Source organism: Emys orbicularis, chromosome 20 (assembly GCF_028017835.1).
Source record: "Emys orbicularis isolate rEmyOrb1 chromosome 20, rEmyOrb1.hap1, whole genome shotgun sequence".
Taxonomy (NCBI): domain Eukaryota; kingdom Metazoa; phylum Chordata; order Testudines; family Emydidae; genus Emys; species Emys orbicularis.
In genome coordinates this window covers 16,605,127-16,745,138 of record NC_088702.1, presented here as the reverse complement: position 1 = coordinate 16,745,138, position 140,012 = coordinate 16,605,127, and the positions used below count along the sequence as shown (strand labels likewise).

At 57.3% G+C, this 140,012-nt stretch overlaps 3 protein-coding genes and 1 pseudogene across 3 annotated transcripts; all 4 read right to left on the bottom strand.

The window, feature by feature from the left end:
- Positions 1 to 3,874: 3,874 nt before the first annotated feature.
- On the bottom strand, positions 3,875 to 13,418 carry LOC135892773 (sulfotransferase 2B1-like). The gene is made up of 6 exons (XM_065420569.1): positions 13,283 to 13,418; positions 12,648 to 12,856; positions 12,257 to 12,383; positions 10,641 to 10,735; positions 9,321 to 9,501; positions 3,875 to 3,984 (listed from the first exon to the last, which is right to left on the bottom strand). Exons 1-6 carry the CDS (start codon positions 13,416 to 13,418, stop codon positions 3,875 to 3,877), a joined length of 858 nt encoding a protein of 285 aa, XP_065276641.1.
- A 16,367-nt stretch (positions 13,419 to 29,785) lies between these two features.
- Positions 29,786 to 37,270, bottom strand: LOC135892774 (sulfotransferase 2B1-like). Its single transcript, XM_065420570.1, has 6 exons — positions 37,135 to 37,270; positions 36,506 to 36,714; positions 32,074 to 32,200; positions 31,678 to 31,772; positions 31,060 to 31,240; positions 29,786 to 29,895 (listed from the first exon to the last, which is right to left on the bottom strand). The coding sequence occupies exons 1-6, from the start codon at positions 37,268 to 37,270 to the stop codon at positions 29,786 to 29,788; spliced, it is 858 nt and encodes a 285-aa protein (XP_065276642.1).
- Positions 37,271 to 61,365: 24,095 nt separating this feature from the next.
- On the bottom strand, positions 61,366 to 63,975 carry LOC135892775 (sulfotransferase 2B1-like; annotated as a pseudogene).
- Positions 63,976 to 73,353: 9,378 nt separating this feature from the next.
- HPN (hepsin) lies at positions 73,354 to 112,309 on the bottom strand. The gene is made up of 13 exons (XM_065419907.1): positions 112,164 to 112,309; positions 111,758 to 111,945; positions 89,936 to 90,037; positions 89,535 to 89,576; positions 88,653 to 88,782; positions 84,766 to 84,888; positions 83,199 to 83,239; positions 81,068 to 81,233; positions 80,577 to 80,767; positions 79,265 to 79,360; positions 73,896 to 74,038; positions 73,645 to 73,809; positions 73,354 to 73,392 (listed from the first exon to the last, which is right to left on the bottom strand). Exons 1-13 carry the CDS (start codon positions 112,307 to 112,309, stop codon positions 73,354 to 73,356), a joined length of 1,572 nt encoding a protein of 523 aa, XP_065275979.1.
- Positions 112,310 to 140,012: the final 27,703 nt, after the last annotated feature.

The window sequence follows — 140,012 nt, the reverse complement described above, 5'->3', positions numbered from 1 at the left end:
CGAGCGCATCCAACTCCAGTCACACCGTGTGGGCAAACAGGAGGAATCCAGCCTGGGCCGGGTGCAGAGACGGGTGGCCGGAGGCCTGGGGAGCTGGGCTGGGTGAGCCCCCATTGTGCACTGGCAGCCGGGAACATAGAGTCGGGTGAACCAGGCAGGGACAAGCCATCGGGGCCATGCTCAGAAAACTGCTGGCGAGACCCCTCCTCTCTACAGCCCCTGCCGGCTCCCTCGTCTCCAGCACCTTCACAGGGCTCCCCTTCTGGCGGCGGCTGGGGTGGCAGCAGGCCCTCCAGGGCTCCCCCTGGCCCCTGCTGCCACGGGCTCCCCCCCCCCCAACATTCCCACCCTCCCCCCCCAAGATCCAATCAGGGGTATTTATGGTATAGGTCATGGGCCGTAATTTTTTGTTTCTTCCCTGTGACCTGCCCATGACTTTTACTAAAAATGCCCATGATTAAGTCGGAGCCTTACTAATAAATTATGTACAGCACTTGCATGAGGGGGTCTGTGACATTCTGTACCTTGGGGGAGCGCCCTGTAACCCCCATATTTCTCATTTTTATATAATTGTGATATTGCATATAAAGCAGGCCGTGTGAGGCATCAGGGGAAAGGTTATGATCTGCTGAAAGTCATTTCTCTATCCGTATATGTGTATCATTAATGCATATGAAGTTATGAGAATTGTGTTGTACGGTGGTCACTAAAACATGCTGTAAATTGGGGAATCAGCCAGATATTAGCTCCCCACATGCAACAGCAAGGAAAGTAACCAAGGCCCGGGCAGGTGTCAAACAACCCATCAACAGCCATTGTCCAGCAAGGGAGCTACAATGCAATGACTCACCTGCATGAGGCCACACAGGGGGAATTGCTCAGCCTTGCCTGGGGACTCAGCAATGCCCCAGACATGCCTGGACTCGTGTTCCCCAAGCACATGGGACTGAGGTTATAAAACAGAACACAGGGGCCCCATGCTGGGCCTTCCTCCTGCCCCCACCTATGCTGCAATCAACCAAGACACTCAGAAGAAGCCTGAAGACTCCAACACAGGACATAGGCCCAGGTTTAAGGAACAAACCTGTATATTAAGGACTGCAATATCCAGTGGGGTGAGAAAAACTGCTTAATCTAGACGTTGCCCAGTCTAATAGAGTTGAGAGTTTAGACTGCGTGCTTAGAGACTCATAGAACTGGAAGGGACCTTGAGAGACCGTCTAGTCCAGTCCCCTGCACTTATATTTTATTTTATTTTGGTAACTAACTCTGACTTTTTGCACTTACTATCACTTACAATCTCTCTTTTGTAGTCAATAAATTTCTTTACCTGTTTATCTTTGCCAGTGAGTTGGTATGAAGGACCTCGGAGTCCTGGTTGATCGCAGGATGACTATGAGTTGGCAATGTGACGTGGCTGTGAAAAAAGCTAATGCGATCTTGGGATGCATTAGGCGAGGTATTTCTAGTAGGGACAAGGAGGTGCTGCTTCCGTTATACAAGGCGCTGGTGAGACCTCATTTGGAGTACTGTGTGCAGTTCTGGTCTCCTATGTTTAAAAAGGACGAACTCAAACTGGAACGGGTACAGAGAAGGGCCACTAGGATGATCCGAGGAATGGAAAACCTTTCCTATGAAAGGAGACTCGAGGAGCTCGGTTTGTTTAGCCTAACCAAAAGAAGGCTGAGGGGGGATATGATTGCTCTCTTTAAATATATCAGAGGGATAAATACCAGGGAGGGAGAGGAATTATTTCAGCTCAGTACTAATGTGGACACGAGAACGAATGGATATAAACTGGCCGTGGGAAAGTTTAGGCTTGAAATTAGACGAAGGTTTCTAACCGTCAGAGGGGTGAAATTTTGGAACAGCCTTCCGAGGGAAACGGTGGGGGCGAAAGACATCCCTGGCTTCAAGATTAGGCTAGATAAGTTCATGGAGGGAATGGTTTGATGGGATAACGTGATTTTAGTCAATTAGGCAATAACGTGCCATCGCTGGTAAACTGAGGGTCCGGCTGGAGATTCTTGCCTGTATGCTCGGGGTTCTACTGATCGCCATATTTGGGGTCGGGAAGGAATTTTCCTCCAGGGTAGATTGGCAGAGGCCCTGGAGGTTTTTCGCCTTCCTCCGCAGCATAGGGCAGGGGTCGCAAGCTGGAGGATTCTCTGCGACTTGAAGTCTTTAAATCATGATCTGGAGACTTCAACAGCTGAGTTAAGGGAAAGTGGGTGGGTCAGCTTTTGTGGCCTGCATCATGCGGGAGGTCAGACTAGATGACCACAATGGTCCCTTCTGACCTTAAAATCTATGAGTCTATGAGTCTAAGTGTGTGGAAAATCTGCTCAGGCTTGCAAAGACTGGTGTATAGCCACTTTCCATTGATGAACCGGTGACCCAATGAATAAATCTGCATTATTTGTCTTGAGCAGTGCAAGACGGTTTATTCCTGAGGTGCAAGGCTAGGAGCTGGGGGGATTTGGCTGGTGCCTTTCTCTGTGTGATTCATGAGTGGCTCTGGGACCATTCATGCAATCTAGCTGGGTGTGGGGTCTCCACATGTGGTTGTGCCGAGTGATCACAGCACCTGGAGGGGTTTGCTGCTTGTCACTAGCAAGGCATAGTGAGAGACAGCCCAGGCTGGAGAGAGTTCAGGGGGTACAGTGGTCCCACGGTCCCAGGCTGCACCCCGGGGATCCCGTCACAGGGTCCTGGGCCGAGAGTGGGGACCTAGGCACCCCTGTAATACACCTAATAAATAGCACTAATAATGTACAGCACCTGTGTCTGGGAGGGGAGTCCATGGCCCAGGAGAGCCCTGTGGTCCTGCCAACACCTCACGCTGTTGGGATGGCCCATGGACTTACCCTCTGCATCAAGGACTCCAGGGTGTGGGGAGCCCCCCCCCACACACCCTCATGGGCCCCCGCACACTAGAGCCCAGATACCTCCAGTGGATCACCCTCTTGGCCCAGTCTTGCCTTCAGGGCCAGCTCCAGGCACCAGTGGAGGAAGCACGTGCCTGGGGCGGCACATGCTAAGGGGCGGCATTCCGTCCATTCTTGGGGCAGCACAGTCCGGGCATTTTTTTCTTTTTGCTTCGGCAGTTCGGGCGGTAATCTGAGTGGCTTTTTTTTTTTTTTTGCTTGGGGCGGCAAAAATGGTAGAATCGGCCCTGCTTGCCTTGCCTTCCTTACGGGCGGAGTTGGGTGGGGCTGATGCCTTCTGGGCTGACAGCATCCTGGCCCCTGTGGGTATTGCTGGGATCTGCCTGGGAACTGGGTCACCAGCAATCACAACCTTTGGAATGGGGGTGGGGGGCATGGGGAGAGGGAGAGAGAGAGAGAGAGAATGTATGTGTGTGCGTGTGTTCCTGCTGCTCCCTGCTGGATGGGATCATGTTCTGTTCATGGCAAACCCAGAGAAGTTAGATTAAAAAACCAAATCCTCTTGCTAGAAGGTTGCCACATCACCTGATTTTATTTCTTAGAATCCAGAGCCCTGACGCACAGGAACCCAAACTCGAGAGAGACAGAGCAGGCTGCTCCCTGCACAGAGGCCCATCTCCCGCGCCGTGCTCTGGGCTGGCTCTGTGCAGAATTTCACATTTCCCTGCAGAGCCCCCTGCCTGCAAGCAGGACCAGGAACACCCTGCAATGGACAGATTTTAAATACACCTCAGCTGAGCCCTGCCCTGTGTATGCACGTGCTCACTGACCTCACCTGGACACATGCCCCAGCCCAGCTCTGCCTACTGCTGATGCTCTAGTGACGCTGCCCCAGGGGGCATCTCCCAGGGCACAGGAAGAGCAGCAGCACGTGGGTGGCACAGGGCCGGTGTATTGTGGGTGCAGATGTGGCGGGCGCGGGGCCGTCAATCCCAGGGGAAGGTCATGCCCAGACCCTGCATCCGCTCCCGGTAAACGGTGTCGAATCGTTGGCTCTGTGCCTCCGAGAGATGGTTCCTCCAGTCGCCGCAGATCCCTGCAAACCACAGGGGACATGGACTCAGTAGCGTAGCTAGGGGGGTGCAAGAGAAGCGGCCGCTCCCCCCTGAGCACATTTTGCAAAAGCTGCGCCTTTCCACGCAGCCAGCACTGGGCTCCAGACTCGAAAACCGGAGCCGGGTTTTGCATGCGGCCGCCGGCTGGCTCTGGGCTCCGCACCGCCCTCCCCCATCCCCAGCCCTGCTCGCTGGCTCCGGGGCTGCAGGCAGCTGCCTGGCTCTCCGGGGATGAGGAGGAGGAAGCTCCCTAAGCCGGGGTGGGCTCTGCCGGGAGGGGAAGGGGCGGCAGTGCAGCCCCACAGCGCGGCGGGAGGGGGCTGAGGTCAGACTGGGGCCGGTTAGTGGTGAGGCCGGGGCAGAGGGAGGGGTGCTGTCTGGTCTAGGGTGCCCCTCACTCCCAACCCACAGCCCCTGGTCCCCAGCCCTGCCCCCGCAAGCTCTGCCCATGCCCCTCACTCCCAACCCACAGCCCCTGCTCCCCAGCCCTGCCCCCGCAACCTCTGCCCATGCCCCTCACTCCCGACTCGCAGCCCCTGCTCCCCAGCCCTGCCCCCGCAAGCTCTGCCCATGCCCCTCACTCCTGACTTAAAGCCCCTGCTCCCCAGCCCTGCCCCCCCAACCTCTGCCCATGCCCCTCACTCCCAACCCACAGCCCCTTCTCCCCAGCCCTGCCCCCGCAACCTCTGCCCATGCCCCTCACTCCCAACCCACAGCCCCTGCCCCCCAGCCCTGCCCCCCCAACCTCTGCCCATGCCCCTCACTCCCAACCCACAGCCCCTGCCCCCCCAGCCCTGCCCCCGCAACCTCTGCCCATGCCCCTCACTCCCAACCCACAGCCCCTGGTCCCCAGCCCTGCCCCCGCAACCTCTGCCCATGCCCCTCACTCCCAACCCACAGCCCCTGCCCCCCAGCCCTGCCCCCTAGCCCTGCCCCCGCAACCTCTGCCCATGCCCCTCACTCCCAACCCACAGCCCCTGCTCCCCAGCCCTGCCCCCGCAACCTCTGCCCATGCCCCTCACTCCCGACTCGCAGCCCCTGCTCCCCAGCCCTGCCCCCGCAACCTCTGCCCATGCCCCTCACTCCCGACTCGCAGCCCCTGCTCCCCAGCCCTGCCCCCGCAACCTCTGCCCATGCCCCTCACTCCCAACCCACAGCCCCTGCTCCCCAGCCCTGCCCCCGCAACCTCTGCCCATGCCCCTCACTCCCAACCCACAGCCCCTGCTCCCCAGCCCTGCCCCCGCAACCTCTGCCCATGCCCCTCACTCCCGACTCGCAGCCCCTGCGCCCCAGCCCTGCCCCCGCAACCTCTGCCCATGCCCCTCACTCCCAACCCACAGCCCCTGCTCCCCAGCCCTGCCCCCGCAAGCTCTGCCCATGCCCCTCACTCCTGACTTAAAGCCCCTGGTCCCCAGCCCTGCCCCCGCAACCTCTGCCCATGCCCCTCACTCCCAACCCACAGCCCCTGCTCCCCAGCCCTGCCCCCGCAACCTCTGCCCATGCCCCTCACTCCTGACTTAAAGCCCCTGCTCCCCAGCCCTGCCCCCGCAACCTCTGCCCATGCCCCTCACTCCTGACTTAAAGCCCCTGCTCCCCAGCCCTGCCCCCGCAACCTCTGCCCATGCCCCTCACTCCCGACTCGCAGCCCCTGCCCCCCAGCCCTGCCCCCCCCAACCTCTGCCCATGCCCCTCACTCCCGACTCGCAGCCCCTGCCCCCCAGCCCTGCCCCCCCAACCTCTGCCCATGCCCCTCACTCCCGACTCGCAGCCCCTGCTCCCCAGCCCTGCCCCCGCAAGCTCTGCCCATGCCCCTCACTCCCAACCCGCAGCCCCTGCTCCCCAGCCCTGCCCCCGCAACCTCTGCCCATGCCCCTCACTCCCAACCCACAGCCCCTGCCCCCCAGCCCTGCCCCCGCAACCTCTGCCCATGCCCCTCACTCCCAACCCGCAGCCCCTGCTCCCCAGCCCTGCCCCCGCAACCTCTGCCCATGCCCCTCACTCCCAACCCACAGCCCCTGCCCCCCAGCCCTGCCCCCTAGCCCTGCCCCCGCAACCTCTGCCCATGCCCCTCACTCCCGACTCGCAGCCCCTGCCCCCCAGCCCTGCCCCCCCCAACCTCTGCCCATGCCCCTCACTCCCGACTCGCAGCCCCTGCCCCCCAGCCCTGCCCCCCCCAACCTCTGCCCATGCCCCTCACTCCCGACTCGCAGCCCCTGCTCCCCAGCCCTGCCCCCACAAGCTCTGCCCATGCCCCTCACTCCTGACTTAAAGCCCCTGCTCCCCAGCCCTGCCCCCGCAACCTCTGCCCATGCCCCTCACTCCCAACCCGCAGCCCCTGCTCCCCAGCCCTGCCCCCGCAAGCTCTGCCCATGCCCCTCACTCCCGACTCGCAGCCCCTGCTCCCCAGCCCTGCCCCCGCAACCTCTGCCCATGCCCCTCACTCCCAACCCACAGCCCCTGCCCCCCAGCCCTGCCCCCTAGTCCTGCCCCCGCAACCTCTGCCCATGCCCCTCACTCCCGACTCGCAGCCCCTGCCCCCCAGCCCTGCCCCCCCCAACCTCTGCCCATGCCCCTCACTCCCGACTCGCAGCCCCTGCCCCCCAGCCCTGCCCCCCCCAACCTCTGCCCATGCCCCTCACTCCCAACCCACAGCCCCTGGTCCCCAGCCCTGCCCCCGCAACCTCTGCCCATGCCCCTCACTCCCAACCCGCAGCCCCTGCTCCCCAGCCCTGCCCCCGCAACCTCTGCCCATGCCCCTCACTCCCGACTCGCAGCCCCTGCGCCCCAGCCCTGCCCCCGCAACCTCTGCCCATGCCCCTCACTCCTGACTTAAAGCCCCTGCTCCCCAGCCCTGCCCCCGCAACCTCTGCCCATGCCCCTCACTCCTGACTTAAAGCCCCTGCTCCCCAGCCCTGCCCCCGCAACCTCTGCCCATGCCCCTCACTCCCAACCCACAGCCCCTGCTCCCCAGCCCTGCCCCCCAACCTCTGCCCATGCCCCTCACTCCTGACTTAAAGCCCCTGCTCCCCAGCCCTGCCCCCGCAACCTCTGCCCATGCCCCTCACTCCCGACTCGCAGCCCCTGCTCCCCAGCCCTGCCCCCGCAACCTCTGCCCATGCCCCTCACTCCCGACTCGCAGCCCCTGCTCCCCAGCCCTGCCCCCGCAACCTCTGCCCATGCCCCTCACTCCCAACCCACAGCCCCTGCTCCCCAGCCCTGCCCCCGCAACCTCTGCCCATGCCCCTCACTCCCGACTCGCAGCCCCTGCTCCCCAGCCCTGCCCCCGCAACCTCTGCCCATGCCCCTCACTCCCAACCCACAGCCCCTGCCCCCCAGCCCTGCCCCCGCAACCTCTGCCCATGCCCCTCACTCCCAACCCACAGCCCCTGCTCCCCAGCCCTGCCCCCCAACCTCTGCACATGCCCCTCACTCCTGACTTAAAGCCCCTGCTCCCCAGCCCTGCCCCCGCAACCTCTGCCCATGCCCCTCACTCCTGACTCGCAGCCCCTGCTCCCCAGCCCTGCCCCCGCAACCTCTGCCCATGCCCCTCACTCCCAACCCACAGCCCCTGCTCCCCAGCCCTGCCCCCGCAAGCTCTGCCCATGCCCCTCACTCCTGACTTAAAGCCCCTGCTCCCCAGCCCTGCCCCCGCAACCTCTGCCCATGCCCCTCACTCCCAACCCACAGCCCCTGCTCCCCAGCCCTGCCCCCCAACCTCTGCCCATGCCCCTCACTCCTGACTTAAAGCCCCTGCTCCCCAGCCCTGCCCCCGCAACCTCTGCCCATGCCCCTCACTCCCGACTCGCAGCCCCTGCTCCCCAGCCCTGCCCCCGCAACCTCTGCCCATGCCCCTCACTCCCAACCCACAGCCCCTGCCCCCCAGCCCTGCCCCCTAGCCCTGCCCCCGCAACCTCTGCCCATGCCCCTCACTCCCGACTCGCAGCCCCTGCCCCCCAGCCCTGCCCCCCCCAACCTCTGCCCATGCCCCTCACTCCCGACTCGCAGCCCCTGCCCCCCAGCCCTGCCCCCCCAACCTCTGCCCATGCCCCTCACTCCCGACTCGCAGCCCCTGCTCCCCAGCCCTGCCCCCGCAAGCTCTGCCCATGCCCCTCACTCCCAACCCGCAGCCCCTGCTCCCCAGCCCTGCCCCCGCAACCTCTGCCCATGCCCCTCACTCCCAACCCACAGCCCCTGCCCCCCAGCCCTGCCCCCGCAACCTCTGCCCATGCCCCTCACTCCCAACCCGCAGCCCCTGCTCCCCAGCCCTGCCCCCGCAACCTCTGCCCATGCCCCTCACTCCCAACCCACAGCCCCTGCCCCCCAGCCCTGCCCCCTAGCCCTGCCCCCGCAACCTCTGCCCATGCCCCTCACTCCCGACTCGCAGCCCCTGCCCCCCAGCCCTGCCCCCCCCAACCTCTGCCCATGCCCCTCACTCCCGACTCGCAGCCCCTGCCCCCCAGCCCTGCCCCCCCCAATCTCTGCCCATGCCCCTCACTCCCGACTCGCAGCCCCTGCTCCCCAGCCCTGCCCCCGCAAGCTCTGCCCATGCCCCTCACTCCTGACTTAAAGCCCCTGCTCCCCAGCCCTGCCCCCGCAACCTCTGCCCATGCCCCTCACTCCCAACCCGCAGCCCCTGCTCCCCAGCCCTGCCCCCGCAAGCTCTGCCCATGCCCCTCACTCCCGACTCGCAGCCCCTGCTCCCCAGCCCTGCCCCCGCAACCTCTGCCCATGCCCCTCACTCCCAACCCACAGCCCCTGCCCCCCAGCCCTGCCCCCGCAACCTCTGCCCATGCCCCTCACTCCCAACCCGCAGCCCCTGCTCCCCAGCCCTGCCCCCGCAACCTCTGCCCATGCCCCTCACTCCCAACCCACAGCCCCTGCCCCCCAGCCCTGCCCCCTAGCCCTGCCCCCGCAACCTCTGCCCATGCCCCTCACTCCCGACTCACAGCCCCTGCCCCCCAGCCCTGCCCCCCCCAACCTCTGCCCATGCCCCTCACTCCCGACTCGCAGCCCCTGCCCCCCAGCCCTGCCCCCCCCAACCTCTGCCCATGCCCCTCACTCCCAACTCGCAGCCCCCTGCTAGCCCAGGCAGGGCCGGCTTTAGGCCGATTCCCCCGATTCCCCAGAATCGGGCCCCGCGCATAAGAGGACCCCGCGCCCAGCCAGAGCACGGCAAGCCTGTGGCCCCACTCCCCGGGCCGGAGCGCGGCAATGCCAAGTGCCGTCGAAGACTCGGAGTGCCGCCCGGTGAGTATAAGCCCCACAAATCGGGCCCCGCACTTGCTAAAGCCGGCCCTGAGCCCGGGCCTGGACTCACCTTTCCTCAGGAACTCCCCCTTCTGGTGGTCCAAGTACTCGTCACTCAGCTGCGAGTAGTTGGACATTCTGTTCCCCTTCATGCTCTGGAAGGAGGCGTTCTCCACCACCGCGGCCACTTGCTCCTCACTCAGCTCCTTCCCCAGGAAGTGGCAGATTCTCCGCACGCTGCCCCGCAGATCCTGGGGGAAGACACCCGCTGCCATGAAGAGGGTGATTCTAGGGTGACAATTTTATGGTCCACCTGTGCCTCAGTTCCCTCCCGCCGCAGGGTCCTGCTCCCCACTGGGTGCTGAGGAAGACACCCCTTCAAGGGCAGAGGGCCTTGGCCGTGAGCCACGTTGGCCACCTGAGGTCAGACCCTGTTCCAGGGCAGGGGCAGAGGAATGCAAAGGCCAGGAGGAGCCAACACCCGGGACATGGATGCCGAGGCTTGGGGAGCTGGGGCTGGGAACACCCTAGAACACCACCTGGCTGGGGGCCTGGGGCGGGGTTATGTGTGGGGATGGCTCAGGGGCGGGGTTACGTGTGGGGATGGCTCAGGGGCAGGGTTATATGTGGGGATGGCTCAGGGGCGGGGTTACATGTGGGGATGGCTCAGGGGCAGGGTTATATGTGGGGATGGCTCAGGGGCGGGGTTACGTGTGGGCATGGCTCAGGGGCGGGGTTACGTGTGGGGATGGCTCTATGGCGGGGTTACATGTGGGGGTGGCTCAGGGGCAGGGTTACGTGTGGGCATGGCTCAGGGGTGGGGTTACATGTGGGAATGGCTGTAGGGGTGGGGTTACATGTGGGGATGGCTCAGGGGCGGAGCTATGTGTGGGGGTGGCTCAGGGGCGGGGTTACGTGTGGGCAGGGCTCTAGGGGCGGAGTTACATGTGGGAGTGGCTCAGGGGCAGGGTTACATGTGGGGATGGATCAGGGGCAGGGTTATCTGTGGGGATGGCTCAGGGGCGGGGTTACGTGTGGGGATGGCTCAGGGGCAGGGTTATATGTGGGGATGGCTCAGGGGCGGGGTTACATGTGGGGGTGGCTCAGGGGCAGGGTTACATGTGGGAATGGCTCTAGGGGCGGGGTTACATGTGGGGGTGGCTCAGGGGCAGGGTTACATGTGGGCATGGCTCTAGGGGTGGGGTTACATGTGGGCATGGCTCAGGGGCGGGGCTATGTGTGGGTGTCACCAGGGGGCGGGGCTATTTGTGGGCGTGGCCCCAGGGGTGGAGTTATGTGTAGATGAGGTCTCAGGGGCGGGGCTATGTGTGGGCATGACCCCAGGGGTGGAGTTATGTGTGGGCGTGACCCAAGGGCGGAGTTTCCCTACCTGCTGCAGCTCCTCGTAGGTGATGGAGAAGAAGTTCTCGTTGCCCTTCAGCCCCATCCAGCCGGTGACGTGGTCGAACCAGGAGCTGTAGGCCACTGTGCAGGAGAGAGCGGCACGGTGACCCCAGAGCTGCCCCCCCCCCCCCCGGTCCCTCCACCCACTGTTTAATTTATAATTATAGTGGTGCCAGGGCTCAAGCAATTTTTTTACATTCATAACTGATGCAGCCAGCCCAGAGGTGCCGGGGCTCTGAACTGCCAGGCCCAGAGGTGCCGGGGCCATGGCACAAAACAAGCACTACCTCCACCTAAGTCCCCTCTGTGATGTTATTGATATAATCTGGGACCATATAGAACATGGTTGCAACCAAAGTCCTGTAGTGGCACCAAATCTTGTATAAAGGGGGTCAAATGAGGTGTCTAAGACAAGGGTATGGTTTGCTGGTTATGATTATGCTGTCTAGATGTGTGTATCAATTTTGGAGTTGAAGTTATAAATATTGGCTCTAAACTGTCTGTATTTCAAACTTATGCTATGCTTCTGGGAGACAAGTTGGTGTTAGCTCTGCCTAGCCTGCTTGATGGCCCATTAAGGACCATCAGCTATACAATTGACCCATTGAGAGAAGGCAGATACGCCTTGCAACTCAGCAAAGTATGCAGGGACTGGCCCATGTGACTCCAGACTCCATTTTGCTGTAATTTTCCACAGTAAGGACAAAGAGGTGTTCTTACACCTGGAAAGGACATAAAAGGCTGATGCCTCTCCTCCATCTTGTCTTCAATGCTGCTTCTTACCTCTGGAGGGACTTTGCTACGAATGGAAGCTCTACACAAAGGACTGATGACCCATCCCAGCTGGGGATGTTCCAGAGACTTGGTTTGAACCTGCAGTTTATTCCATCACTGCTACAAGCCTAAACCAAGAACTTTGCCATTGCTGTATGTAATTGATTCCATTTAACCAATTCTAGCTCTCATCTCTATCTTATTCCTTTTATGAATAAACCTTTAGATTTTAGATTCTAAAGGATTGGCAACAGCGTGATTTGTGGGTAAGATCTGATTTGTATATTGACCTGGGTCTGGGGCTTAGTCCTATGGGATCAGGAGAACCTTTTTTCTTTTCCTGGGGTAATGGTTTTCATAACCATTTGTCCACATAACGAGAGGCACTGGTGGTGATACGGGGAAACCGGAGTGTCTAAGGGAATTGCTTGTGTGACTTGTGGTTAGCCAGTGGGGTGAGACCAAAGTCCTCTTTGTCTGGCTGGTTTGGTTTGCCTTAGAGGTGGAAAAACCCCAGCCTAGGGCTGTAACTGCCCTGTTGGAGCAATTTGTCCTAAATTGGCACTCTCCGTTGGGTCCCGCCAGAACCGCAGCGTTACACCCTCCATGGTGCGCGGCCGGACGGCCGTGCAGCAGCCTATTAAGCCCCACACAGCAGCTCATTAAGCTGTGCTGGGCCCTGGGCAAAGGGCAGCTCAGAACTGGCTGGGGATGCACAAACTGGATCCCATCAGTGAGTGGCTGGGAGCCCAGGCATCGGGCGGGAGGAGGCTGTCTGCGTATCCCTAACTGCAGCAGGGCCCCCGAGGGCCCCGGGGTGCTGCTCACCGTTCCCGCTCAGGAAGTCCTCGAGGAAGGAGTCCAGTGAACCAGGGTCCTTGAAGAAGCACAGAAGCTTGGAGAAGTGGTACAGCGAGACCAGGACGTCCTTGGGGCAGCGCAGGGTGTAGATGATCTGGGGGGAAGGGAGGGGGGTCACTACCAATCGGGGGAGGGGATGACAAATGAACCCAGCGATTAGCCACCCACCCCGGGCTGTCACCTCCCCACCCTCTCTGCAGGGAGAAGGATTCGCCGCACCCCACTGGCTGCTCTTCCGCACGCCCACATTGCTGTAACTCACACCCAGCAGCAGCCCTGGATTCACCCCCCTCCCGACGCACAGCCCTGTCGGTGCCCCTCAATCCCGACCCACAGCCCCTGCTCTCCCGCCTCTCACCTTGGCCTTGGAGCCCTGCAGGGACTTGGGGAAGAGCTGGACGGGGAGGTGGGAGGAGAGCAGCCGGGGCGGGGGGTATTTCAGGGCAGCCTCCAGCCCCGTCCGGTTCTCCACCCAGGGCGCCCGCTCCCAGTTCAGCACGCTGCGCACCCAGCCGGGGTCCCCGTCACAACGGATCAGACTCAGGATTTCCAGCATCCAGTTAGTGCCTGGGGGTGAAAGGGTTAATGGGCCTGAAACAAGCCCTCAACCTGCTAGGTCCCCCTCTGCTCCCAGAGCCGGGGAGAGAACCCAGGAGTCCTGGCTCCCAGCCCCCATCAGCCGAGGTGCATTCACAGTGCTAAAATCAGAAGCTCTCATTTTGCTGTGCCAGGGGTCTCCTGGCCCTGCCGGTGGCTCTGGAGAAAGCCTGTGATCAGAGTGTGTCTGCAGAGAGCCAGCCTAGCACCAGGTGGGCGAGTTGGGCCCCAGGGAGCAGCCTGCTTTGTCTCACTCTGGGCTGGGCATGTGTGTGCGCCTGGGGTCTGGCATCTAGGAAATCAGGTCATGTGACGGGTTTGGTGTTTCCATCTAATGTCCGTGTGTGTGTCAGGAGCCCCCTACACACACACACACACACACACGTTCTCCCCTACCTGACTTGGGGTAGGTGATGTTGAATATGTCGTCGTCCCGCACTTGGAATTCGTTCTCCACGTAGCTCAGCTCCTCGGGGGAGTAATCCAGGCATGGGAACAGTACCCCCTTGTGGGTGAAGTATTCACGCGCCATGGCAGGGCAGGGACAGAGACAGACCTCCCGGCGTCAGTGCTGGTCCCTATGCGCTACTAGGGGAGCTGTGCTGCAGGGAGCGGTATGGGTGTCCTCTCTCCTGAAAGTCAGGCGTCTCCAGCGCCTCAGCCTGGCAATGGGAGGCTCAGCTCTGCAGGGAGCAGGGTGAGGCTATTACTTGGCTGTCCCACCCCAGAGCCAGCTGCACCTTGGCACCAGTTGAGCTGATTCCTTGGTGTGTTCCCGGAATGACTCAAGGGCCTGTGCTGGTGTCTGCAGCCGGGAGAACAGTCCCGTGCCTTGGTGGGAGCCCTCTGTGGAGTTGTGTGACAGGTCCAGGCACTCTGCTCCCCCTTCAGCAACCTTTGGACCCGCGCAGAGCCAGTGCCATTCACCCTTTGGAGGCCCTGCCAGGCACAGCGACCTTTGGACCTGGGAGGAGCTGGTGCCTTTAACCCTCCAAGGGCCCTGCACTGTCCCAGCAGCTCATGACTCCGGGCTGCCTGTCCCTGGCAGGTCCCTGCACCCCTTCCCAGCTGTGTCGGGTGCCGAGGGTCTTGTGTGGGAGTGGAGGGGGCAGGGGTGGGGCAGATCCTGTCATTCCCCCCCGAGGAAGGGTCGCTGATCTATGTGGTTTCATGGCAGTGGGGGATGGTTACCAGGCTTGGGGAGGGTGGGGGTTTAACCCCCTGCTCGTCGCTGCTGAGATCTCCCTGCGGTGAAGGGAACTGTCCGTGGGTTCTAGGCAGGGAGAGACTGGGCATGTGGGCAGGGCCGGCTCCAGGGTTTTTGCCGCCCCAAGCGGCAAAAAAAAAAAAAAAAAAAAAAAGCGGGAGTGACGGACCGTCCGCCAAATGGCCGCTGAATGGCTGGACGTGCCGCCCCTCTCCAGAGCGGCCGCCCCAAGCACCTGCTTGGCAAGCTGGTGCCTGGAGCCGGCCCTTATGTGGGCATGTGGGCACCGTCCCCGGGCACAGGGAGAGAGTGTGTGTGGGATTGTGTGTATGTGTCTCCACAGGAATCACTGGGGCCACTCCCCCTTCCCAGCTCTGACATCACAGAGCCTTGCCTGTGTCCTCGGTCCCCGATCCCTAGTCCCCATTTCCCACCTCCTCCTTCTTAGCAGCCCAAATTTACCTGGAGAGCAGGCCCCTAGTCCTACCCCTTACAACCTATGGTCATGTTCCGTTTTGGAGGGTCGTGAGTTGGGGTCTTCGTCCCACCCCTTTGGTACCCCCTGGGAGGGGTAAGGAGTGAGGTTGTGCTCTGGCCAAGGCCAGGCCTTTCTCTGCCTTTTAGTGTTTCTTATGTCTCCTCCCCCAGCCCCCCTTGCCCCTCCTAACTGGTTGTTTGACCTCGCCTTGAGATAAGGAGCCGAGGCAGTCTTCAAGTGTGCGCTCGTCTATACATTCCCACCATGCCCAGTAACACTTTAACTGCTCTTCTCTATTCCCATTATACTAACAAACCCATCGGGTTTAGGCAAAAGCAACATTTACCGTGTCTGGCTTTGTTCACATGTATTAGTAGAACTGTAGCTATATCCCAAACCCACCAGGCAAGCAGAACTCAAAGTCCTATCTCAGGCGAAACTACAGGCCTGGATCCTACATTGACACTAATACTCCTAACACTCCACCTCTTTTCTTTCTTTTCTTCTGGGACTCACCTTCCCAGGGGTCCCGGGAAAAGCATCGGACATATGGCAGCACTTTTCCTGATAGCGCCAGGTATCAAGATGCAATGTGTCAGTGCTCTGTTTGCCCCACTGCCCCCTGGGCAGTATAGTGCCCTGCACCTTCCCTCGTACGGACGTACTGCGAGTATATTCCAATCAGTGTGTCAGACTCCCCATAGTGATGCGCCCGAGCAGGGTTGGGTCTGGGTTATCTGTTACGCTTCGGTGGAGGGCCTCTTACATTACTCATATGTGACAATCAGTGGTTGTCCCCCTGCACCACTGCAGTATACATTGCAAGATTATATTAAGATGATGTTTAAATAAAAAAAAATGTACAGAGTTTAAGCGTAGAAGGTTTTGGTTACACTGCTCTACAGCCAAAATGCTTCTGAAATAAATGTAGTCAAACTTTACTAATTCTGGGTCACTGAGAACGAAAATGATGCTTAAAATTGTTGATTGGCTCTAGTTTTCAAGATATGCTATTGGGTCAGTATATACGACCCTTGACTTGGGAATGGCGGAGGATAAGTGAGTTATAAAGGGAAGGGATCTCAATTTAAACCAGAAATGACCAATACACATCTTTGACTGGATCTATGAATAAATCTATGACTGGGTTTGGACAGTACTTGCTTTTTAGGCAAGATGCAATCTGAAGCTGGTATTGCGTCATACATGATATGAATTGCATCATGTTATTCCTAGAAGTCATGGATGATGCAATCATAACGAAGCTTACATCACTCTGCTGAACAAATTGTCCTATATCAGCTCTAGAAATCATACAGTGTCGTGCTCTCTTATTTGTCAGTGTTTGATTTTGCAAAGGGACACATTTCTGTTTAGCCAAAGTGAGCAGAGATACCTTGTACTTGTGTGAACAGTGCAGATAACTTCTGCTATGTTTGTGGTGAAGTGACTTGTGCATCACAAAAGCGCAGTATAACCACTATGGTTAAGAAAGCCTATCACCTTTATTTTGGCTGCAAAATTGGAGATCAGGACAAGAGGTGGGCTCCACACATATGCTGCAACACTTGTGCAACAAATCTTCGCCAGTGGTTGAACAGGAAAAGGAAATCTATGCCTTTTGCAGTGCCAATGATTTGGAGAGAGTCAGCAGATCATACCAGCAATTGTTACTTCTGCATGGTGCCTCCAGTTGGGAAAGGTGTGTCAAAGAAGAAAAAGTGGACTGTGCATTATCCAAACATTCCATCAGCTGTACGCCCAGTACCCCACGGAGAAGGACTGCCGGTTCCTAATGCACCAGAATCATTCTCACTTGAGTCAGACGAGGAAGAGGAAGAGGATGAAACTTCTGGTCCTGAACCATCAATGTCACAGGACCCACATTTTCTCCCATCCTCCTCCTCTGAACCACACCTCATAACACAAGGTGAACTGAATGACCTTGTCAGGGATTTGGAACTACCCAAGAGTAAGGCAGAGCTGTTGGGCTCCAGACTACAGCAGTGGAATCTCCTGGCAGGTGATGTTAGGGTTTCCATGTTCTGTGACCGTCAAAAGGATCTTGTCCCATTCTTCTTCATGGAAGGTGATCTTGTAGCCTGCAACAACATCGATGGTGTGATGGCAGCCCTCAACATCGTTCACGATCCAGATGAGTGGAGACTGTTCATTGATTCATCGAAGATGAGTCTTAAAGCTGTTTTACTGCATAATGGCAATGTTTTGCCATCAATTCCAGTTGGTCATGCAGTCCATATGAAGGAAACCTATGACAACATGAAACAACTTTTGAGGTGCATAAACTATGACCAACATCTGTGGCAGCTTTGTGGTGATCTGAAGGTTGTTGCTCTCTTGCTTGGTCTGCAGACTGGATACACAAAGTACTGCTGTTTTCTCTGCGAATGGGATAGTCATGCAAGAGATTCCCACTACATCAAGAAAGATTGGCCACTCCGACAGTCATTAGAGCCTGGAAGGAAAAGTGTTCAGCATCCACCACTTGTTGAATCAAGGAAGATTTTGTTACCACCCTTACACATCAAGCTGGGTCTGATGAAGAACGTTGTCAAGGCCATTGACAAAACACAAGCAGCTTTCAAGTACCTCCGTGGAAAATTTCCCAGGTTAAGTGAAGCTAAGATAAAGGAAGGTGTCTTTGTTGGTCCTCAGATTCATGAACTTCTTCGAGATGATGCATTTGACCATGCACTGCGTGGCAAGGAAAAGACGGTATGGAAAGCCTTCCAGTTAGTGGCAATACATTTTCTCGGAAACAACAAGGCAGACAACTACAGGTTGTTGGTGGAAAACCTCCTCAAGGCATACAAAAGCCTTGGTTGCAACATGTCACTAAAGATACATGGGCTGGCTGCATCAGTTATGAATGTAAAAAAATTGCTTGAGCCCTGGCACCACTTTAATTATAAATTAAACAGTGGGTGGAGGGGCCGGGGGGGGCAGCTCTGGGGTCACCGTGCCGCTCTCTCCTGCACAGTGGCCTACAGCTCCTGGTTCGACCACGTTACCGGCTGGATGGGGCTGACGGGCAACGAGAACTTCTTCTCCATCACCTACGAGGAGCTGCAGCAGGCAGGGAAACTCCGCCCTTGGGTCACGCCCACACATAACTACACCCCTGGGGTCATGCCCACACATAGCCCCGCCCCTGAGACCTCATCCACACATAACTCCACCCCTGGGGCCACGCCCACAAATAGCCCCACCCCCTGGTGACACCCACACATAGCCCCGCCCCTGAGCCATGCCCACATGTAACCCTGCCCCTGAGCCACCCCCACATGTAACCCCGCCCCTAGAGCCATTCCCACATGTAACCCTGCCCCTGAGCCACCCCCACATGTAACCCCGCCCCTGAGCCATCACCACATATAACCCTGCCCCTGAGCCATCCCCACACGTAACCCCGCCCCTGAGCCATGCCCACATGTAACCCTGCCCCTGAGCCACCCCCACATTTTTTGCACTCTCATCTAGATTTTTTTCCACCGAACTGCAGAGCAGTGAGCGACGAGCACGGCGAGCGATTTCACCAGGACATTGCAACAATGGAGAAACGCTATCAGGGCAAATGGAGCCCATCAATGCTTGCAGACTATTGCTGGACAGTGACAAGAGATGCTCCATTTAATGAATACAAGAGACAAGCAAAGAAGCGCCGAGTAGACACTGAATGGGACTAAACTATGTACAGAATAGTTTTTTGCCTTTTGTTTCATAATAAATTTTATTTATATAACCCTTTTGCTGATTTACATACATAAACAGGACAGGTGAAATATTATCATGTAAAGCAACCATAAACATATGAAAAGACCTAGGTTTACAATTTATGATTAAAACTCTACTATCTACACAATATACATAGACATAAAATGTAAAAACTTAAATATCTTAGAAACAGTAGCCAATCAGTTGTTTTAATAGTCATATTTGAATTCAGCACATCAAAATACATAATAAATAGCACATTTTATCTCTGAAGCAGACGACTTCTCAAAAATTGTAGACCAGTGTTATCAGGGAATAACGTACAGCTTATCAAGGGGGGCGAAGTTCGGTTTAAGATCAGGTGGCATAAGGAAAATGTAAACTGCAATATCCCCAATTGGGGGTAAAAGGTTAACAGGGCAAAGTACAGACATTGAGAGATGAGGGTTTGTTGTTCATAGAATGGCTACGTTCGGGTGTGGAGTATAATGAGTGGTGTGATAGACCCAGACCAGTTGGGAACAGCAGAGTAGCAGAAGGGAGATATACTGGCCACTGGATAAGTAGTTTTCTGTTCCCTGAGTGACCAGAGCAGGGGCTGCTCCAGGCTAATAGACCACCTGACTCCAATTAACCTGCTAAGAGTCAGGTGAGGCAGTTAAGCACCTGATGCTATAAAAGGGCTCACTCCAGTCAAGCCAGGGGGAGCCAGGGAGCCAGAGGAGAGGAAGTGCGTGTGGGGAACTGGGAGCAAGAGGTGTGCAAGAAGCCGAGAGTGAGTAGGCGTACTGGTGGAGGACTGAGAAGTACAAGCGTTATCAGACATCAGGAGGAAGGTCCGGTGGTGAGGACAAAGAAGGTGTTGGGAGGAGGCCACGGGGAAGTAGCCCAGGGAGTTGTAGCTGTCGTGCAACTGTACCAGGAGGCACTCTAAACAGCTGCAGTCCACAGGGCCCTGGGCTGGAACCCGGAGTAGAGGCCGGGCCCGGATTCCCCCCATACCTCCCAACTCCTAATCAAACATAGGAGGAATTGACCTGGACTATAGCTTCTACCAGAGGGGAAGGTCTCTGGACTGTTTCCTGACCCACAGGGTGAATCTGTGAAGCAAGCAAATCCGCCAATAAGCGCAGGACCCACCAAGGTAGAGGAGGAACTTTGTCACAGTGGATACGATGAGGAGGATGGATTGACCCTCATTTGGTGAAATTTGATGTTCAGTGAGTTTATGGTTCCAGTTCATATGGTTCAATGGACAAAGTCTCTCGGTCCCTTTCTCATAGTCGATGCACGATGTTGCTCCGGCTCAGGGTACTGTTGGTGGCCGGTGATGTGTTCGGTGTAGATGTCCTTGGACCATTGGATGGTGTCTGAGAATACTATACTTAATAACAGGCCAATAGCCAGCATAATCCACAGTAATATTGTGAGCCCTGACCATTGTAATATAGTCCAACATCCGGGCCACCCCCAGAAACACTCCTTCTCCTCCTCCTCTAACAGGGTTAAAATCCTTTTCACACCATTCTGGAGAATATATTTTAAATGTGTCCAGTTGTTGACAGTTGCATCGAGCTGCCTCTGCAGTGTTCATGGGCTCTTGTCCATATTATGAGTCCACCAGATATTCACAGAGAAATGGGGTATTGTCCAAACCAGCTTGATCACTTGGTAACGAATCAGGTGGTAGGCACTGGTTAGATTATTCGCAGCAATGAGTTCCACAGATCCATTCGTGCACCAAAGTCCCGATGGCAGCATGTAGATGTGTGTAACTGGTGTAATTGTGCCCCCTGGTATTGTGTACATTCCCAGCAAAACACCCCACGCCTAGGGTGACCAGACAGCAAATGTGAAAAATCGGGATGGGGGTGGGGGGGTAATAGGAGCCTATATAAGAAAAAGACCCCAAAATTGGGACTGTCCCTATAAAATTGGGACATCTGGTCACCCTAGCCATGCCCCGTATATACCACCCCAATGTCCCCCATTTGCAACAGGCCATTAATTCTATTCCTCCACGGCCACTGAGGAGGGACACATCCAAATATTTTCTCTGGACAAACAATTATTTAACTGAATTATTGTCCATTTTACACCATTCCATCCATCCCATTTATTCCCCAGTGTTTCCCAGCGAGCTCCTCCCTTTCTCGTTACTCCCATAGGGCTCATGGGGACCCACCTTAGTTGCTGCCCCATTCCAAGGTACCAGGGTAACTATTGCACAGCTGCCAGCCCCACAGTTGAGCATTTTGTGTTCCCAGACACACCTCCCCCCAGGTTAGCCTTCAAAAGTCCCCCCTCCCTCACCCACATCCCGAGCTCCCCTGGCCATTGGGTTAGCTGCAGGTTCACCTCTGCCGCCCTCTTCCCCAGCCTGTCGCAATCGCAGACAGTTGCGGCGCCAGGAGCTCATTGATTTGTTGTTGAAGTTTTACATTTTGGCTGATCAATTGCTTAGTGACCCAACTGTTCCCCAAATTCCATACACCCGACCCCGTGTTTCCTGCTGCCCACAAATCCCTTTTCTAGCGACGAGTCCATGTGTGTCCCCTCACCCACCCCTGAAATTGCTGCTTCCACCCTTCTCTGGATGTGCTGCAGCTGGGGTGTACCCGGTCCCAGGAGCGCCGCCAGCTTTTCTGCCGCCCTAGGCGGCGGAAGGTCCTGCCCCGAAATGCCGCCCCCCCACAGAGGCAGTGGAAGGTCCCACCGCCGAAATACCGCCGCGGTCGCTGCCCCCCAAATTGTAGCGCCCTAGGCGACTGCCTAGGTCGCCTAATGGCTTGCGCTGGCCCTGCCCAGTCCACCCACCGTTCTCTGGAGTGTGCCGCCCACCCGGGTTATGGACGGGGAAGACACGTTGAAAAGTGCTGGTTGCACCCGCTCCCACCGTGGCTCCCACACGTTCGCCCATCGGGGGGTATTTCCGGCTCCAGGCTGTGGCCAGCTTAGATCCAGTTTTTCCCAGCTTGGCGTCCATATTCCCTGTAGGGTTACAGTCTGCAAAGTGGTTAAATTCTCATAGACCCAGTGTCCCAGGGGAGACTTTATGCCTGGTGTGATGTGTACATAACAACTGCACGTCCAGGGATTTTCCTCTGTGCAGGTACCATTCTGATTACCCCAATTGTGGGACCCCATAACCCAAACACCCCAGGAGCCCAGAGGGTTATATGTTTTTTGGGCCCTCTGTGACAAGCCACATGTTCAGATGACTGGGTTTCCCACAGTCATTGATCATGGCATAGCCTAGGGAATACCATGCAATATTTCCTGATCAATTTGATATTTTTCACTGTGTTGGGACCCCCCCCCCTTTCAATCATTATGTAAGTGGGGGAATGGTCCCGCTATTGTGGGGAACTTTCCTGGCTTCTGCACTACCCCAGTGAAGTGGGCGAGCGAAAGGATCCGAGTCCTCGCTCCCACTTCCTTTACCCAGAGGCCTCCCTGCCCTTGAGGACTCCCCTTCCACTCTCCTGTCTGGCAGAGTCCTCGTAAACCCCGACAAGGCTGGGTCCAGGATTCCTGGGGGGCTCGACCCCCAACCCTGCTGTGGTCACCCAGGACAGGGGCTAGGGTGTCCCCACTCCGGGGTACTGTCTCTGCACTGGGCACCTCCCTGACCCACTGATCATTTCATACAATTTAAAGCAAATACAAGTTGTTTAGTTAACAATTAATTTTAAAAAAGAATAAGGAAAAATGGGAAAGGTTAAAGGAAAACACATCACCCTGCTCGGAGGCAGGGAATATCACAAGCAGTGTCTCTGGAACATCAGGGCAGGTCACAGTCTGTTCCTTGTAGGTCCCAGGCTCCTTCTCAGGCCCTGGCTGTGCTGCAGGGACGCTGTGGGTCGGACACTTGCTCTGGCGGTGGCCACACGCTCTCAGGCTCTAGGTGGCAGGACCCTTTTTCCCAGCGTCGCCCCCGCCCTGTCAGGGTTACGATCCCCCTCCAAGTCTGGCCTGCAGAGCCTCTTGGCTGAGGTATCTCCCTGTGCTGGGCCCACTGCCAGGGTCCCCCTCACTCTCCCCAGCTGCTCACCGCACCCAGCTCCGGACTGCTCCAGCCCCAGCTCCAGCTCCAGCTCCACACTGCCTCAGCACGGCTGCTGCTGCTGCTCTGCCTCCAGCTCCCTGGGCTGCTTCTCTGGCCCCTCTGGCTCTGGTTGCTGCAGCTCTCCTCCCAGGGCAGGTCTGCTCTCTCTGGGCTGCGCTCTGGCTTTGGGGCTGCAGCCCTGCATCCAGCAACTTAGCTCAGGCCCCTGCTCTCTCCTTAGCTCGGCCCCACTCCGTCTGACTCAGGCCATTCCAGTTCACACAGAGGACGGGACCCCCCTGGCCTCCTGACCCTCTGATTAGCCTGCCCGCCCTGTCAATCAGGCTGATCTGGAGCATTGGCCTCTCCCCATTGTTCCCGGGGACTGTCAGTCTCAGGCTCCTGATTTGCCATCGACCCTTCCCCTTTTAGTGCTGGGAGCAGCCAACCAAAACACCCCCACTGAATGTTAGTAAGGGGGCAACAGTCCCCTTACACGAACACCACATACTGACACTGCCAAATTCCCAGGGGGGGATCAGAGGTGCAACTTCCTATGGGCAAATCCTTAACGTCCTCATTCACCTCATTACCACAACTTGGGGGTGTCGCTGTCCACGTGTTTCCTCCTTTTGCCATTTCACATCGCGGGGTCTGGGCAGGGTTTACAACAGCAACAACTGTCAATAGCAGCAAGAATTGTTCCAAACGTTTATTCACAGGTAATAGCTGAGAGACAGCAGCACCGTGAGACCTTTGACATGAGATTTGTTTTTAATTACCATATTTAGCCTGCTTAACCCCGCCCCCCAGTTATACACCTTCTCCATTGGTACGGGGTTAGTCACTGCATTTCTCCCAAGGTTTAGTCTGATTACTCAGAGCCACCTCAAGCTCAGTGTTTCTGACATTGCTTTTTTGTACATTCCACTCCGGCCTTTTCTCCAGAGGGCACTGTCTGTCTTTTCACTTTTTGTTCCCCTCCTGCAGTTCTTAGCTGCTGCTATTTATTACCAAAAAACGGATCCAGAATTTCTCCCCATTCCCTTGGTCTGCCTGCCCCAGCCAGGGCCACATTCTCTGGTCCTTATTTTAAAAAAATATTCAACTTTATAAAAACATGGAAGTACCCAAAGGGTTAAATGCTAAATACCAAAACCACATCACACTAGCTGCCCGTGTCTGGCACAAGGGTCTGTCAGTGTTGCAATGAGAGATTCAAATGGAGTTTTAGTGGCCTTGTTTGGTTGGTTGTTTGTTTTTAATTTAACAGAACAAAACCAACCCAATTTATCTTAAACCTACAAACAGGATTTTACAAACCATGAGTGCTGGTTTAGGTCCTTATAACCTCACATAATTACAAACATACACACACACCAATTAATTGTTGCCCAACACCCCTCGCACTGCTTTCATTATTTTTACACAACTGTACCCAGATTACATTCCCATCCTGTACAATTGGAGACAGTCAAGTTTCAATGGAAACCCCTTAGAATTCTTCAGGGATTTTGATTAAATTATATTTACAACCCATTCCTGTGGGAAAAGGGCCCATTTTCCTTCAGAATAGTTGTAAAGGCTCCTGGGGACAAAAACATAGTGGTGGTAGTAGCCACCTGACCCCTTGGTATAATTTGTTTAACTACCAGGGTTCCACCCCATGTGACTGTACCGAGTTGCACGTATATTTACATTTGCATAACTGGGTTTTATCATCCAATCACAAATTCCCTTCTTATAACACCACACCTGTTACTCTTTAACATCTTCAACACAACCGTTACCTTTCAGCATTTCCACAACTCCCAACCCTTTACTTCCCTCCAAACTCTGTTCTTTTAATTTCTGCAAAAGCTACTTGTAAGTGATCTTCAATCACTTACTTCTGCATTCAATTAAGGTGGTACATTTTGCCTGCAAGGACTTAGCCACCAAGTACACCCTGGGACACAGCTGCCTCGCCCTGTGCTTCCTTTACCTTGAATTGTTCTTAAAGGCAGTAAAACATTTGTCTCCAGTGTCACCCATGGGTCTTTTACTCTCTAAATTTCAACGGAATCCAGAAGACTTCTGTCATGCTTCCTCCAAAAAACCTTTTTACTAAGTATCCAAAGTGCCCTCCATTAAAACTTCAGAAAACCAAAAGTGGGAGAGACGGGGGTGGGGTGGAAAGCAACCAATTAACCCCCTGAGGTTAGTTTAAAGTACAGGCTAACAATTAAAACAGTTAGGAACCCTTCCTTACACCTAGATTTTTATTCTTGCTCTGAGAAAAGAGGGGGGGGTTGCTACCCACTCCTGCAAACCCTGAATTTGTTCCCCCAGTGTCTGTTGCTTTTGTTTGCACCCCAAGTGGATTCCAGGAGTGCCCTTCTCCGTTTACTCATGGGGGAATTCTGCACCAAAAAATTAAAAATTCTGCTCACAATATTTTAATATTCTGCAAAATTCTGCATATTTTATTTGTCAAAATAACATAATATAATCACACCAGTTTCAATTATTGTTGGTCATTTATTTCAAAATACCTGTCAGCAAGTATGTCTGTCACACTACAGACACCAAAAAAGATTCAGGAAATGTTTTTTGACAGCTAGATTCCTTTCTAGGCATATTCATACAGAACTCTGAGTAATAATTCATTTAAACTACAATACAGAACCGTATTTCCCGCCCAGGCTGACCCCGAGCCTCTCCCATTCAGTCAGGCACATCTGCCCCGTCCCCATGTGTCTCTGTGCCCTCACCCAGCCGCTCCCCTGTCCCTATGTAGCTCTGCCCCTCCTCCCCCATCCCCATGGCCCTGCGCCTCCACTCCCATTGAGCTCCTGCCCCAGTCTGTCCTCCCCCACTAGGCAGCTCTCTCTCTTCCCTAGCTGGCCGGGAGCTGCTGCTGTGTTCTATCACCCGGCGCCCTCTGGTGGGCAAAAGGCAGAAGTGCAGAAGTTATTTTCTGCTTATTGTGGCACAGCGCCCTCTGGTGGGCAAAAGGCAGAACTACAACCACATATTGGCAGAAGCTTTTTTCTGCACAAAAAATTAGAAATTGGCGGGCCTCATTAAATATGTGCCTGTGCAGAATTACCCCCGGGAGTATCCATTGCAGTTAAGCGTTTCCAAACAACTCCACTCACTCTCCATTTTTCACTTTGAAACCTTTTTTCCTTCACTCCCTTAGGACCAAGTCCAAGCTCCTGCCTCTTAACTCTGTGTCTGACTCCAAACCCTGTAGTGCCAAATCACCTTTACCCACCCCTAACGCTAATTTCCAATCCTCCAGTTGCCTTTGCTGGAGTAGCACCAAACTTGAAAGGTTACTGGCAGCTTCCCATAATGCTGCCTTTAGTTCAAACCTCTTACAAATGCACTGAAGTGCCTCCTTTCCCTGAAGGACGGTATCCTGTCCCCATGGGCATGGACCTCCTTCCGCTACCCACTTACCAAGGAGGGTGGGATCCTCAGCCACCCCCCAACCCTCTCGGTCCCCTAACACTGCCTCCATTTCCTTTTTAATCTCATCCCAGGTTGACCCCAAATTCTTCTGTATCCACTTATCCAAAAAGACCATTACCCCAGCTTGCATGGACCCGCAACTACCACCATGAGAGCTCACCAGACCCCCTCCAAGCAGCTGCGCGGACTGTTGGGGAGGGGGACTTACCTGGCTGCTACTTACCTGTCCAGTGTGATGCATCCAAATCACAGCACCAGGATGTTAGAGGGTTATCCCTTCACTCCCTCCCCCAGTTCTTGTCATGCAGACAGAAAGCAGAAGCCCAGAAATCCGAAGTGCAGGCAATGCAACGGTTATTGGGGTTAGCTCCAAGCACACATATCGGGAGCTCTACATGCCGATAGTGTCTGCTCCCCCGTGCTCTGTACCCCGTGTCCCCCTTCCCAGCTCTGACACCACAGAGCCTTTACCCCGTGTCCCCCTTCCCAGCTCTGACTCTGCAGAGCCTCGCCTGTGTCCCCGATCCCTAGTCCCCATTTCCCACCTCCTCCTTAGCAGCCCAAATATACCTGCAGGGCAGGCCGCTAGTCCCACCCCTTACAACCAGGGGTGGCGAGTTGTATGGGCCAGTGGTGTCCGGGCTCCAGCAATATTCAGGGCCCGGGGGCCCGGCTCCACGAATGTTTGGGGCCTGCCGCCACCCACCCCCCCTGCATCTTCCCCAAGTGTGCCCCAGTCCCCACTTGCTGCCCCCGCGCACCTCCCCCAGGCCCCTGAGTGTCCCTGCCTCTCCCTTGCAGCTCGGCTGCCTCGGCTGCCAGCATCAACTGCTGCTGCAGGGTCCTAGTGCCTCCCATCCACTAGTGCCAGGGCAGGCTGCCCTTCCCCTGCCCTTCCGCCTCGGACCCTTCCCTTTTCCAGTGGGACCCTCCACCAGCACTGGGCCCCCCCCCTGCAGTCACTGCTCCTGCTCCATGTTGGGCAATGGGCAGCTCCACCCCCACCCCCAGTGAGGCTACAGTGAGGGGCAGCAGCAGGGGAGGAGGCGCACACGTGATGGCAGCTCCCCTCCCCCGGCACCCACCACAGGGGAGGCGAGGGGGCTTCCTGGACCTGAGAGGGGCCTTAGGAGCACGTGGACTGACAGTGGTGCGAGGTGAGTGTGGTGCAGGGGGGGAAGGGGGGTCCCTCACCCAGAGCTCACTGGTACTGGTGGGGAGAGGGCTGGGGGGAGTCCTCCTCTCTGGCCCTTGCCCTCGGGCAGCCTGTCTGCACCCCAAACTCCTCATCCCCAGCCCTGACTCACCCCAGAGCCCTCACCCCCTGCACCTCAACCCTCTGTCCTAGTCCTGAGCCCCCTCCCACACCCCAAGCCCCTCATCACCAGCCCCACCCCACAGCCCTCATTTTTCCATTATTTTAAAAAATATACAGTAACTCCTCGCTTAACGCTGTAGTTCTGTTCCTGAAAAATGCGACTTTAAGTGAAACGATGTTAAGCTAATCCACTTTCCCCATAAGAATTAATGTAAATAGGGGGGTTAGGTTCCAGGGAATTTTTTTTTTTGCCAGACAAAATACTATATTATATATATATACACACACACACACACACACATATATATAAACAGTATAAATTTTAAAACAATTTAATACTATACACAGCAATGATGATTGTGAAGCTTAATTGAGGTGGTGGAGTCAGAGGGTGGGATATTTCCCAGGGAGCCTTACTGTTAAATGATGAACTAGCACTCGGCTGTTGTTAATGTAGCCTCACACTCTACAAGGCAGCAGGAATGGAGGGAGGGGAGACAGCGTGGCAGACAGAGACAGAGATACACACCCTGTGTGTGAGAGAGAGAGAGACACACATTGCCCCTTTAAGTACGCTGACCCCACTCTGAGTACATTGCCTTTTTAAATAGATCAGCAAGTTGAGACAGCAGCTGCTGCCAGCAAGCTCCCTCCGTCCTGAGCCCTGTCGTGTCCTCCTCTCCCCCCGCTCTATGGAGATGGGGTATGGGGGTGGGGGGAGGGGGACATGCTGACATCAGCACCCCTCTCACAGCAAGCTGGAGGCTCAGGGAGCAGCTGCAAGGCAGAGGGCAGAAGCAGCACACGGCAGTGGGGGGAGGGGCAGCTGAACTGCCAGCAATTGATAGGCTGCTGGGCCCCCCAGGGAACTCAGGGGAGCTGATGGGGGGGCTGCTGGCCCACCCTGGTTCCAAGCCCCCACTAGCCAGCTGCAACGGCTGCTCTTCCTGCTAGCAGTGGACAAAGCAAGCAGCTACCAAACAACGTTATAAGGGAGCATTGCGCAACTTTAAACGAACATCTGCTCTAATTCAGAGGTTCTCAAACTGTGGTCCATGGACCGAGCTCCATTGAGGTGGCCGGTGGATAGTTCCCTCTAAGGTGCATGCCTGGGTGGCCACACACGAGAGAATGAAGGCGCAGGCGTGGCTCCACCATTAGGTGCCTGCACCCTAGAGAAGATGCACATGTAAGGTGAGGTGGTGGCCTTGGGGGGAAGAGGGGGTAGGTGGGAGGGAGCAGTGGGGTGAGAAGAGGGGGTGGGGGGGAATTTGTGTCATCCAGGGCTGCGGCGGCCAGAGAAAGAGACGACTTTCCCCAGCTCCAGGGCTGCGGCTGCCAGGGAGAGACCCCCCCTCCTTCCCAGCCCCAGGGTGGGGACTGCTATGGTGGGGGAGAGAGGGAGAGACCCCTCCTCCTTCCCAGGTCAGGGGCTGCCACGGCAGGGGAGAGAGGGCACATCCGTCGCCTTAGAAAGGTTAAGACTACTGCTATTAAAGTATGAGTTGTGTGCTTTTATATGTAGAACAATAAAACTTTAATTATTTTTAAGGGTTTTTATATAGCGCAAGTTCAATATAACACGGTTTCACCTATAACGCGGTAAGATTTTTTGGCTCCCGAGGATAGCGTTATATCGGGGGTAGAGGTGTATTAAGAGTTTTTAATATAGCGCTTTTATCCAAAGTGCTTTACAATAGTTAGCTAACGGTACAAACAACATTTGGAAAGATCATTATGTGGTCCACCGAGACCCTCAGCAATTTTCCAGTGCTCCGCAAAAAAAGTTTGAGAATAACTGATCTAATTGATCAGCAACGTAACAAAACATTAACCGGGACCACTTTAGGTGAGAGTTACTGTATATTGGCTGACAAAGCAGGTGGTGGAGGGGGAGACTTGGACCTGTTCTGGGCACCACCAAAAATGATACAAACCTGCCGCCCCTGCTGACAACCTATGGTCATGTTCTGTTTTGGAGGGTCGTCAGTTGGGGTCTTCGTCCCACCCCTTTGGTACCTCCTGGGAGGGGTAAGGAGTAAAGTTGTGCTCTGGCCACGGCCAGGCCTTTCTCTGCCTTTTAGTGTTTCTTACGCCTGCCCCCCAGACTCCCTTGCCCCTCCTAACTGGTTGCTTGACCTCGCCTTGAGATAAGGAGCTGAGGCAGTCTTCAAGTGTGCGCTCGCCTATACATTCCCACCATGCCCAGTAACACTTGAACTGCTCTTCTCTATTCCCATTATACTAACAAACCCATAGAGTTTAGGCAAAAGCAACATTTACAGTGTCTGTCTGTTCTTAGTAACCCTAACCCTTTGTTCACACGTATTAGTAAAAATGTAGATCTGCCCCATGGGTGCCCATGGGTGGGTGCTGCCCCCTGCTGGTCACACACCCCAGCCCAGTGATGCGGCCTCAGGGGGTATCTCCCAGGGCACAGGAAGAGCAGTAGCACGTGGAAATAACAGGAGTACTTGTGGCACCTTAGAGACTAACAAATTTATTCGAGCATAAGCTTGTTAGTCTCTAAGGTGCCACAAGTACTCCTGTTATTTTTGCGGATACAGACTAACACGGCTGCTACTCTGAAAAGTAGCACGTGGGTGGCACAGGGCCGGTGTATTGCGGGTGCAGATGTGGCGGGCACGGGGCCGTCAGTCCCAGGGGAAGGTCATGCCCAGACCCTGAATCCGCTCCCGGTAAACAGTGTCGAATCGTTGCCTCTGTGCCTCCGAGAGATGGTTCCTCCAGTCACCGCAGATCCCTGCAAACCACAGGGGACATTGTCTAAGGCAGGGGTCGGCAACCTACGGCACGCGTGCCAAACATGGCATGCGAGCCGATTTTGAGTGGCACGCAGCTCCCTGCCGTGGTCCCGGCCCCCAGCTCCACTCAGCCCCCCCGCCCACCGCTCTCCCCTGCGGGGGCAGAAGGCAGAAGCTTGGTTCTGCAGCAGCCAAGCTTCCCCCCTCCCCCGCTTCTTCCCCCAGCGTGGTGCTTTCCTGCCCCTCCTCCTCTCCGTCCCTGCGCCAATCAGCTGATGGCCCTAGCAAGGGGGAGGGGGAAGACCGGGCAGCGTGCACACAGCTCCGTAGAGGACGCAGAGAGAGGTAGGGACGGAGCCTGGGAGAAGGGGGTGGAAAAGGGCATATCCCTTCCAGACCCCTGCCTTGAGCCGCTCAGGGCAGGGGGCTGGGAGCACCCCCATGAGCCGAGCACCCCAGCCTTCTGCCCTGCACCCCACACACACCCCAGCCCTCTCCCCTGCACCCCCCACACCCCCCCACACCTCCAGCCCTCTGCCCTGACCCTTGAACCCCCCCACACACAGTCTTCTGCCCTACACCCCCCACACACCCCCAGCCCTCTGCCCTGATCCCTGAACCCCCCCACACACCCCAGCCTTCTGCCCTGAACCCCCTCCCCCAGCCCTCTGCCCTAACCCCTGAAACACCCCCACCCCAGGTCTGGGGTCCCGGCCATAGGCCCTGCTCAGCCCGCTGCCGGCCTAGGTGAACAGAACCCCAGGCTGGCAGCGAGCTGAGCAGGCTGGTGGCGTACGATCAGAATTTTAATTTAATTTTAAATGACGCTTCTTAAACATTTTGAAAACCTTGTTTACTTTACATACAATAGTTTAGTTATAGAAAGAGACCTTCTAAAAATGTTTAAATGTATGACTGGCACGCGAAACCTTAAATTAGAGTGAATAAATGAAGATTCGGCACACCACTTCTGAAAGGTTGCCTACCCCTGGTCTAAGGTGTCCCTCACTCCCGACCCACAGCCCCTGCTCCCCAGCCCTGCCCCCGCAAGCTCTGCCCATGCCCCTCACTCCGGACCTGCAGCCCCGACTCTCCCAGCCCTGCCTCACGCAGCTCTGCCAGTGCCCCTTAATCCTGACCTGCAGCCCCCAACCTGGACTCACCTTTCCTCAGGAACTCCCCGTTCTGGTGGTCCATGAACTCGTCTCTCTGCTGCGAGTAGTTGGACATTTTGTTCCCCTTCATGCTCTGGAAGGAGGCGTTCTCCACCACCGCGGCCACTTGCTCCTCACTCAGCTCCTTCCCCAGGAAGTGGCAGATTCTCCGCACGCTGCCCCACGGATCCTGAGGGAGACACCCGCTGCTGTGAAGGGTGGGATCTGGTGTGCCTCAGTTTCCCCACACAGAAGGTTCTGCTCCCCACTGGGTCTAGACAAACAGACGCCTCTGAGGGCAGAGGGCCTTGGCCAAAAGCTACACCGGCTGCCTCGGGCGGGGTTAAGTGTGGGTTTGGCTCACAAGGAGCTAGGTTATATGTGGGCGTGGCCCCAGGGGGCAGGATTATATGTGGGCATAGCCACAGGGACGTGGTTAAGTGTAGGTGTGTCCGCAGGGGGCGGGGCTACGTATGTGGATGGGGTCTCCGGGGCGGGGCTATGTGTGGGTGTCACCAGGGGGTGGAGTTATGTGTGGATGAGGTCTCAGGGGCGGGGTTACATGTGGGGGTGGCCCCAGGGGGTGGAGTTATGTGTGGGCGTGACCTAAGGGCAGGGTTTCCCTACCTGCTGCAGCTCCTCGTAGGTGATGGAGAAGAAGTTCTCGTTGCCCATCAGCCCCATCCAGCCGGTGACGTGGTCGAACCAGGAGCCGTAGGGCACTGTGCAGGGGAGAGCGGCACGGTGACCCCAGAGCTGGCACCACCCGGCCCCTCCACCCTGGTCTGCTGGGGACTGCAGGAGCCTGGGACACCTGGGTTCTATCCTGGCACCGGGAGGAGGGGTGGGCTGGATGTCAGTGGTGTTTACAGATCCCTGGTTGTGCTGCGGCTGTTTGGGGAGGAGGGCTCTGAGCTGTGCCGGGTCCTGGGCAAACGGCTGGGGAGGCACAAACTCAAAGCACTTGTGACTTGCTTGGAACCGAGGCGTCCGGCTCCAGAGTGGCCCCGGGGTGCTGCTCACCGTTCCCACTCAGGAAGTCCTCGAGGAAGGAGTCCAGTGAGCCAGGGTCCTTGAACAGGAGCAGCAGCTTGGAGAAGTGGTACAGCGAGACCAGGACGTCCTTGGGGCAGCGCAGGGTGTAGATGATCTGGGGGGAAGGGAGGGGGGTCACTACCAATCGGGGAAGGGGGATGACAAATGAACCCAGGGATTAGCCACCCACCCCGGGCTGTCACCTCCCCACCCTCTCTGGAGGGAGAAGGATTCGCCGCACCCCGCTGGCTGCTTGTCACGGAGTATGGGGGAACTCAGGGCCCTGCACCCCCGGCTTCCTGCGATTCACCATGACTCTCAGCCAGCCAGTAAAGCAGAAGGTTTATTTAGACGACGGGAATACAGTCCGAGACAGGTCTTGCAGGCACAGACAACAGGATACCCCTCAGTTAGGTCCATCTTGGGGTCCTCAGGCACCCCAGCCCCCCTCCAGAGGTCAGAGCCCTCCCTGCCTCCAGCCACCTCACCAGCCAGCTTCCCAGACTCTGCCTTCAGCGACCCCTCCCACCTTTGTTCAGTTTCCCGGGCAAAGGTGTCACCTCGCCCCAGCCCCCTCCTGGGTTCTCATGTTACAGGCTCAGGTATTTTCAGTCAGTCATTCTCCCATCCCCCAAGGCAGACCATCCTAGCCACACTCCCCTGTCAGCACTCACAGACCACAGTAAGAACAGTCCCAGTTCGTCACATCTCCCCCCTTCGAGACCGAACTGAGCGGGGTCACTTCAGCCAGTGACCCGGGGAAGTTCGAACCTACCCCCGTTCCCATGGATGCCCCCGCATCCCTCCCATTCCTTGGTGAGAATTACACCAGGCCCCTCCAGTTTCACGCCCCCCCTTAGGTCGGGGTTGCTCGAGGGCATTCGCCGTTCGCATGGGGGAAGGGTTATGCGGCCTGTGCCCTTTTCCCACCCCAATGCCCCTGGGGTTCCAACTGGGCTGGGGTCTCCTCCCAGCGCTCCAGTCTGGAGGTCTGTGCTTCGGGCTCTCTTGGTTCAGAGCCCCCCTTTTAACCTTGGCCACCCTCTGGAAAGGCTCCTCTATGCTGGGCAAGGGTCCTAAAGCCGTTTTCCCCTTGTCCCGGGCCTTCCTCCCCCTCTGACAGGGGTCACAGGATCGGCAGTACTGCCGGACAGTAACAAAGGCCCCAGGCCAGTAAAAGCTCCGTAGCAGCCTCTGCTGGGTACGCCAGGTTCCCTGGTGCCCTGAGAGGGGGATGTCATGGGCCCGGTACAGCAGCTGGCGGCGATACTTCTGGGGTACCACCAGCTACCTCCTGATCCCCCCTGACTCCATTTTCCCTGGGGGAGCCCATTCTCGGTACAGGAACCCCTTCTCCCACAGGAACCTTTTCCGGCCGCCTCTCCCCATGGTCTGTACCGCACCGAGGTCGGCCAGGTCCCTTATCTTCCGTAAGGAGGGATCTTTCTGCACCTCGGCCTGGAACTCAGCAGCTGGGACAGGGATGGCCACCTGCTCTCTCTCGCCGGCTGGGTCTGAAGCCGCAGCCTCCCTGAGCCGTGTCCCTGGGTGTTCCCTCCCCACCAGGTTAGGGTCCTGCGCCTCGGGCAAGGCACCCTCCCCAAGGCCAGGGCGCAGTGCCCCTCGCCGGCTCTGACTGCGGGTCACAACCAGTGCATTCTGGGGGTTGCTTGGCCAGTCCTCCAGGTCCCCCCCCATCAACACCTCAGTGGGCAAATACGGGTGTACCCCCACGTCCTTGGGGCCCTCCTTGGGCCCCCACTTCAGGCGTACCCTCGCCACAGGTACCTTGAATGGGGTCCCACCCACCCCCGTCAGAGTCAGGAAGGTGTTGGGCACCATCCGATCTGAGGCCACCACCTCGGGCCGGACCAGTGTCACCTCTGCGCCCGTATCCCAGTATCCATCGACCTTCCTCCCATCCACCTCCAGGGGTACAAGGTACTCTCTCCGGAGGGACTGCCCCGCGCCCACCGTATAAACCAAAAACCCTGAGTCTGGAGCATCCAGCCCCCCAGAGGAGCTGGCCTGGAGCTCTCCTCCCTCCTTAGCAGGTGGTACTCTGCCAGCCCCCCTTCCCTGGGAGTGCTGCCTCTCGCCTGGCTGGGTCTCTACCCAGTCAACCCTCTGTGGGTTTGGTCTGCTCAGTCTGTCCCTGAGCCTGGGGCACTGGGCCCGTATGTGACCTCTCTGGTCACAGTGATAGCAGACCATGCCCCATGTGTCCCCTCGAGCCGGTCGGTTGTCCCTGACACTGGGCATTCCCCATGGGAGGGGATTCCCCACATTCCCCTTTTGGGAGGTACCCGGGTGACTCTCTCTCTGCATCGCAGCGGGCCTGCTCCTTTGGGACTCCTCCCTGCCAGCCCCTGACCGGCTCTTCACAAACTCATCGGCCAGCCGGCCGGCATGTCGCGGGTTCTCTGTTTTTTTGTCCCTCAACCACAGCCTCAGGTTGGATGGGCACCGCTCATACAGTTGCTCCAATACCAGCAGTTTAACCAGGTCCTCCTTTGTCTGGGCCCCATCAGCCCACTTGCTGGCGTATCCTTCCATGCGGACGGCTAGTTGCAGATATGAGATCTCAGGGGTTTTATCCTGACTCCGGAACCTTTCCCGGTACATCTCAGAAGTCAGCCCAAACTCACGTAGCAGGGCCTTTTTGAATAGTTCGTAGTTCCCTTTCTCCGCCTCTTCCAGTTGGCGGTACAATGCCACGGCTTTGGGGTCCAGTAAGGGGGTGAGAACCCGGAGTCTGTCCGCAGGATCAACCTGGTGCAGCTCGCAGGCCGTCTCAAAGGCATCCAGGAAGTCATCCATGTCCTCCCCCTCCTTACGTGGGGCCAGGATGCACTTATCAAAGCTCCGTGCAGTCCTGGGTCCCCCCTCACTCACCGCAGCTGGGGGCTCGCGGCCCTTCAGCCTCGCCAGTTCCAGTTCATGATGCCTCAGCCTCTCTCTCTCTTCATGCTGCCTTTGTCTCTCATTCTCCTCCCGTTCATGCTGCCTCAGTTTCTCTTTCTCCTCCCGTTCATGCTGCCTCAGTTTCTCTTCATGCTGTCTCTGGTGTTCACGGTCCTCCAGCTCTCTCAGTTTTAGCTCTTTCTCCCATTCCAGCCCATTCCGCTCCACGGATGGCGCGCGTGGCCGGGAGGATCCCCTGCTGACCGGCGAGCGTTGCCGGGAGGATCCCCTGCTGGCCGGGGGGGTCACGGCGCCCTCGGTATTTGCTGGGCTTCTCCCCACCCTTCCCCTGGGCGTAGGAAGGAGGGGTCTCGGGAAGCCCTCAGCAGCCGGCTGACCACTCCCAGCTGGGACAGACACTGGGGCCTGCGCTGCATCTGCCAGGCTGCTTCCCTCAGAGACAGGGATCAGTTCATTCGCGCGATCTCCCTTCTCCAGCTGGGCAATGAGCTGTTCTTTGGTGAGCCTCCCAATGCGCACCCCCCTCTGCTTGCACAGCTCCACCAGGTCGCTCTTAAGCCGCTTGGCATACATCCTCCTGCTGGCCACTCACAGGCCTGTGTGCTCACTGCTCCCCACAGTCTCCAGGGAGACCCCTAGTGTGCCAGCCCTTCTCGAGGTCACCACCTCTCTGCCAGGGTCGAGCTGCAGACTCCTCCGCCCCGGGACCACTCGCTGCGATCCCCCGGGGGACCCTGTTACTGCAAAAGTCCTTCTCGCTGGTCACACACTCCCAGGGGTGATAACCGTCTCTCTCTGACTCCTCAGCACGCCGGGTCCCCGTCAATCCCCCTTCGTTTTACTTCTCCCCAGTCACTTACTGCAGGAAGCGCCGTCCACGGGGTGCAGTAGATCCCGCCGCTGCCACCAGTTGTCACGGAGTATGGGGGAACTCAGGGCCCTGCACCCCCGGCTTCCTGCGATTCACCATGACTCTCAGCCAGCCAGTAAAGCAGAAGGTTTATTTAGACGACGGGAATACAGTCCGAGACAGGTCTTGCAGGCACAGACAACAGGATACCCCTCAGTTAGGTCCATCTTGGGGTCCTCAGGCACCCCAGCCCCCCTCCAGAGGTCAGAGCCCTCCCTGCCTCCAGCCACCTCACCAGCCAGCTTCCCAGACTCTGCCTTCAGCGACCCCTCCCACCTTTGTTCAGTTTCCCGGGCAAAGGTGTCACCTCGCCCCAGCCCCCTCCTGGGTTCTCATGTTACAGGCTCAGGTATTTTCAGTCAGTCATTCTCCCATCCCCCAAGGCAGACCATCCTAGCCACACTCCCCTGTCAGCACTCACAGACCACAGTAAGAACAGTCCCAGTTCGTCACACTGCTCTTCCGCACACCCACATTGCTGTAACTCACACCCAGCAGCAGCCCTGGATTCACCCCCCTCCCGACGCACAGCCCTGTCGGTGCCCCTCAATCCCGACCCACAGCCCCTGCTCTCCCGCCTCTCACCTTGGCCTTGGAGCCCTGCAGGGACTTGGGGAAGAGCTGGACGGGGAGGTGGGAGCAGAGCAGCCGGGGCGGGGGGTATTTCAGGGCAGCCTCCAGTCCCAGCTGGCTCTCCACCCAGGGCGCCCGCTCCCAGTTCAGCACGCTGCGCACCCAGCCGGGGTCCCCGTCACAACGGATCAGACTCAGGATTTCCAGCATCCAGTTAGTGCCTGGGGGTGAAAGGGTTAATGGGCCTGAAACAAGCCCTCAACCTGCTAGGTCCCGCTCTGCACCCAGAGCCGGGGAGAGAACCCAGGAGTCCTGGCTCCCAGCCCCCATCAGCTGAGGTGCATTGACAGTGCTAAAATCAGAAGCTCTCATTTTGCTGTGCCAGGGGTCTCCTGGCCCTGCCGGTGGCTCTGGAGAAAGCCTGTGATCAGAGTGTGTCTGCAGAGAGCCAGCCTAGCACCAGGTGGGCGAGTTGGGCCCCAGGAAGCAGCCTGCTTTGTCTCACTCTGGTCTGGGCGTGTGTGTGTGCCTGGGGTCTGGCATCTAGGAAATCAGGTCATGTGACGGGTTTGGTGTTTCCATCTAATGTCCGTGTGTGTGTCAGGAGCCCCCTACACACACACACACCCGCTCTCCCCTACCTGACTTGGGGTAGGCGATGTTGAAGATGTCGTCGTCCCGCACCTGGAATTCGTTCTCCACGTAGCTCAGCTCCTCGGGGGAGTAATCCAGGCATGGGAACAGTACCCCCTTGTGGGTGAAGTATTCACGCGCCATGGCAGGGCAGGGACAGAGACAGACCTCCCGGCGTCAGTGTTGGTCCCTATGCGCTACTAGGGGAGCTGTGCTGCAGGGAGCGGTGTGGGGGTCCTCTCTCCTGAAAGTCAGGCGTCTCCAGCGCCTCAGCCTGGCAATGGGAGGCTCAGCTCTGCAGGGAGCGGGGTAAGGCTATTACTTGGCTGTCCCACCCCAGAGCCAGCTGCACCTTGGCACCAGTTGAGCTGATTCCTTGGTGTGTTCCCGGAACGACTCAAGGGCCTGTGCTGGTGTCTGCAGCCGGGAGAACAGTCCCGTGCCTTGGTGGGAGCCCTCTGTGGAGTTGTGTGACAGGTCCAGGCACTCTGCTCCCCCTTCAGCAACCTTTGGACTCGCGCAGGGCCAGTGCCATTCACCCTTTGGAGGCCCTGCCAGGCACAGCAACCTTTGGACCTGGGAGGAGCTGGTGCCTTTAACCCTCCAAGGGCCCTGCACTGTCCCAGCAGTTCATGACTCCGGGCTGCCTGTCCCTGGCAGGTCCCTGCACCCCTTCCCAGCTGTGTCGGGTGCCCGGGGTCTGGTGTGGGAGTGGGAGCAGAGCCGGGCCCTGTAACCCCGATCTAGGCTGTAATCACCTCTGTTCCCTGCACACACACGAGGCTGGAACTGGGGGGGCTGCCACACCCCAGGCTTGAAGGTGGGGCGCAGCATAGCCGCAGCGTGGCTGGAGGAGCCATGGGGGGGGGGGGGCGGCGCGGCACGGCCGGAGGAGCCATCGTGGGGGGGCAGAGCAGCTGGAGGAGGAGCCATGGGGGCATGGCCAGAGGAGGAGCCAAAGGGGGGCGCCTTTTTAATGTTTGCTCCCCCTGCTCTTAGAACCTGGCTACGCCACTGGTCATGAGTTGGGGTCTTCGTCCCACCCCTTTGGTGCCCCCTGGGAGGGGTAAGGAGTGAGGTTGTGCTCTGGCCAAGGCCAGGCCTTTCTCTGCCTTTTAGTGTTTCTTATGCCTCCCACCCCAGCCCCCCTTGCCCCTCCTAACTGGTTGTTTGACCTCACCTTGAGATAAGTCTTCAAGTGTGCGCTCGTCTATACAGTCCCACCATGCCCAGTAACACTTGAACTGCTCTTATCCATTCCCATTATACTAACAAACCCATCGGGTTTAGGCAAAAGCAACATTTACAGTGTCTGGCTTTGTTCACACATATTACTAGAACTGTAGCTACAGGCGAGTCTCATCTTATGTGCATTTAACATGCGCAAATTCAGCTTTGCGCGGTTGGCAAAAACCAAAAAGAACAAAAAAAAAAGAGAAAAATAATTATTTAAATACTGTACCTGTAGTGCGGGCGATTCCGCCTGCCATTACACTCAATGTAATTTTGACTATACGCGATTTTCGCTTTACGTGCTGACAGCAGAACGTAACCCCAGCGTAAGATGAGACTCGCCTTTATATCCAAAACCCACCAGGCAAGCAGAACTCAAAGTCCTATCTCAGGCGAAACTACAGGCCTGGATCCTACATTGACACGAATACTCCTAACACTCCACCTCTTTTCTTTCTTTTCTTCCGGGACCCACCTTCCCAGGGGTCCCGGGAAAAGCATCGGACATATGGTGGCAAATTTCCTGATAGCGCCAGGTATCAAGATGCAATGTGTCAGTGCTCTGTTTGCCCCACTGCCCCATGGGCAGTATAGTGCCCTGCACCTTCCCTCGTACGGACGTACTGCGAGTATATTCCAATCAGTGTGTCAGACTCCCCATAGTGATGCGCCCGAGCAGGTTGGGTCTGGGTTATCTGTTACGCTTCGGTGGAGGGCCTCTTACATTACTCATATGTGACAATCAGTGGTTGTCCCCCTGCACCACTGCAGTATACATTGCAAGATTATATTAAGATGATGTTTAAATTAAAAAAAAAACGGTACAGAGTTTAAGCGTAGAAGGTTTTGGTTATCAGGGAATAACGTACAGCTTATCAAGGGGTGCGAAGTTCAGTTTAATATCAGGTGGCATAAGGAAAACGTAAACTGCAATATCCCCGATTGGGGGTAAAAGGTTAACAGGTCAAAGTACAGACATTGAGAGATGAGGGTTTGTTGTTCATAGAATGGCTACATTCGGGTGTGGTTTATAATGAGTGGATATGATGAGGAGGATGGATTGACCCTCATTTGGTGAGATTTGACATTCAGGGAGTTTATGGTTCCAGTTCATATGGTCCAATGGACAAAGTCTTTTGGTCCCTTTCTCGTAGTCGATGCACGATGTCGCTCGGGCTCAGGGTACTGTTGGTGGCTGATGATGTGTTCGGTGTAGATGTCCCTGGACCATCGGATGGTGTCTGGGAATAGTATACTTAATAACAGGCCAATAGCCAGGATAATCCACAGTAATACTGTGAGCCCTGACCATTGTAATATAGTCCAACATCCGGGCCACCCCCAGAAACACTCCTTCTCCTCCTCTGACAGGGCTAAAATCCTTTTCACACCATTCTGGAGAATATATTTTAAATGTGTCCAGTTGTTGGCAGTTGCATCGAGCTGCCTCTGCAGTGTTCATGGGCTCTTGTCCATATTATGAGTCCACCAGATATTCACAGAGAAATGGGGTATTGTCCAAACCAGCTTGACCGCTTGGTAACAAATCAGGTGGTAGGCACTGGTTAGATTATTCACGCCAATGAGTTCCACAGATCCATTCGTGCACCAAAGTCCCGATGGCAGTGTGTAGATGTGTGTAACTTGGGCATGTGCTGGTGTAATTGTGCCCCCTGGTATTGTACACATTCCCAGCAAAACACCCCATGCCCCGTATACACCACCCCTATGGCCCCCATTTGCAACAGGCCATTAATTCTATTCCTCCACGGCCACTGAGGAGGGACACATCCAAATATGTTCTCTGGACAAACAATTATTTAACTGAATTATTGTCCATTTTACACCATTCCATCCACCCCATTTATCCCCCAGTGTTTCCCAGCGAGCTCCTCCCTTTCTCGTTACTCCTGTAAGCAGAGTCAGGATGAGCTCTACCCTGACATCTGTTGGTGAATTATGGCGACGGTGGAAAAGAACTTCAGGGGCTGATCTTGTTTGCATAGGCACACCCACCCACCTAGCCTGGGACAACAACAACTGAAAGTGGTTACTTTGGCTGGTGTGGGATCCCCAGTCTCTCTGTTATTGGGGCAGGAAGAATAAAGTGTTGTTACCCTGATTCTGTGAATCAAGGCCAGTGGAACTGTTGTATGACAGAGGACTCACCAGTAACTAAATAGCACTCGCTAGACAAGGGGCATGGGTTACAAAACCCAGTGAATTGAGAGAGGTTGGAAACTGGTATATGTATCTGATGGCATGGGCCCCTTTTGAGGGCCTGGAACACCAATTGAACTATCTTTCCCCCCTCTCCACTGTTCAATTGCAGAGTTAAATTTGCTTCTATTAGGAGTCTAGCTAGAAGTTGCTGAACTGAATTCACTTTGGGTCAATGGTGCACCAGCACTAGGGTTTCCTACTACAAGCTGCCATCACTAAGAGCTGAAATTGCTGAGCTGAGATCACTGAGTGCTGTGTTAACCAGTGGGGGAGCCTGAAGAACTATTGCTAAGCGGCTGGCAGAGCTGAGCAGTTTGTGGGACGGTTGGAGCAGCCCACGGAACAGCGAGTGGAGCGGAGCCATTTGCGGGAGCAGCTGGAGCGGTTCATGGGACGGCTGGTGGAGTGGAGCAGTTTGTGGGATGGTTGGAGCGGCCCACGGAACAGCGAGTGGAGCGGAGCCATTTGCGGGAGCAGCTGGAGCGGTTCATGGGACGGCTGGCAGAACTGAGCAGTTTGTGGGACGGTTGGAGCAGCCCACGGAACGGGGAGTGGCGCGGCGCGGCGCGGCGCGGCTGGTAGAGCGGAGCCATTCGTGGTACAGGCTGCAGCAGAACTCCACGGAGAGGTGGGGCAGTTGGCCTCGGACCACGTAAGGTGCCCCTTAACTTCCCATGTGCCCCCTCCCCATTTCCGCCCAGGCTGGGGGGATAAAACTCTGCAGATAAACTTTTGAACTCTGGGGTGGCACTGACCAGGGACAGAGACTTTGGGGTTGTTGGACTTAAGACCCTGAGGGGAAAGGACACTGCCAAACTTACTTGGAGGTGGGTCTTTTGCTCATGGTTTGTGTTATGAATCCTGTTTGTGGCGTTTCCCCAACATAATGCTGCATTGTTTCCCTCCTTTATTAAAAGACTTTTGCTACACCAGACTCCGTGCTTGCGAGAGGGGAAGTATTGCCTCCTAGAGGCGCCCAGGGGGTGGTATGCAATTGTCCCAGGTCACTGGATGGGGGCTCGAGCTGGTTTTGCATTGCGTTATTGAAACAGAACCCCTAGATACGAAACCCAGCCCTTGTTGCTGCCAACTCAGAGGGGCAGAAGGGTTACACTCCCATAGGGCTCATGGGGACCCACCTTAGTTGCTGCCCCATTCCAAGGTACCAGGGTAACTATTACACAGCTGCCAGCCCCACAGTTGAGCATTTTATGTTCCCAGACACACCTCCCCCCAGGTTAGCCTTCAAAAGCCACCCCCACCCACATCCCGAGCTCCCCTGGCCATTGGGTTAGCCGCAGGTTCACCTCTGCCGCCCTCTTCCCCAGCCTGTCACAATCGCAGACAGTTGCAGCAAAGGGGACAAAGGGATAGCTCAGTGGTTTGAGCATTGGCCTGCTAAACCAAGAGTTGTAAGTTCAATCCTTGAGAGGGCCATTTAGGGAACTGGGGTAAAAATCTGTCTGGGGATTGGTCCTGCTTTGAGCAGGGGGTTGGACTAGATGACCTCCTGAGGTCCCTGATATTCTATGATTTGTTGTTGAAGTTTTACATTTTGGCTGATCAATCGCTTAGTGACCCAACTGTTCCCCAAATTCCATACACCCGACCCTGTGTTTCCTGCTGCCCACAAATCCCTTTTCTAGCGACGAGTCCACTTGTGTCCCCTCACCCACCTCTGAAATTGCTGCTTCCACCCTTCTCTGGATGTGCTGCAGCTGGGGTGTACCCGGTCCACCCACCATTCTCTGGGGTGTGCCAACCACCCGGGTTATGGACAGGAAAGACACGTTGAAAAGCGCTGGTTGTACCCGCTCCCACCGTGGCTCCCACACGTTCGCCCATCTGAGGGTATTTCCGGCTCTAGGCTGTGGCCAGCTTAGATCCAGATTTTCCCATCTTGGCGTCCATATTCCCTGTAGGGTTACAGTCTGCAAATTGGTTAAATTCTCATAGAGCTAGTGTCCCAGGGGAGAGTGTATGCCCAGTGTGATGTTTACATAACAACTGCACGTCCAGGGATTTTCCTCTGTGCAGGTACCATTATGATTACCATGGTAACATCACACCCCAATTGTGGGACCCCATAACCCAAACACCCCAGGAGCCCAGAGGGTTATATGTTTTTGGGCCCTCTGTGACGAGCCAAATGTTCTGATGACTGGGTTTCTCACTGTCATTGATCATGGCATAGCCTAGGGAATACCATGCAATATTTCCTGATCAATTTGATATTTTTCACTGTGTTGGGACCCCCCCCTTTCAATCCGTACACCACATACACTGCCAACTTCCCGGGGGGGCATCAGAGGTGCAACTTCCTATGGGCAAATCCTTAACGTCCTCATTTGGCTCATTACCATAGGCGTGCGCACGGGGTGTGCCGGGTGTGCCCAGGCACACCCTAATGCAGGGGTGGGCAAATGGCTCCACTCCCCGGCGCGGCAAGTTGTGGGGTCTGCGCTCCCGGGCCGGAATGCCCGGCCGAACGCAGCAAGCCGCCGGGCCCTCCCCCCACCTACCCCTCTCCCCTGGAGCCATGGTGCCACGCGCGCAGCGCTCTGGGTGCCGGGGCTGTGCACTCCCACGGGGAAGTGTTTGGCTCCGCAGGGAGGCTAGGAGCCTCATCTCATGGTAAGGGGTCCGGGGCCAGGGGGGTTGGATAGGGGGTGGGATGGTTAGGGGCGGGGGGTCTCTGGAGGGGGCAGTCAGGGAGCAGAGGGGGTTGGATAGGGGTCAGGGGACAGGGAGCAAGGAGGGTCCTGGGGGGGCAGTTAGTGGGGGGGGTGTCTCTGGAGGGGATGCTCAGGGGACAAGGAGCTGGGTGAGGGTTTGGATGAGTGAGGAGTTCTGGGGGGTCCTGTCAGGGGGCAGGGAGCAGTTGGATAGGTGTGGGAGTCCTGGGGGTCTGTCTGGGGACGGGGGTGTGGATAAGGGTCGGGGACAGGTAGGGGGCAGGGTCCTATGGGGGCAGTCAGGGGACAAGGAGCAGGGAGGCTTAGGTAGGGGGTGGAGTCCTGGGGGGCAGTTAGGGGCAGGGGTCCCAGGAAGGGGTAGTCAGGGGACAAGGAGCAGGGGGCATTGGAGGTTTGAGGGGGGAAGTCGGGGGCAGGAAGTAGGAGGGAGTGGATGGGGGCGGGACTAGGGCAAGGCAGGGGCGGGGCTCCCTGGGTGCACACCCTAATGAAATGGGCTGCGCACGCCTATGCTCAGTACCACAACTTGGGGGTGTCGCTGTCCACATGTTTCCTCCTTTTGCCATTTCACATTGCGGGGTCTGGGCAGGGTTTACAACAGCAACAACTGTGAATAGCAGCAACAATTGTTCCAAAAGTTTATTCACAGGTAATAGCTGAGAGACAGCAGCACCGTGAGACCTTTGACATGAGATTTGTTTTTAATTACCATATTTAGCCTGCTTAACCCCGCCCCCCAGTTATACACCTTCTCCATTGGTACGGGGTTAGTCACTGCATTTCTCCCAAGGTTTAGTCTGATTACTCAGAGCCACCTCAAGCTCAGTGTTTCTGACATTGCTTTTTTGTACATTCCACTCCGGCCTTTTCTTCAGAGGGCACTGTCTGTCTTTTCACTTTTTGTTCCCCTCCTGCAGTTCTTAGCTGCTGCTATTTATTACCAAAAAACGGATCCAGAATTTCTCCCCATTCCCTTGGTCTGCCTGCCCCAGCCAGGGCCACATTCTCTGGTCCTTATTTAAAAAAAATATTAAACTTTATAAAAACATGGAAGTACCCAAAGGGTTAAATGCTAAATACCAAAACCACATCACACTAGCTGCCCGTGTCTGGCACAAGGGTCTGTCAGTGTTGCAATGAGAGATTCAAATGGAGTTTTAGTGGCCTTGTTTGGTTGGTTGTTTGTTTTTAATTTAAAAGAACAAAACCAACCCAATTTATCTTAAACCTACAAACAGGATTTTACAAACCGTGAGTGCTGGTTTAGGTCCTTATACCCTCACATAATTATACACACACACACACACACACACACACACACACACACACACACACACACACACACACACACACACACACACACACACACACACACACACACACACACACACACCAATTAATTGTTGCCCAACACCCCTCGCACTGCTTTCATTATTTTTACACAACTGTGCAATCCCGCGGTGGCCCCGAGGCAGAGGCATCAGCAGCCCCGTTCGTTCCCCTGCGGGACCCGAGCAGGACGGGGGGGCTGGGGCCTGCTTCCCCCACTCCCGGGGCCGCCGTGGGATTGCACCAGCTGGGCAGCAGCCCAGACGCGACCGGCCAGGGGCTGGGCGCAGCGTGCGCGCTGCTAGGTCCCCGCAGCAGGCCCAGGCTCGGGGGGTTCGGGCCCGGGCGTCAGAGCCGCAGCCGCCGAGCTTGGCCATCGGCCGCTTCCTCCCCCCGCGGCAGTGGGAGCTGCAGCAGCGGCTGCTCCCGAGTCCCGCTGCCCAGGGGGGGAGAACAGCCGCCGCCTGGCCCTGCGGGCCGCCCCCCTACTCTCCTTCCAGGTACCGCGCCCGAGTCCTGCCTGCTCGGGGCCAGGCCCGACTCTCACTTACCCTGGCCCCGCGCTTCCCCTGCGTCTCCGGGGCCTCCCTCCAGCGCTTGCGGAGGGAGGAGGAATGGCGAGCCTGGGGAAGAGGTGGGGATTTGGGGAGGGAGCCAATGGGGGAAGGAGGGGGCGGAGTCGGGGCGGGGGGGCACGAGCACTTCCGGGCTCCGGAGCCTTTGCTTGTTTGTCCAGTGTCCCGACCTAACATTGGTTGGGATGCGGGACAAACAAGCAAATATCGGACAGTCCTGATAAAATCGGGACGTCTGGTCACCCTACTCCAAACTCTGGCCTTTTAATTTCTGCAAAAGCTACTTGTAAGTGATCTTCAATCACTTACTTCTGCATTAGGGTTACCATATTTCAATAGTGCAAAAAGAGGACACTCCACGGGACCCTGCCTCCACCCCAACTCTGCCCCTTCCCCGCCCCCGGCCCTGCCCCAACTCCGCCCCTTCCCCGCCCCAACTCCGCCCCCTCCCCTGAGCACCCCACATTCCCCCTCCTCCCTCCCGCCCCCCGGCTGCTGCTGCGCTGGGGAAGTTGCTTCGGCCCCTGCCGCAGTGGAGAGCGGCGGGAGCCGGGAAAGTTGGAGCCCGGGGAGGAGGCGGTCCCCTTACCATGCCTCCCTATTTTCCCGGACATGTTCGGCTTTTTGGAAATTCCTCCCGGACGGGGATTTGAGGACCAAAAAGCCGGACATGTCTGGGAAAATCCGGACATATGGTAACCCTACCTCTGACACTCACCTCTCCCTCCACTGGAGGGACTCCCTTGTCCATACCTGTCCCGGGGCCTTCCTTTAAAGGGGCATCCCCATATCAGCGGGGTCTACTTGGAAAAGATCATATTTACTCCCTTGTGTGGCTGAGCTGGGCTGTGACAATCCAACCCATCATGAGTACTGTGAGAAATGGGGCACAACACTAACCAAGGCAGTGTCATTTCAGGGACTGTATGGGCCTCGAAGTTCAAACAAACAAGCTATATAAAGTCCTTTTCTTTACTGGGAAACCAAATGGAAGTTTTTCTAGAAGGGTATTTTTAGAAATCTCAGTAGAATGACAAATTTCAAGCTCAGTTAAATAACTTTTTTGTGAAATGATGCAAAGCACAATTAGTACAGAGACATGAATAGTGAGAGATCCAAGCTGGTTTGCCTGATAGTGTGTAAAAATGTGTGTAACTTTGATATAGAAGGCCTTGCCAAACTAATTATCGAAGCATATGCAACCATCATCGTAGACAGTGACTTCTTTATACTGCTCTATATACTATACCAGTGTTTCTCAATCTGGGAGTCGTGATTTATTTGATAATTTATATGGTAAAAATGAGAAAATAAGCAATTTTTCAGTAATACTGTGCTGTGATACTTGTATTTTTATGTCTGATTTTGTAAGCAAGTAGTTTTTAAGTGAGGGGTACTCAAGACAAATCAGCCTCCTGAAGGAGGTACAGTAGTCTGGAAACATTGACAATCACTGCTCTAATTGACCTGGATCAAGAATGTCTTTGTTTTACTTTCTATTTCTATAGTAAGGCTATTGGGATCTCAGCATTAAAATACAGTCTCAGAAGGATTTTTTGAATCATGTTTTTAAGAAATTTCATAAATGGACCACTGCACTTCCCCCAAATTCATGAGTCTGATGTTTCTTTTTTTTAAGACCAAAGGTCCCTGCATCTTCCAAGTATTAGAGTGAGTTGTTTTCCAGAAACCCAAAGGTGGAAGTTCATTAGCAATCTATTTGTGTGTAATACATTTTATAGTAACAAATAAAAAGGAAGTCACAACTGGTCTAGTCAAATTTGGTAACCCTAGGATACTTAGTGAAAAGTTTTTTGGAGGAAGCATGACAGAAGTCTGCTGGATTCCATTGAAATTTGTAGAGTAAAAGCCCCATGGGTGACCCTGGAGACAAATGTTTGACTGCCTTTAAAAACAATCTCAAGGGAAAGGAAGCACAGGGCGAGGCAGGTCCCAGGGTGTACTTGGTGGCTAAGTCCTTGCAGGCAAAATGTACCACCTTAATTGAATGCAGAATACGGTTACCATATGTCCGGGTTTCCCGGACATGTCCGGCTTTCAGGTCTTTAAATAGCCGTCGGGGGGGACTTGTAAAAAGCTAAAAATGTCCAGGATTCCCCCCCGGACGGCTATTTAAAGACCCAAAAGCGGCTGACAGGGCAGCGGCGCCAGCGGAAAGCGGTACTGGGAGCAGCATGGAGCGGCCGCGAGAGGCGGGTGTGGGCGGCCCGGCTTCCCCTGCCTGGGGCTCCCCTCGCCCGCCGCGGGGCTGGGGCTCTCCCGGGGCTCTGCCCTGCACGCGCCCACCACCCCCGGGGCTGCTCCTGCCTCCCTGGGCTGGCCCCAGATCCCCTCCCCCGGGGGGCTGGGGTCCTGCTGCGGCTCACGCCCCTCTGCCTCCTCCGCGAGGCAGGCAGCCCCAGGGGGTTGAGGCCGTGCCACCCCTTCCCCAGCTTCCCCCCTCCAGCAGCCCTCTGCCGGGCCTGTTCAGCCCTCGGCCCCACCGGGTCCTGCCCTGCCTCATGCAACCCGCCCCTACTGTGGGGCGGCCCGGCCCGGCCGGACTGGGGGAGCCGCAGCCAAGCCTCACCCGCATCTGGTGCAGGAGACGAGCCTGGCTCTCAGCCCAGGCTCCGGCATCAGCCTGCAGCCAGGAGCGGAGCCACCCCCCGCCGGCTCGGCTCAGCCCAGCCCAGCCCCGCTCTTAAAGGGACAGGGACCCCACCGCGGCTTGGCCCGGCCTGGGGCACGTGGGGGTGTCACCTCACCCCCCGCCTGGGGGGCCCGGCGAGGGGGGTGCTCGGCCCCATAGCAGCGCAGAGGGGAGGCCAGCGATGCACCTTACTCTCTCCTGCACTGCCAGCCACGGTCTTGCCTCCTTTTCCCAGCTCTGTGAGGCACTGTACACCTCAGAGCAGCAAATGGTAGCCGATTCTGCTGGCTCCAAGCAGAGTCTAGCCCTGAGTGTTTATTTCCGCAGCAGTGAGTTTTCGGTTTGGTGCATTCACTCCTGATCTCCCTGGTAAAGTGTAACAAAAGCCCTTGGCATTCATTTTCTCAGTGTTTCTGGGAATACCCTTTTCAGTTTCATAGATTGATCTGGGATCTTTCTGGGGAGCAGACACTATCGGCGTGTAGAGCTCCCGATATGTGTGCTTGGAGCTAACCCCAATAACCGTCGCATTGCCTGCATTGACTTTTTATCCTTGCTCTGAGAGAAGAGAGGGGGTTGCTACCAGCTCCTGCAAACCCTGAATTTGTTCCCCCAGTGTCTGTTGCTTTTGTTTGCACCCTAAGTGGATTCCAGGAGTGCACTTCTCCGTTTACTCTGGGGGAATTCTGCACCAAAAAAATAAAAATTCTGTTCACAATATTTTAAAATTCTGCAACATTCTGCATATTTTATTTGTCAAAATAACACAAATATAATCACACCAGTTTCAATTATTTTTGGTCATTTATTTCAAAATACCTGTCAGCAAGTATGTCTGTCACAATACAGACACCAAAAAAGATTCAGGAAATGTTTTTTGACAGCTAGATTCCTTTCTAGGCATAGTCATACAGAACTCTGAGTAATAATTCATTTAAACTACAATACAGAACCGTATTTCCCGCCCCCCTCAGATGCAGTGCAAAGGCTTGGGGGAGTCGTGGGTCACAGAGGGGCTGAGGGACAAGGAACTAAATTGCTGGGCAGGAGCCTGCGCGTGAACTTGGAGGGTTGTTGGGTGTGGGTGGGAAAAGTATGGAACAGGTTTTGGGGGATGGGGGTGGGGAGGGATTGTTTGGAAACTCCCCCCATGCTGACCCTGGCTGACCCCGAGCCTCTCCCATTCAGTCAGGCACATCTGCCCCTGTCCCCATATGCGTCTCTGTGCCCTCACCCAGCCGCTCCCCCGTCCCTATGTAGCTCTGCCCCCCCGCCCCCATCCCCATGGCCCTGTGCCTCCACTCCCATTGAAGTCCTGCCCCAGTCTGTCCTCCCCCACTAGGCAGCTCTCTCTCTTCCCTAGCTGGCTGGGAGCTGCTGCTGTGTTCTATCACCCAGCGCCCTCTGGTGGGCTAAAGGCAGAAGTGCAGCAGTTATTTTCTGCTGGGAACTGCTGCTGTTATTGTGCCACAGCACCCTCAGGTGGGCAAAAGGCAGAACTACAGCAACAACTTGGCAGAAGCTTTTTTCTGCACAAAAAATTAGATATGGCGGGGCTGGTTAAATATGTGCCTGCGCAGTAGCGCAGGATTCCCCCGGAAGTATCCATTGCAGTTAAGTGTTTCCAAACAACTCCATGGTTAACCCGCTCACTCTCCAGTTTTCACTTTGAAACCTTTTTTCCTTCACTCCCCTAGGACCAAGTCAAGCTGCTGTCTCTTAACTCTGCGTCTGACTCCAAACCCTGTAGTGCCAAATCACCTTTACCCACCCCTAACTCTAATTTCCAATCCTCCAGTTGCCTTTCCTGGAGTAGCACCAAACTGTTACTGGCAGCTTCCCATAAGAGGGAGAAACAGTAACAGGAAACTTGGAAATGGCAAAGATGCTTAATGATTTCTTTGTTTCGGTCTTCATCGAGAAGTCTGAAGGAATGCCTAACATAGTGAATGCTAATGGGAAGGGGGTAGGTTTAGCAGATAAAATAAAAAAAGAACAAGTTAAAAATCACTTAGAAAAGTTAGGTGCCTGCAAGTCACCAGGGCCTGATGAAATGCATCCTAGAATACTCAAGGAGCTAATAGAGGAGGTATCTGAGCCTCTAGCTATTATCTTTGGAAAATCATGGGAGACGGGAGAGATTCCAGAAGACTGGAAAAGGGCAAATATAGTGCCCATCTATAAAAAGGGAAATAAAAACAGCCCAGGAAACTACAGACCAGTTAGTTTAACTTCTGTGCCAGGGAAGATAATGGAGCAAGTAATTAAGGAAATCATCTGCAAACACTTGGAAGGTGGTAAAGTGATAGGGAACAGCCAGCATGGATTTGTAAAGAACAAATCGTGTCAAACCAATCTGATAGCTTTCTTTGATAGGATAACGAGTCTTGTGGATAAGGGAGAAGCTGTGGATGTGGTATACCTAGACTTTAGTAAGGCATTTGATACGGTCTCGCATGATATTCTTATCGATAAACTAGGCAAATACAATTTAGATGGGGCTACTATAAGGTGGGTGCATAACTGGCTGGATAACCATACTCAGAGAGTTGTTATTAATGGTTCCCAATCCTGCTGGAAAGGCATAACGAGTGGGGTTCCGCAGGGGTCTGTTTTGGGACCGACTTTGTTCAATATCTTCATTAACGACTTAGATATTGGCATAGAAAGTACGCTTATTAAGCTTGCAGATGATATCAAACTGGGAGGGATTGCAACTGCTTTGGAGGACAGGGTCATAATTCAAAATGATCTGGACAAATTGGAGAAATGGTCTGAGGTAAACAGGATGAAGTTTAACAAAGACAAATGCAATGTGCTTCACTTAGGAAGGAAAAATCAGTTTCACACATACAGAATGGGAAGAGACTGTCTAGGAAGGAGTACGGCAGAAAGGGATCTAGGGGTTATAGTGGACCACAAGCTAAATATGATTCAACAGTGTGATGCTGTTGCAAAAAAAGCAAACATGATTCTGGGATGTATTAACAGGTGTGTTGTGAGCAAGACACGAGAAGTCATTCTTCCGCTCTACTCTGCTCTGGTTAGGCCTCAGCTGGAGTATTGTGTCCAGTTCTGGGCACCGCATTTCAAGAAAGATGTGGAGAAATTGGAAAGGGTCCAGAGAAGAGCAACAAGAATGATTAAAGGGCTTGAGAACATGACCTATGAAGGAAGGCTGAAAGAATTGGGTTTGTTTAGTTTGGAAAAGAGAAGACTGAGAGGGGACATGATAGCAGTTTTCAGGTATCTAAAAGGGTGTCATAAGGAGGAGGGAGAAAACTTGTTCACCTTAGCCTCTAAGGATAGAACAAGAAGCAATGGGCTTAAACTGCAGCAAGGGAGGTCTAGGTTGGACATTAGGAAAAAGTTCCTAACTGTCAGGGTGGTTAAACACGAATAAATTGCCTAGGGAGGTTGTGGAATCTCCATCTCTGGAGATGTTTAAGAGTAGGTTAGATAAATGTCTATCACGGATGGTCTAGACAGTATTTGGTCCTGCCATGAGGGCAGGGGACTGGACTCGATGACCTCTCGAGGTCCCTTCCAGTCCTAGAATCTATGAATCTATAATGCTGCCTTTACAGCAAACCTCTTACAAATGGACTGAAGTTCCTCCTTTCCTTGAAGGTATCCTGTCCCCTTGGGCATGGACCTCCTTCTGCTACCCACTTACCAAGGAGGGTGGGATCCTCAGCCACCCCCCAACCCTCTCGGTCCCCTAACACTGCTCCCATTTCCTTTTTAATCTCATCCCAGGTTGAACCCCCTTGCCGGGAATGGGCCCTGATTCTTCCATATCCACTTATCCAAAAAGACCATTACCCCAGCTTGCAAGGACCCGCAACTACCACCATGAGAGCTAACCAGACCCCTCCAAGCAGCTGCGCGGGCTGATGGGGAGGGGGACTTATCTGGCTGCTACTTACCTGTCCAGTGTGATGCATCTGAATCACAGTACCAAGATGTTAGAGGGCTTTCTCCTCCCCTGGTTCTTGTCATGCAGACAGAAAGCAGAAGTCAATGCAGGCAATGCGACGGTTATTGGGGTCAGTTCTAAGCACACATATCGGGAGCTCTACACGCCGATAGTGTCTGTTCCCCAGTGCTCTGTTCCCAGCTCTGACACCACAGAGCCTTTACCCCGTGTTCCCCTTCCCAGCTCTGACACCGCAGAACCTCGTCTGTGCCCCGATCCCTAGCCCCCATTTCCCACCTCCTCCTTCTTAGCAGCCCAAATATACCTGCAGGGCAGGCCCCTAGTCCCACCCCTTACAACCAGGGGTGGCGAGTTGTATGGGCTCGTGGTGCCTGGGCTCCAGCAATATTCAGGGCCCGGGGACCCAGCTCCACCAATGTTTGGGGCTGGGTCTCTCCCCCAGCCCCGCCCGCTGCCCTCCCCCCGCACCTCCCCCAAGTGTGCCCCGGTCCCCACTTGCTGCCCCTGTGTGCCTCCCCCAGGCTCCTGAGTGTCCCTGCCTCTCCCTTGCAGCTCCGCTGCCTCGGCTCCCAGCATCAACTGCTGCCGCAGGGTCCTAGTGCCTCCCATCCACTAGTGCCAGGGCAGCTGCCCTTCCCCTGCCCTTCCGCCTCGGACCCTTCCCTTTTCCAGCGGGACCCTCCACCAGCACAGGGCCCCCCCCCCCTGCAGTTACTGCTCCTGGCCCAGCCCCACCTCCCACCCCCAGTGAGGCTACAGTGAGGGGCAGCAGCAGGGGAGGAGGCGCACACGTGATGGCAGCTCCCCCCCCCCGGCACCCACCACAGGAGAGGCAAGGGGGCTTCCTGGACCTGAGAGGGGCCCTAGGAGCACTTGCAGTGATAGTGGTGTGAGATGAGTGTGGTGCGGGGGGGGGAATAGGGGGGCCCCTTCCCCAGAGCTCACTGCTGCTGGTGGGGAGAGGGCTGGGGGGAGTCCTCCTCTCTGGCCTGCCTGTACCCCAAACTCTTCATCCCCAGCCCTGCGCCACCCCAGAACCCTCACCCCTGCACCCCAACCCTCTGCCCTAGCCCTGAGCCCCCTCCCACACCCCAAACTCCTCATTACCAGCCCCACCCCAGAGCCCTCATTTTTCCATTATTTTAAAAAATATACAGTAACTCCTCGCTTAACGCTGTAGTTCTGTTCCTGAAGAATGTGACTTTAAGCAAAACGATGTTAAGCGAATCCAATTTCCCCATAAGAATTAATGTAAATAGGCGGGGTTAGGTTCCAGGGAATTTTTTTTTGCCAGACAAAAGACTATATATATATATATATATATATATATATATATATATATACACACACACACACACACACACACATATAAACAGTATAAGTTTTAAAACAATTTAATACTGTACACAGCAATGATGATTGTGAAGCTTGGTTGAGGTGGTGGAGTCAGCGGGTGGGATATTTCCCAGGGAGCCTTACTGCTAAATGATGAACTAGCACTTGGCTGAGCCCTCAAGGGTTAAAACGTTGTTTTTAATGTAGCCTCACACTCTACAAGGCAGCAGGAACGGAGGGAGGGGAGACAGCGTGGCAGAGAGAGACAGAGACACACACCGTGTGTGAGAGAGAGAGAGAGAGACAGACAGACAGACAGACACACGCATTGCTCCTTTAAGTACGCTGACCCCCCCCCTCTAAGTACATTGCCTTTTTAAATAGATCAGCAAGTTGAGACAGCAGCTGCTGCCTGCAAGCTCCCTCCGTCCTGAGCCCTGTCGTGTGTCTCCCCCCGCCCCGATGGAGATGGGGTACGGGAGTGGGGGCAGGAGTGGGGGGAGGGGGACATGCTGACATCAGCACCTGTCTTCCCCCCATCTGCACAGCAATCAGGAGGTTCAGGGGAGCAGTCGCAAGGCAGAGGGCAGGAGCAGCGCATGGCAGTGGGGGGAGGGGCAGCTGAACTGCCAGCAATTGACAGGCTGCTGGGCCCCCCAGGGAACTCAGGGGAGGTGATGGGGGGGCTGCCGGCCGACGCTGGTTCCAAGCCCCCACCAGCTAGCTCCAACGGACAGTGGACAAAGCAGGCGGCTGCCAAACAACACCAGAAGGGAGCATAGCGCAACTTCAAATGAGCATCTTCTCTAATTCAGAGGTTCTCAAACTGTGGTCCACAGACCGAGCTCCATTGAGGTGGCCGGTGGATAGTTCCCTCTACAGTGCATGCCTGGGTGGCCGCACATCAGAGAATGAAGGCGCAGGTGTGGCTCCACTAATTAGGTGCCTGCACCCTGGAGAAGATGCACATGTAAGGTGAGGTGGTGGCCTTGGGGGGAAGAGGGGGTAGCTGGGAGGGAGCAGTGGGGTGAGAAGAGGGGGTTGGGGAATTTGTGTCATGCAGGGCTGCGGCGGCCAGAGAAAGAGACGACTTTCCCCAGCTCCAGGGCTGCGACTGCCAGGGAGAGACCCCCCCTCCTTCCCAGGCCGGGGGCTGCTGCAGCAGGGGAAAGAGGGCACAGCCGTCACCTTAGAAAGGTTAAGATGTAGGACTGATGAATGAAATTGTTTTTAATTGTTCACTTTATTAATGCAACTTCATAAGTAAAGTTTTATGAATGAAATAATATTCATTCATAAAACCGGTTACCCCAATAACTGGCTAAATAACAATTAAGATGCCTGTTAAGAGCCATAGCTGTTCAGTCAGCTGCCTCTGTAAGTTTCACTATCAATCCAATTCCTGCTTAAATCACTGAGACTTGCACTGTTTCAGTATTGTAACTTCTGTTCACCATTTATTACACTTGCCTACAGTGTAACTTCTGTTCACTGTTTGTCATCCATTATACTTGTCTATATTGTAACTTCTGTTCACTGTTTGCCATATTGTAATTCAAACCCCATTTTAAAACGCTTACTCCATTTTAAAAATAACAGGAGTACTTGTGGCACCTTAGAGACTAACAAATTTATTAGAGCATAAGCTTTCGTGGGCTACAACCCACTTCTTCGGATGCATATAGGAAGAAGTGCTATATGCATCCGAAGAAGTGGGTTGTAGCCCACGAAAGCTTATGCTCTAATAAATTTGTTAGTCTCTAAGGTGCCACAAGTACTCCTGTTATTTTTGCGGATACAGACTAACACGGCTGCTACTCTGAAACCTGTCATTACTCCATTTTGTAAGGGCTTGCTGCAACCTTCATTTTTGCAAACCCTGCTGTAATCTTATTAGTTTAGTTTAGATGTGTGAATGAGGTATGTATGGATGATGGAATCAACCTCCAGCCCCAGCCTGTCCTGATTAAATAGAGTTCAAACATCAACGGCTGAAAATGCAGACAAGAGCCCTAACAAAGTAAGAAGAATCCACCCTAAAAAGAAAAGGTACAATAGAAGAAAGATCAAAGCCCGGTCCAAGGCTGAAAGTCATGTCTGCAATTGACGGGTGATCAATCACCGAACCCAGAGGCAGCATGACACAGCAAGACCTATAGACTCTGGATTCAAACTAAAGCCTACAAAAAGAATGGGTGAGATGAAAAACTTTGGGAGAAGGGTAACATTCTGCTGCCAACATGGAAGGGCATCGGTGCATTCCCAACAGAGACCCAGCTCGTCCTTGTGCCCGGCTCTCCTGGCCAGTTAGCCGCCACAAGCTACGAACCCAAGCTGCAAACTCAAGCTGCAAACTCAAGCAGGACTGGTAACTATGCAGCAGCTGCAGAACATCTGATGGTGTGTGTGTGTGTGTGTGTGTGTGTGTGTGTGTGTGTGTGTGTGTGTGTGTGTGTGTGTGTGTGTGTGTGTGTGTGTGTGTGTGTGTGTGTGTGTAGAAGAAATAAGTAAGTAATAGGAATAAGTCGCCAAACAACGTTGTTTACTGTTATCTTTTATAGTATTATTATATTTACAATAAATGTGGCATCTTTGCCTTATCCCTCTTAATAAGATCCTGCTGGTTTTTATTCTATTGGTATAACATTTTGGTGGAGAATAGCGAAAGGGGGATTATTGGTATTTTTGCCTCACTTATTGTAAACCAATTTGTGTGCACACAACCGGCTCTACAGAGCACGGTTCTGTTCTTGGTTAACCAAAACTGCTGGCCCCCGTGTGGGTAGCAGGAAAATAAAGAGCTCATAATATTTTTAACAAAAATCTGCTGGCCTCCGTGAAGGTAGTAGAAAAAGAAAAGATTGTTAACAAAAACCTGCTGGCCTCCGTGAAGGTAGTAGGAAAAGTAAAAGATTGTTAACAAAACCTGCTGGCCTCCGTGAAGGTAGTAGGAAAAGTAAAATTGTTAACAAAACCTGCTGGCCCCCGTGTGGGTAGTAGAAAAAGATTGTTAACAAAAACTGCTGGCCTCCGGGTAGGTAGCAGGAACATTGTTAGTTAATAAAACTGCTGGCCTCCGGGTAGGTAGCAGGAACACTGTTAACAAAACTGCTGGCCTCCGGGTAGGTAGCAGGAAAAGAAAGAAAAATCAAGGGCAGCAAGAGGGTCCCAGGGACCAGACAGTGCTGCTTGCAGAACAAAAGTTAAATATGTTCAAGAAAAGGTGCATACACCCTCAGTCGTAGCATGACTGAGCATAAGAGGAGAACTTAGGGTTTCTCGCTCTGCCCCTGGGAGGGGTTTTTATTTTTGGTGTATGAACCCTCGGTGGTAGAAGGCCGAGCAATACAGAGGGAAGCTTAGCGTCTCTCCCTCTGGCCCAGAGTGGGTTAAAAACATAAGATACAGATCTTGTTCTGTTAAACCAAACTCTGAAGGATATAGGAGTTTGGGCAGTGTAGTGTGGTTTATGTTTGTTTTGTTTTGTTTTTCTGTAAGTAATATTGTGGTAATTTCACAATTTTAAAGAAAATGTTTAAGGACCAGGACCAGGAAGGGTGGGGGCTAGTTGGAAAGCCCACCCTCCTTGCTAAATTGGTAGTGGAACAAGGCTTGTGCCCATGGAAAGGAACTGTTTATTGGAAAAAGCAGGATCGGGCCCAGGCAAGCAACAGATAGACAAACTGGAAAACAGGTTGGGTACAGAGAGTTAAAACAGCACTCTCAAATCTTACAGCAGCAGTAACATCAGGAGAAGAAACATTTGAGACCCCAGAAGGGGGCAGACCTTTGGGACCCCTCTGGAGATTGGGAAGGGGGATATTTGGGTAAATTCCTCCTCCCAGGGCCAAAATGCCATTAAAACAGTTAACAACAGTGCCTGCTTCTGCCTCAGATCTCCAGGCCATGGCAAAATGGCTGGAGATTTTAAAACAGAAATTTTTTTTCTAGATGGAGTGTTAACGCCCTTTTACTGAGAGAAAGGGAGGATTTACTCTCACAAAAAATGCACCACTTAATTAGCATTTGTGCAGCCCCAAGTACCAAACACACTGTGGCAGAGACTAAGCAGGTTCTGCCATGGTGGAAGCACTGTGCTAATTTGTTTCCAAGCTTTTATCTTTCAGGCTCTAAACCAGAACATCAGGAGAGCTGGTACCAGCTGAAAAGTTATAAAATACCATGGTTATAGTGTCATGACAAAGTCTGTGTTCAGTGTTCTGTGTTGCATGTTCTGTGTCTGTCTCTAGTGGTGTCCTGTGCTAGCATTGGGTCCAGAGAGAGAGGGGATACTACATTAGACAGGGTAAATGTCTTTTCCTCTCTCTACTTCCCCCATCTCCATCCAACTTATCAATCACCACTTGTGTCCAAAAGACTTTGGACCCCAATGCATCAGGGTTATTTTTTGTTAGGTTCTCTAATAGTCATTTTGTTGTTAATTTTTGTTAGTTACATTTGCTTGTATTGTTAATTCCACACTTTCCTCTATGCGCTCTGGTTCTACTTCCCCAAGCCCTGAAGGGTAGTTTTTGGGCCTCCATAACCTGTAAGACCTTGGCCCATGATTGTAGGGCCCCATCTTTCAGGTCCCCAGAAACCTCTTGAGAACAACTGTTAGGAATAGGGGATTCTGCAACATTTTAGCAACTAAATGTTAGTTTAAGTCCAAATCAGCTTAACCTTGCATGACAACTGTGGTACTCCTACAACATCTTATTTGTTGTGTGCGCTTGGGCAGGTCCTGAGCTCAGTGACTTTTATTGTTTGATGGCTATTGCAGCATCAAACTTGGGCCTCATCTTGTTTGTCAATGTACCCAATTATTGTAATGGTGATGGTTTTATTATATTCCCAATTATTATAATTATGATTGTTCGCATTTGTGTTTAGGTTCTATTGTAATGGTTTTAGTTATATTCACCTGGTTATAATTGTTTGGTTTGTTTGCAACAGATCACCTGTGCCCTACAATAACAACAACTGCAGAGTGTTGTAGGAGCAGCCCACCTGGTCAGCAGTTCTAAAGATAATTTTTCATCCCATCATTTTCCTATTAGTAATCCTAACTGTTATGTTGGTTCTGCCTTAAAACAATTACATAAAGTGTGACCCATTCAATACCCCTGGATTGAAGGGTCAAAAGGGGGACAATGTAGGACTGATGAATGAAATTGTTTTTAATTGTTCACTTTATTAATGCAACTTCATAAGTAAAGTTTTATGAATGAAATAATATTCATTCATAAAACCGGTTACCCCAATAACTGGCTAAATAACAATTAAGATGCCTGTTAAGAGCCATAGCTGTTCAGTCAGCTGCCTCTGTAAGTTTCACTATCAATCCAATTCCTGCTTAAATCACTGAGACTTGCACTGTTTCAGTATTGTAATTTCTGTTCACCATTTATTACACTTGCCTACAGTGTAACTTCTGTTCACTGTTTGCCATCCATTATACTTGTCTATATTGTAACTTCTGTTCACTGTTTGCCATATTGTAATTCAAACCCCATTTTAAAACGCTTACTCCATTTTGTAAGGGCTTGCTGCAACCTTCATTTTTGCAAACCCTGCTGTAATCTTATTAGTTTAGATGTGTGAATGAGGTATGTATGAATGATGGAATCAACCTCCAGCCCCAGCCTGTCCTGATTAAATAGAGTTCAAACATCAATGGCTGAAAATGCAGACAAGAGCCCTAACAAAGTAAGAAGAATCCACCCTAAAAAGAAAAGGTACAATAGAAGAAAGATCAAAGCCCGGTCCAAGGCTGAAAGTCATGTCTGCAATTGACGGGTGATCAATCACCGAACCCAGAGGCAGCGTGACACAGCAAGACCTATAGACTCTGGATTCAAACTAAAGCCTACAAAAAGAATGGGTGAGATGAAAAACTTTGGGAGAAGGGTAACATTCTCCTGCCAACATGGAAGGGCATCGGTGCATTCCCAACAGAGACCCAGCTCGTCCTTGTGCCCGGCTCTCCTGGCCAGTTAGCCTCCACAAGCTACGAACCCAAGCTGCAAACTCAAGCTGCAAACTCAAGCAGGACTGGTAACTATGCAGCAGCTGCAGAACATCTGATGGATGTGTGTGTGTGTGTGTAGGTATTAGGTATAATGTGTGTGTATAAGAAATAAGTAAGTAATAGGAATAAGTCGCCAAACAACGTTGTTTACTGTTATCTTTTATAGTATTATTATATTTACAATAAATGTGGCATCTTTGCCTTATCCCTCTTAATAAGATCCTGCTGGTTTTTATTCTATTGGTATAACAAAGACAACAGGCGAGTCTCATCTTACGTGCATTTAACATGCACGAATTCAGCTTTGCGCGGTCGGCAAAAACAAAAAACAAAAAAGAGAAAAACAACAATTTAAATACTGTACCTGTAGTGCGGGCGATTCCACCCGCCATTAGACTCAATGTAATTTTGACTATACGCGATTTTCCCTTTACGTGCTGACAGCAGAACGTAACCCCAGCGTAAAATGAGACACGCCTGTACTCATATTAAAGTATGAGTTGTGTGCTTTTATATGTAGAACAAAAAACCTTAATTATTATTAAGGGTTTTTATATAGCACAAGTTCAATATAATGCAGTTTCACCTATAACGCGGTAAGATTTTTTGGCTCCCGCGGACAGCGTTATAGCAGGGGTAGAGGTGTATTAAGGGTTTTTATATAGCGCTTTTATCCAAAGCGCTTTACAATAGTTAGCTAACGGGACAAACAACATTTGGAAAGATCATTAAGGGGTCCGCCGAGACCCTCAGCAATTTTCCAGTGGTCCGCAAAAAAAGTTTGAGAGCCACTGCTCTAATTGATCAGCAACATAACAACATTAACCGGGACGATTAAGTGAGGAGTTACTGTAGATTGGCTGACAAAGTGGAGGGTGGGAGACTTGGACCTGTTCTGCACACCACCAAAAATGATACAAACCTGCCGCCCCTGCTTACAACCTATGGTCATGTTCCATTTTGGAGGGTCATGAGTTGGGGTCTTCGTCCCACCCCTTTGATACCCCCTGGGAGGGGTAAGGAGTGAAGTTGTGCTCTGGACAAGGCCAGGCTTTTCTTTGCCTTTTAGTGTTTCTGATGCCTGCCCCCACAGCCTCCCTTGCCCCCCCAACTGGTTGTTTGACCTTGCCTTGAGATAAGGAGCTGAGGCAGTCGTCAAATGTGCACGCGTCTATACTAGGGGTCAGCAACCTATGGCACGCGAGCCGATTTTGAGTGGCACACAGATTCCTGCCGCGGGCCCGGCCCCCAGCCCCACTTAGCCCCCCCACCCACCCCTGCGGGGGCAGAAGCTTGGTTCTGCGGCAGCCAAGCTTCCCCCCTCCCCTGCTTCTTCCCCCAGCGTGGTGCTTTCCTGCCCCTCCTCCTCTCCTTCCCTGCACCAATCAGCTGATGGCCCGAGCAAGGGGGAGGGGGAAGACCGGGCAGCGTGCACACAGCTCCATAGAGAGGTAGGGACGGAGCCTGGGGGTGGAACAGGGCATATCCCTTCTAGCCCCCTAGCATGAGCTGCTCCCCCCACGAGCCGAGGACCCCAGCTTTACACACACACACACCTTCTGCCCTGCATCCCCTCCCCCAGCCCTGACCCCTGAAAACCCCCCCAGGTCTGGGTCCTGGCCATAGGCCCTACTCAGCCTACTGCCGGCCTAGGTGAACAGAACCCCAGGCTGGCAGTGAACCGAGCACGCTGGTGGCGTAAGATCAGCATTTTAATTTAATTTTAAATGACGCTTCTTCAACATTTTGAAAACCTCGTTTACTTTACATACAATAGTTTAGTTATAGAAAGAGACCTTCTAAAAATGTTAAAATGTATTACTGGCATGCGAAACCTTAAATTAGAGTGAATAAATGAAGACTCGGCACACCACTTCTGAAAGGTTGCCTACCCCGGTCTATACATTCCCACCATGCCCAGTAACACTTGAACTGCTCTTATCCATTCCCATTATACTAACAAACCCATCGGGTTTAGGCAAAAGCAACATTTACAGTGTCTGGCTTTGTTGTTAGTAACCCTAACCCTTTCTTCACACGTATTAGTAAAAATGTAGATCTGCCCTATGGGTGCCCATGGGTGGGTGCTGCCCCCTGCTGGTCACACACCCCAGCCCAGTGATGCAGCCCGAGGGGGCATCTCCCAGGGCACAGGAAGAGCAGTAGCACGTGGGTGGCACAGGGCCGGTGTATTGCGGGTGCAGATGTGGCGGACGCGGGGCAGTCAGTCCCAGGGGAAGGTCATGCCCAGACCCTGCATCCGCTCCCGGTAAACGGTGTCGAATCGTTGCCTCTGTGCCTCCGAGAGATGGTTCCTCCAGTCACCGCAGATCCCTGCAAACCACAGGGGACATGGTCTAGCGTGTCCCTCACTCCCAACCCACAGCCCCTGCGCCCTAGCCCTGCCCCCACAACCTCTGCCCATGCCCCTCACTCCCAACCCACAGCCCCTGCGCCCCAGCCCTGCCCCCCCAACCTCTGCCCATGCCCCTCACTCCCAACCCACAGCCCCTGCTCCCCAGCCCTGCCCCCGCAACCTCTGCCCATGCCCCTCACTCCTGACCTAAAGCCCCCAGCTCTCCTGGCCCTGCCTCATGCAGCTCTGCCAGTGCCCCTTAATCCTGACCTGCAGCCCCCAGCCTGGACTCACCTTTCCTCAGGAACTCCCCCTTCTGGTGGTCCATGTACCCGTCCCTCAGCTGGGAGAAGTTGGACATTCTGTTCCCCTTCATGCTCTGGAAGGAGGCGTTCTCCACCACCGCGGCCACTTGCTCCTCACTCAGCTCCTTCCCCAGGAAGTGGCAGATTCTCCGCACGCTGCCCCGCGGATCCTGAGGGAGACACCCGCTGCTGTGAAGGGTGGGATCTGGGGTTCCTCGGTTTCCCCACATGGAAGGTTCTGCTCCACACTGGGTCCAGACAAACAGACGCCTCTGAAGGCAGAGGGCCTTGGCCACAAGCTACCTTGGCTGCCTGGGGCAGGGTTAAGTGTGGGTTTGGCTCACAGGGAGCTAGGTTATATGTGGGCGTGGCCACAGGGACGAGGTTAAGTGTAGGTGTGTCCACAGGGGGCGGGGCTACGTATGTGGATGGGGTCTCAGGGGCGGGGCTATGTGTGGGTGTCACCAGGGGGTGGAGTTATGTGTGGGTGTGACCCAAGGGCAGGGTTTCCCTACCTGCTGCAGCTCCTCGTAGGTGATGGAGAAGAAGTTCTCGTTGCCCATCAGCCCCATCCAGCCGGTGACGTGGTCGAACCAGGAGCCGTAGGGCACTGTGCAGGGGAGAGCGGCACGGTGACCCCAGAGCTGGCACCACCCGGCCCCTCCACCCTGGTCTGCTGGGGACTGCAGGAGCCTGGGACACCTGGGTTCTATCCTGGCACCGGGAGGAGGGGTGGGCTGGATGTCAGTGGTGTTTACAGACCCCTGGTTGTGCTGTGGCTGTTTGGGGAGGGGGGCTCTGAGCTGTGCCGGGTCCTGGGCAAACGGCTGGGGAGGCACAAACTCAAAGCACTTGTGACTTGCTTGGAACCCAGGCATCCGGCTCCAGAGTGGCCCCGGGGTGCTGCTCACCGTTCCCGCTCAGGAAGTCCTCGAGGAAGGAGTCCAGTGAACCAGGGTCCTTGAACAGGAGCAGCAGCTTGGAGAAGTGGTACAGCGAGACCAGGACGTCCTTGGGGCAGCGCAGGGTGTAGATGATCTGGGGGGAGGGGAGGGGAGGGGGGTCACTACCAATCGGGGGAGGGGATGACAAATGAACCCAGCGATTAGCCACCCACCCCGGGCCGTCACCTCCCCACCCTCTCTGGAGGGAGAAGGATTCACCGCACCCCGCTGGCTGCTCTTCCACACGCCCACATTGCTGTAACTCACACCCAGCAGCAGCCCTGGATTCACCCCCCTCCCGACGCACAGCCCTGTCGGTGCCCCTCAATCCCGACCCACAGCCCCTGCTCTCCCGCCTCTCACCTTGGCCTTGGAGCCCTGCAGGGACTTGGGGAAGAGCTGGACGGGGAGGTGGGAGCAGAGCAGCCGGGGCGGGGGGGTATTTCAGGGCAGCCTCCAGCCCCAGGTGGCTCTCCAGCCAGGGCGCCCGCTCCCAGTTCAGCACGCTGCGCACCCAGCCGGGGTCCCCGTCACAACGGATCAGACTCAGGATCTCCAGCATCCAGTTAGTGCCTGGGGGTGAAAGGGTTAATGGGCCTGAAATAATCCCTCCACTCACTAGGTCCCCCTCTGCTCCCAGAGCCAGGGAGGGAACCCAACAGTCCTGGCTCCCAGACCTTCTGCTTTAACCCACCAACTCCCCTTCCTAGATCTGGGGATCGGACCCAGGAGTCCTGGTTCCCAGCCCCCTGCCACATTCACTGTGGTGCATTGACAGTGCTAAAATCAGCTCTTGTTTTGCGGCAACACAGGTCTCCTGACCCTGCCAGCAGCTCTGGGGGAAGCCTGTGATCAGAGCCCATCTGCAGAGAGCCAGCCTAGCGCCAGGTGGGCGAGTTGGGCCCCAGGGAGCAGCCTGCTTTGTCTCGCTCTGGGCTGGGGGTGTGAGAGCCAGGGCTCTGACATCTAGGAAAGCAGGTTGTGAGACGTTGCAACCTTTCAGCTGCCACGTTTGGTGTTTCCATTTAATGTCTGTATGTGTGTCAGGAAACTCCCCCCCCCCCCCCACCCCTCTGCCCCCACTCTCCCCTACCTGACTTGGGGTAGGTGATGTTGAAGACGTCGCTGTCCCGCACCTGGAATTCGTTCTCCACGTTGCTCAGCACCTCAGGGGAGTAATCCAGGCATGGGAACTGTACCCCCTTGTGGGTGAAGTAGTCATACGCCATGGCAGGGCTGGGACAGAGACAGACCTCCCGGCGTCAGTGCTGTCCCCCTTGTGATACTAGGGGGCACCGTGCTGCAGGGGGCATGGCAAGGGGCTCAGTAGGGGGCGCTGTGGTGCAGGGAGTGGGGCGGTGGCTCAGCAGGGGGCACCGTGCTCCAGGGAGCAGGGTGAGGCTGTTACTTGGCTGTCCCACCCCAGAGCCAGTTGCATCTTAGCACTGGTTGAGCCGATTCCTTGGCATGTTCCCGGAATGACTCTAGGGCCTGTGCTGGTGGCCGGGAGAACAGCCCCGTGCCTGTGGTGGGAGCCCTCTGTGGGGTTGTGTGACAGGCCCAGGCACTCTGCTCCCCGCCTGCTCTCCCCCAGCGACACCTGGACCCTGTTGGGCATGCCCTGGCCGGCACAGTGACCTTTGGACCTGGGAAGAGCTAGTGCCTTTAATCCCCCAGGGCCTGTCATCTGGGGTGGCTCCTGGCTCCCTGTCCCTGGCAGGTCCCTGTGCCCCTTCCCAGCTGTGTCGGGTGCCGGGGGTCTGGTGTGGGAGTGGAGGGGGCAGGCGTGTGGCAGATCCTGTCATTCCCCCTCCGGGGAGGGGTTGCTTTCATGGCAGCACGTCATTAGCCAGCCTGAGTCACCCCCCCCCATCTCTGCTCCACCTCAGCCCCTCCATGGGGAGCTGGGAGTTCAGGCTCCACGGCCCATTCAGCCTCTCTCCCGGGGGCACCGATTAGTGCCTGTTGTGGGTTTGGGTTTGCAGATGTCTCCACCCTAGGGATACAGCTAATCCCTGCATGGCGGCTGCCTGAGCCTGCCAGGCCCTGCCCTGGGACCAGATCACAGCTCGCACCCTCGGGAGGGGAAAGGCCCCGTGTCCCATTCCCCAGCCCATCGAACCAGCCAGGCCCTGCCCTGGGGCAGGATCAGAGCTGGGGCATCCTGGGGGGGCGGGGGGAAAACACGCCCTTGGGCAGGGAGAGGGTCAGGCTGGGGACATGGGCCCTGTCGAGCTGTGGGGGGGAGGGGCGGGAGCGGGGGGGGATTTAAGAAGGGCCCTGCTGGGTCAGCCCAGGGTCCCTCTAGCCTGAGATCCTGTCTGACAACCCCCCCCCCCCCCCCCCAAGCTGCAGTCAAGGCGTGATCCTGCCGGCTTCTGATGATGAGAGGTTTAGGGACCCCCAGAGCGTGGGGCTGCGTCCTGCCCATCCTGGCTAGTGGCTAGCCAAGGTCCTTTCCTTCAGGCGCTTACCTCATGCTCCGTTGAACCCGTTACAACGCGCCCGGCCAGCCAGGGGCACAGGTTGGCAGTGGGCCAGGTGAAGGGGGGGGTTCCTTTGCTTTGTCGGGCAACCCCTGGTCCTTGTGTTACGTGGCCCTAGTCATGGTCTCCACCCCAGGCAGGATCCAGAGACCTCCGTCATCCCCGCGCAGCCGTCTCTCCTCCAAGCCGAGCCGTCCCAGGCTAGAATCTCCTCTCCCACAGAAGCTCTGCCAGCCCCCTCAGCATTTTTGTTCCCCGTTTTCTGCACCTTTTGCAAACCCCTGTACCCGTTCGGAGACGGGGCGGCCAGCGCTGCACGCAGCGTTCCCGGTGTGGGCACACCTGGAGCCGAATTAAGCTATTTGCTTTCTGGATTTCTAGCCCTTTCGTTCCGCAGTCAGTCGTGCTGCTATTTCCTAGCTGGGCTCATTCCCAGCTCCTGGGGGGACCCTCTGGGCTGCGCCGGGGGCACTGTTAAATGTATCAGTTTGTTCCAACCCCCCCTTGGTCAGCTAGTCCCCCCGACTGGCTGCCAGGCTTCCTGCTCCTCAGGGACTGAACTGGCCTGCTGGGTTTTGAGTCCTTAGAAAACTGCTTCTGCCCGTGCTTCACGCCCAGCCACCGGAGTCGGCTTTTCCCTTCCTCCACCTCCAATCAGCCCCGCTAGGATCCGACGTCCAGATCCTTTTACTCCCACCCGACCCCACTGCAGTCACGGGGCCGGTCCCCCTCTCGCTGCCCTGGTGTAAATCAGGAGTGACCCCATTGCGGTCACGGGCCGGTCACCCTCTCGCTGCCCCGGTGTAAATCAGGAGTGACCCCATTGCGGTCACGGGGCCGGTCCCCCTCTCGCTGCCCTGGTGTAAATCAGGAGTGACCCCATTGCGGTCACGGGGCCGGTCCCCCTCTCGCTGCCCCGGTGTAAATCAGGAGTGACCCCATTGCGGTCACGGGCCAGTCCCCCTCTCGCAGCCCCGGTGTAAATCAGGAGTGACCCCATTGCAGTCACGGGGCCGGTCCCCCTCTCGCTGCCCCGGTGTAAATCAGGAGTGACCCCATTGCGGTCACGGGGCCGGTCCCCCTCTCACTGCCCCGGTGTAAATCAGGAGTGACCCCATTGCGGTCACGGGCCGGTCCCCCTCTCGCTGCCCCGGTGTAGCGAGGTGAGACTCACCAGTGTGGCACCTCCTGCTGGTTATCCCTGGGAATGAGCTTGATTTCAGCCCAGAGCACCTCTGCAGGCCAGTAGCTCACCTGCCTCAGGCCCCATGTCCCACCCAGACTCCGGTGCCCTTTACCTCAGGCCCCTGCAGTACCCCCTGTGACGAATTGGGACTGTTCTTACTGTGGTCTTGGAATGCCGAGTGGGGAGTGTGACTAGGATAGTCTGCATTGGGGGATGGGAGACTGACCCAGGGAGAATACCTGAGCATGTAACATGAGAACCCAGGAAGGGGTTAGAGGCCAGGTGACACCTTTGCCCGGGAAACTGAACAAAGGGCTGTGGGAGGGGTCGCTGATGGAAGGGTTTTCAGGAGCTGGCTGGTGATATGGCTGGGAGGCAGACGTGGCTCTGACCTCCCAAGGAGGCTGGGGTGCCCAGGGACCCCAAGATGGACCTAATTGAGGGGGATCCGGTTATCTGTGCCTGCAAGACCTGGCTTGGACTGTGTTCCTGTCATCTAAATAAACCTTCTGCTTTACTGGCTGGCTGAGAGTCATGGTGAATCGCAGGGAGCCGGGGGTACAGGGCCCTGAGTCCCCCACACTCCACAACACCCCCACTCTGGGTCACCTTTGCACCCCCAGTACCTGTTTTGGCCTTAGCAAGCTGGAGCTGGAGCTGGAGCTGGAGCTGGAGCTGGAGCTGGAGCTGGAGCTGGAGCTGGAGCTGGAGCTGGAGCGCTCCCAGGCAGGAGGCAGCCAGGCCCTTCTTTCCCAAGAGCTAGAGAGAGACTGACCCAACTCCTGGCTCACAGCCCTTTTATAGGGCCGGTTGTCTCCTACTTGGGCGTGGCCCCAGCTATGGCTGCTTCCCCCAATCAGCCGGTTCTTCTTGGCTTTCAGCCCCAGCCCTCTCCAAGGTCTGGCTTTTAACCCTTTCAGGGCCACAGCGGGGTGACTGCCCCGCTACACCCAGTGTAAATCAGGAGTGACCCCATTGCGGTCACGGGCCGGTCCCCCTCTCGCTGCCCCGGTGTAAATCAGGAGTGACCCCATTGCAGTCACAGGCCAGTCCCCCTCTCGCTGCCCCGGTGTAAATCAGGAGTGACCCCATTGCGGTCACGGGGCCGGTCCCCCTCTTGCTGCCCCGGTGTAAATCAGGAGTGACCCCATTGCGGTCACGGGCCGGTCCCCCTCTCGCTGCCCCGGTGTAAATCAGGAGTGACCCCATTGCAGTCACAGGCCAGTCCCCCTCTCGCTGCCCCGGTGTAAATCAGGAGTGACCCCATTGCGGTCACGGGGCCGGTCCCCCTCTCGCTGCCCCGGTGTAAATCAGGAGTGACCCCATTGCACTCACTAGGGCTCCCCCCGCCGCAGCTCAGTGGGGTGGCTCTGGATTTGCCCCCGGCTCGGGCAGTGACTCTGGCTGCTGGGAAGGGGCCGGGATCCCCTCGGGGGAGCAGGGGGCTCTGGGCCGGGGACCGCCGGGGGGCTGGGAATTCCCAGGCACGGGGCTCAGGTACTCACCCCAGCTCCCACAGGTCTGGGCTGTGCTGCCTCTGTCCCAGGCTCCGGCCCAGCCTCCTGCCTCCTCACCCTGGCACCGGCATTAACCCTTCGGTGCCCAACCCGCTACAGCTCTGTCCTCCCCCACCACACTCTCCGCAGCCGGAATTTCTGTTGCTTTCTTCCCCCTCCCCCCAACCTCCCCCTCCTGGCCCCCAGGTGTGTGGTAGATCTGGTCTCCCATGGCCGTGTTCCACGGCCCAGGGGGGAGGGCGGTAGAAAAGGCGGGGGAAGGGGAGCTAGGCGGGGGCTGGCGAAGGGGCAGCGTGGGCCTGGGCGAGCCAGGGGGGCTGCACTGGGGGTGGAATCGGGACGTCTCTGTTTAGTAGGAAGCCCCTGTATGGATTTTCTTAACCCAGGAAATAAAGCCGGGACTTGGCGGTGCCCCATCCCAGCTCAGACCCCCTCCCCTGGCTCCCAGCCCCGCAACCACAGCCAAGCCCCTTCCTGGCTCCCAGCCCCATCCTGCTGCTCCGAGACCCACTACCATGGCCCAGGCCCCTCCTGCCTCTCCCAGCTCACAATCCCCTCCACCGCTCCCCCTGCTCCCAGCCCCAAAATCACAGCCCAGGCCCCTCCTCCTCCCTACCCTGCTCTCAGACCCAGCTTCCAGCCCCTCCCCCACAGCTCACCCCCCCACTACTCCCTACCCAGCTTCCAGCTGCCCTCCCACTTCCTATGTTAAAGCATAGAACAGCTGGTGCAACAAGTGTGTTCTCAGGGCCTTGGCAGGTGAGTGCCCTGGTGTAAATCAGGAGTAACTCCATTGGAGTCACTGGAGTTGATCCCCTTCTCATCACCCCGACTCTTACCTCACCCTCCCTGCCCCCACTTCCACTCTTCTGGCCATGGCTGAGCCCATCCATCCCCAGGACTGAGAACCCCCCCATCTGAAGGCTGTGCTGAGAACTCAAAGGGTTACAGCAGGGCCAGACCCACCCCAGCTCCCGCTCGGCTGGGTGGAATCAGACCCTCTGGGTTCCCTGTGCTGGGGAAATGGCTCCTACGCCAAGTACTAGCCTGAGCATCACCCCCAGAGCCCCGTGAATCCCCAGGCCAAGGGTCAAGCTGAGCTGAGACCCAGTCACGGGGCTGAGCGCTGACTCCCCTGGCAATGCAGAGTGAAGGTGCTGCCTGAAATCCCCTTAACTCTGCCCTGGATCCATAGGTGCTGGAACTAGCAGTGCGGGGGTGCTGCCCCCCCCGCCCTCCCCCCACAGGCTTGAGGTGGTTTCCATTATATTCAGCGTTCACAGTTTAGTTCAATGGCTCTCAGCACCCCCAAGATACAAATTGTTCCAGCACCGCTGCCTGGATCCCAGCCCAGCCTTGGCCCGATGTGCTCTGCCCTGTACGGGAAGGACACATGGAGTTATAGAGGCAGGGGCAGCACAGTGCAGCCCAGAGAGCCCAGGAGGGGACCCAGGATTCCTGGGTTGTATCCCCAGTTCTGGGCAGGGAGTGGGGTTTAGCGCTTAGAGAGTGGGGCTGGGAGCCAGGACTCCTGGGTTCTAGCCTGACCTCTGCTCAAGCCTCCTTGTGAGTTTGTGCACGTTACTTCACTCTCTGTCTCTCAGTGGCCCCCTCTCTGCAATGGGGCTGCTGGAGAGCGAGGCTGCCCCTGCCCCAGGTGAGCACCACAGAGTGAGTAAGAGACCAAAGAATGATACAATTCCCTGACAACAAGCTGAGATGACACCAGCCCCCTCCCTCTGGGGAGCAGGCGCTGAAGGGTTAAGGTTCTGCCAAGCAGGACTGTGGGAGGTTCGGGAGGGTGCAGGTGGCCACAGCACTAGCCACGGGGAGGTGAGCCACGTGGCCTCCAGCTGCTGGTGTGGTGTTGGGGGGGCTAGATTGGCTGGGGGAGGGATTGTCTCTGCGCTGCCTGGGGGCTGGGGGCTCCCGCCAGGTGTGTAATGATGGAAAGAGGTGCATGGGGGATGCTGGGTGCCTCAGCCTTGTGTCAGGAGCAGGGCCGGGGGGGCTGGACAGCAGTGAGTTGGGAGAGGAGCACGGCCTGTGAGTTGTGGGTTGAATGTCGGGGTTTGTTCTGCAATTTTAATGACCACGGAGGCTGGCGGCCCAGGCACTGCCATGCCCAGGGCCTGAGCTTGTCCAGAGCACTTCTTGCCACCGGTAGGGAAACTGAGGCATGGGGCGAAGCCATAACTCGGCCAAGCTCACCCAGCGTCCCTCCCCCAGCCTGGGTGACAGGGGCTTTCCCTTGTTATGTTGTATGTGAGCCTGTGAGTCTTACTGTTTTGTATGAATACTGTGTGTGCCTCAGTTTCCCCGCATATTGCATCAGTGCCTAGGTGGTGGGAATAAGGGTGCGTGACTTTTGCTGAAGCCCTCGGGACACATGAAGAGGCTCCAGCTGCCTGCACATAAGCGATGGCGGATGCCTTTTGTAACCTGAGAACCAGGAGGGGGATGCGACCAGGTGACACTTTGCCAGGGAAGCAAGACAAAGACCAGGAGGAACAATGGGTGTGTGAGAGGTCAGGTCGCTGGAAACTGGGCAGTTTGCTGTTGGGGACTCAGAGGGGGGAGTCCAGGGCATCCAGCCTGGGGTCCCCCCAAAATGGACTTTGCTGAAAGTCACTGATTCCTGTGCTAACAAGCTCTGTCCTACACTATGTTCCTGTCAACTAATAAACTTTCTGTTTTACGCTGGCTGAGAGTCACAGCTGGCTGTGGAGTGGGGTGCAGGGCCCTCTGGCTTCCCCAGGGGTCCCGTCCAGGTGGACCCGCCAAGGGGAAGTGTACGGTGTGAACAGGGATGCTGGATGCTCCGAGGTCAGACCAGGAAGGCTGAAGCCGAGGAGGTTTTTTGCCCTGGGCGGCATTTCCCGAGGGGAGTCGCCACCCAAGAGTCCTGGCTGGCTGCATACAGAGCAGTTCCAGAACAATGGACCTGTGATTCTGTCACAGAGAGTGATTAACCTTTGGGGGGGAGGGATAGCTCAGTGGTTTGAGCATTGGCCTGCTAAACCCAGGGTTGTGAGTTCAATCCTTGAGGGGGCCACTTAGGGATCTAGGGCAAAATCAGTACTTGGTCCTGCTAGTGAAGGCAGGGGGCTGGACTCGATGACCTTTCAAGGTCCCTTCCAGTTCTAGGAGATAGGATATCTCCATTAATTATTATTATTGGCCTGGTCAGTGGGGGAGTCGGCAGGGGGAATTCAGTCCAGACGGGGTGTTTTTCTAACCACAGCTCTAGAAATGATTGTGGGACTGTTCGGTGGCCTGCACGAGGCCGGGGGGGGGTCGGACTAGCTGATCCCATCGGGCCCGGCTGGCCTTCCACTCTATGAAGGCGGACGAGGGAAACTTTAAGCGGTGAGCCAGGCTAGCTGTGTATTATGGCAGAGCCGAGGACACGGGCTGAGCGAAGTGCAGTAGGAAGTCGGTGCCATGGCAAAGGCGTCTCGGCGCCCGGCTGCCTGGCAGGTGAGAACTTGGGACAGCTGCCCGCCTCCGTCCCCAGGCCACAGCGACGAACCCCTGGGCACCCTGGCAGCCAAGGCCTTCGCTGCCAGGGCTGGTGATCTCCTAACCAAATGTGCTCTGGAGCGGGGGCGCGGGGGGTTTACGGAGTCCCAGACGTGTCTCTAATCAAAACGGTGTTTATTTCTCATTGCCTCGATCACTGTGCAAACATATACAACAGGAGGGACTCGTCCCCAAGGCACGGGGGAGAGGAGCTAATGGAATAAGCTATGTACAGGCAGCCCCCCCCCTCCCCCCCGGCGGATTGTGCAGGGAGCAGCCGGGTGCAAAATTACAGCTTGGGCTCTGCCACCTGGTGTCACCCGCTGGGCAGGGCTGCGGATTAGCAACAGATCAGGGGGCGCTGGGGGGGGATCTGTGAGAGTTTGTGTAGCAGGGATGCGGGAGGTGTATAGTGGCTGGCTGGCTGGCTGGCTCTGTGTGTGTGTGTGTGTGTGTGTGTGTGTGTGTGTGTGTGTGTGTGTGTGTGTGTGTGTGTGTGTGTGTGTGTGTGTGTGTGTGTGTGTGTGTGTGTGTGTGTGTGTGTGTGTGTGTCCGTCCCTGCTGCCCCCTGCTGGAGGGGATGGGCCCTGCTCTATGTGCACATTCACCTCTCTAAGCCAAGCTGTTCCCCCTGTCCTCCCCAATCCCTGCTATGGGGCTCCCAGTCCACGCCCACTCCTTTGCCCAATGCCCAGCCCGGCCGAGCAGGCTGTGTGCCAGCCGATGTGGTGCTCGCTGGGATATGACCCTCCATACACTGCCCCCAATATACTGGGATGCAGGGGGCTCAGCCTGGGGCCCCACATAGATGCAAGGGGAGCCCTGGTCCCGTCCCAGCCCCCCAGGACCCATTGCTGGGGCAGGCGATCACAGGAGGTGGGAGCAGTGCTGCCCATGGGGGCACTATGGGGTGGGGGGGGATTTGCTGTTGGCCACCCTGGACTCGGTGCTGGGAGGGAGGCTCCCAGCCCCTGGAGGTGTGTGGCCCGCTGGGAAGGGGGCAGCCCGGCAGGGGTGAGCAGCCCCTCCCTCTGGGGCCCTGCTGGGGCAGGGGGAGGCTGTGTCCTGGTTTGGGGCAGCAGCTCTGGACCCAGGTGTCCAGCAGCCCCCAGGGCTGTGTATTGGGATTGCTCCCAGGATGTGGGTCAGGGTCTACTCCACCCTGTGCAGGGCTTTGTCTCAGCCCCCCCGGGCTGTGCCCTGGTTCCTCCCAGGGCTGTGGGTCGGGATCTAATCCCCCCCCAACCGCAGGGCTGAGCTGCTGGCACTGGGGCGCCCCAGGCTGATGGGGCTGCTCTTGCCCAGAATTGCAGGGGTTAAAGCCAGGCAGCTCCACCCTGGTTGGCTGAAGCGTGGCAGAGGGTGTGGCCTATGCAGTCACTCCCACCACTGTTAACCAATCAAAGAGAAGCTCTTCTCCAGCCCCCTCCCCCGCCACAGGATGAAGAACTCTAGCAGGCTATGGAGCAGCCCTATTAGGAGCTGGGCTCTAGCAGAAGAACCCATTGGTGGGTGGAGGCTTAAAGGGCTGGCACTGCAAATCCCCCCATTGGTAGGTGGGTTCTTAAGGGGCCGGTGCTGTATTATGATAGGTGGATCTACAAGTCCACCATTGGTGGGTGGAGGCTTAAAGGGCCACGCTGCATTGTAATAGGTGGATCTGACCCATTCCTCCCCAGCCCCCACCCACACTCTCATTCCAGTAATGCAGACAAGGCACTGTGGGGTCAGAGGTCGAAGGTTGTCGGGTCGCAAAGTCCAGTGGGTCATGTAGGCACATCTGCCCCTCGTGGCTGGAATGGAGGGGGCGGCGTCTGTCTGGTGTGGGGGGCGAGGGGAGGGCTGGCGCCGGTGGGGTGGCGTAACTCCATTGTGCGGGAACCTAGGCAGCGGGGGTCAGTGCTGGGAAACGATCCCGCTGGCCAGGGAGTGAGTCTGCAGAGAGAGACACGGGCATCAGGGGCTGGCACAGCTGGGGCAGGACAGACTTGGGGGAACCAGGCTGAGGGGGGGGGGGCAATCCCACCCCTTTGCAAATACACTGGAGAGATGATCCCTCCTGTCTCTGGGGGGACCAGAGTAGGAGGGATGGGGGGGCAGACTGAGGGGATCCCACCTGGGAGGGGATCCCACCCCGATCCCACCTCAGGGGGAATAGACTGAAGGGACCATCCCTGCCCCACACACCTTCATGGCCTGGTGGATCCAGTCGTGGAAGGCGCCAACCTTGGTGTAGACCCCTGGCTTTTGGGGCAGGGCGCAGCCGGTGCCCCAGCTGACCACGCCGCAGAGCCGCCAGCGCGGGGTGCGGGAGATGCTGTCCTCACACACAAAGGGACCCCCGCTGTCACCCTGCCGAGAGGGAGACAGGGAAGGGGTCAGTGCCCTAGCACTGGCCCCCACTGCCCACCCGCCCCGCCCGTCTCGCCCGGCCCCACCTGGCAGGCGTCGGTGCCACCCTCAGCGTAGCCAGCGCAGAACATGCGGGGGCGGATCTGGTTGCCGTAGTATTCAGGCGAGTTGCACAGAGCGGTGCTGATGATGGGCACGGAGGCCTCCTGCAGGATGCCGGATTGCTGCCCTGGGGGAGATGGGGGGGAGAGTGGGCATGGGGGTCCCCCGCCCTGCCCCCACCTGCCCTGCATCCACCCCCCCAAACCCGACTCCCGCCCACCCGGCAAACGCCCCACCCATCCAGCATTTCCCCCCCCGATTCCAGCCACTGCCTGCCCCACATCTGCCCCACCCGCCCAGAATCTATGCCCTCCTGCCCCTGCCCACCTGGTATCCACTTGCCCGCACCCAGCCCCTGCCCACCTTGCTTCTTCCCCCACCCAGAACCCTGCATCCAGCCACCCGGTGTCCACCCGCCCCTGCACCCAGCCCCCGCCTGCCCGACATCTGCCCCCCCCCAACCCAGCTCCCGCCCATCTAGCTTCCACCCCCCCATCTGAACCTGGCCCCCACCTGCCTGGCATCTGCCCCCCCACAAACCCAGCTCCCGCCCATCTAGCTTCCACCCCCCATCTGAACCTGGCCCCCACCTGCCCGGCTTTTCCCCTCCCCATCCCGAACCCAGCTCCTGCCCACCTAGCTTCCACCCCCCATCTGAACCTGGCCCCTGCCTGCCCGGCATCTGCCCCCCACCTGAACCTGGCCACTGCCCGCCTGGCATACTCCCCCCTACCCCTCCCACCCAGCATCCATTGTTGGATTACATTGATAATTGGTATATTTCTCTTGGACTGGATTGCTAAAAAGGGAAGGAGGAGGGAAGACGGAGGATCCGGGGAACTACAGGCCAGTCAGCCTCACCTCAGTCCCTGGAAAAATCATGGAGCAGGTCCTCAAGGAATCAATTCTGAAGCACTTAGAGGAGAGGAAAGTGATCAGGAACAGTCAGCATGGATTCACCAAGGGCAAGTCATGCCTGACTAACCTAATTGCCTTCTATGATGAGATAACTGGCTGTGTGGATGAGGGGAAAGCAGTGGACCTGTTATTCTTTTACTTTAGCAAAGCTTTTGATATGGTCTCCCATAGTATTCTTGCCGGCAAGTTAAAGAAATATGGGCTGGATGAATGGACTGTAAGGTGGATAGAAAGCTGGCTAGATCGTCGGGCTCAACAGGTAGTGATCAATGGCTCCATGTCTAGTTGGCAGCCGGTATCAAGCGGAGTGCCCCAAGGGTCGGTCCTGGGGCCGGTTTTGTTCAATATCTTCATTAATGGTCTGGAGGATGGCGTGGATTGCACCCTCAGCAAGTTTGCAGATGACACTAAACTGGGAGGAGTGGTAGATACGCTGGAGGGTAGCGATAGGATACAGAGGGACCTAGACAAATTAGAGGATTGGGCCAAAAGAAATCTAATGAGGTTCAACAAGGACAAGTGCAGAGTCCTGCAGTTAGGATGAAAGAATCCCATGCACTGCTACAGACTAGGGACCGAATGGCTAGGCAGCAGTTCTGCAGAAAAGGACCTAGGGGATACAGTGGATGAGAAGCTGGATATGAGTCAGCAGTGTGCCCTTGTTGCCAAGAAGGCTAACGGCATTTTGGGGCTTTATAAGTAGGGTCATTGCCAGCAGATCGAGGGACGTGATCATTCCCCTCTATTCAAAATTGGTGAGGCCTCATCTGGAGTACTGTGTCCAGTTTTGGACCCCACAGTACAAGAAGGATGTGGAAAAATTGGAAGGAGTCCAGCGGAGGGCAACAAAAATGATTAGGGGGCTGGAGCAGATGACTTATGAGGAGAGGCTGAGGGAACTGGGATAGTTTAGTTTGCAGAAGAGAAGAGTGAGGGGGGATTTGATAGCTGCTATCAACTACCTGAAAGGGGGTTCCAAAGAGGATGGATCTAGACTGTTCTCAGTGGTACCAGATGACAGAACAAGGAGCAATGGTCTCAAGTTGCAGTGGGGGAGGTTTAGGTTGGATATTAGGAAAAACTTTTTGACTAGGAGGGTGGTGAAGCACTGGAATGGGTTAGCTAGGGAGGTGGTGGAATCTCCTTCCTTAGAGGTTTTTAAGATCAGGCTTGACAAAGCCCTGGCTGGGATGATTTAGTTGGGAATTGGTCCGGCTTTGAGCAGGGGGTTGGACTAGATGACCTCCTGAGGTCCCTTCCAACCCTGAGATTCTCTGATTCTATGAACTGGTATATTTCTGAAATGGGAAATGTAAGACAGGGTGACTCCAGAGCAGACCCAGAATTTGGCCTGACCATTAGAAAGGAGTGTTTCTCAGCCACACTGCTGAGCTGTGTTAATTGAAGTTGCTTATCAGCTTCACAAGGTCGCTGTTAATTGTAGAAGCACATCCAGAGACAGAGAGTTTGTTCTAAAACTAACAAGATAACAGCTGGCCTTTATGGCTGGTACAACTTTGTTGAGTAATATTTGTGAACCCTCCCCACTGTTGCATGCTTATCTTGTTTGTTTCCTTTTAGATGTAACAAGTGAATAGACTTATTGAAGTCTGCCATGCCCCACTGATTTTAGACTGGTTATGTTAAAGGATGGGAGGTGATACAATGCAGATGTGACAGGATACACGGTGGCGTGTGAGTGTGATTGTATGTGTGATTGAATAAGAAATGGAAGATTAAAGGTTGAGGTGCCAGCCTTAAAATAAGGCCGTTTGGCTGAAGAATGCAGTGGACGAGATAGCCCAATAACCCCGAGAGCATCCACCCACAATTGCCCCAAGGACAGGAGGGCCAAAGCACAAGACAACAACATACTGTCATTCCATCATTGCTGTGCCATCTGCGTGATTGACTATTACGTCAAACATGAGATCAGCATGACGAGGCAAACCCCATAGACTTACATGAGGATGGATGCCTATAAAAACAGACCCTGAAGACTGAGGACTTTGGGTCTGGTTCTGCAACCAACTTCCAGGAGCATCGGATGCGCATCTGACAAGGCCCGGCTCCATCCTCGTGTCCAGGCCGCCTGGCCAGTGACTTGGCAACCTTGCAGAACGTGTGTGTGTGGGTGTGTGTGTGTGTGAATGAGATGTTATAGCTACAACTGATTGCTTACTCTAATTATTCTTTCAATATTCACAATAAACATGGCATTTTGCCTTATTCCCTGAAAAGATCCTGTTGTTCTTCATTTTCTAGTATAACACCATGCCCCCTGCACTCAGCCCCTGACTGCCCGGCATCTGCTCCTCCTGGCAACCAGCCCCCACCTGCCTGGCATCTGTCCCCCACCCAAACCCAGTCCCCGCCCACCTGACATCTACTCCCCCGGCCTGCCCGGCATCCACCTGCCCACACCTGCCCCCCACCTGCCCTACATCTGCCCCCACCCAAACCCAGCCCCCACCTGCCTGCTTTTCACCTGCCCCCGAACCTGGCCCCCACCTGTCCTGCATTGCCCCCCCCAACCTGGCCCCCGCTCACCCAGGATCCACCTCCCTCCCCCAGAACCTAGTCCCTGCCTGACCAGCATCCACCCCCCAACTGCACCCAACACCCCACCACCAGGGCATCTGCCCCCTGCCTGAACCCCTGCACCTGCCCCATCCCCAAACTCCGGCCCCACATCTACCTGGAATACGCTGCCCACTCCCCCCGGCACCTGCCCTGGCACTTGAACTGTGACCCCCCCCACCTGCCCACTATGTGCCTCCACCTGAAGCCTGGCACCTCACCTGCCTGGCATCCACACCGGCATCTGAACACTGACACCCATCCCTATAGAGGAGGGACCTCCGGAGTGTTGTGCCCCCATGGGGGCGGGCTTTTCTGAAGTTGGTTCTTGGGGTCGCGATATTATGGGTTGCTCTGGGTGGCATCTTGGGAAGCCCCTCCTCATGGGCGGGGCCTAGCATTGCTCCCCATCCAGTTTTACCCGGGTTTTGGTTTCTGTGTCCAGGTGCCATTTAGGGTTGCCAGGTGCCTGTTTTTTGGGGACCTGACAACCCTAAATGGCATCTGAACCAAAAGCCTGGTTACTGGGGGCAGGCTAGGGTTGCTAAGCATCCAGTTTTCAAGCAGAACGCCCGGTGGGAAAGGGACCTGGTGGCTCCGGTCAGCACCGCTAACTGGGTGTTAAAAGTCCAGTCGGCTCCCTGCCTGCCCTGGCTCTGCGCTGCTCCCAGAAGCAGCCGGTATGTCCCTGCGGCTCCTAAGCCCAGGAGCGATCAGGGAAGCTCCGCACCCTGCCAGCACCCGCAGGCATTACCCCTGCAGCTCCCATTGGCTGGGAACCACGGCCAAGGGGAGCTGTGGGGGCAATGCCTGTGGGCACGTAGCGTGCAGAGCTCCCTGGCCCTCTGCCTAGGGGCTGCAGGGACATGCCGGACACTTCCGGGAGCAGTGTGGAGCCAGGGCAGGCAGGGAGCCTGCCTTAGTTTGCTGCACCTCACCCGCACCCCAACCCCCTGCCCCAGCCCCTCGTCCCCAGCCCCACCCCAGAGCGTGCACCCCCAGCTGGAGCCCTCACCCCCTCCCGCAACCCAACCCCCTGCCCCAGCCCCCCGTCCCCAGCCCCACCCCAGAGCGTGCACCCCCAGCTGGAGCCCTCACCCCCTCCAACACCCCAACCCCCTGCCCCAGCCCCCCGTCCCCGGCCCCACCCCAGAGCGTGCACCCCCAGCTGGAGCCCTCACCCCCTCCCGCACCCCAATCCCCTGCTCCAGCCCCCCGTCCCCAGCCCCACCCCAGAGCGTGCACCCCCAGCTGGAGCCCTCACCCACCTCCCGCACCCCAACCCCCTGCCCCAGCCCCTCGTCCCCAGCCCCACCCCAGAGCGTGCACCCCCAGCTGGAGCCCTCACCCCCTCCCGCACCCCAACCCCCTGCCCCAGCCCCTCGTCCCCAGCCCCACCCCAGAGCGTGCACCCCCAGCTGGAGCCCTCACCCCCTCCCGCACCCCAACCCCCTGCCCCAGCCCCTCGTCCCCAACCCCACCCCAGAGCGTGCACCCCCAGCTGGAGCCCTCACCCCCGCACACACACCCCAGCCCCCTTGAGAGGATCCAGTGAGCGACCGGGGGGGGGGGGGGAAGAAGGTGCGATGAGGGCGGGCCTGGGAAGAGGTGGAGTGGGGTGGGGCCTTGGGGGTCTGGTTACCAGGAATTAGAAAGTTGCCAACCCTAGCGGAGCCTCTAACACAGGTCTCTGTCACTGAATGGCCCATCTTCCTCCATCCCCAGACCACCAGCTGTGTGACCCTGATGGGGACACCTCCTCCTGGCCTCCCACAGGGAGGGGCGTGGCCTTGTCCTGTGTCCTTGGGCGGGGCCATGTCTAGGGGTGGGGGGGGAGGGGCGGTCGCACACTCACCATAGTACTGGGTGTTGCCCCAGCCGGTCACAGTGCAGACCTTGCCGTCCAGGAGGGGCTGCCCCAGTGCCGGGAGGCAGACGGGCTGGACGTCCTCTGGGAAGACAGAGCCTGGGCATGAGGCACAGATAAGGGTTGCGCGCCACATGCCCACACAGCCACACGCCCACACACAGCCACACACCCACACACAGCCACATGCCCACCACACGCCCGCACAGCCACAAACCCACACACAGCCACACGCCCACACAGCCACACACAGCCACACACGCCCACACACAGCCCCACACCCACACGCCCGCAGAGCCACACACAGCCCCACACCCACACGCCCGCACACCCACACACAGCCACATGCCCGCACAGCCACACACAGCCACAGAGCCACACACAGCCACAGAGCCACACGCCCACACACAGCCACACCCACACACAGCCACACGCCCGCACGCCCACACACAGCCACACGCCCGCACAGCTCCCCACACACACCCACACAGCCACATGCCCACACACAGCCACACACCCCCACATGCCCACACAGCCCCACACCCACACACAGCCACATGCCCACACACAGCCACACATCCACATGCCCGCACAGCCACACACCCACACGCCTGCACAGCCACTCCCACACACCCACAAAGCCACACACCCACACAGCCACACGCCCACACACAGCCACACAACCACACGCCCGCACAGCCACACCCCCCCACACGCCCACACAGCCCCACACCCACACACAGCCACACACCCGCACAGCCACACACAGCCACACACCCACATGCCCGCACAGCCACACCCACACACCCACAAAGCCACATGCGCACACACACACACAGCCACACGCCCAAACACACACACACACAGAGCCAAACACAGCCACACACAGCTACACAGCCACACACACCCACATACCCACACACACCCACACACACCCACAGAGATACATGCACAACACACACCTCGACACCATACACACAACACACATACTACTCGGACACATCGCACTGTGCACGCAGATAAATGCACCACACACAAAATGCACAACAGACACACACACAAAACCCACAGACACGCCACACACCATACACAGACATCACACACAATGTGCACACACTACAGACACCCCTCACCCACACACAACTGCTCCACACACCCAGAGTCACTAACATGCTCACACTCTCACACTGCACCCCACGCACAAAGCCCCATGGGTGCCTCCCCGCAGTGCGTGGGGCGACCCCCAGGCTCCCCGCCGGGCGTCCCGCACTCCCAGGCGTCACCGCTCGCCCACACGCACCGGTGAAGCTGAGGGGCGTGGCCAGGTGCACCAGCGCGATGTCGTTGCCGTTCTCCTCGCTGTTGGGGTCCAGGAAGGGCAGGTAGCCCGCGTGGTACACCACACCCGTCACCCCCACCTGCTGCCCCCTGCTGGACACCTGAGAGATGGCGCCAGAGAAAACCCGCCAGCGGCTCACCACCCGGTTTCTCCTGTAGGGATGGACAGACGGACACAGTGCATCAGGGGGCCAGGCGGGGCTGCCACCCCCTCCCCCACCAGGGATGGGACTGCTGCTGAGAGCAGGGGGCTGGGAGCCAGGACTCCTGTGTTCTCTCTCTGGCTCTGCCAGGAGTGTGGGGTCTAGTGGTTAGAGCAGGGGGACTGGGATCCAGGACTCCTGGGATCTATGCCCAGCTCTGGGAGGGAAGTGGGGTCTTGTGGTTAGAGCAGGGGGCAGGGCTGAAGGCAGGACTCCTGGGTTCCATCCGCGCTTGGGGCTGGGCACTCACTCAGGGAAGCAGTGTGCGGCAGTGACAACCCACTCGCTGGAGATGATGGAGCCACCGCACAGGTGGGTGCCGTCGTAACGCAGGCTGACTTGCCACGGCCACTTGCCCAGACTGGCGTCCTGGCCCCCCACGATCCGGTCAACAGATAGCTTCCTGCGCCCACAGTCTGCAGGGGACACGCCCGTCAGTGCCAGCCATGCTCCGCCGCAGCCACTAGGGGGAGACAGCCAACCCCCACAGCCACTCCCCCAGCGTGGTCCCAGGGGTAACCAACGGGGCAGCCCCAGGGCGACTCCCCCGACACCCTGACTCCAAGGGAGGTTTCCTGCGTTACTCGGGAGGCCGCATTTTATCCTGTAGCTTCTTCCATGCTGGCTCTTGTCTGTTTCAACTGGAAATTGCAGGGCCAGGAAGTGCCTGTGCAGGATCTGGCACAATGGGGCCAGATCCCAGCCCGTGTCAATCGGCCGTAGCTCCATTGGAGTCAATGGGGCCAGACCCCCAACCCGTGTAAATCGGCCGTAGCTTCATTGGACTCAATGGAAAATTGGGTTTTTGACAAAATGAAATTTCTCAGGAAAGGCCTCTGCTCTGGTTGAAAACCCAACGTTCCTGTCCAGAGGAGAGGCCCTGGCTCTGGTGCATCAGGGTATCTCAGCCCATGGACGAGAACAGGGACATGAGGTAACTGAGCTATGCTGCCCACAAGCACCGCGGCCACGCTTCAGAATCCAAGTCCTCTGCAGGACTGAAAAATGTTCGTTTTCCTTGGAAATAAAAAATAAATATTTCAACCAGCTCCAATTAGGGCTGATTGTGATGGGCACTGACGAGAGAGAGAGAGAGGTGTGCCTGGGGATGGACATGCAGACAGGTGTGTGCGGGAGAGATGAACAGGGGGGTGGCTGGAGAGATGGATGGATGGGGGGTGTAGGTGTGGACATGGGTGAATGGAGGGACGGGGTGTGTGGGTATGGAGGTGGATGGATGGATCACTGGGGGTGTGTAGGTGTGGAGATGGATGGTTGGGTAGATGGATGGATGGATGGGTATGGAGGTGGATGGATGGATGGATACAGGATGTGGAGATGGATGGATGGATGGATGGGATGTGTGGAATGGATGGAGGGATGGAGGGCTGGCTGTGTGGTATGGTGATGGATGGGATGTGTGGAATGGATGGTGGGATGGAGGGCTGTCTGTCTGTGTGGAGATGGACGGATGGATGGGACGTGTGGGAGGGATGGAGGGATGGAGGGCTGGCTGTGTGGTGTGGAGATGGATGGGTAGATGGATAGTGGATGGGTGGGTGGCTGTGTAGGTATGGAGGTGGGTGGCTGGCTGGCTGGCTGGATACAGGGTGTGTGGCTGGATGGATGGATGGAGGGGTGTGTGTGGAATGGAGATGGATGGAGGGATGGATGGACGGGGTGCGGAATGGAGATGGATGGATGAATGGGGTGCAGAATGGAGATGGAGGGATGGGGTGTGGAATGGAGATGGATGGATGGATGGATTGATAGTGGGTGTGGAGATGAATGGACAGATAGGGGGTGTGTAGTTGCGGAGATGGATGGGTAGGTAGATGGCTGTCTGTCAGGGTGGATATGGAGATGGATGGATTGGTGGCTGGGGTGTGTGGAATGGAGATGGATGGAGGGATGGATAGTGGATGCGGAGATGGATAGATGGATGGGGGGATGTTGGTGCTGAGATGGATGGGTCGGTAGATGGCTGGCTGGCTATGTGGGTATGGAGATGGATGAAGGGATGGATAGTGGATGTGAAGATGGATAGATGGATGGGGGGGGATGTTGGTGCTGAGATGGATGGGTCGGTAGATGGCTGGCTGGGTGGATATGGATATGGATGGAGGGATGGATAGTGGATGTGGAGATGGATGGGGGGTGTCGGTGCTAAGATGGATGGGTCGGTAGATGGCTGGCTGGCTATGTGGGTATGGAGGTGGGTGGATGGATAGTGGATGTGGAGATGGATGGATGGATGGGGGGGTGTAGGTGTGGAGATGGATGGGTTGGTATATGGCTGGCTATGTGGGTTTGGAGGTGGGTGGAGGGATGGAAGTACGAGGTGTTGGATGGGGCTATGCCCAGGGCTGAGGGCTCCATACCTTGGCAGAGCGTCGCAAGGAACTGGCCCGTCGGGCAGTCGCTGTAAGAGAGAAATGTGAAGGGTCAGCGTGAGGGTGAGGCAGGAGGGGATGTGTGGGGTGTGAGGTGCATGTTCACCCCCCACTGAGCATCTGGGGAAGGTGCCACTCCCACAGACACGGACATGTTTGCACACCTCAGACCCACATACGTTCACTGACCCAGAGACAGGGCTCGACAGAAAAGGACAGAAAGTAGGTGTGAGCTGGGACACATGGGGACAGACACACACAGCAGGGCTCATCCCCTACACACACACACACACACACACACTTCATTATCATTCATTTATTATGTGATGTTATGATTAACTAACATCATATAGAATCATTATGTGCTAAACAGATGTAAGTTGTAGGACTACAGAAGTATACGATTGACCAGTAGTCCGATGCATTAGGTATGTAAGTAAATAGGGCTGGAACACCAGGCCTACAGGCTGAGGCCTGTAATATGTCAGCTTAGTCCTACTAGGCCATAGGCTTAAGAAATACTGGACATAAGTGACCAAAAAATGGCCCCAAACGACAAGGTTACTGGAAAAGCTGTTGCAACGGGTGGTATTGTGAAAAATGAACACTGAGAGTAATTTTGACCACAGGGCACATTGTGCCCTAACCGCAGGGTTTACGTCGTGCTAATGCGACTAAAAGGAACTATAATCAACCTATGTAAAACAGGGTACCCCAATATTCCTGGGGGACACGATACAGATAAGGACAAAGAGGGTGGACGCCTTCACACACACAGAGTGTTAGGTGTGGTCAGAATCACCAGATAAAAGAGGGCTCCAGACTGGGGGAAATGAGCTTCCTACAGGTAAACTCTAGCAGGAACCACCCCTCTCCTGCTGACCGATCGGCAAGGCAGGCGCCAGGCCCGGAGACGGCTGTTCAGGGTGTGAGTATGGCTGGCTTTGTAACGCGTGCACCGGTCTGTAGAGGATTTCTATGTGCTTGGGGAAGCAGAACCTTAACAGTAACTTTAATAACACTTGGAAGCCAGACTAGACCTTGTCTGTGTGACTGTGTGTGTGGGCACCACCCTTGGTCTTTGTGTGTTCCTAGGGGCTCTACGTCGAAAGCAGGTAGCAGAGGTGACGTTCACTCTGCTGAGCTTGAAAATGGAGTCAGCAGAGCCAAACCCACAGTGGTGTAATAGCACATCACTAAATCCACTTTAAATAGACTACAGCACAGAGTAGGACCCATCCCCTCCAGCAGGGGCAGCAGGGAGACACACACACACACACACACACACACACAGACGCACACACACACAGCAGGGCTAAGTCCCTCCAGCAGGGGGCAGCGGGCCACATACACACACACACACACAGAGATGCACACACACAGAGATGCACAGACACAGACACACATACACACCCAGCAAAATGCCAATATAAGAGTAACCAGTTCCCAGGGATCCAGCAGCCCAGGCGTGGGGGAAGGGCTGCCCCCAGAGTTCCCCTGCCCCCTCCTAGCAGCACGGCACCCGCTGCTGAGCCCCCCGCCCCGCCCCACGCACCAGATGGAGATGACCTCACTGAGTCTCTGGGCCAGGGGCAGGCGAGACTCGTCCACACAGAAATATCCCGATGTCCCATTGGTGCCCGCGCGCTCCACATCCAGCTCCGAGTGCCAGAGAGACCTGGGGAGGGGACAGCATCACCCACAGGCAGCCAACCCCTGTCAGAGATCGGCCCCACCACACAACGCCCCTCACTCCCGACCCGCAGCCCCTGCTATCCCAGCCCTGGGCTCCCCCCTCCCCAGCTCTGTCAGTGCCCCTCACTCCTGACCTACAGCCCCTGCTATCCCAGCCCTGGGCTCCCCCCTCCCCAGCTCTGTCAGCGCCCCTCACTCCCGACCTACAGCGCCTGCTATCCCCACCCTGGGCTCCCCCCTCCCCAGCTCCGTCAGTGCCCCTCACTCCCGACCCGCAGCCCCTGCTATCCCAGCCCTGGGCTGCCCCCTCCCCAGCTCTGTCAGTGCCCCTCACTCCCGACCCGCAGCCCCTGCTATCCCCACCCTGGGCTCCCCCCTCCCCAGCTCTGTCAGTGCCCCTCACTCCCGACCCGCAGCCCCTGCTATCCCCACCCTGGGCTCCCCCCTCCCCAGCTCTGTCAGTGCCCCTCACTTCCGACCCGCAGCCCCTGCTATCCCAGCCCTGGGCTCCCCCCTCCCGAGCTCTGTCAGTGCCCCTCACTCCCGACCCGCAGCCCCTACTATCCCCACCCTGGGCTCCCCCCTCCCCAGCTCTGTCAGTGCCCCTCACTCCCGACCCGCAGCCCCTGCTATCCCAGCCCTGGGCTGCCCCCTCCCCAGCTCTGTCAGTGCCCCTCACTCCCGACCCGCAGCCCCTGCTATCCCCACCCTGGGCTCCCCCCTCCCCAGCTCTGTCAGTGCCCCTCACTCCCGACCCGCAGCCCCTGCTATCCCCACCCTGGGCTCCCCCCTCCCCAGCTCTGTCAGTGCCCCTCACTCCCGATCTACAGCGCCTGCTATCCCAGCCCTGGGCTCCCCCCTCCCCAGCTCTGTCAGTGCCCCTCACTCCCGACCTACAGCCCCTGCTATCCCAGCCCTGGGCTCCCCCCTCCCCAGCTCTGTCAGTGCCCCTCACTCCCGACCTACAGCGCCTGCTATCCCAGCCCTGGGCTCCCCCCTCCCCAGCTCTGTCAGTGCCCCTCACTCCCGACCCGCAGCCCCTGCTATCCCAGCCCTGGGCTCCCACCTCCCCAGCTCTGTCAGTGCCCCTCACTCCCGACCCGCAGCCCCTGCTATCCCAGCCCTGGGCTCCCCCCTCCCCAGCTCTGTCAGCGCCCCTCACTCCCGACCTACAGCCCCTGCTATCCCAGCCCTGGGCTCCCCCCTCCCCAGCTCTGTCAGTGCCCCTCACTCCCGACCTACAGCCCCTGCTATCACAGCCCTGGGCTCCCCCCTCCCCAGCTCTGTCAGCGCCCCTCACTCCCGACCCGCAGCCCCTGCTATCCCAGCCCTGGGCTCCCCCCTCCCCAGCTCTGTCAGCGCCCCTCACTCCCGACCCGCAGCCCCTGCTATCCCAGCCCTGGGCCCTCCCCTCCTGAGCTCTGTCAGTGCCCCTCACTCCCGACCTACAGCCCCTGCTATCCCAGCCCTGGGCTCCCCCCTCCCCAGCTCTGCCAGTGCCCCTCACTCCCGACCCGCAGCCCCTGCTATCCCAGCCCTGGGCTCCCCCCTCCCCAGCTCTGTCAGCGCCCCTCACTCCCGACCCGCAGCCCCTGCTATCCCAGCCCTGGGCTCCCCCCTCCCCAGCTCTGTCAGTGCCCCTCACTCCCGACCCGCAGCCCCTACTATCCCAGCCCTGGGCTCCCCCCTCCCCAGCTCTGTCAGTGCCCCTCACTCCCGACCCGCAGCCCCTGCTATCCCAGCCCTGGGTTCCCCCCTCCCCAGCTCTGTCAGTGCCCCTCGCTCCCGACCCGCAGCCCCTGCTATCCCAGCCCTGGGCTCCCCCATCCCCAGCTGTGTTAGTGCCCCTCACTCCCGACCCGCAGCCCCTACTATCCCAGCCCTGGGCTGCCCCCTCCCCAGCTCTGTCAGTGCCCCTCGCTCCCGACCCGCAGCCCCTACTATCCCAGCCCTGGGCTCCCCCCTCCCCAGCTGTGTTAGTGCCCCTCACTCCCGACCCGCAGCCCCTGCTATCCCAGCCCTGGGCTCCCCCCTCCCCAGCTCTGTCAGTGCCCCTCACTCCCGACCCGCAGCCCCTACTATCCCCACCCTGGGCTCCCCCCTCCCCAGCTCTGTCAGTGCCCCTCACTCCCGACCCGCAGCCCCTGCTATCCCAGCCCTGGGCTCCCCCCTCCCCAGCTCTGTCAGCGCCCCTCACTCCCGACCCGCAGCCCCTGCTATCCCCACCCTGGGCTCCCCCCTCCCCAGCTCTGTCAGTGCCCCTCACTCCCGACCCGCAGCCCCTGCTATCCCCACCCTGGGCTCCCCCCTCCCCAGTTCTGTCAGTGCCCCTCACTCCCGACCTACAGCGCCTGCTATCCCCACCCTGGGCTCCCCCCTCCCCAGCTCTGTCAGTGCCCCTCACTCCCGACCCGCAGCCCCTGCTATCCCAGCCCTGGGCTGCCCCCTCCCCAGCTCTGTCAGTGCCCCTCACTTCCGACCCGCAGCCCCTGCTATCCCCACCCTGGGCTCCCCCCTCCCCAGCTCTGTCAGTGCCCCTCACTCCCGACCCGCAGCCCCTGCTATCCCCACCCTGGGCTCCCCCCTCCCCAGCTCTGTCAGTGCCCCTCACTCCCGACCCGCAGCCCCTGCTATCCCAGCCCTGGGCTCCCCCCTCCCCAGCTCTGTCAGTGCCCCTCACTCCCGACCCGCAGCCCCTGCTATCCCAGCCCTGGGCTCCCCCATCCCCAGCTGTGTTAGTGCCCCTCACTCCCGACCCGCAGCCCCTGCTATCCCAGCCCTGGGCTCCCCCCTCCCGAGCTCTGTCAGTGCCCCTCACTCCCGACCCGCAGCCCCTACTATCCCCACCCTGGGCTCCCCCCTCCCCAGCTCTGTCAGTGCCCCTCACTCCCGACCCGCAGCCCCTGCTATCCCAGCCCTGGGCTGCCCCCTCCCCAGCTCTGTCAGTGCCCCTCACTCCCGACCCGCAGCCCCTGCTATCCCCACCCTGGGCTCCCCCCTCCCCAGCTCTGTCAGTGCCCCTCACTCCCGACCCGCAGCCCCTGCTATCCCCACCCTGGGCTCCCCCCTCCCCAGCTCTGTCAGTGCCCCTCACTCCCGACCCGCAGCCCCTGCTATCCCAGCCCTGGGCTCCCCCCTCCCCAGCTCTGTCAGTGCCCCTCACTCCCGACCCGCAGCCCCTGCTATCCCAGCCCTGGGCTCCCCCATCCCCAGCTGTGTTAGTGCCCCTCACTCCCGACCCGCAGCCCCTGCTATCCCAGCCTTGGGTCCCCCCCAGCTCTGTCAGCGCCCCTCACTCCCGACCCGCAGCCCCTGCTATCCCAGCCCTGGGCTCCCCCCTCCCGAGCTCTGTCAGTGCCCCTCACTCCCGACCCGCAGCCCCTACTATCCCCACCCTGGGCTCCCCCCTCCCCAGCTCTGTCAGTGCCCCTCACTCCCGACCCGCAGCCCCTGCTATCCCAGCCTTGGGTCCCCCCCAGCTCTGTCAGTGCCCCTCACTCCCGACCCGCAGCCCCTGCTCTCCCAGCCCTGGGCTCCCCACCAAGCCCCAGCTCTGCTGGTGCGCCTCACTCCCGACCCGCAGCCCCTGCTCTCCCAGCCCTGGGCTCCCCACCAAGCCCCAGCTCTGCTGGTGCGCCTCACTCCCGACCCGCAGCCCCTGCTCTCCCAGCCCTGGGCTCCCCCCTCCCCAGCTCTGTCAGTGCCCCTCACTCCCGACCCGCAGCCCCTGCTATCCCAGGCTGGTACCTGATGAAACCCATCTCTGCGCAGCTCAGTGCAGCTACCAGGGCATTGGAGGAGGTGGAGCAGACGAGGCGCCATTTGCTCTCGCTCTCATCGTACAGGGTGAGCCGGAGGTCGGCCGAACTGACCTGGACTGTGGGGTGGGAGGGGGCAGCGCTGAGCAATGGTCTAAGAACTTCCTGTGTCACCCTCCACCTCCCCTCCAGCCCTGCACGAGCACCCTGGGTCAGCCTGTGTCCATGTCTCCCTCCAGTGGCCACTCTCAGCCCTACAGCAGCCGTCCCCGGCCTCCCAGCAACAGGGAGGAGTCCGGTGGCACCTGAAAGACTAACAGATTTATTTGGGCCTAAGCTTTCGTGGGTAAAAACCCCACTTCTTCAGTGTTGTTTTTACCCAAGAAGTGGGTTTTTTACCCACGAAAGCTTATGCCCAAATAAATCTGTTAGTCTTTAAGGTGCCACCGGACTCCTTGTTGTTTTTGTGGATACAGACTAACACGGCTACCCCCGGATACTTAGCAACAGGGAGGGTGGATCAGGGCAGGGTTCTGGGCTGTTCACAGACCAGCCAATTTCCTACTAACACCCACAAAATGGCAGCTGGATCCAGTGGACGAGGGCCCTCCACTGGGAGTCAGGACTCCTGGGTTCTATGCCTGGTTCTGGGAGGAGAGTGGGGTCTGGTGGGTTGGGTTGGGTTGGGTTATGAACCAGGACTCCTGGGTTCTATCCCCGGCTCTGGGAGGGGAGTGGGGGCTGGTGGGTTAGAGCAGGGGGATTCGGGCCCTGCCCTGGTGTGCACAAGGGGGAGGGTGTCAGACCCCCCTATTGAGGGGGGCAGTAGCTCCCAGTCATATGGCCCTGAGCAGGGGGCTCCCCCACTTACCACCATACAGTCCTTCACTGTCGCTCCCCAGCACAGACGTCACTGCAAGAGACAAGAGAGCCTTAGAGTACATGCAGAGCCCACCATGCCCAGCAGGGGGCAGCAGGAGGGGGAGCTCCCGGTGCGCCCATGGCTGTGATTATGAGGAATGAGGATATGGCATCAGGGAATGTGAGCTGGGGGGGGGGGGGCACAGGCAGGGCTGGCAGGTGGGGCTAGCAGGGGGCTATAGGACAGGAGTAAGGGGCATTTGCCGGTTGGGGAGGGGTAGTGGGGGGCTAGCAGGGGGCTGCAGGTTGGGAGTGAGGGGCCCGGGCAGGGCTGGGTGGGGGGAGCCCAGGGCTGGGATACCAGGGGGTTGCACCTCGGGAGTGAGGGGTCCTGGGGGGCCAGGTTCTTACCAATGGCCCACACGCTGGCTCCGATGCCGGCTAAGAGCAGGAAACCACCAGTCACGACAGCCACAACCTTGGGCAGCGACCAGCACGGCACCGTGGGGCCCCCTGGAACAGGATGGGGGTTAATGGGGCTGGGAATGACCCCCCCCTTCCTGGTTATCAGCACAGGCTGTTGCACTGACTCTCCCCAGCTGGCTGGGACCCCCCCCCCCCCCCCCAGCACACGGCCCTGGGGCTGACCCTGGCATCCTGCCCCCACTCAGCAGCCCCATATCTTACCCTAGAGGAGTCACAGGGCCTCAGCACCCAGCCTGGGAACCTGCCTGCCCCCCTGCCCCACCCTCCTGCTGTCGACACCCCCCCCCCCACTCCTCCCCATTCAGCCAGCCCCGTGGGCTCCTGTCACCCTCCCGCCCGGGGTTGCTGTGGTACCAGAGGGATGGAGGGAGGGGAAAGTAGGCCTGGGGATGAAATAGGGGCCTGGAGACCCGAGGGGGGGGGCTCCAAGCCTCCGCCCCTGTAACCACTAGAACTCCCCCTCCCTGTACCAGGAATAGAACCCAGGAGTCCTGGCTCCCAGCCCCCGCCTGCTTTAACCCACCAGACCCCACTCCCCTCCCAGAGCTGGGCACAGAACTCAGGAGTCCTGGCTCCCAGCCCCGCCTGCTTTAACCCACCAGACCCCACTCCCCTCCCAGAGCTGGGCACAGAACCCAGGAGTCCTGGCTCCCAGCCCCACAGTGAAGAGTTAATGAATTCTATGTCCCACAGCCCGAGCGTGGCGGGGTGGGGGTTGGTCCAGGGGGACTTTGCCCTCGGGCAGGGTGCAGTGACCCATGGAGACGCAGCACCAGAAAGCGCCTGGCAGGGCTGTTCCCATTGCTGGGGCCCCTGCTGGGGATGCTGGTGCCCCCCCCCCCGGGGCCCAGCAGGGTCACAGGGGAGGGAACTGGCCCCATGGTGCCACTGACTAGGAGCCCCCACCGCTCAGTTGCCCTGTCTAGGGCCAGCGCATCCACCCCTAGAGACTGAGTTCCCTGTGTGCCCCCACAGTGAGGTCCCCCAGCACCCGGGGGTGCCATGCTGCAGGGCACTGGGCAGGGGGCACAGCAGGGGACGCTGTGCTGCAGGGCGGGGGGCTCAGCAGGGGGCGCTGGGTTGCAGGGCGGGGGGCACACCAGGGGGCACACCAGGGGGCGCTGTGCTGCAGGGCACTGGGCAGGGGGCACAGCAGGGGGCGCTGTGCTGCAGGGCACTGGGCAGGGGGCACAGCAGGGGGCGCTGGGTTGCAGGGCGGGGGCACAGCAGGGGGCGCTGTGCTGCAGGGCGGGGGGCTCAGCAGGGGGCGCTGTGCTGCAGGGTGGGGGGCACAGCAGGGGGCACAGCAGGGGGCGCTGTGCTGCAGGGCGGGGGGCACAGCAGGGGGCACAGCAGGGGGCGCTGTGCTGCAGGGCACTGGGCAGGGGGCACAGCAGGGGGCGCTGGGTTGCAGGGCGGGGGGCTCAGCAGGGGGCGCTGGGTTGCAGGGTGGGGGGCACAGCAGGGGGCGCTGTGCTGCAGGGCGGGGGGCACAGCAGGGGGCACAGCAGGGGGCGCTGTGCTGCAGGGCGGGGGGCACAGCAGGGGGCACAGCAGGGGGCGCTGTGCTGCAGGGCGGGGGGCACAGCAGGGGGCGCTGGGTTGCAGGGCGGGGGGCTCAGCAGGGGGCGCTGTGCTGCAGGGCGGGGGGCACAGCAGGGGGCACAGCAGGGGGCGCTGTGCTGCAGGGCGGGGGGCACAGCAGGGGGCGCTGTGCTGCAGGTAGCCGGGTGCCAGGCTTTGCAGGGGGCTCCATGCTGTGGGGTTGGGGGCTCAGAAGGGGGAGCAGGGCAGGGGCTGAGGAGGGGTTGTTTTGTTCCCATACTCGGCGTTAGCCCCAAAGCCCCAGCATGTTGCTGTGTTCCTGGCAGCACCATCCCATTTAGTTGACTGATTCCCAGCCCCCCTGTTCTAACCACGAATCCCTTCCCCCCCGCCCCCCAGCGCCAAGCTGGGATAGAACCCAGGAGTCCTGGGGGTGGGAGGGGGCTCTATGGGGACATGGGTGTGCGGCTGAATCTGGCCCATGCCCAGTGCAGGGCTGAAGGGCTCTGCCCCGAGCCCAGTGCCTGGTAGCCAGGGGGCCATCTGGGCTGGGGCTGCGGATGCTGTGCTGGGACAGACAGGGAAGGGGCGCAGGATGGGTTTTTTGATCTCCTCACACCTGGCCTGGGAGGATCGGCTCCTACACTCCCCCTTCCCCCAGCAGCCCAGCCCAGGTGGGGGAAGGGAGCTGCCAGCCTACACCTGGGGAAGGAGAACCAGCGGTTCGGGGTGGGGGTGGGGGGTCCACCACAGGACAAGTGCTACTTTCTGAAATGTACAGATGGGGAAACTGAGGCACAGAGAGGGGCAATCGGAGCTGGGGATAGAACCCGGAGTCCTCGCTCCCCACCACCCACCCCACAATGTAAGGGGACAACACAAAGGCATTTATATCTTCAACTGCACTGAAATAATACAAGTATCAGAGGGGTAGCCGTGTTAGTCTGAATCTGTAAAAAGCAACAGAGGGTCCTGTGGCACCTTTAAGACTAACAGAAGTATTGGGAGCATAAGCTTTCGTGGGTAAGAACCTCACTTCTTCAGATGCAAGTAATGGAAATCTCCAGAGGCAGGTATAAATCAGTGTGGAGATAACGAGGTTAGTTCAATCAGGGAGGGTGAGGTGCTCTGCTAGCAGTAGACGTGTGAACACCAAGGGAGGAGAAACTGCTTCTGTAGTTGGATAGCCATTCACAGTCTTTGTTTAATCCTGATCTGATGGTGTCAAATTTGCAAATGAACTGGAGCTCAGCAGTTTCTCTTTGGAGTCTGGTCCTGAAGTTTTTTTGCTGTAAGATGGCTACCTTAACATCTGCTATTGTGTGGCCAGGGAGGTTAAAGTGTTCTCCTACAGGTTTTTGTATATTGCCATTCCTGATATCTGACTTGTGTCCATTTATCCTCTTGCGTAGTGACTGTCCAGTTTGGCCAATGTACATAGCAGAGGGGCATTGCTGGCACATGATGGCATATATAACATTGGTGGACGTGCAGGTGAATGAGCCGGTGATGTTGTAGCTGATCTGGTTAGGTCCTGTGATAGTGCTGCTGGTGTAGATATGTGGGCAGAGCTGGCATCGAGGTTTGTTGCATGGGTTGGTTCCTGAGTTAGAGTTGTTATGGTGCGGTGCGTGGTTGCTGGTGAGAATATGCTTAAGGTTGGCGGGTTGTCTGTGGGCGAGGACTGGCCTGCCTCCCAAGGTCTGTGAAAGTGAGGGGTCATTGTCCAGGATGGGTTGTAGATCACTGATGATGCGTTGGAGAGGTTTAAGCTGAGGGCTGTAGGTGATGGCCAGTGGAGTTCTGTTGGTTTCTTTTTTGGGCCTGTCTTGTAGCAGGAGGCTTCTGGGTACACGTCTGGCTCTGTTGATTTGTTCCTTTATTTCCTTGTGTGGGTATCGTAGTTTTGAGAATGCTTGGTGAAGATCTTGCAGGTGTTGGTCTCTGTCTGAGGGGTTGGAGCAGATGCGGTTGTACCTCAGTGCTTGGCTGTAGACGATGGATCGTGTGGTGTGTCCAGGGTGGAAGCTGGAGGCATGAAGGTAGGCATAGCGGTCGGTGGGTTTTCGGTATAGGGTGGTGTTAACGTGGCCATTGCTTATTTGTACTGTGGTGTCCAGGAAGTGGACCTCCCGTGTAGATTGGTCCAGGCTGAGGTTGATGGTGGGGTGGAAGCTGTTGAAATCATGGTGGAATTCTTCCAGGGTCTCCTTCCCATGGGTCCAGATGATGAAGATGTCATCAATGTAGCGTAGGTAGAGAAGGGGCGTGAGTGGACGAGAGCTGAGGAAGCGTTGTTCCAGGTCAGCCATAAAGATGTTGGCATATTGTGGGGCCATGCGGGTGCCCATAGCGGTGCCACTGGTCTGGAGGTATATATTGTCACCAAATTTGAAATAATTGTGCGTGAGGATAAAGTCACAGAGCTCAGCAATAAGTTGTGCTGTGTCATCATCAGGGATACTGTTCCTGACAGCTTGTATTCCATCTGTGTGTGGGATGTTTGTGTAGAGAGCCTCTACATCCATGGTGGCTAGGATGGTGTTTTCTGGGAGGTCACCAATGCATTGTAGTTTTCTCAGGAAATCTGTGGTGTCACGGAGATAGCTGGGAGTGCTGGTGGCGTAGGGTCTGAGTAGGGAGTCCACATATCCAGACAGTCCTTCAGTGAGAGTGCCAATGCCCGAGATGATGGGGCGTCCAGGATTTCCAGGTTTGTGGATCTTGGGTAGTAGATAGAATAACCCCGGTCGGGGCTCTAAGGGTATGTTGATTTGTTCCTGTGTTAGTGTAGGGAGTGTCCTGAGTAGATGGTGCAGTTTCTTAGTGTATTCCTCAGTGGGATCTGAGGAAAGTGGCCTGTAGAATTTGGTATTGGAGAGTTGTCTGGCGGCCTCCTTCTGGTAGTCAGACCTGTTCATGATGACAACAGCACCTCCTTTATCAGCCTCTTTGATGATAATGTCAGGGTGGTTTCTGAGGCTGTGGATGGCATTGCGTTCTGCACGACTTAGGTTATGAGGCAAGCGATGTTGTTTTTCCACAATTTCTGCCTGTGCACGTCGGCGGAAGCATTCTATGTATAGGTCCAGACTGTCATTTCGACCCTCAGGAGGAGTCCATGTGGAGTTCTTCTTCCTGTGTTGTTGGTGGGAGGGTATCTGTGTATCAGTGCGCTGTTCAGTGTTATCTTGAAAGTATTCTTTGAGTCGGAGGCGGCGAAAGTAGGCTTCCAGATCACCGCAGAACTGTATCATGTTCGTGGGGGTGCTGGGGCAAAAAGAGAGTCCTCGAGATAGGACAGACTCCTCTGCTGGGTTGAGTGTGTAGCTGGATAAATTGACGATATTGCTGGGTGAGTTAGGGGTACCCCTGTTGTGGCCCCATGTGCCAGGTAGGATTTTAGACAGCTTACGGTCCTTTTTCCTTTGTAGAGAGGTGAAGTGTGTAATGTAGATCTCCTGTCTTATTTTAGTAAAGTCCATTTGTGTGGAGGGTTGGTTATTTATGAAAGTCTCCAGGTTGGAGAGCTCTTTCTTGATGTTTACCTGTTTGCTGTATAGGATGCTGATCAGATGGTTCCTCAGTTTCTTTGATAGTGTATGGCATAATCTCTCACTGTGGTCTGTGCAGTATGTAGATAGCAATGGATTTTTCACCTTCAGTCCATTTGGTATGATGTCCATCCGTTTGCATTTGGAAAGGAAGATGATATCGGTCTGTATTTGTGCAAGTTTCTTCATGAGGTTGATAGATTTCCATTCCATACGGCTAAATGCAGTGCCTTGCATGGTGTCAAGTATCAGAGGGGTAGCCGTGTTAGTCTGAATCTGTAAAAAGCAACAGAGGGTCCTGTGGCACCTTTAAGACTAACAGAAGTATTGGGAGCATAAGCTTTCGTGGGTAAGAACCTCACTTCTTCAGATGCAAGTAATGGAAATCTCCAGAGGCAGGTATAAATCAGTGTGGAGATAACGAGGTTAGTTCAATCAGGGAGGGTGAGGTGCTCTGCTAGCAGTAGACGTGTGAACACCAAGGGAGGAGAAACTGCTTCTGTAGTTGGATAGCCATTCACAGTCTTTGTTTAATCCTGATCTGATGGTGTCAAATTTGCAAATGAACTGGAGCTCAGCAGTTTCTCTTTGGAGTCTGGTCCTGAAGTTTTTTTGCTGTAAGATGGCTACCTTAACATCTGCTATTGTGTGGCCAGGGAGGTTAAAGTGTTCTCCTACAGGTTTTTGTATATTGCCATTCCTGATATCTGACTTGTGTCCATTTATCCTCTTGCGTAGTGACTGTCCAGTTTGGCCAATGTACATAGCAGAGGGGCATTGCTGGCACATGATGGCATATATAACATTGGTGGACGTGCAGGTGAATGAGCCGGTGATGTTGTAGCTGATCTGGTTAGGTCCTGTGATAGTGCTGCTGGTGTAGATATGTGGGCAGAGCTGGCATCGAGGTTTGTTGCATGGGTTGGTTCCTGAGTTAGAGTTGTTATGGTGCGGTGCGTGGTTGCTGGTGAGAATATGCTTAAGGTTGGCGGGTTGTCTGTGGGCGAGGACTGGCCTGCCTCCCAAGGTCTGTGAAAGTGAGGGGTCATTGTCCAGGATGGGTTGTAGATCACTGATGATGCGTTGGAGAGGTTTAAGCTGAGGGCTGTAGGTGATGGCCAGTGGAGTTCTGTTGGTTTCTTTTTTGGGCCTGTCTTGTAGCAGGAGGCTTCTGGGTACACGTCTGGCTCTGTTGATTTGTTCCTTTATTTCCTTGTGTGGGTATCGTAGTTTTGAGAATGCTTGGTGAAGATCTTGCAGGTGTTGGTCTCTGTCTGAGGGGTTGGAGCAGATGCGGTTGTACCTCAGTGCTTGGCTGTAGACGATGGATCGTGTGGTGTGTCCAGGGTGGAAGCTGGAGGCATGAAGGTAGGCATAGCGGTCGGTGGGTTTTCGGTATAGGGTGGTGTTAACGTGGCCATTGCTTATTTGTACTGTGGTGTCCAGGAAGTGGACCTCCCGTGTAGATTGGTCCAGGCTGAGGTTGATGGTGGGGTGGAAGCTGTTGAAATCATGGTGGAATTCTTCCAGGGTCTCCTTCCCATGGGTCCAGATGATGAAGATGTCATCAATGTAGCGTAGGTAGAGAAGGGGCGTGAGTGGACGAGAGCTGAGGAAGCGTTGTTCCAGGTCAGCCATAAAGATGTTGGCATATTGTGGGGCCATGCGGGTGCCCATAGCGGTGCCACTGGTCTGGAGGTATATATTGTCACCAAATTTGAAATAATTGTGCGTGAGGATAAAGTCACAGAGCTCAGCAATAAGTTGTGCTGTGTCATCATCAGGGATACTGTTCCTGACAGCTTGTATTCCATCTGTGTGTGGGATGTTTGTGTAGAGAGCCTCTACATCCATGGTGGCTAGGATGGTGTACGTCCACCAATGTTATATATGCCATCATGTGCCAGCAATGCCCCTCTGCTATGTACATTGGCCAAACTGGACAGTCACTACGCAAGAGGATAAATGGACACAAGTCAGATATCAGGAATGGCAATATACAAAAACCTGTAGGAGAACACTTTAACCTCCCTGGCCACACAATAGCAGATGTTAAGGTAGCCATCTTACAGCAAAAAAACTTCAGGACCAGACTCCAAAGAGAAACTGCTGAGCTCCAGTTCATTTGCAAATTTGACACCATCAGATCAGGATTAAACAAAGACTGTGAATGGCTATCCAACTACAGAAGCAGTTTCTCCTCCCTTGGTGTTCACACGTCTACTGCTAGCAGAGCACCTCACCCTCCCTGATTGAACTAACCTCGTTATCTCCACACTGATTTATACCTGCCTCTGGAGATTTCCATTACTTGCATCTGAAGAAGTGAGGTTCTTACCCACGAAAGCTTATGCTCCCAATACTTCTGTTAGTCTTAAAGGTGCCACAGGACCCTCTGTTGAAATAATACAATGGCAACACACTTATTCAACAGTCCTAGTGTCACACAACCAGCCTGTGTGTGTGTAAGGTCACCCTGAGGGGTCAGGGGGACACACTGGGGCTGTATGTTTGTGTACAGTCATCCTGGGGTCACACAACAGGATTCTCTCTGTGTGTGTAGTTGCCCTGGGGTCACACAATGGGGTTGTGTGTGTGTACATTTACCCGGGGAGCTTAGAGGGGTTGTATGTGTGTGTACAGTTGCCCTGGGAGGGGGTCACACAATGGGGCTGTGTGTGTGTGTGTGTGTGTGCGTGCGCGCGTATGCGTGCAGTCACCCTAGGGTCACACAATAGGGCTGTGTGTGTATGTAAAGTAGCCATAGGGTCACATAACTGGGCAGTGTGTGTGTACAGTCATCCTGGGGTCACACAACAGAACTCTGTGTGTGTACACTTGCCAGGGGGCACAGTGGGGCTGTATGTATGTGTACAGTCACCCTGGGGGGTCACACATTGGGGCTGTGTGTGTGTGTATGTTCAGTCACCCTAGGGTCACACCACGGGGGGGTGTCTGTGTCTGTGTGTGTGTATACAGTCACCCTGGGGGGGTCACACAGTGGGGCTGTGTGTGTGTGTGTATGTACAGTCACCCTAGGGTCACACCATGTGTGTGTGTGTGTGTGTGTGTGTGTGTACAGTCACCCTAGGGTCACACAACTGGGCGTTTTGTGTGTGTGTGTACAGTTGCCCTGGGGTCACACAATGGGAATCTGTGTGTGTGTACAGTCACCCAAGGAGGCACAGTGGGGCTGTATGTGTGTGTACAATCACCCTAGGGTCACACAACTGGGCGTTGTGTGTGTGTACAGTCGTCCTGGGGTGGCACAGCAGGGCCAGCGATGAGCAGTACCACTAGCAGGAGCCCTCCGGGAGCACAGCTCGCTGGGGGTCCCTGGGCAGAGCCAGACCTGGCTAGATACATACAGCCCCAGCCAGTGCCAGGGGCAACGAGGCCGATGATCTCTGGGACAGGGCCTGTGTCTCATGGGCTGTGCAGCGCCTGGCACAAGGCCTGGGGTGGGGGTGCCCAAAGGGTAGCTAATGGCCAGCTGAGGCAGTGGGGAAGCTGCGAAAGGCTTACGGCAAATAAGCTGAAGGGAACTCTCAGAAAGCCACAGAGGTAGAGCCCCAAGGCCCCCGGAAAGCCCTTTGCAGGCTCCCTGAGCCCCCCAGGGTGCAGGCGATAGGGAGGGAAGTGGCAGGCAGAGGAGATGTTAGCACAGCGCTGAATTCGGCTAGGACACCCTGCTAAAGCCAGCTGCCCCTCTGCCCCGTTGCGTCTCTTCCCCAGGCCCGGCCAGACAGCCTAAAGCACCTCAGCGGTTCACAGCAGGGAGGGCTTTTCCCTCGGGAAAATTCCCACTATTTGTCAAAACACCAAATATCCCCCCCGCTCCCCCCCACACACACACTTCATTTGTTTCTCCCAAGGGAAAATCAGAAAGTTCTCAGATAGAACCCAGGTGTCCTGGCTCCCAGCCCTGCCTGCTCTAACTACTAGACCCCAGTCCCCTCCCAAAGCTGGGGAGAGAACCCAAGTGTCCCCCTCCCCCACCACATCCCCTCCCCTCTTCTGTCAAAACGTTTCTGTTGTTGAGAACCTGATTTTCCATCAGAAAACGAGTCACAGCCGGGTCAGCCCCCGCTCCAGGCGCAAGGCCGCGTGAGCAGCCGCCCCGGGCACAGGTCAGCCCCGCTCCATGTCCAAGGCTGTGTGAGCAGCTGTCCCAGGCACGGATCAGTCCCCCCAGCTGCAGGGCCACGTGATCAGCTGCCCCAGGGACAGGGTCACCCCCCCAGCTGCAGGGCCACGTGATCAGCCGCCCCAGGGACAGGGTCACCCCCCCAGCTGCAGGGCCACGTGAGCAGCTGGGGCAGTGGTGTCCTCACTGGAAGAAGATCAAAAAAGCTACTGCAGCCACTAACCCAAGTTGGCTTCTTCCCGTGGCACAACCCCCCGCCTCCCAGGGCTCCCCCTGCTCATGCAGCATACAATCATAGAAGCTTAGGGTTGGAAGGGACCTCAGGAGGTCATCTAGTCCAACCCCCTGCTCAAAGCAGGACCAATCCCCAACTAAATCATCCCAGCCAGGGCTTTGTCAAGCCGGGCCTTAAAAACCTCTAAGGATGGAGATTCCACCACCTCCCTAGGGAACCCATTCCAGTGCTTCACCAGCCTCCTAGTGAAAAAGTTTTTCCTAATATCCAACCTAAACCTCCCCCACTGCAACTTGAGACCATTACTTCTTGTTCTATCATCTGGTACCACTGAGAACAGTCTAGATCTATCCTCTTTGGAACCCCCTTTCAGGTAGTTGAAAGCAGCTATCAAATCCCCCCTCATTCTTCTCTTCTGCAGACTAAACAATCCCAGTTCCCTCAGCCTCTCCTCGACGGGGACAGGTGAGCAAAGCCCACAGGTAAGTGGGGAACATGGAGACCTGGGAGACGGGTCGGAAACGAGAGGGAGTGTGGGCTATATTGGCAGAGAGAAAGGAGGGTCAGGACAAAACTGGGAGGAAAGATCAAACCAGTATCTTAGATGCCTATATACAAATGCGAGAAGTATGGGTAATAAGCAGGAAGAACTGGAAGTGCTAATAAATAAATACAACTATGATATTGTTGGCATCACTGAAACTTGGTGGGATAATACACATGATTGGAATGTTGGTGTGGATGGGTACAGCTTGCTCAGGAAGGATAGACAGGGGGAAAAGGGAGGAGGTGTTGCCTTATATATTAAAAATGTACACACTTGGACTGAGGTAGAGATGGACATAGGAGACGGAAGTGTTGAGAGTCTCTGGGTTAGGCTAAAAGGGGTAAAAAACAAGGGTGATGTCATGCTAGGAGTCTACTACAGGCCACCTAACCAGGTGGAAGAGGTGGATGAGGCTTTTTTTAAACAACTAACAAAATCATCCAAAGCCCAAGATTTGGTGGTGATGGGGGACTTCAACTATCCGGATATATGTTGGGAAAATAACACAGCGGGGCACAGACTATCCAACAAATTCTTGGACTGCATTGCAGACAACTTTTTATTTCAGAAGGTTGAAAAAGCTACTAGGGGGGAAGCTGTTCTAGACTTGATTTTAACAAATAGGGAGGAACTCGTTGAGAATTTGAAAGTAGAAGGCAGCTTGGGTGAAAGTGATCATGAAATCATAGAGTTTGCAATTCTAAGGAAGGGTAGAAGGGAGAACAGCAAAATAGAGACAATGGATTTCAGGAAGGCAGATTTTGGTAAGCTCAGAGAGCTGATAGGTAAGGTCCCATGGGAATCAAGACTGAGGGGAAAAACAACTGAGGAGAGTTGGCAGTTTTTCAAAGGGACACTATTAAGGGCCCAAAAGCAAGCTATTCCGCTGGTTAGGAAAGATAGAAAATGTGGCAAAAGACCACCTTGGCTTAACCACGAGATCTTGCATGATCTAAAAATTAAAAAGGAGTCATATAAAAAATGGAAACTAGGACAGATTAGGATGAATATAGGCAAACAACACAGGAATGCAAGGGCAAGATGATTAGAAAGGCAAAGGCACAAAATGAGCTCAAACTAGCTACAGGAGTAAAGGGAAACAAGAAGACTTTTTATCAATACATTAGAAGCAAGAGGAAGACCAAAGACAGGGTAGGCCCACTGCTTAGTGAAGAGGGAGAAACAGTAACAGGAAACTTGGAAATGGCAGAGATGCTTAATGACTTCTTTGTTTCGGTCTTCACCGAGAAGTCTGAAGGAATGCCTAACATAGTGAATGCTAATGGGAAGGGGGTAGGTTTAGCAGATAAAATAAAAAAAGAACAAGTTAAAAATCACTTAGAAAAGTTAGATGCCTGCAAGTCACCAGGGCCTGATGAAATGCATCCTAGAATACTCAAGGAGCTAATAGAGGAGGTATCTGAGCCTCTAGCTATTATCTTTGGAAAATCATGGGAGACGGGAGAGATTCCAGAAGACTGGAAAAGGGCAAATATAGTGCCCATCTATAAAAAGGGAAATAAAAACAACCCAGGAAACTACAGACCAGTTAGTTTAACTTCTGTGCCAGGGAAGATAATGGAGCAAGTAATTAAGGAAATCATCTGCAAACACTTGGAAGGTGGTAAGGTGATAGGGAACAGCCAGCATGGATTTGTAAAGAACAAATCGTGTCAAACCAATCTGATAGCTTTCTTTGATAGGATAACGAGTCTTGTGGATAAGGGAGAAGCGGTCGATGTGGTATACCTAGACTTTAGTAAGGCATTTGATACGGTCTCGCATGATATTCTTATCGATAAACTAGGCAAATACAATTTAGATGGGGCTACTATAAGGTGGGTGCATAACTGGCTGGATAACCGTACTCAGAGAGTTGTTATTAATGGTTCCCAATCCTGCTGGAAAGGCATAACGAGTGGGGTTCCGCAGGGGTCTGTTTTGGGACCGGCTCTGTTCAATATCTTCATTAACGACTTAGATATTGGCATAGAAAGTACGCCTATTAAGTTTGCGGATGATACCAAACTGGGAGGGATTGCAACTGCTTTGGAGGACAGGGTCATAATTCAAAATGATCTGGACAAATTGGAGAAATGGTCTGAGTTAAACAGGATGAAGTTTAACAAAGACAAATGCAAAGTGCTCCACTTAGGAAGAAAAAATCAGTTTCACACATACAGAATGGGAAGAGACTGTCTAGGAAGGAGTACGGCAGAAAGGGATCTAGGGGTTATAGTGGACCACAAGCTAAATATGAGTCAACAGTGTGATGCTGTTGCAAAAAAAGCAAACATGATTCTGGGATGTATTAACAGGTGTGTTGTGAGCAAGACACGAGAAGTCATTCTTCCGCTCTACTCTGCTCTGGTTAGGCCTCAGCTGGAGTATTGTGTCCAGTTCTGGGCACCGCATTTCAAGAAAGATGTGGAGAAATTGGAAAGGGTCCAGAGAAGAGCAACAAGAATGATTAAAGGTCTTGAGAACATGACCTATGAAGGAAGGCTGAAAGAATTGGGTTTGTTTAGTTTGGAAAAGAGAAGACTGAGAGGGGACATGATAGCAGTTTTCAGGTATCTAAAAGGGTGTCAGAAGGAGGAGGGAGAAAACTTGTTCACCTTAGCCTCTAAGGATAGAACAAGAAGCAATGGGCTTAAACTGCAGCAAGGGAGGTCTAGGTTGGACATTAGGAAAAAGTTCCTAACTGTCAGGGTAGTTAAATATTGGAATAAATTGCCTAGGGAGGTTGTGGAATCTCCATCTCTGAAGATATTTAAGAGTAGGTTAGATAAATGTCTATCAGGGATGGTCTAGACAGTATTTGGTCCTGCCATGCGGGCAGGGGACTGGACTCGATGACCTCTCGAGGTCCCTTCCAGTCCTAGAATCTATGAATCTATGAATCTATAAGTCATGTGCCCCAGCCCCCTAATCATTTTTGTTGCCCTCTGCTGGACTCTCTCCAATTTGTCCACATCCTTTCTGTAGTGGGGGGGACCAAAACTGGATGCAATACTCCAGATGTGGCCTCACCAGTGCCGAATAGAGGGGAACGATCACGTCCCTCGATCTGCTGGCAATGCCCCTACTTATACAGCCCAATATGCCGGTGGCCTTCTTGGCAACAAGGGCACACTGCTGACTCATATCCAGCTTCTCGTCCACTGTAATCCCCAGGGCCTTTTCTGCAGAACTGCTGCCTAGCCCAGGGGTAGCCAACCTGTGACTCCGGAGCCACATGCGGCTCTTCAGAGGTTAATACGCGGCTCCTTGTCTAGGCACCGACTCCGGGGCTGGAGCTACAGGCACCAACTTTCTAATGTGCCCAGGGGGCTCACTGCTCAACCCCTGGCTCTGCCACAGGCCCTGCCCCCACTCCCCCCCTTCCCGCCCCCTCCCCTGAGCCTGCCGTGCCCTCACTCCTCTCCTCCCCCCCAAGAGCCTCCTGCACACCACAAAACATCTGATCGATGGGGCTGCTGGTGGGTGGGAGGCTCTGGGAGCTGGGGGGGCTGATGGGGGGCTACTGACATAGGTGCCGACTTCTCGCACCGGGGGTGCTCGACCCGCCTCTGTACCTGGCCCAGTCCTGACTCCACCCCTGCCCCGCCCCCATTCCAACTCCTTCCCCAAAGTCCCTGCCCCAACTCCACCCCCTCCCTGCCCCTATTCCAACTTCTTCCCCAAATCCCCGCCCCAGCCCTGCCTCTTCCCCACCTCCTCCCCTGAGTGCGCCATGTTCCCGCTCCTCCCCCCTCCCTCCCAGAGCTTGCTACGCCACCAAACAGCTGTTTGGCAGTGGCAAGCGCTGGGAGGTAGGCGGAGGAGCGGGGACGTGGCGCGCTCAGGGGAAGAGGAGGTGGGGCGGGGGGGTAAGGGGAGCTTGGCTGCCGGTGGGTGCAGAGCACCCACTAATTTTTCCCTGTGGGTGCTCCAGTCCCGGAGCACCCACGGAGTTGGCGCCTATGGCTACTGACATATTACTGTGGCTCTTTGGCAATGTACATTGGTAAATTCTGGCTCCTTCCCAGGCTCAGGTTGGCCACCCCGGCTTAGCCAGTCGGTCCCCAGCCTGTAGCAGTGCATGGGATTCTTCTGTCCTCAGTGCAGGACTCTGCACTTGTCCTTGTTGAACATCCCAGCCCTGAGGTGCACCTGCCCCACCCTGACAGGTCAGATTCCTTGTGAGTCTCCCAGGCCACAAACCGCTACCATGGGGAACTGCTGAGAAAGCACCAGTGGCTCTTGTGGAAGCCACAGACCAGCCCGATTGGTGCTGGGGAATCATAGAATCATAGAATATCAGGGTTGGAAGGGACCTCAGGAGGTCATCTAGTCCAACCCCCTACTCAAAGCAGGACCAATCCCCAGACAGATTTTTACCCCAGTTCCCTAAATAGCTCCCTCAAGGATTGAACTCACAACCCTGGGTTTAGCAGGCCAATGCTCAAATCATTGAACTATCCCTCCTCCCCTGGATGAGTGGATGGATGGAGTCAGGGAACGAGGGGTACATGTGGAGATGGATGGATGGAGGGAGGGAGGGAGGGAGGGAAGGAGGGGTACATGTGGAGATGGATGGATGGATGGAGGAAAGGAGGGCTACATGTGGAGATTAATGGGTGGATGGAGGGAAGGGTACATGGAGGGAAGGAGGGATACTTGTGGAGATGGATGGATGGAGGGAGGGAAGGAGGGGTACATGCGGAGATGGATGGAAGGAGGGATACATGTGGAGATGGATGAATGGATGGATGGAGGGAAGGAGGTGTACATATGGAGATGGAGGGAGGGAGGGCGCGAGGGAGGGAGTGGTATATGTAAATAATACAGCAGGGCAAAGATTATCCAACAAGTTCTTGGAATGTATTGGAGAAATTTTTTTATTTCAGATGGTGGAGAAAGCTACTGGGGAGACGCTGTTCTAGATTTGATTTTGACAAATAGGGAGGAACTGGTTGAATTTGAAAGTGGAAGGCAGCTTAGGTGAAAGTGATCATGAACTGATCATGATGAGTTTGTGATTCTAAGGAATTGGTAGGAGGGAAAACAGCACAATAAAGATAATGGATTTCAAGAAGGCAGAGACTTTAGCAAACTCAGGCAGTTGGTAGGTAAGATCCCATGGGAAGCAAGTATAAGGGGGGAAAGAGTTTGAGAGAGTTGGCAGTTTTTCTTAGAGATGTAATTAAGGGGAAAAGAGCAAACTATCCCACTTCAAAGGAAAGATAGGAAGTACAGCAACAGACCACCCTGTCTTAACCAGGAGATCTTCAACGATCTGAAACTCAAAAAAAGAGTCCTACAAAAATTGGAAACTAGGTCAAACTACAAAGGATGAATATAAACAAATAACACAAGTCTGTAGGGACAAAATTAGAAAGGCCAAGGCACAAAACAAGATTAAACTATCTAGAGACATAGGGTTAGGGTTAGACTCATAGACCCAGGACAGGGTAGGCCCGTTACTCAATGCAGGGAGAGAGGGAGACAATAACAGAAAATGTGGAAAGGACAGAAGTGATAAATGACTTTGTTGTTTCAGTTTTTTCCAAAAAGGTTAGTAGTGATTGGACGTCTAACATAGTGAATGCCAGTGAAAATAGGGTAGGATCAGAGGCTAAAATAGGGAAAGAACAAGTTAAAAATTACTCAGACACGTTAGATGTCTTGAAGTCACCAAGGCCTGATGAAATACATCCTAGAATACTCAAGGAGCTGACTGAGGAGATATCTGAGCCATTAGCAATTATCTTCCAAAAGTCATGGAAGACGGAAGAGATACCAGAGGACTGGAAAAGGGCAAATATCGTGCCCATCTATAAAAAGGGAAATAAGAACAACCTGGGGAATTACAGACCAGTCAGCTTAACTTCTGTAGCAAGAAAGATAATGGAGCAAATAATTACGCAATCAATTTGCAAACACCTAGAAGATAATAAGGTGATAAATAACAGTCAGCATGGATTTGTCAAGAACAAATTGTGTCAAACCAACATCATAGCTTTCTTTGACAGCGTAACAAGACTTGTGGATGGGGGGAAGTGGTAGATGTGGTATATCTTGACTTCAGTAAAGCTTTTGATACTGTCTCGCATGACCTTCTCATAGACAAACTGGGGAAATGCAATCTAGATTGAGCTACTATAATGTGGGTACATAACTAGCTGGAAAACTGTTCCCAGAGAGTAGTTATCAGTGGTTCACAGTCAAGCTGGAAGGGTATATCAAGTGGGGTCCTGCAGGGATCAGTTCTGGGTTCAGTTCTGTTCAATATCTTCATCAATGATTTAGATAATGGCATAGAGAGTGCACTTATAAAGTTTGTGGACGATACCAACCTGGGAGGGGTTGCAAGTGCTTTGGAGGATAGGATTAAAATTCAAAATGATCTGGACAAACTGGAGAAATGGTCTGAAGTAAATAGGATGAAATTCAATAAGGATAAATGCAAAGTACTCCACTTAGCAAGGAACAATCAGTTGCACACATACAAAATGGGAAATGACTGCCTAGGAAGGAGTACTTTGGAAAGGGATCTGGGGTCATAGTGGATCACAAGCTAAATATGAGTCAACAGTGTAAAACTGCTGCAAAAAAAGCAAACATCATTCTGGGATGTATTAGCGGGAGTATTGTAAGCAAGACATGAGAAGTAATTCTTCCGCTCTACTCCACACTGATTAGGCCTCAGCTGGAGTATTGTGTCCACTTCTGGATGCCACATTTCAGCAAATATGTGGAGAAATTGGAGAAAGTCCAGAGAAGAGCAACAAAAATGATTAAAGGTCTAGAAAACATGACCTATGAGGAAAGACTGAAAAAATTGAGTTTGTTTCGTCTGGAGAAGAGAAGACTGAGAGGGGACATGATAACAGTTTTCAAGTACATAAAAGCTTGTTAATAGGAGGAGGGAGAAAAATTGTTCTTCTTAACCTTTGAGGATAGGACAAGAAGCAATGGGCTTAAATTGCAGCAATGGAGGTTTAGGTTGGACATTAGGAAAAACTTCCTGTCAGGGTGTTTAAGCACTGGAATAAATTGCCTAGGGAGGTTGTTGAATCTCCATCATTGGAGATTTTTAAGAGCAAGTTGGACAAACACCTCTCAGGGATGGTCTAGATAATACTTAGTCCTGCCATGAGTGCAGGACACTGGACTAGATGATCTCTCATGGTACCTTCCAGTCCTACACTTCTATGATTCTATGTGGGCTGGCTGGATGGATGGAGGAGTGTGTGTGTGGAGATAGATGTATAGATGGATACCTGTGGGGATGGACGGATGGAGGGGCATTTGTGGGAATGGATGGATGCATGTGGAGCTAGATGGATGGAGGGGTACATGTGTGGATGGATGGATGGATGGATGGATGCATGTGGAGATATATGTATGTATGGATAGACAGACAGGAAAATGAAGGGATACATGTGAGGATAGATGGAGGGGTACGTGTGGAGATGGATGGATGGATGGATGGGATGCGTGTGGAGATGGATGGATGGACAGGTATGTGTGGGAATGGGTGGATGGATTCGTGTGGAGATGGATGGATGGATGGAGAGATATATGTGAGAATGGATGGATGGATACATGTGGGGATGGATGCATGGATTCGTGTGGAGATAGATGGACGGATGGATGGATGGATACATGTGGAGATGGATGGATGGATACATGTGGAGATGGATGGATGGAGAGGTATGTGTGGGATTGGATGGATGGATACATGGATGGATGGATGAGATGTGTGTGGAGATGGAGGGAAGGGTACGTGTACCTATTATATAGCTATCAGATCACTACACCTCCATACTCCATGAAGAAACCCTAAATCGATAATGCCTGTAACACCACTGCAGCTGCCATCTGACAGTATTGTTAGTATTTGTTAGTAAATATTAACCCTTTTAGTCCTTTACTTTCTGTATATTTGATTCATTTATATATCAACTATGCTTTAGAATCTGTATGATATTAACAAAGGAGATGTTTGAATTCTAAGGCGCAGAACACTGGGCCTTGTCCTATAAGTAAGATAATGTATTTTATCTATTAAGATTTAATCTAATAATCTGTGGCATCTCCATGCCTATAGAACACCAGATATCCTTGATTCCCTTAATCAGAGGCTAAAATAGGGAAAGAACAAGTCAAAAATTACTTATACAAGTTAGATGTCTTCAAGTCACCAGGGCCTGATGAAATGTATCCTAGAATACTCAAGGAGCTGACTGAAGAGATATCTGAGCCATTAGCAATTATCTTTGAAAAGTCGTGGAAGACATGAGAGATTCCAGAAGACTGGAAAAGGGCAAATATCGTGCCCATCTATAAAAAAGGAAATAAGGACAACCCGAGGAATTACAGACCAATCAGCTTAACTTCTGTACCCAGAAAGATAATGAAGAAAATAATTAAGCAATCAATTTGAAACAGCTAGAAGATAATAAGGTGATAAGTAAGAATCAGCATGGATTTGTCAAGAACAAAACTTGTCAAACCAACCTGATAGCTTTCTTTACAGGGTAACAAACCTTGTGGGTAGTGGGGAAGCGGTAGACGTGGTATATCTTGATTTTAGTAAAGCTTTTGATACGGTCTCACATGAAAAAAGAACAGGAGTACTTGTGGCACCTTAGAGACTAACAAATTTATTAGAGCATAAGCTTTCATGGGCTACAACCCACTTCTTCGGACTTTCTCATAAACAAAATGGGAAATGCAACCTAGATGGAGCTATTAGAAGAAGGTGGGTTCATAATTGGCTGGAAAACCATTCCCAGAGAGTAATTATCAGTGGTTCACAGTCATGCTGGAAGGGCATAACGAGTGGGGTCCCTCAAGGAATCAGTTCTGAGTCCAGTTCTGTTCAATATCTTCATCAATGATTTAGATAATGGCATAGAGAGTACACTTCTAAAGTCTGCAGAGTATACCCAGCTGGGAGGGGTTGCAAGTGCTTTGGAGGATAGGATTAAAATTCAAAATGATCTGGACAAACTGAAGAAATGGTCAGAGGTAAAGAGGATGAAATTCAATAAGGATAAATGCAAAGTACTCCACTTAGCAAGGAACAATCAGTTGCGCGCATACAAAATGGGAAATGACTGCCTAGGAAGGAGTACTGCAGAAAGGGATCTGGTGCTCATAGTGGACCACAAGCTAAATATGAGTCAACACTGTAAAGCTGTTGCAAAAAAAGCGAACATCATTCTGGGATGTATTAGCAGGAGTGTTGTAAGTAAGACATGAGAAGTCATTCTTCCGCTCTACTCTGCGCTGATTAGGCCTCAGCTGGAGTATTGTGTCCAGTTCTGGGCACCGCATTTCAGCAAAGATGTGGAGAAATTGGAGAAAGTCCAGAGAAGAGCAACAAAAATGATTAAAGATCTAGAAAACATGATCTATGAGGAAAGACTGAAAAAAATGGGTTTGCTTAGCCTGGAGAAGAGAAAACTGAGAAGGGACATGATAACAGTTTTCAAGTATGTAAAAGGTTGTTACTAGGAGGAGGGAGAAAAATTGTTCTTCTTATCCTCTGAGAATTTAAGCCCAAGAAGCAATGGGCTTAAATTGCAGTAAGGGAGGTTTAGGTTGGACATTACAAAAAACTTCCTGTCAGGGTACCTAAGCACTGGAATAAATTGCCCGGGGAGGTTGTTGAATCTCCATCACTGGAGATTTTTAAGAGCAGGTTGGACAAACACCTCTCAGGGATGGTCTAGATAATACTTAGTCCTGCCATGAGTGCAGGGGACTGGACTAGATGACCTCGCGAGGTCCCTTCCAGTCCTATGATTCTATGAATATAGATCTAAGGCTGATGTAAACATTAAACCTGGGATTGATGAGGGGTGATTTTTGCTAGGGAGAATCACTAGGGAAGAATGACCATGGGGAAAGAAGGACACACTGAGAGAGATTATCTTGAACTTGAACAACATTGGTCGTCTCCACTGTAAATAATGCTGCCTTCACACATCAATCAGTACAGACTTCCTCTAAAAGGAAATCCCATCAGAACAGATGGTTCTGGGCCAGGGAGGCTGGAACAATGTGTATCGTGGGGGTGCTGAGAGCCATTGAACCAAACTGTTAACCCTGGATATGATGGAAACCACTTCAAGCCAGGGGGTGCTGCCGCACCCTTAGTTCTGGGCGGGTTTTTGTGGCAAGGAGGGGTCTCTTTGGCTATATAACGACAGAAAGTTTGGAACTTAGTTGGGGGATGAAACTGCGCATCCCACCCGTTCCAGTGGAGAAGGGACACGGCCAACTCTGCCCCTCACCACGGGGTGGGGCTGGATCTGTTCTTGCTTTGCCGTGCACAGGGCTGTGCCGATTGCCGACTGAGGATTTTGGTTACAGAATTCCAGCTGACCCTCTTATATGACAATCTCAAACCGCCATTAACCTCAGACTCGCAACAATATCACCTCTGTCCCTCCTCTGCCAGCTGGGCCAGCTCCTTACCCCCACCAGCCATGCACCAACTCCCTACCCTTCCCCTGCTGGCTTCACCCACCTCCCCACCCACAAAGCTCCCCTCCCCTATCTGCCCCTGGCCCTGCCCCTTCTCCCCAGCCTGCCCCTCTGGGGCAGGGAGGGGGCCAGCCTGGAGTGGGGGACCAGCAGGGAGCTGAGCTGAGCTCAGGCAGCGTGACCCTCTCGTGTCCTCTGCCCAGCCATCTGGCACTGTTAATGATCGATTTCTCCTGCAGTTCGGGGAGGGGGGGTGGGATCAGAAAAGGTGGGGGGAGTGTGGATTGGGAAGGGGCAGATGGGTGTGGGATGTAGGATTGGGAGAGGGGTGAGAGCGTGGGATCAGGGACTGGGGGAGGGGTGGGAACAGGGATTGGGGAGGGGTGGGGGACTGGAGAAGGGGGTGTTGGATCAGGGAAGGGGAGAGGGATTGGGGAAGGGGCAGGGACATGGGATCAGGAATTGGGAAGGGCGGGGGTGTGGAATATGGGGCCGGGGGAGGAGTGGGATCAGGGATTGGGGAGGGGCTGGGATGTGGGATTGGGGAGGGGCTGGGACGTGGGATCAGGCATTGGGAAGGGGTGGGGTATGGGATATGGGACTGGGGGAGGGACGTGGGATCTGGGAAGGGGTGGGATCTGGGATTGGGGAGGGGTGGGGTATAGGATATGGGACAGGGGGAAGGGGAGGGACGTGGGATCAGGGATTGGGAAGGGGTGGGTGTAGGATATGGGACTAGGGGAGGGACATGGGATCAGGGATTGGGAAGGGGTGGGGTGTGGGATTTGGGACTGGGGGAGGGATAGGATCAGGGATTGGGAAGGGGTGGGGTGTGGGATTTGGGACTGGGGGAGGGATGGAATCAGGGATTGGGGAGAGGTGGGGTGTGGGATATGGGACTGAGGGAAGGGGAGGAACGTGGGATCAGGGTTTGGGGAGGGGGTGGAATATGGGACTAGGGGAGGGGTGGGATCAGGGATTGGGAAGGGGTGGGAAGGATATGGGACTGGGGGAGTTGTGGGATCAGGAATGGGGGAGGGGTGGGGGGATTGGAGATGGGGGTGTTGGATCAGGGAAGGTAGGAGGGATTGGGGAGAGGGCAGGGGCATGGGTGGGATCAGGGATCCCCCAATCATGGGGGGCACGGCCCTGGGCGGAGGCACTGGCTAGGGCAGGGAGCGGGATGTGGGATTGGGGCAGGAGCAGCCTGCGGCCCAGCTCCCCTGCGACTCACCGTCTTTCTCAGCCATCTCCTTGCCGCGGTTAATGATTGACTGGAGCCAGTGGGCCGGGCCAGACAGACCCTGCTCCCCTGGCACCCGGCAAGTCCTGCACCCTGGGGACAGAGAGCACAGCGGGGCGGTGACTACAGGGTTCCCAGCCCTGGCTGGCGCCAGCGCAGGACTCCTGGTCTCTGAGATCCTGCTCGGGGACCCCAAATCCCCTGCGTCTGCAGCCTTTCACCCCACAGGCCTGGACACACAGGGATGGCTTGCCCAGAGCTGAGGTGTAGTCACCTCTCGGGCAGGGCAGCTGGGGAACAGCTGCACATAACGCCTCATGGGGATGGCTCACCCGGTGCTGACATGCAGCCACCTCTGGGGTGGGGCCCGATTCTGCGCTGCCCAAGCTCCACGTACTGAACCACATCCCCTGCAAGCCCATGGGGCAGGCACTGGCTGTGGGAGCCGCACTGGGGGGAGACAACCACAGCATCCAGCCAGCCACTGCCGAACCTGCACTGCTGTTTTGGCAACGGGCAGCGCTGGATAAACCATTCCCCCATGCGCCTTTCCATCCGCCCATCCCCCATCCAGCCACCCACCCATCCCCCATCCATTGCCCCACGCACCCCTCCATCCACCCATCCCCCATCCATCCACCCCATCCATTGCCCCACGCACCCCTCCATCCATCCCCCCCACGCACCCCTCCATCCACCCATCCCCCATCCATCCACCCACCCATCCCCGCATGCAGCCCTTCATCCACCCATCGATCCCCTCACGCACCCCTCCATCCACCCACCCATCCATTGCCCCATGCACCCCTCCATCCACCCATCCCCCCAGGCACTCCTTCATCCACCCATCCCCCATCCATCCACCCACCCATCCATTGCCCCACGTACCCCTCCATCCACCCACCCCCCATCCATCTACCCACTTATCCCCCCAGGCACCCCTCCATCCTCCCATCCCCCCGCCCATCCATTGCCCCACGCACCCCTCCATCCACCCACCCATCCATCGCCCCACGCACCCCTCCATCCACCCATCCCCCATCCATTGCCCCACGCACCCCTCCATCCACCCATCCCCCATCCATCCACCCCATCCATTGCCCCACGCACCCCTCCATCCACCCATCCCCCCAGGCACTCCTTCATCCACCCATCCCCCATCCATCCACCCACCCATCCATTGCCCCACGTACCCCTCCATCCACCCACCCCCCATCCATCTACCCACTCATCCCCCCAGGCACCCCTCCATCCTCCCATCCCCCCGCCCATCCATTGCCCCACGCACCCCTCCATCCACCCATCCCCCATCCATTGCCCCACGCACCCCTCCATCCACCCATCCCCCATCCATTGCCCCACGCACCCCTCCATCCACCCATCCCCCATCCATCCACCCCATCCATTGCCCCACGCACCCCTTCATCCACCCATTCCCCATCCACCCGTCCATCCATTGCCCCACGCACCCCTCCATCCATCCCCCCCACGCACCCCTCCATCCACCCATCCCCCATCCATCCATCCACCCACCCATCCCCTCACGCACCCCTCCATCTACCCACCCATCCCCTCACGCACCCCTCCATCCACCCACCCATCCATTGCCCCATGCACCCCTCCATCCACCCATCCCCCATCCATCCACCCACCCATCCATTGCCCCACGTACCCCTCCATCCACCCACCCCCCATCCATCCACCCACTCATCCCCCCAGGCACCCCTCCATCCTCCCATCCCCCCGCCCATCCATTGCCCCACGCACACCTCCATCCACCAATCCCCCATCCAGACATGCACCCATTCCCTCATGCACTCCTCCATCCACCCATCCCCCATCCAGACACGCACCCATTCCCCCCACACACTCCTCCATCCACCCATCCCCCATACAGCCACCAACCCATCCCCCCACGCACCCCTCCACCACAGCCACCACCCATCCTCCGCCACACCTCTCCGTCCATCCATGCATCCCCCCACATGCCCCTCCATCCACCCATTGACCCCACGCACCCCACCCCCCATTCTCCCTCATACCCCTCCATCCATCCATCCATCCCCCCCATCCACCCCACACACCCATCCCTCCCTCACCCCTACATCCGCGCACCCATCCCCCAGGGGGAGGCGTGATCTGGGTGTAGTGCCCAAGGGGGGTGGGAGATTTGGGGCACAGTGCCCAGTGGGGGTCAGAGTGGGGATCTGAGTGCAGTGCCCAGGGGGAGGGGTGATGTGGGTGCGGTGCCGAGGGGGTCCAAGGTGGGAGGTGTTGGGGGCACGGAGCCTGGAGCAGGGGTGACTGTGGTGGGGGTGTCCGAGGATACTGCCCTGGGTGGGGGTGTCCGGGGCAGGGGTGTCTGGGGTGGGGATGTCCGAGCACACTGCCTTGGGTGGGGGTGTCCTGGGCAGGGATGTCTGGGGTGGGGGTGTCCGAGCACACTGCCCTGGGTGGGGGTGCCCAGGGCGGGGGTGTCGGGGGCACAGTGCCTTGGGCAAGATGCCCGGGGGAGGGGGTCCGAGCACAGTGCCCTGGGAGGGGGTGTCTGGGCCACAGTTGCCTTGGGCGAGATGCCCAGGGTGGGGGTGCCCGGGGGGGTCTCCGGGAGCAGTGCCTGGTGCAGGGGTGTCGGGGGCGGGGTGTCCGGGGCGCGGTTCATGGGGCGGGACTGTCGGGGCGCGATGCCCGGCCAGTGCCCAGGGCGGGAGGTCCCTTACCCGTGACACGTCCCTGCGGCTCCGGCTGGCCGCGGGCTCACCATGCAGCTGGCCGGGGCTGGGCAGGGGCCGGCATGGCGGGGGGCGCCGGGGTCACCCGGCCCAGGCGGCAGCTCAGCGGGGCGATGGTTTACCTGGGGCGGGCGGAGCCGGGGGCCCGGGAGGGGAGCGCGGGGCTCGGGGAGGGGCTGGGCCGGGCTGCCCAATGGGCGTGGCCGCTCCAGGACACCTGTGCATGCCCCCCCCGGAGGAGGGGGGGCAGGGGACTGGGGGGACCAGGCTACACACAGCACATGTGGGAGGGGAAGACGGAGCTGGAGGGGAGTGGGGGGGTCTAGCGGGTCTGGGAGCCAGGACTCCTGGGTTCCATCCCAGGTCTGGGAGGAGTGACCTGCCAGGAAGCCCCGCCCCTCGCAGCCCCCCTCCCTTTTCCTGGCAGTGCCGCCTCCCTTCGCTCAATGGGGCCATTGTGTCCTGTGCACCTCGGGGCTCCCCTTCGCCGGCGCAGGGGCTGGGAGGCGGGGAGCGGGGGCGGCAGATGGCAAACCTGCTCTGGCTGGGTCCCAAGCTGCTGGCTGCGAGGCCTGGCGTTTTCCAGGGGAGGAGCACACACTCTACTGTCCCCCTCCCGCCCCTTCAACCCCGGGGATAGAGGGGAAACTGAGGCACGGTGAGATGCATGTGACTGCAGCCTGCCCTGTTCCACCCCGTTAGCCCCTTTCCCATGGGCAGAAAGGGGTCAAGCCCACTCTGGGCCTGCATCCAGCCAGCCCCTGGAACAGGTGCCTGGGGACGGTGGGGACAGGCAGCACCCAGGTCCCCAGGCCAGAGGGGTTTGCTGACTCAGGTCTCTGAGCACCTACTCCAGCTGGGAATGAGCCCAGTGGTGCCGGGAGTCAGCTTACTGCCCCCCAAGTCCTGCTGCCACTCTGGATTTGCTCTGGTTAATGCACAGCAGATTATAGCTTGGGCTAGATTGGGAGGGGAAACTGAGGCACACAGTGGGGGAGGGACTGGTCCAAGGCCGCATAGCAGGCCAATGGCACACCTGGGAACAGAACCCAGGTGTCCTGAGCCTCAGTCTCATGCTCCAACCACTAGGCCATGCAGGACAGCAAGTTTTAACCCTGAGAGCCTAGAGCAGTTGGGAATGAAATGACCAACGTTGGCCGCTAGAGAAGTGCAAGGTCCCCCCAGCCACTTCCCTGTCACGACTTATCAGGGGCATTTCAGCACCCGGTGCAGGCGAGCGAATCTGGAACTCATTTCCCATTAGCGAGATCGGGGACCCCCACTGCACTGGGTGCTGCACAGATGCTGTTGTTAGTCGTTCGGCTGTGTGTGTGTGTGTTCTCCCTGTGTGCTGCCCCAGCTCTGCGCAGACACCTCGAGCAAACCGCCCAATGACCACAAGATCCGTTAAGGTATGAAGGCACCAGGCCAGGTTTATTGTCGACAAAGCACGGTAATAACACCTGGCAGACTCTACGAGGATACTAAGACACGTATGCCCATGACAATGGACACAGCTCAGTGAATGGCGGGACTTTCCATTCCCCCCTCGGCTGGACAAAGATACTCCCTCTGAGATACATCTTTATACCCTGATACAAACAAGTTACGTACTGCCTCTGACACAGTCACTGCCCCCTGACGTGGCTAGTTATTACCCATCACCTTGTACATGTTGGTTTGATCAAAACATTTCTATTGCGTACTGTCCTCCTGACCTTATCTTTTAGGAGCAGTCAGTGTGTTCCTGTTACCCTTGGGGAATATTTTTGTACCACCCCTGATATCAGTATGTTCTCGTATCACTTGATATCAGGCTGTGTTTGTGTGAGCGCTCTGTGCTTAACACTTCTTAGCAATGTGTATTTCTGCAAGATCAGCTCTGTTCTTGAGCGATTCTGTCAGCAGGTCCTGCCTCGTACAAGACCTCTGATACAAGGGCTTATGACTCAGTACTACATTCCCCCGCTTTTTACCATTTTATGCGGAGGATGTTTACCCATCATCCTGGAAAAGCATAATGCATGGACTGAAGATGGCCCAGTGGGTAAACACTGTTATGTGGCCACCTTACTTTTCCATTCACACATTCATAGAATCATAGACGATTAGGATTGGAGGAGATCTCAGGAAGTCATCTAGTACAACCAGGGCCAGCTTTAGGAAGTGCGGGGCCCGATTCGAACAGTTTCGACAGGGCCCCGACAGGGATGACTAAAAAAAAAAAAAACCACGTAAAAAAAACACGTGGGGCTTATACTCACCGGGCCGCGCTCCTAGTCTTTGGCGGCGGGTCCTTCACTTGCTCCAGGTCTTCGGCGGCACTGAAGGACCCGCCGCCAAAGTGCCGCCAAAGACCCGGAGCGAGTGAAGGACCCGCTGCCAAAGACCTGGAGCGCCGCCGGGTGAGTAAAAATTAAAAAGGTGCCTCTAGCCAGGGAAGGGATTCTCTGCCACTTGCCCCCCACTCTGGGCGGCCCTGCCACTGGGCGCGGGGCCCTCTTAGGCGTGGGGCCCGATTCGGGGGAATTGGTGGAATTGGCCTAAAGCCGGCCCTGAGTACAACCCCCTGCTCAAAGCAGGACCAACCCCATCTAAATCATCCCAGCCAGGGCTTTGTCAATCCAGGCCTTAAAAACCTCTAAGGATGGAGATTCCACCACCTCCCTAGGGAACCCATTCCAAGGGCACACTGTTGACTCATATCCAGCTTCTCGTCCACTGTACTCTCCAGGTTCTTTTCTCCAGAACTGCTGCTTAGCCACTCAGTCCCCAGCCTGTAGCAGTGCATGGGATTCTTCCACCATCAGTGCAAGACTCTGCACTTGTCCTTGTTGAACCTCATCAGATTTCTTTTGGCCCAATCCTCCAATTTGTCTAAGTCACTCTGGACCCTATCCCTACCTTCCAGCATATCTACCTCTCCTCCCAGCTTAGTGTCATCTGCAAACTTGTTGAGGGTGCAATTCATCCCATCATCCAGATCATTAATGAAGATGTTGAACAAAACCGGCCCCAGGACAGACTCCTGAGGCACTCCGCTTGATACCAGCTGCCAACTAGACATCGACCCGTTGATAATTACCCATTGAGGCCAACGATCTAGCCAGCTTTCTATCCACCTTATAGTCCATTCATCCAATCCATACTTTTTAACTTGCTGGCAAGAATACTGGGGGAGACCGTATCAAAAGCTTTGCTAAAGTCAAGATATATCACATCCACTGCTTTCCCCATATCCACAGAGCCAGTTACCTCATCATAGAAGGCAATCAGGTTGGTCAGGCATGACTTGCCCTTGGTGAATCCATGTTGACTGTTCCTGATCACCTTCCTCTCCTCCAAGTTCCTTGAGGACCTTTTCCATGATTTTTCCGGGTACTGATGTGAGGCTGTAGTTCCCCGGATTCTCCTTCTTCCCTTTTTTAAAGATGGGCACTACATTAGCCTTTTTCCAGTCATCCAGAAATAGATTCCCCATCTATCCCTTGGTCTGCACATTCTCTCATACAACTGATGGACGGATTTTATTTTTCAATTGTTTTTAGTCCCTTATAGTGTACCTGGGAATGTTAGGCCGAGGACCATGACTGAGGCGTGGGGTGTAATCTGTGGGTGACATGAGGAGTCCTTTATACTTAGTTGGTGGTCGATGATATGGGCTTTGGTCAGGATTATAATATGCATACATGTATATGTTTGTACCTTATACATTTTTATAGGACTGTAGCAGGGTGGTTACCCCGCTCCTGCCTGAGGGGTTTAAAACAGCCCTGGCAGAGGGCTGGGGCAAAGGGAAAAGCTACTGGGCTGATTGGGGAAGTAGCCACAGCTGGGCCACGCCCCAATCAGGCCCCAGCTGGCCCTATATAAGAGGCTAGGAGCCAGGCAGCTTAGCAGTCTCTCTCTGCCTTCAGAGAGAGAAGGGCCTGGCTGCAGGGAGCTAGACACAGAGTACCTGAGTGGAGCAGGGCTGGGGAAAGATTGAGGCGCTGGGGAGCTCCAGCCTGGAAAGCCCCAGGCTGTGGCCTGGTAGAAGGCCATGGGGTACTGGGGGTTGCAGAGGGCAGCCCAGGGCTAGGGCTAGGCCAAGGCAGCAGGTCCAAACCCTCCTTGCCAGTGATGAGTGGCCTATACTGCAGTCTGCCCCAGGGAGTGGGGGCTAGATGGTGACTGGCAGTGGCCTTATCCTGAGGTGAGGTGGGGTTAGTGGGTGGGGGTTCCCCTGGGAGGGGAGACCTAGCATGTGTATGGGTATTGCCAGGGGGCAGCACCCAGAGCAAGGGGCACCGGGGTCCAGGAGGGACATGGGGCCAGAGGACAGGTGGATCACCAGCCTGCAGGGGGTGCTCCAGGATGCTGGCAGAGCTAATTCCCGAGACGACCAGCAGGAGGCGCCGCAGGGGTGAGTCCAGACCGTCTACAAGGACACATTTGGTTTAACACACCCTACAGAGTATGCAAGTATAGAGATGCCCTTACATACTGTATAAGTCCAAACATTTTCTTTTAAAACATTAATAAGCATTTGATTTCTTATAATGATTATTCATTACTATGGCAGTGTTGATAGCTAGTTTTTTTTTGTTTTTGTTTTTTTAAACCAGGCGTTGTCATTTGGCTTTTTTGATTTGTCGTTGCGTGTAGCAACACATTCCCATCAGTGCAATTAGTGTTATGGCTTGTATTCCCATCAGTGTTACACTGAGTGTTTGGACTATTGGGTGGAGAGTAACATCCTCTGGGATTGCCCACTAAGGTGTTTCCACCCCTCTTTGCACACTTTCTACTTCTATTTGTTGTTGGATAAGACGAGCTGTGGGTATTACGGCTTCCTTGGTTCTCATCACTGACTCATGTATGTCCAATTGTAATTGCTCCACTGGGGGAAACAATTCACTCAATACGTTTTGTAGGTTGCCAGGAGGAGTTAATAATATCAGTGACAGTGCTGACACAACTTGTTGGCCAAAAGGCCTGGGTTCCAATTTGGACGGTGCTAGTGACTTGCACGCAAAATCCTGTATTGATTCCAGGACAAATGTTTCCATGTATAGAAAAATTGGACTATCCCAGAGCATAGGCGCCGACTTCCCCTCTGGGAGTGAGTGGGGATCCCGACGGTTAAACCTCTGCTTCCTGTAACGCAGACACCCCCGGAACCGTGGGCTAAAGGACACCGGCTACATCTGGGAAACCCAGGCGGGTTGAACCTCACAAGCCGAAGGCAACCGTGCTGCTTCTGCCAGCTGCTGAGTGGCTTGGAGCCCCATTCCACCATTGTAAAAAGAGGCAGCGTTCCCTAGTAGATAGACCAGGATCTGCCACTGGCCTGCTGGGGACCTTGGCCTTGCAAGCTGCTGCTGCTAAGAGCTGGGAATTATTATTAATATTATGATGGCTGGAGGGGGAGACCCATAACAGGAAAACTTGAATTGTTTCATTTTTGTGCTTTTCTTTTCTGCCCGGAAACTCCCCCGCTCCAAAAAAGCCTTGTTTCCTGCTTATCTTCGAGCTTAGAGTTGCCAGGCGCTCCCTGGTTGTTCTGGAGGCTGCTTGGGAGCCCCAGGGATGAAGCGTTGGGACTTTTCTCAGCCCGTCTGCGAAACACCTGGGTTTTAGCAGTGTTTTTCTCCCAAGTGTTCATTAGGCCCAGACCATTTCCCTAGTCCTGGGGATTGCAGACATGACCCAGAGCGCTCTCCCCTTGCTGCCCCATTGAAGGAAGGATGCTCTGTGCTCTGAGCAATACTCCCCAGGGCCCTGGCGGCAGACCGGGAAACCCAAACCACGGCGCTCTTCATCCTGGCGGGGTTAGATGATGATGGGGCTGGCATAGTGCAGAGCTAAGGCAACGTGTCCAGCTATGGACCTGGCCCCAAAGTCTCCATCTGACCCCGTTAAGTTCTTCTCTCTGAACCCAGCAGAGCTCTGCACCCCGGGCTCTCGGCACATCCCATTGCCAGCCGGGATCTCTCCCACCCCTCCTTTCCGGGCTGAAGTCCTGAGAGATGGGGGTGAGATGTCACTGGCTCTGTTTTGCCTCAGTCACGCCTAGGGTTACCATATTTAAACCCTAAAAAAGGAAGACACTCCACAGGGCCCTGGCCCCTTCCCTGCCCCAACTCCGCCCCTTCCCTTCCCTGCCCCAGCCCCGCCCCAACTCCACCCCCTCCCCTGAGCGCCCCGCATTCCCCCTCCTCCCTCCCAGCCACGCGAAGCTGCCTGAGCGCTACCGGCTTCATGGTTTGCCAGGCAGCCCCCAGATCTCCAGACCCTTCGCCCCCGGCCGGGCGCTTCCCCAGCGCAGCTGGAGCCCGGGAGGAGAAGCGCCCGGCCGGGGGCGCAGGGTCTGGAGGTCTGGGGGCTGCCCGGCAAACCGTGAAGCCGGTAGCGCTCGGGCAGCTCGGCTCTTCAGCTACACAAAGCTGAGGTGTCTGGGGGGAGCAGCAGCCGCCGCCGCGGGGGAATTCACCTGCAGCTCGCAGCCTGCCGGAGCCAAGGTAAGCAGGGGACTGGGGCGGGGGGGGGGGGGGGAGAGTATTTTCCCGGACATGTTCGGCTTTTTGGCAATTCCCCCTGGACGGGGATTTGAGGACCAAAAAGCCGGACATGTCCAGGAAAAACCAGACGTATGGTAACGCTAGTCACGCCCGAGCCCTCATGGCCCTTTCTCGCCGGCCCTTTGGAAAGCTGGGGCGCCAGATGAGACAGAAGCTGGGTTTGAAGGGAAACTGAGACACAAAGTGGGGGGAAGGGAAGAAGTAACTTGGCTGAGGTCACACAGTTGAACCCTGGAATCCTGAGCCCCATCTTAATGCAGTATCCCTTAGCTCACGGTGCCTCTCAGCGAGTGACAAGTCAGGGCTAAATTGAAGGTTTTTTGTTTTGTTTTTATAATGGAGATATCCTATCTCCTAGAACTGGAAGGGACCTTGAAAGGTCGAGTCCAGCCCCCTGCCTTCACTAGCAGGACCAAGTACTGATTTTTGCCCCAGATCCCTAAGTGGCCCCCTCAAGGATTGAACTCACAACCCTGGGTTTAGCAGGCCAATGCTCAAACCAAGTTGCCTGTGTCCTTTTCTTGTTGCGTTGTCTGGCTGGGAGGAAATTGGTCTGATCGCTGTGCACAGGTACGTAGCTAGGCAGGCGGGCCAGGCAGGCTGTGCTCAGGTACGAAGCTAGGCAGGCGGGCCAGGCAGGCTGTGCACAGGTACGAAGCTAGGCAGGCGGGCCAGGCAGGCTGTGCACAGGTACGAAGCTAGGCAGGCGGGCAACGCAGGCTGTGCACAGGTACATAGCTAGGCAGGCGGGCCAGGCAGGCTGTGCTCAGGTACGTAGCTAGGCGGGCGGGCCGGGCAGGCTGTGCTCAGGTACGAAGCTAGGCAGGCGGGCCAGGCAGGCTGTGCACAGGTACGTAGCTAGGCAGGCGGGCAACGCAGGCTGTGCACAGGTACGTAGCTAGGCAGGCGGGCCAGGCAGGTGCTGCACAGGTACATAGCTAGGCAGGCGGGCCAGGCAGGCTGTGCACAGGTACGTAGCTAGGCAGGCGGGCCGGGCAGGCTGTGCACAGGTACGTAGCTAGGCAGGCGGGCCGGGCAGGCTGTGCTCAGGTACGTAGCTAGGCAGGCAGGCTGTGCTCAGGTACGTAGCTAGGCAGGCGGGCCAGGCAGGCTGTGCTCAGGTACGTAGCTAGGCAGGCGGGCCAGGCAGGCTGTGCTCAGGTACGTAGCTAGGCAGGCGGGCCAGGCAGGTGCTGCACAGGTACGTGGCTAGGCAGGCGGGCCAGGCAGGTGCTGCACAGGTATGTAGCTAGGCAGGCGGGCCAGGCAGGCTGTGCTCAGGTACGTAGCTAGGCAGGCGGGCCAGGCAGGTGCTGCACAGGTACGTAGCTAGGCAGGCAGGCTGTGCACAGGTACGTAGCTAGGCAGGCGGGCCAGGCAGGCTGTGCACAGGTACGTAGCTAGGCAGGTGGGGCAGGCAGGCTGTGCTCAGGTACGTAGCGAGGCAGGCGGGCCAGGCAGGCTGTGCACAGGTACGTAGCGAGGCAGGCGGGCCAGGCAGGTGCTGCACAGGTACGTAGCTAGGCAGGCGGGCCAGGCAGGTGCTGCACAGGTACGTAGCTAGGCAGGCGGGCCAGGCAGGTGCTGCTCAGGTATGTAGCTAGGCAGGTGGGCCAGGCAGGCTGTGCTCAGGTATGTAGCTAGGCAGGCGGGCCAGGCAGGCTGTGCACAGGTATGTAGCTAGGCAGGCGGGCCAGGCAGGCTCTGCTCAGGTATGTAGCTAGGCAGGCGGGCCAGGCAGGTGCTGCACAGGTACATAGCTAGGCAGGCGGGCCAGGCAGGTGCTGCACAGGTACGTAGCTAGGCAGGCAGGCTGTGCACAGGTACGTAGCTAGGCAGGCGGGCCAGGCAGGTGCTGCACAGGTACGTAGCTAGGCAGGCAGGCTGTGCACAGGTACATAGCTAGGCAGGCGGGCCAGGCAGGCTGTGCTCAGGTACGTAGCTAGGCAGGCGGGCCAGGCAGGCTGTGCTCAGGTACGTAGCTAGGCAGGCGGGCCAGGCAGGCTGTGCAGAGGTACGTAGCTAGGCAGGCGGGCCAGGCAGGCTGTGCACAGGTACGTAGCTAGGCAGGCGGGCCAGGCAGGCTGTGCACAGGTACGTAGCTAGGCAGGCAGGCTGTACTCAGGTACGTAGCTAGGCAGGCGGGCCAGGCAGGCTGTGCACAGGTACGTAGCTAGGCAGGAGGGCCAGGCAGGTGCTGCACAGGTACGTAGCTAGGCAGGCGGGCCAGGCAGGTGCTGCACAGGTACGTAGCGAGGCAGGCGGGCCAGGCAGGCTGTGCACAGGTACGTAGCTAGGCAGGCGGGCTGTGCACAGGTACGTAGCTAGGCAGGCGGGCTGTGCACAGGTACGTAGCTAGGCAGGCGGGCCAGGCAGATGCTGCACAGGTACGTAGCTAGGCAGGCGGGCCAGGCAGGCTGTGCACAGGTACGTAGCGAGGCAGGCGGGCCAGGCAGGCTGTGCACAGGTACGTAGCTAGGCAGGCGGGCCAGGCAGGTGCTGCACAGGTACGTAGCTAGGCAGGCGGGCCAGGCAGGCTGTGCACAGGTACGTAGCTAGGCAGGCGGGCCAGGCAGGCTGTGCACAGGTACGTAGCTAGGCAGGCGGGCCAGGCAGGCTGTGATCAGGTACGTAGCTAGGCAGGCGGGCCAGGCAGGTGCTGCACAGGTACGTAGCTAGGCAGGCGGTCCAGGCAGGCTGTGCTCAGGTACGTAGCTAGGCAGGCGGGCCAGGCAGGCTGTGCACAGGTACGTAGCTAGGCAGGCGGGCCAGGCAGGCTGTGCACAGGTACGTAGCTAGGCAGGCGGGCCAGGCAGGCTGTGCACAGGTACGTAGCTAGGCAGGCGGGCCAGGCAGGTGCTGCACAGGTACGTAGCTAGGCAGGCAGGCCAGGCAGGCTGTGCTCAGGTACGTAGCTAGGCAGGCGGGCCAGGCAGGCTGTGCACAGGTACGTAGCTAGGCAGGCGGGCCAGGCAGGTGCTGCACAGGTACGTAGCTAGGCAGGCGGGGCAGGCAGGCTGTGCACAGGTACGTAGCTAGGCGGGCGGGCTGTGCTCAGGTACGTAGCTAGGCAGGCGGGCTGTGCACAGGTACGTAGCTAGGCAGGCGGGCCAGGCAGGCTGTGCACAGGTACGTAGCTAGGCGGGCGGGCTGTGCTCAGGTACGTAGCTAGGCAGGCGGGCTGTGCACAGGTACGTAGCTAGGCAGGCGGGCCAGGCAGGCTGTGCACAGGTACGTAGCTAGGCAGGCAGGCTGTGCACAGGTACGTAGCTAGGCAGGAGGGCCAGGCAGGCTGTGCTCAGGTACGTAGCTAGGCAGACGGGCCAGGCAGGCTGTGCTCAGGTACGTAGCTAGGCAGGCGGGCCAGGCAGGCTGTGCACAGGTACGTAGCTAGGCAGGCGGGCCAGGCAGGCTGTGCACAGGTACGTAGCTAGGCAGGCGGGCCAGGCAGGCTGTGCACAGGTACGTAGCTAGGCAGGCAGGCTGTGCTCAGGTACGTAGCTAGGCAGGCGGGCCAGGCAGGCTGTGCACAGGTACGTAGCTAGGCGGGCGGGCCAGGCAGGTGCTGCACAGGTACGTAGCGAGGCAGGCGGGCCAGGCAGGTGCTGCACAGGTACGTAGCTAGGCAGGCGGGCCAGGCAGGCTGTGCACAGGTACGTAGCTAGGCAGGCGGGCCAGGCAGGCTGTGCTCAGGTATGTAGCTAGGCAGGCGGGCCAGGCAGGCTGTGCACAGGTATGTAGCTAGGCAGGCGGGCTGTGCACAGGTACCTAGCTAGGCAGGCGGGCTGTGCACAGGTACGTAGCTAGGCAGGCGGGCCAGGCAGGTGCTGCACAGGTACGTAGCTAGGCAGGCGGGCCAGGCAGGCTGTGCACAGGTACGTAGCGAGGCAGGCGGGCCAGGCAGGTGCTGCACAGGTACGTAGCTAGGCAGGCGGGCCAGGCAGGTGCTGCACAGGTACGTAGCTAGGCAGGCGGGCCAGGCAGGCTGTGCACAGGTACGTAGCTAGGCAGGCGGGCCAGGCAGGCTGTGCTCAGGTATGTAGCTAGGCAGGCGGGCCAGGCAGGCTGTGCACAGGTATGTAGCTAGGCAGGCGGGCTGTGCACAGGTACCTAGCTAGGCAGGCGGGCTGTGCACAGGTACGTAGCTAGGCAGGCGGGCCAGGCAGGTGCTGCACAGGTACGTAGCTAGGCAGGCGGGGCAGGCAGGCTGTGCACAGGTACGTAGCTAGGCGGGCGGGCTGTGCTCAGGTACGTAGCTAGGCAGGCGGGCTGTGCACAGGTACGTAGCTAGGCAGGCGGGCCAGGCAGGCTGTGCACAGGTACGTAGCTAGGCGGGCGGGCTGTGCTCAGGTACGTAGCTAGGCAGGCGGGCTGTGCACAGGTACGTAGCTAGGCAGGCGGGCCAGGCAGGCTGTGCACAGGTACGTAGCTAGGCAGGCAGGCTGTGCACAGGTACGTAGCTAGGCAGGAGGGCCAGGCAGGCTGTGCTCAGGTACGTAGCTAGGCAGACGGGCCAGGCAGGCTGTGCTCAGGTACGTAGCTAGGCAGGCGGGCCAGGCAGGCTGTGCACAGGTACGTAGCTAGGCAGGCGGGCCAGGCAGGCTGTGCACAGGTACGTAGCTAGGCAGGCGGGCCAGGCAGGCTGTGCACAGGTACGTAGCTAGGCAGGCAGGCTGTGCTCAGGTACGTAGCTAGGCAGGCGGGCCAGGCAGGCTGTGCACAGGTACGTAGCTAGGCGGGCGGGCCAGGCAGGTGCTGCACAGGTACGTAGCGAGGCAGGCGGGCCAGGCAGGTGCTGCACAGGTACGTAGCTAGGCAGGCGGGCCAGGCAGGCTGTGCACAGGTACGTAGCTAGGCAGGCGGGCCAGGCAGGCTGTGCTCAGGTATGTAGCTAGGCAGGCGGGCCAGGCAGGCTGTGCACAGGTATGTAGCTAGGCAGGCGGGCTGTGCACAGGTACCTAGCTAGGCAGGCGGGCTGTGCACAGGTACGTAGCTAGGCAGGCGGGCCAGGCAGGTGCTGCACAGGTACGTAGCTAGGCAGGCGGGCCAGGCAGGCTGTGCACAGGTACGTAGCGAGGCAGGCGGGCCAGGCAGGTGCTGCACAGGTACGTAGCTAGGCAGGCGGGCCAGGCAGGCTGTGCACAGGTACGTAGCTAGGCAGGCGGGCCAGGCAGGTGCTGCACAGGTACGTAGCTAGGCAGGCGGGCCAGGCAGGTGCTGCACAGGTACGTAGCTAGGCAGGCAGGCTGTGCACAGGTACGTAGCTAGGCAGGCGGGCCAGGCAGGTGCTGCACAGGTACGTAGCTAGGCAGGCGGGCCAGGCAGGCTGTGCACAGGTACGTAGCTAGGCAGGCGGGCCAGGCAGGCTGTGCACGGGTACGTAGCTAGGCGGGCGGGCCGGGCAGGCTGTGCACAGGTACGTAGCTAGGCAGGCAGGCTGTGCACAGGTACGTAGCTAGGCAGGCGGGCCAGGCAGGCTGTGCACAGGTACGTAGCTAGGCAGGCGGGCCAGGCAGGCTGTGCTCAGGTACGTAGCTAGGCGGGCGGGCCAGGCAGGCTGTGCACAGGTACGTAGCTAGGCGGGCGGGCCAGGCAGGTGCTGCACAGGTACGTAGCTAGGCAGGCGGGGCAGGCAGGCTGTGCACAGGTACGTAGCTAGGCAGGCGGGCCAGGCAGGCTGTGCACAGGTACGTAGCTACGCGGGCGGGCCGGGCAGGCTGTGCACAGGTACGTAGCTAGGCAGGCAGGCTGTGCACAGGTACGTAGCTAGGCAGGCGGGCCAGGCAGGCTGTGCACAGCTACGTAGCTAGGCAGGCGGGCCAGGCAGGCTGTGCAGAGGTACGTAGCTAGGCGGGCGGGCTGTGCTCAGGTACGTAGCTAGGCAGGCGGGCTGTGCACAGGTACGTAGCTAGGCAGGCAGGCTGTGCTCAGGTACGTAGCTAGGCAGGCGGGCCAGGCAGGCTGTGCACAGGTACGTAGCTAGGCAGGCGGGCCAGGCAGGCTGTGCAGAGGTACGTAGCTAGGCGGGCGGGCTGTGCTCAGGTACGTAGCTAGGCAGGCGGGCTGTGCACAGGTACGTAGCTAGGCAGGCGGGCCAGGCAGGCTGTGCACAGGTACGTAGCTAGGCAGGCGGGCCAGGCAGGCTGTGCTCAGGTACGTAGCTAGGCAGGCGGGCCAGGCAGGCTGTGCTCAGGTACGTAGCTAGGCGGGCGGGCTGTGCTCAGGTACGTAGCTAGGCGGGCGGGCTGTGCACAGGTACGTAGCTAGGCAGGCGGGCCAGGCAGGCTGTGCTCAGGTACGTAGCTAGGCAGGCGGGCCAGGCAGGCTGTGCACAGGTACGTAGCTAGGCAGGCGGGCCAGGCAGGCTGTGCACAGGTACGTAGCTAGGCAGGCGGGCCAGGCAGGCTGTGCTCAGGTACGTAGCTAGGCGGGCGGGCCAGGCAGGCTGTGCACAGGTACGTAGCTAGGCGGGCGGGCCAGGCAGGTGCTGCACAGGTACGTAGCTAGGCGGGCGGGGCAGGCAGGCTGTGCACAGGTACGTAGCTAGGCAGGCGGGCCAGGCAGGCTGTGCACAGGTACGTAGCTAGGCGGGCGGGCCGGGCAGGCTGTGCACAGGTACGTAGCTAGGCAGGCAGGCTGTGCACAGGTACGTAGCAAGGCAGGCGGGCCAGGCAGGCTGTGCACAGGTACGTAGCTAGGCAGGCGGGCCAGGCAGGCTGTGCACAGGTACGTAGCTAGGCGGGCGGGCTGTGCTCAGGTACGTAGCTAGGCAGGCGGGCTGTGCACAGGTACGTAGCTAGGCAGGCGGGCCAGGCAGGCTGTGCACAGGTACGTAGCTAGGCAGGCAGGCTGTGCACAGGTATGTAGCTAGGCAGGCGGGCCAGGCAGGCTGTGCTCAGGTACGTAGCTAGGCAGACGGGCCAGGCAGGCTGTGCTCAGGTACGTAGCTAGGCAGGCGGGCCAGGCAGGCTGTGCTCAGGTACGTAGCTAGGCAGGCGGGCCAGGCAGGCTGTGCACAGGTACGTAGCTAGGCAGGCGGGCCAGGCAGGCTGTGCACAGGTACGTAGCTAGGCAGGCGGGCCAGGCAGGCTGTGCACAGGTACGTAGCTAGGCAGGCAGGCTGTGCTCAGGTACGTAGCTAGGCAGGCGGGCCAGGCAGGCTGTGCACAGGTACGTAGCTAGGCGGGCGGGCCAGGCAGGTGCTGCACAGGTACGTAGCGAGGCGGGCGGGCCAGGCAGGTGCTGCACAGGTACGTAGCTAGGCAGGCGGGCCAGGCAGGCTGTGCACAGGTACGTAGCTAGGCAGGCGGGCCAGGCAGGCTGTGCTCAGGTATGTAGCTAGGCAGGCGGGCCAGGCAGGCTGTGCACAGGTACGTAGCTAGGCAGGCGGGCTGTGCACAGGTACGTAGCTAGGCAGGCGGGCCAGGCAGGTGCTGCACAGTTACGTAGCTAGGCAGGCGGGCCAGGCAGGCTGTGCACAGGTACGTAGCTAGGCAGGCGGGCCAGGCAGGCTGTGCACAGGTACGTAGCTAGGCAGGCGGGCCAGGCAGGTGCTGCACAGGTACGTAGCTAGGCAGGCGGGCCAGGCAGGTGCTGCACAGGTACGTAGCTAGGCAGGCAGGCTGTGCACAGGTACGTAGCTAGGCAGGCGGGCCAGGCAGGTGCTGCACAGGTACGTAGCTAGGCAGGCGGGGCAGGCAGGCTGTGCACAGGTACGTAGCTAGGCAGGCGGGCCAGGCAGGCTGTGCACAGGTACGTAGCTAGTCGGGCGGGCCGGGCAGGCTGTGCACAGGTACGTAGCTAGGCAGGCAGGCTGTGCACAGGTACGTAGCTAGGCAGGCGGGCCAGGCAGGCTGTGCACAGGTACGTAGCTAGGCAGGCGGGCCAGGCAGGCTGTGCTCAGGTATGTAGCTAGGCAGGCGGGCCAGGCAGGCTGTGCACAGGTACGTAGCTAGGCAGGCGGGCTGTGCACAGGTACGTAGCTAGGCAGGCGGGCTGTGCACAGGTACGTAGCTAGGCAGGCGGGCCAGGCAGGTGCTGCACAGGTACGTAGCTAGGCAGGCGGGCCAGGCAGGCTGTGCACAGGTACGTAGCGAGGCAGGCGGGCCAGGCAGGTGCTGCACAGGTACGTAGCTAGGCAGGCGGGCCAGGCAGGCTGTGCACAGGTACGTAGCTAGGCAGGCGGGCCAGGCAGGCTGTGCACAGGTACGTAGCTAGGCAGGCGGGCCAGGCAGGTGCTGCACAGGTACGTAGCTAGGCAGGCGGGCCAGGCAGGTGCTGCACAGGTACGTAGCTAGGCAGGCAGGCTGTGCACAGGTACGTAGCTAGGCAGGCGGGCCAGGCAGGTGCTGCACAGGTACGTAGCTAGGCAGGCGGGGCAGGCAGGCTGTGCACAGGTACGTAGCTAGGCAGGCGGGCCAGGCAGGCTGTGCACAGGTACGTAGCTAGGCGGGCGGGCCGGGCAGGCTGTGCACAGGTACGTAGCTAGGCAGGCAGGCTGTGCACAGGTACGTAGCTAGGCAGGCTGGCCAGGCAGGCTGTGCACAGGTACGTAGCTAGGCAGGCGGGCCAGGCAGGCTGTGCACAGGTACGTAGCGAGGCAGGCGGGCCAGGCAGGTGCTGCACAGGTACGTAGCTAGGCAGGCGGGCCAGGCAGGCTGTGCACAGGTACGTAGCGAGGCAGGTGGGCCAGGCAGGTGCTGCACAGGTACGTAGCTAGGCAGGCGGGCCAGGCAGGCTGTGCACAGGTACGTAGCTAGGCAGGCGGGCCAGGCAGGCTGTGCACAGGTACGTAGCTAGGCAGGCGGGCCAGGCAGGTGCTGCACAGGTACGTAGCTAGGCAGGCGGGCCAGGCAGGTGCTGCACAGGTACGTAGCTAGGCAGGCAGGCTGTGCACAGGTACGTAGCTAGGCAGGCGGGCCAGGCAGGTGCTGCACAGGTACGTAGCTAGGCAGGCGGGGCAGGCAGGCTGTGCACAGGTACGTAGCTAGACAGGCGGGCCAGGCAGGCTGTGCACAGGTACGTAGCTAGGCGGGCGGGCCGGGCAGGCTGTGTACAGGTACGTAGCTAGGCAGGCAGGCTGTGCACAGGTACGTAGCTAGGCAGGCGGGCCAGGCAGGCTGTGCACAGGTACGTAGCTAGGCAGGCGGGCCAGGCAGGCTGTGCACAGGTACGTAGCTAGGCAGGCGGGCCAGGCAGGCTGTGCAGAGGTACGTAGCTAGGCGGGCGGGCTGTGCTCAGGTACGTAGCTAGGCAGGCGGGCTGTGCACAGGTACGTAGCTAGGCAGGCGGGCCAGGCAGGCTGTGCACAGGTACGTAGCTAGGCAGGTGGGCCAGGCAGGCTGTGCTCAGGTACATAGCTAGGCAGGCGGGCCAGGCGGGCTGTGCTCAGGTACGTAGCTAGGCGGGCGGGCTGTGCTCAGGTACGTAGCTAGGCGGGCGGGCTGTGTACAGGTACGTAGCTAGGCAGGCAGGCTGTGCACAGGTACGTAGCTAGGCAGGCGGGCCAGGCAGGCTGTGCTCAGGTACGTAGCTAGGCAGGCGGGCCAGGCAGGCTGTGCACAGGTACGTAGCTAGGCAGGCGGGCCAGGCAGGCTGTGCTCAGGTACGTAGCTAGGCGGACGGGCTGTGCTCAGGTACGTAGCTAGGCGGGCGGGCTGTGCTCAGGTACGTAGCTAGGCAGGCGGGCTGTGCACAGGTACGTAGCTAGGCAGGCGGGCCAGGCAGGCTGTGCTCAGGTACGTAGCTAGGCAGGCGGGCCAGGCAGGCTGTGCTCAGGTATGTAGCTAGGCAGGCGGGCCAGGCAGGCTGTGCACAGGTACGTAGCTAGGCGGGCGGGCCGAGCAGCCTGTGCTCAGGTACGTAGCTAGGCGGGCGGGCCAGGCAGGTTGTGCTCAGGTACGTAGCTAGGCAGGCGGGCCAGGCAGGCTGTGCTCAGGTACGTAGCTAGGCGGGCGGGCCAGGCAGGTGCTGCACAGGTACGTAGCTAGGCAGGCAGGCTGTGCACAGGTACGTAGCTAGGCAGGCGGGCTGTGCTCAGGTACGTAGCTAGGCAGGCGGGCCAGGCAGGCTGTGCTCAGGTACGTAGCTAGGCAGGCGGGCCAGGCAGGCTGTGCTCAGGTACGTAGCTAGGCACGCGGGCCAGGCAGGCTGTGCACAGGTACGTAGCTAGGCGGGTGGGCCGAGCAGGCTGTGCTCAGGTACGTAGCTAGGCGGGCGGGCCGAGCAGGCTGTGCTCAGGTACGTAGCTAGGCGGGCGGGCCAGGCAGGCTGTGCTCAGGTACGTAGCTAGGCGGGCGGGCCAGGCAGGTGCTGCACAGGTACGTAGCTAGGCGGGCGGGGCAGGCAGGCTGTGCACAGGTACGTAGCTAGGCAGGCGGGCCAGGCAGGCTGTGCACAGGTACGTAGCTAGGCGGGCGGGCCGGGCAGGCTGTGCATAGGTACGTAGCTAGGCAGGCAGGCTGTGCACAGGTACGTAGCTAGGGAGGCGGGCCAGGCAGGCTGTGCACAGGTACGTAGCTAGGCAGGCGGGCCAGGCAGGCTGTGCACAGGTACGTAGCTAGGCAGGCGGGCCAGGCAGGCTGTGCAGAGGTACGTAGCTAGGCGGGCGGGCTGTGCTCAGGTACGTAGCTAGGCAGGCGGGCTGTGCACAGGTACGTAGCTAGGCAGGCGGGCTGTGCACAGGTACGTAGCTAGGCAGGCGGGCCAGGCAGGCTGTGCTCAGGTACGTAGCTAGGCAGGCGGACCAGGCAGGCTGTGCTCAGGTACGTAGCTAGGCGGGCGGGCTGTGCTCAGGTACGTAGCTAGGCAGGCGGGCTGTGCACAGGTACGTAGCTAGGCAGGCAGGCTGTGCACAGGTACGTAGCTAGGCAGGCGGGCCAGGCAGGCTGTGCTCAGGTACGTAGCTAGGCAGGCGGGCCAGGCAGGCTGTGCACAGGTACGTAGCTAGGCAGGCGGGCCAGGCAGGCTGTGCACAGGTACGTAGCTAGGCAGGCGGGCCAGGCAGGCTGTGCTCAGGTACGTAGCTAGGCGGGCGGGCTGTGCTCAGGTACGTAGCTAGGCGGGCGGGCTGTGCTCAGGTACATAGCTAGGCGGGCGGGCTGTGCTCAGGTACGTAGCTAGGCGGGCGGGCCAGGCGGGCTGTGCTCAGGTACGTAGCTAGGTGGGCGGGCTGTGCTCAGGTACGTAGATAGGCAGGCGGGCCAGGCAGGCTGTGCACAGGTACGTAGCTAGGCAGGCGGGCCAGGCAGGCTGTGCTCAGGTACGTAGCTAGGCGGGCGGGCTGTGCTCAGGTACGTAGCTAGGCGGGCGGGCCAGGCAGGCTGTGCTCAGGTACGTAGCTAGGCGGGCGGGCCGGGCAGGCTGTGCACAGGTACGTAGCTAGGCAGGCAGGCTGTGCACAGGTACGTAGCTAGGCGGGCGGGCCAGGCAGGCTGTGCACAGGTACGTAGCTAGGCGGGCGGGCCGGGCAGGCTGTGCACAGGTACGTAGCTAGGCAGGCAGGCTGTGCACAGGTACGTAGCTAGGCAGGCTGGCCAGGCAGGCTGTGCACAGGTACGTAGCTAGGCAGGCGGGCCAGGCAGGCTGTGCACAGGTACGTAGCGAGGCAGGCGGGCCAGGCAGGTGCTGCACAGGTACGTAGCTAGGCAGGCGGGCCAGGCAGGCTGTGCACAGGTACGTAGCGAGGCAGGTGGGCCAGGCAGGTGCTGCACAGGTACGTAGCTAGGCAGGCGGGCCAGGCAGGCTGTGCACAGGTACGTAGCTAGGCAGGCGGGCCAGGCAGGCTGTGCACAGGTACGTAGCTAGGCAGGCGGGCCAGGCAGGCTGTGCACAGGTACGTAGCTAGGCAGGCGGGCCAGGCAGGCTGTGCACAGGTACGTAGCTAGGCGGGCGGGCCGGGCAGGCTGTGCATAGGTACGTAGCTAGGCAGGCAGGCTGTGCACAGGTACGTAGCTAGGGAGGCGGGCCAGGCAGGCTGTGCACAGGTACGTAGCTAGGCAGGCGGGCCAGGCAGGCTGTGCACAGGTACGTAGCTAGGCAGGCGGGCCAGGCAGGCTGTGCAGAGGTACGTAGCTAGGCGGGCGGGCTGTGCTCAGGTACGTAGCTAGGCAGGCGGGCTGTGCACAGGTACGTAGCTAGGCAGGCGGGCCAGGCAGGCTGTGCTCAGGTACGTAGCTAGGCAGGCGGACCAGGCAGGCTGTGCTCAGGTACGTAGCTAGGCGGGCGGGCTGTGCTCAGGTACGTAGCTAGGCAGGCGGGCTGTGCACAGGTACGTAGCTAGGCAGGCAGGCTGTGCACAGGTACGTAGCTAGGCAGGCGGGCCAGGCAGGCTGTGCTCAGGTACGTAGCTAGGCAGGCGGTCCAGGCAGGCTGTGCACAGGTACGTAGCTAGGCAGGCGGGCCAGGCAGGCTGTGCACAGGTACGTAGCTAGGCAGGCGGGCCAGGCAGGCTGTGCTCAGGTACGTAGCTAGGCGGGCGGGCTGTGCTCAGGTACGTAGCTAGGCGGGCGGGCTGTGCTCAGGTACATAGCTAGGCGGGCGGGCTGTGCTCAGGTACGTAGCTAGGCGGGCGGGCCAGGCGGGCTGTGCTCAGGTACGTAGCTAGGTGGGCGGGCTGTGCTCAGGTACGTAGATAGGCAGGCGGGCCAGGCAGGCTGTGCACAGGTACGTAGCTAGGCAGGCGGGCCAGGCGGGCTGTGCTCAGGTACGTAGCTAGGCGGGCGGGCTGTGCTCAGGTACGTAGCTAGGCGGGCGGGCTGTGCTCAGGTACATAGCTAGGCGGGCGGGCTGTGCTCAGGTACGTAGCTAGGCGGGCGGGCCAGGCGGGCTGTGCTCAGGTACGTAGCTAGGTGGGCGGGCTGTGCTCAGGTACGTAGATAGGCAGGCGGGCCAGGCAGGCTGTGCACAGGTACGTAGGTAGGCAGGCGGGCCAGGCAGGCTGTGCTCAGGTACGTAGCTAGGCGGGCGGGCCGGGCAGGCTGTGCACAGGTACGTAGCTAGGCAGGCAGGCTGTGCACAGGTACGTAGCTAGGCGGGCGGGCCAGGCAGGCTGTGCACAGGTACGTAGCTAGGCGGGCGGGCCGGGCAGGCTGTGCACAGGTACGTAGCTAGGCAGGCAGGCTGTGCACAGGTACGTAGCTAGGCAGGCAGGCTGTGCACAGGTACGTAGCTAGGCAGGCTGGCCAGGCAGGCTGTGCACAGGTACGTAGCTAGGCGGGCGGGCCGGGCAGGCTGTGCATAGGTACGTAGCTAGGCAGGCAGGCTGTGCACAGGTACGTAGCTAGGGAGGCGGGCCAGGCAGGCTGTGCACAGGTACGTAGCTAGGCAGGCGGGCCAGGCAGGCTGTGCACAGGTACGTAGCTAGGCAGGCGGGCCAGGCAGGCTGTGCAGAGGTACGTAGCTAGGCGGGCGGGCTGTGCTCAGGTACGTAGCTAGGCAGGCGGGCTGTGCACAGGTACGTAGCTAGGCAGGCGGGCTGTGCACAGGTACGTAGCTAGGCAGGCGGGCCAGGCAGGCTGTGCTCAGGTACGTAGCTAGGCAGGCGGACCAGGCAGGCTGTGCTCAGGTACGTAGCTAGGCGGGCGGGCTGTGCTCAGGTACGTAGCTAGGCAGGCGGGCTGTGCACAGGTACGTAGCTAGGCAGGCAGGCTGTGCACAGGTACGTAGCTAGGCAGGCGGGCCAGGCAGGCTGTGCTCAGGTACGTAGCTAGGCAGGCGGGCCAGGCAGGCTGTGCACAGGTACGTAGCTAGGCAGGCGGGCCAGGCAGGCTGTGCACAGGTACGTAGCTAGGCAGGCGGGCCAGGCAGGCTGTGCTCAGGTACGTAGCTAGGCGGGCGGGCTGTGCTCAGGTACGTAGCTAGGCGGGCGGGCTGTGCTCAGGTACATAGCTAGGCGGGCGGGCTGTGCTCAGGTACGTAGCTAGGCGGGCGGGCCAGGCGGGCTGTGCTCAGGTACGTAGCTAGGTGGGCGGGCTGTGCTCAGGTACGTAGATAGGCAGGCGGGCCAGGCAGGCTGTGCACAGGTACGTAGCTAGGCAGGCGGGCCAGGCAGGCTGTGCTCAGGTACGTAGCTAGGCGGGCGGGCTGTGCTCAGGTACGTAGCTAGGCGGGCGGGCCAGGCAGGCTGTGCTCAGGTACGTAGCTAGGCGGGCGGGCCGGGCAGGCTGTGCACAGGTACGTAGCTAGGCAGGCAGGCTGTGCACAGGTACGTAGCTAGGCGGGCGGGCCAGGCAGGCTGTGCACAGGTACGTAGCTAGGCGGGCGGGCCGGGCAGGCTGTGCACAGGTACGTAGCGAGGCAGGCGGGCCAGGCAGGTGCTGCACAGGTACGTAGCTAGGCAGGCGGGCCAGGCAGGCTGTGCACAGGTACGTAGCGAGGCAGGTGGGCCAGGCAGGTGCTGCACAGGTACGTAGCTAGGCAGGCGGGCCAGGCAGGCTGTGCACAGGTACGTAGCTAGGCAGGCGGGCCAGGCAGGCTGTGCACAGGTACGTAGCTAGGCAGGCGGGCCAGGCAGGCTGTGCACAGGTACGTAGCTAGGCAGGCGGGCCGGGCAGGCTGTGCATAGGTACGTAGCTAGGCAGGCAGGCTGTGCACAGGTACGTAGCTAGGGAGGCGGGCCAGGCAGGCTGTGCACAGGTACGTAGCTAGGCAGGCGGGCCAGGCAGGCTGTGCACAGGTACGTAGCTAGGCAGGCGGGCCAGGCAGGCTGTGCAGAGGTACGTAGCTAGGCGGGCGGGCTGTGCTCAGGTACGTAGCTAGGCAGGCGGGCTGTGCACAGGTACGTAGCTAGGCAGGCGGGCCAGGCAGGCTGTGCTCAGGTACGTAGCTAGGCAGGCGGACCAGGCAGGCTGTGCTCAGGTACGTAGCTAGGCGGGCGGGCTGTGCTCAGGTACGTAGCTAGGCAGGCGGGCTGTGCACAGGTACGTAGCTAGGCAGGCAGGCTGTGCACAGGTACGTAGCTAGGCAGGCGGGCCAGGCAGGCTGTGCTCAGGTACGTAGCTAGGCAGGCGGTCCAGGCAGGCTGTGCACAGGTACGTAGCTAGGCAGGCGGGCCAGGCAGGCTGTGCACAGGTACGTAGCTAGGCAGGCGGGCCAGGCAGGCTGTGCTCAGGTACGTAGCTAGGCGGGCGGGCTGTGCTCAGGTACGTAGCTAGGCGGGCGGGCTGTGCTCAGGTACATAGCTAGGCGGGCGGGCTGTGCTCAGGTACGTAGCTAGGCGGGCGGGCCAGGCGGGCTGTGCTCAGGTACGTAGCTAGGTGGGCGGGCTGTGCTCAGGTACGTAGATAGGCAGGCGGGCCAGGCAGGCTGTGCACAGGTACGTAGCTAGGCAGGCGGGCCAGGCGGGCTGTGCTCAGGTACGTAGCTAGGCGGGCGGGCTGTGCTCAGGTACGTAGCTAGGCGGGCGGGCTGTGCTCAGGTACATAGCTAGGCGGGCGGGCTGTGCTCAGGTACGTAGCTAGGCGGGCGGGCCAGGCGGGCTGTGCTCAGGTACGTAGCTAGGTGGGCGGGCTGTGCTCAGGTACGTAGATAGGCAGGCGGGCCAGGCAGGCTGTGCACAGGTACGTAGGTAGGCAGGCGGGCCAGGCAGGCTGTGCTCAGGTACGTAGCTAGGCGGGCGGGCCGGGCAGGCTGTGCACAGGTACGTAGCTAGGCAGGCAGGCTGTGCACAGGTACGTAGCTAGGCGGGCGGGCCAGGCAGGCTGTGCACAGGTACGTAGCTAGGCGGGCGGGCCGGGCAGGCTGTGCACAGGTACGTAGCTAGGCAGGCAGGCTGTGCACAGGTACGTAGCTAGGCAGGCTGGCCAGGCAGGCTGTGCACAGGTACGTAGCTAGGCAGGCGGGCCAGGCAGGCTGTGCACAGGTACGTAGCGAGGCAGGCGGGCCAGGCAGGTGCTGCACAGGTACGTAGCTAGGCAGGCGGGCCAGGCAGGCTGTGCACAGGTACGTAGCGAGGCAGGTGGGCCAGGCAGGTGCTGCACAGGTACGTAGCTAGGCAGGCGGGCCAGGCAGGCTGTGCACAGGTACGTAGCTAGGCAGGCGGGCCAGGCAGGCTGTGCACAGGTACGTAGCTAGGCAGGCGGGCCAGGCAGGTGCTGCACAGGTACGTAGCTAGGCAGGCGGGCCAGGCAGGTGCTGCACAGGTACGTAGCTAGGCAGGCAGGCTGTGCACAGGTACGTAGCTAGGCAGGCGGGCCAGGCAGGTGCTGCACAGGTACGTAGCTAGGCAGGCGGGGCAGGCAGGCTGTGCACAGGTACGTAGCTAGACAGGCGGGCCAGGCAGGCTGTGCACAGGTACGTAGCTAGGCGGGCGGGCCGGGCAGGCTGTGTACAGGTACGTAGCTAGGCAGGCAGGCTGTGCACAGGTACGTAGCTAGGCAGGCGGGCCAGGCAGGCTGTGCACAGGTACGTAGCTAGGCAGGCGGGCCAGGCAGGCTGTGCACAGGTACGTAGCTAGGCAGGCGGGCCAGGCAGGCTGTGCAGAGGTACGTAGCTAGGCGGGCGGGCTGTGCTCAGGTACGTAGCTAGGCAGGCGGGCTGTGCACAGGTACGTAGCTAGGCAGGCGGGCCAGGCAGGCTGTGCACAGGTACGTAGCTAGGCAGGTGGGCCAGGCAGGCTGTGCTCAGGTACATAGCTAGGCAGGCGGGCCAGGCGGGCTGTGCTCAGGTACGTAGCTAGGCGGGCGGGCTGTGCTCAGGTACGTAGCTAGGCGGGCGGGCTGTGTACAGGTACGTAGCTAGGCAGGCAGGCTGTGCACAGGTACGTAGCTAGGCAGGCGGGCCAGGCAGGCTGTGCTCAGGTACGTAGCTAGGCAGGCGGGCCAGGCAGGCTGTGCACAGGTACGTAGCTAGGCAGGCGGGCCAGGCAGGCTGTGCTCAGGTACGTAGCTAGGCGGACGGGCTGTGCTCAGGTACGTAGCTAGGCGGGCGGGCTGTGCTCAGGTACGTAGCTAGGCAGGCGGGCTGTGCACAGGTACGTAGCTAGGCAGGCGGGCCAGGCAGGCTGTGCTCAGGTACGTAGCTAGGCAGGCGGGCCAGGCAGGCTGTGCTCAGGTATGTAGCTAGGCAGGCGGGCCAGGCAGGCTGTGCACAGGTACGTAGCTAGGCGGGCGGGCCGAGCAGCCTGTGCTCAGGTACGTAGCTAGGCGGGCGGGCCAGGCAGGCTGTGCTCAGGTACGTAGCTAGGCAGGCGGGCCAGGCAGGCTGTGCTCAGGTACGTAGCTAGGCGGGCGGGCCAGGCAGGTGCTGCACAGGTACGTAGCTAGGCAGGCAGGCTGTGCACAGGTACGTAGCTAGGCAGGCGGGCTGTGCTCAGGTACGTAGCTAGGCAGGCGGGCCAGGCAGGCTGTGCTCAGGTACGTAGCTAGGCAGGCGGGCCAGGCAGGCTGTGCTCAGGTACGTAGCTAGGCACGCGGGCCAGGCAGGCTGTGCACAGGTACGTAGCTAGGTGGGTGGGCCGAGCAGGCTGTGCTCAGGTACGTAGCTAGGCGGGCGGGCCGAGCAGGCTGTGCTCAGGTACGTAGCTAGGCGGGCGGGCCAGGCAGGCTGTGCTCAGGTACGTAGCTAGGCGGGCGGGCCAGGCAGGTGCTGCACAGGTACGAAGCTAGGCGGGCGGGGCAGGCAGGCTGTGCACAGGTACGTAGCTAGGCAGGCGGGCCAGGCAGGCTGTGCACAGGTACGTAGCTAGGCGGGCGGGCCGGGCAGGCTGTGCATAGGTACGTAGCTAGGCAGGCAGGCTGTGCACAGGTACGTAGCTAGGGAGGCGGGCCAGGCAGGCTGTGCACAGGTACGTAGCTAGGCAGGCGGGCCAGGCAGGCTGTGCACAGGTACGTAGCTAGGCAGGCGGGCCAGGCAGGCTGTGCAGAGGTACGTAGCTAGGCGGGCGGGCTGTGCTCAGGTACGTAGCTAGGCAGGCGGGCTGTGCACAGGTACGTAGCTAGGCAGGCGGGCTGTGCACAGGTACGTAGCTAGGCAGGCGGGCCAGGCAGGCTGTGCTCAGGTACGTAGCTAGGCAGGCGGACCAGGCAGGCTGTGCTCAGGTACGTAGCTAGGCGGGCGGGCTGTGCTCAGGTACGTAGCTAGGCAGGCGGGCTGTGCACAGGTACGTAGCTAGGCAGGCAGGCTGTGCACAGGTACGTAGCTAGGCAGGCGGGCCAGGCAGGCTGTGCTCAGGTACGTAGCTAGGCAGGCGGGCCAGGCAGGCTGTGCACAGGTACGTAGCTAGGCAGGCGGGCCAGGCAGGCTGTGCACAGGTACGTAGCTAGGCAGGCGGGCCAGGCAGGCTGTGCTCAGGTACGTAGCTAGGCGGGCGGGCTGTGCTCAGGTACGTAGCTAGGCGGGCGGGCTGTGCTCAGGTACATAGCTAGGCGGGCGGGCTGTGCTCAGGTACGTAGCTAGGCGGGCGGGCCAGGCGGGCTGTGCTCAGGTACGTAGCTAGGTGGGCGGGCTGTGCTCAGGTACGTAGATAGGCAGGCGGGCCAGGCAGGCTGTGCACAGGTACGTAGCTAGGCAGTCGGGCCAGGCAGGCTGTGCTCAGGTACGTAGCTAGGCGGGCGGGCTGTGCTCAGGTACGTAGCTAGGCGGGCGGGCTGTGCTCAGGTACGTAGCTAGGCAGGCGGGCCAGGCAGGCTGTGCTCAGGTACGTAGCTAGGCAGGCGGGCCAGGCAGGCTGTGCACAGGTACGTAGCTAGGCTGGCGGGCCAGGCAGACTGTGCTCAGGTACGTAGCTAGGCGGGCGGGCCAGGCAGGCTGTGCACAGGTACGTAGCTAGGCGGGCGGGCCAGGCAGGCTGTGCTCAGGTACGTAGCTAGGCGGGCGGGCCAGGCAGGCTGTGCACAGGTACGTAGCTAGGCGGGCGGGCCGGGCAGGCTGTGCACAGGTACGTAGCTAGGCGGGCGGGCCGGGCAGGCTGTGCTCAGGTACGTAGCTAGGCGGGCGGGCCGGGCAGGCTGTGCA

What these genes read in the sequence shown, in the direction of transcription:
- LOC135892773 (XM_065420569.1), bottom strand. Translation starts at nt 13,418, where the DNA reads ATGGCGCGTGAATACTTCACCCACAAGGGGGTACTGTTCCCATGCCTG. An exon ending in CATCACCTACCCCAAGTCAG is followed by an intron (nt 12,857 to 13,282) that starts GTAGGGGAGAAC and finishes TTTCACCCCCAG; the next exon opens with GCACTAACTGGATGCTGGAA. An exon ending in CCTACGAGGAGCTGCAGCAG is followed by an intron (nt 9,502 to 10,640) that starts GTAGGGAAACTC and finishes GTCTTCCCCCAG; the next exon opens with GATCTGCGGGGCAGCGTGCG.
- LOC135892774 (XM_065420570.1), bottom strand. Translation starts at nt 37,270, where the DNA reads ATGGCGCGTGAATACTTCACCCACAAGGGGGTACTGTTCCCATGCCTG. An exon ending in TGCAGGGCTCCAAGGCCAAG is followed by an intron (nt 32,201 to 36,505) that starts GTGAGAGGCGGG and finishes CCTTCCCCCCAG; the next exon opens with ATCATCTACACCCTGCGCTG. An exon ending in CGGGGAGTTCCTGAGGAAAG is followed by an intron (nt 29,896 to 31,059) that starts GTGAGTCCAGGT and finishes TGTGGTTTGCAG; the next exon opens with GGATCTGCGGTGACTGGAGG.
- HPN (XM_065419907.1), bottom strand. Translation starts at nt 112,309, where the DNA reads ATGGGGGAATGGTTTATCCAGCGCTGCCCGTTGCCAAAACAGCAGTGC. An exon ending in CTTGCAGGGGATGTGGTTCA is followed by an intron (nt 111,946 to 112,163) that starts GTACGTGGAGCT and finishes GTCCCCGAGCAG; the next exon opens with GATCTCAGAGACCAGGAGTC. An exon ending in CCTTGCGACGCTCTGCCAAG is followed by an intron (nt 81,234 to 83,198) that starts GTATGGAGCCCT and finishes TGTCCCCTGCAG; the next exon opens with ACTGTGGGCGCAGGAAGCTA.